This window comes from Sinohyriopsis cumingii, chromosome 17 (genome assembly GCF_028554795.1).
Source record: "Sinohyriopsis cumingii isolate HCF-2022 chromosome 17, ASM2855479v2, whole genome shotgun sequence".
Lineage (NCBI taxonomy): Eukaryota > Metazoa > Mollusca > Bivalvia > Unionida > Unionidae > Sinohyriopsis > Sinohyriopsis cumingii.
The window spans coordinates 28,708,927-28,853,105 of NC_142977.1; the positions used below are offsets into that span (position 1 = coordinate 28,708,927).

General features: G+C 36.6%; 3 protein-coding genes across 7 annotated transcripts in view; 1 reads left to right on the plus strand and 2 right to left on the minus strand.

Annotated features, from left to right (window-relative positions):
- Positions 1–3,299: 3,299 nt before the first annotated feature.
- Positions 3,300–64,892, minus strand: LOC149778330 (uncharacterized). Its single transcript, XM_089939140.1, has 11 exons — positions 64,775–64,892; positions 63,682–63,815; positions 62,782–62,924; positions 61,989–62,165; positions 60,724–60,974; positions 37,363–37,539; positions 33,403–33,518; positions 30,421–30,475; positions 26,026–26,256; positions 25,043–25,172; positions 3,300–7,747 (listed from the first exon to the last, which is right to left on the minus strand). Exons 2-11 carry the CDS (start codon positions 63,784–63,786, stop codon positions 7,645–7,647), a joined length of 1,488 nt encoding a protein of 495 aa, XP_089795266.1. The 5' UTR covers positions 63,787–63,815; positions 64,775–64,892; the 3' UTR covers positions 3,300–7,644.
- Positions 64,893–94,262: 29,370 nt separating this feature from the next.
- On the minus strand, positions 94,263–140,376 carry LOC149778331 (uncharacterized). 4 transcript variants are annotated; one of them, XM_089939144.1, is made up of 10 exons: positions 140,296–140,376; positions 136,153–136,422; positions 130,533–130,700; positions 126,554–126,783; positions 122,457–122,627; positions 121,322–121,437; positions 117,193–117,253; positions 112,913–113,152; positions 100,954–101,086; positions 94,263–99,549 (listed from the first exon to the last, which is right to left on the minus strand). In XM_089939144.1, the coding sequence occupies exons 2-10, from the start codon at positions 136,413–136,415 to the stop codon at positions 99,450–99,452; spliced, it is 1,482 nt and encodes a 493-aa protein (XP_089795270.1). In that variant the 5' UTR covers positions 136,416–136,422; positions 140,296–140,376; the 3' UTR covers positions 94,263–99,449. The 4 variants fall into 4 exon arrangements, with proteins under 4 accessions (XP_089795270.1, XP_089795269.1, XP_089795267.1 ...); XM_089939143.1 differs by lacking the exon at positions 140,296–140,376 and adding an exon at positions 139,891–140,143; XM_089939141.1 differs by lacking the exon at positions 140,296–140,376 and adding an exon at positions 139,814–139,901.
- The window catches only part of LOC149778332 (NF-kappa-B inhibitor-like protein 1), a 28,390-nt gene continuing 24,559 nt past the window's right edge, over positions 140,349–144,179 (plus strand). The window contains exon 1 of one of the 2 annotated variants that reach the window (XM_089939146.1): positions 140,349–140,430. Coding sequence is in view for 1 of the 2 variants with exons in the window: in XM_089939145.1 (XP_089795271.1) it covers positions 140,511–140,545 (35 nt within the window). In the remaining variant the exon portion in view is untranslated. Of the gene's footprint in view, positions 140,546–144,179 lie in introns of both variants that reach the window. The other variant, XM_089939145.1, reaches the window with a different exon arrangement.

A 144,179-nucleotide genomic window follows, 5' to 3' on the forward strand; every position in this document is an offset into this window, starting at 1 on the left:
TTGTAATGTTCCAAATAATTTGTCAGGTCGAGCACCAATCACTTTCAAGGAATCAGTTACGATTTCTGTGATAGAGTTTGATCGAAATTCAGATTTTACCAATCCACCCAATCGGTATGCATAAATATATAATCGATCAAGAATTTGTATCTGGTTTTCAAACGAGGCTAATTAGGCTATGACTTCACATGTCTGTTTTGATTATATTTTTAACTAAGCTTCTAATTACTGAGCGAGCCTATCCTAATAATAATCCTGCACCAACGTGCTTAAAATAAAATATTTGTTACGCCCAGTGACTTGGACACTAATGAGCATAGTTGTGTAAGAGGTTATGGACACTATGGGACCCGCAAAATACCCAGCATCCTTGAACTAGAAACCACTTATACTCATATTTGCCGGAATCGGCCGAGGTTAGAAAGCGGAATAACAGATGTACATAAAGTATTTACCACTGCTCTAGTGATAAAGGTCATTCACTAGATATAAATTGAAAGAATTCGCAAGATATTGTTTTCCATTTAGAGTTATGGTAGCCTACAAGTCTTTAGTCTCTTTGAACCTTATACACTTTATTAGAGACGATGGATTTTATTTGATTTTAATTATGCAAGAAAGCCCTCACAAACAGGTGGTTTAGATGCATAAAAATTATTTGTTTTTAATTGTTGTTGAACGTTTTTAAAAGGCCGGCTCAGTGTTTCTCATAAAGCATAAACAGTCATAAAATTCCAGCCAGCCATTATTAACTATAACGTTTAACATTTTGAATTAGGGTAACATCTTTGATTTGCAATCCGACGAAAATATGTATAGAAAATATAGTGCTGTTAGTAATAATCGATTAGATTGATCATTAGTAGCTTTCAGCGAAATGACTTCATTGTTTGATTACGATTCGTGTAGTTATGTTCAAAATTAAGATCTACACCATCTGAGATGTTACAAATCTGAAGCTATTTAAAAAATAGTCACGATTTTGACAATCCGTGATCTTGTCAAATTAATATATCATAGACTGATTAGCAGAAAACTAATGATCTATTATGAAATTGTTTCCTTTCCAAAACTAAAATCATCCTCATAGACAATTGTCGAGGTTCAAAAAAAAAAGATATCTATTTTAGTAAAATGTTGGAGTGTAGTTTGTATCAATGAGAGTTAGACAACATTCATTCTTTTAAATTATTACTTTTAAAATCATATAACAGGAAGGTTATGAAATGGTCTCTTGTCTCTCATCCATTGTTAGTTTGTTCATTTACATAAGACTGTATTATTCATACTTGTCCTAAACAACTTATAGCATTGCTATAACACTTTGCATAAACATTCATTATATGATCTGTTAGGACCAAAACGATAATGGTGCCACTCGGGCATCAATTATGGTCACCATGTTTTTGCTATCACTACTCCTCCTGAATGTATGATCATATCAATATTGGGTTTTCACAAGGAGACTGCTTATAATGTCCAGTTGGTCCCAAATGAAAACTGTACTGATTTATTGACCAATATGGCTATTGCAGCAGCCATCTTGAAGGTGTGTTATTGTTACTCCTGACTGGTTGTCATATCAACATTGGACATTTGTGGAATGTCTTCTAATAATGTTTGTTCATTCTAAATGAAAATGGTGCTGATCAGAAATCCAATGGCCATATTGAACATCTAATTATCGCAATTTCTTCTGAATGAATGGTCATATCAGCTTGGGGTTTTAACTGAAAGACTTTTTATAATGTCAGCTGGTACGTGCTGTCACGAAAGATGTTTAATTGATCATAAAAGCGTCAGATATATGTTATGTCCATCAAGGCAGTGATCTTGAATATTTTGTTGCCATTGTGATAAAACAAAAAGTCATATCGTCGTAGTGTTTCTACTAGAAAACTTATTGGGATGTCTTGTAGGTCCTAAATGAAACTGGTGCCATTTTGACATACAGTATGTTAACCAAAGCAGAATATTTTGCAAATCTTGTTACCACTTAAGAAATATCTGAGGTGGTTTCAACACAACAGTTTAAAGGAAGCAATAGTCTTATCTTGAATTCCTGAAAATTTATTTCAACCAGTAACAGCATCATTCCCTTCCAGTGTCTCTTATATTGAAAAGTAAATACCCACAACTTTCTATACCACAGTGTTATTTCGAAGTTGGACAATAACAATTTATGTAAAACTAAGGATGATGATAATTCAACAGACATAATGTACAAATCTTAAAAGAGTCTCAGAAAGTGCTTCTGCACTCAGGAATATTTCTTGATAAATTGTGAACACAACGGTGACACGAATAACATACAAAACAATTTGAACCCTTACTATTTGGGCTCATCTCATTATCTACTGTGGGCCACATAAAAGACAAATAAACACAAAAGTTTGTGTTTTGATAGGGTTTTAAACAAAAGATACCCAATCAGTCGATGAAAGGAAACTTTTTACGTCCTGGAAACGTCACACATGATAGAGTCTATGTAGAACTATTGTATTTGTACGATAACATACAACATACAAAAAGGCAGACACATAATTCAATAAACAAAATCTATCTATAAATATGCTGAGGTAGTCACACTTGACAATTAAGCGACGGGTGGTGCCTGGTCAAAGCTAAATAAAAACGGAAGTGATAGGACAGTCAGAAGAATAATGATAGAAAAGGCAGAAACAAGTAAAAGAGTGTCATTGTACCTCAAGTAGCATAGCCCTGAGAATCACTAGGTCTTACTTGTCTCTGACTAGTTCATTAGAATGTGATTTTGGAAAGCTCCCGCTTGTGTGATACCAAGTCTGGAGCTTCCGCAATTATTGATGGTAATTTGCTCCAAGTCCTTATTGTACATGGGAAGAAGCTGAACTTGAAACAATTTGTCGATGCTGACTATAATTGGCACTTTTTTTCTGTGGTTTGCCCTAGCTTCGCTATATGCTAGGGTCAGGTATTTGTCGACTGGTATGTCCACTAGGTTGTTCGCTATCTTATACAACATGGTCAGCTGGGCCTTGGTTGGCTTGGGTTCGAGTGATTCCCACTGGAGATGGTTCAGGGCTGCACTGACACTGCTAGTGTTGCGATATTTATTCGTGGTGAAACTTGCAGCTCTTCCCTGAACCATCTCTATCTTATTTATTAGGTCTTTATTATGTGGGTTCCACACAGGTGAGAAGTACTCAAGACATGGTACTCAAAACCAAGCATGTACACAATAAAAATGATTAATTATACGGTTAAAATACTGGAGGTATGATACAGGATCCGTACGAAAAAAGACATAAAAGGAACCATAAATTTTTATTTATTTATTCGTGTATTACATTGGATTGAGTTACAGTGGTAGTATGACATCAAATCGGCGCTTAGAATTAACATTAGCTAATATTGCAGGACATATGTATTGAGGCGATGTTGTTTCCTTGTTCAGCCATAAAATATTCGTCTAGAGACCTTTCATTCTACTGTTCCTAAGAGTTTGGCCGTTATGCTAGAACAATATATATGTGTTTGCTAATCAGTGTCTACAAGCTCTTTTATAAAATGTGCAAAATAAAATAAAATTTGAAACTTCAGTTCTGTAAATAATGGACATAAGAAACAAACTAACAGGCAGTACATTTTGCTCATGTCGAGCAACTCAGTTTGCCAGATTAAATAATTTAATTAGAGTTACAAAGATTAACATAGCAAATGAATTTAATGGACAAACCCACATCAGTGCCAGATGTATCATACTACTATTCTTGAAAACATCGGCCCAATCTGATTACACGTCATAGACCCATAGACACTAGTGCTTCTCATTCTTTTCTGGATGACTATATTATCAACACGTGGAAAACATTGTTGCTGAGGAAAAATGCCCGCTATTAGTTACTGATACTCAGGATTATATAATCACATTCCTCTTAATTAGAGAATATTCTCTCTCAGATCATTGCTTACGAATTGTTTTACGCGTCAAAAGTGGTAATTTTTAGTGTTTTTAGTTACGACGAGCCCCCCCCCCCCCCCATAATGTGCTCCGGAGTTACAAAAACACTTCTAATAATAGTATACATTAATATTGTAAAGTGCTCACCCAGGTTTAATTCCAGCGCAAGCTCACTTTTGTACATTTCGAGAGTTACTTCCTATTCCTGGACTAACGCAATCCTTTAACTGAAACCTTGAATTTGTTCCAATAGTAGGTTGTAGTTTATAGCAAGTCGTCTGATAAAAGACGAAATCCCTATAGAAATTATGGCATAACATGCTGCTTATGTGTGAAGAAACTATATATCCAACCAAGTATATAGATATCAGACAGTCAGAAATGAGGAAAGTAAAGGAATTATCCAAGTCTTCAGGCCTTAAATGTGTCACTAAATAAACTGATATTATTGAGTTTACCTGTTCTCTTATTATGTTCCCTCTCATTCATCATATGTCATAATAACCAACAGTCTCAACAGCTTGTATTAAATAATAATATTGATCCAGAACAATTTACTATTAGGATTTAAGAATATTCATAGTAGTAACATTAAAGTCCCAAACAAATTCAGATAAACAGAAGTTTCATCTCAACTAGAATTCCCGGTCATTTTTGGAAACCGATACAGTAAATATTGCATTTGCATACGAATTCGATGCCGGTAAAAAGAAAACGGACTGGTTTGAACGACCCATCTATATATAGCCTTCGGTACATACTAACCGTCCTCTCGTGAATTTGTTAGTAGAGGACAAACCAAATGTTATATTCAATAAACAGCATCTCAAATTAGTATTCATGATATATGAGACCCATAAAACTGTTAGAATGATATGCAAAAAGATGGATAAAATACTATGTACAATAGAGAACCTTAAAGACGAGTTCGTTTGGGAACAGGTCAATTCGGTCAGGAACGGTCTCAGACTTGAATTGATTCGGCCCCGAGTCGTTTCAGTCTACTATTTTTACGGGATAGATTGGGCCCAGAACCGTACCGGCCCCGGTCGTTCTGGTTTCAATGTATTCCGATTTTAATACACTATAATGGATTAAATGACATAGACAAATATTATATTTCATGTTGGTAGTTCCTTTAAGCAAACAAACCAAACAACGGCGAATATCGCAAACAAAACATTGTGATAAAATGAATACAAGTAAAGTAGAGCACAAGTGTAATACTTTCAATACAGAATATGAAGCACATTTTATTGACTAACGATATATTATTTATGCAGGGAATGAATGAAGTAGTTACCGTATTATATGCTGCGCCAAAATAAACACAAGTATCTGAACCAATGGCTGTGTTTTTAAGAACTTTGGTCTTTATTGTTGGAAGATGTCAGTTCATAAGTGTTAATCTTATCATTGCTGATCCATGAACAATAATGCCATTAAGTCTTCAATGCTTTCTGTGTTCAATCGTTCCTCAAAATAATAGTCAATACATGTTTCTTCTTTAAACAGCATACACAACGAAGCATCCAAATATGCACTGGCTGTTAAATATTCTCACCTAAATGTTCAAAATCAATGTAGTTAAGTCCATTGGTAATCATCAATGTAAATCCCAGAGCTGACCCTTGGTCAAATTATGGAGCAACGACTTATAAAAGATCAAAACAATGAAAGCCTCCAACTGATCCGCGTGGCTTGGAGGTCTTGTTAGAAGCAATCAGTTAATCAGTGAATGACATCCATTCCCTATAAAAATGATTTTTTTGTTTGTTTGTATTTTGAAAATTATTTTTGCTGTGGTCATTCAGATAGGTGTAAAAGTGTTAACTTAAGGTGGCTTTTTTTTAATACAGAAGGCCGAAACAACCCTGGCCGAAATAACTCAGGTCCGCGTCGACGCCGTAAGAAATAGTAATCCAAAACGACCCGGTCCAAAACGAGCCAGGCCGAATGGATTTGTTGATCATCTCAGATTAATGTTAATTAATCGTCTATTTACTTCACAAGACTTTAGCTTGAACATGTTGTTTACGTTAATACTGCAGTATATGATTTAGCGTTGTTCTATCGATTACGGTATAGATGCCTGCCTGAATCCCTCCATTCGGTTTGCAGGCCATAGTTAAGTGTCCATTAATCAGATCATAGAATATTGCAGGACATGCTTTACATACCAAGATCACTGAATGTTAGTGCGCTGTACAGCACAATTCTTTATTGGTTAACAGTGATTTAGTGCATCCCGTCAATATACACTCCATGTATCGCTGAACACTTATTTTCAGTCTGATCGACCAATCATTATGTAGCAACTATTGGTATGTTGTTCATAACTGGAAAACTGTACTTCCAACCGTATGGCGACTTTCAGATCATCTGCTCCTCAGCAAACGTTTAATTATGGGATTTAACCAAACCTTAACTGTATGTTAGATGTGCAAAGTTTGTCTTCAGGAAGTCTGTCACAATGGCGGATTCATGCTCCTGCACATTCTCATTGAATCGATGGGTAGCCCGGGTACCAGTGCAACGACGTGTAGGAGGTACCTGGACGTTCGGGGTTTTTGCATCGAAAGATAATGCCTGTTAGACTCTCTTAACGGTCCGACGAAATCGAGCGGTTTTGTCGTCTCTACTCGTTTCCTCCAACCAAACATTACTATTTTCGCTTTAGTCGGGTTTAAAGAAGCCGATCAATGCACGCTTAAACGTCTCTTGTCACTGTTTGTATGTTGCGAATAGTTGCTGGACGACTTAAACCCTATTTTGTTTATTATCAGCCGTCAGCAAATGCGGTGCCTATCTTGCACACACCTTTCTCAGCTTAAATTGGAATTTCATATATTGACAACAGCTGACCAATTAACGTCCTTGATAACAAGAATTTCTTTCACTTCATGTCGAGCATTTGTAATGAATTGCCTCATTCGCATTAACCGCTTCCCTCTCCACAAAAACAATAAATCTTCCAGGACGTGGGTCATCTTCTATATATTCGAAACCATCTTTAATAAGATAAAACCACACCCAAAATTTAGGATGCCACAGAGGATAGCATCTCAGAAAACGTTATACACAAGTCGGCCTCGGTATCAGTCGAAGAATACCCCCAAGTGCGTCCGGATTTTACAGTATGCTCTTTGCTCAGTAAATGGATCGTTTCGTCTTCTCAGACATAGTTAGGTCACTGTCATTTGCCAATGTTACGTCACGCGCGTATATCTGCATATGTAGAGAGTGATGCACCTGCTGGCCATGCTTAAACAACGTTATTTTTTATATATGAATCGGCGTTAAATTTATTGAACTGTTCAAGGAAACAAAATGTAATGACAAAATATTAAAACATTTGCAAATAACTCTGGTGCATAATTGATAGTTGATCACATGGTTAAGAGAATACTGACGGCATAATTTTCGGTTATTCCATTAGTTACGAAAATACCTCATAACATATGTTGGGTTAAATGCATTGCCTAAGACAGTGCTGCATGACATATTTCTGGCCGAATCCATTATTTTAAAAAAAATACTGAAACACATAACAATAGCATGACTCCATAGGGTTACTGAATATTGGAGTACATAGTTCAGAGATAATCTATTGGCTTAGTAAATACTGCAAAACATTCTTCAGGATGATCATATGGATCTTAGGAACACTGAGGAATACAGTATAGCCTCAGTCCTTTGCTTTAGAGAATGCTGCAGGATGTGCTTGCATTTTGACTCCTCCAGTCAAGTGCCATCGGGAAATAACTTGGATCAGGCTCTTGGAAGACGTTCGGAAAGTAGACTCTGAAATAGGAAAACATGTTTGATTTATACTTCATAGACAATGTTTTTACTTATGGTATTATTGTTTGTTAATGTTTATGGATTCATTTGCTTCTTAGTTCAACTTAAGAGCTTACTCAGAATCGATTAAAAGAATCAAATATCGTGCATGACAGTATTAGTCTGCTTAAATAAAGCATATTTACGATATCTGCTTTATATGCCATGACTGGATATCAAAGACGATTTTCAGACTGGGTTTCGCGCTTATTATTTTTCTCTATATTTTCCATTTTTTGCATTTAAACAAGTGTCATAACAAAAATCTATGCAAATACAAAACAGTGGAAACGATAAGGTTGCATCAAGTCTTGCAACACGGTCAAGCTCGGAAATTTATAATAAATGTGTCCTTTAATTTATTTCCATTGGGAAAATTGTACATAAATTGGATGAACTAAGACTTACGATACATCAAGACTCCAACCTTGCAGTACGTGGACTGTAAGAGAGGTTTATGGATTGTACTGTACCTGACTGTGATGTTTCTATTAGCAACTGTCCATTGTACACTATAATCTATATGGATTAAATTACTTTTCCTCAGTAGTAATTCGAATATCATTCCGACCTCGAAACTCCATCTCGTCATGCACTGACCAATTTCAACAAGAGTTAGATGTTGGTTTTGCTTTTACCAATGAAACAATTATTATTGGAGACTTCAATATTGATTTCCTAATATCACTATCTGGCAAAATATCATACCACTGAACGACCTTACATACTAGGTAATCAATGCTTCAATAAGCGGAACAGCCCGTACTTCAGCCACATCTACACTATCCACCCTGACAACCTCTACGGCATATACGTACTATGTTACTCTATTAGTGATTACTATCCCATATATGCAATTCTATGCAGCAGAGCGCAAAGAAAAGCAATACACACTCCTGTATGCAATACCGATGAATAAACGAGCCTAATGTCGTAAATAAATAGAGTACAAATTATTGTTGAAGTCAAATCACTCATTCTAAAATGCATGCCATCACAACCTTCGCCTCAAACTTTGATACTAGATCCATCTGGAATCATTTGTGAGAACTAAATTCGACGAAACTAGTACCTCTGATACTATGTGAAATTATAATTAATGGCACTTATCATGCTGATATTGCAAAAGCACTAATCCTCTTCTTTACTAATATTTCCCAAGCGCTTGTCTATAATAATTTACAGAGCTTAAAACAGACAAACATACTCTCTTCATGCATGAAAGGGTACCTGATGATGTTAGTTTCAATATCCCCCTCCAACAATTAGAATAAATGCTACTATTGATATTATCAATAAAATAGGCTCTAACAAATCAGCGGATTTGATGGAATTCACCACAAAACTCTTAAAATGTCGGCTTTATCAATCTGAGCCAATGAAGTAATTAACTATAGTATCACTTCCCTGGAAATGAGCAATATTATTCCATAAGAGAAATGAAAAATGACCCATACAACTATCGACACATATCTTTTCTCTCTTTACTTTCACAACGTTTAGAAAAATAATATCAGCCTTTTAGATACCTTAACAAGGTCCAACTCCAACATAAACCACAATCAGGTGTCCGACAGGAAAGTTCGTGTGACACGCCAATGACAAAACTTATGGACCAGTGGATACTGGCGAAGGAAATAAAGCGAATTTGCTGACGTTGGCTTGACTGAGTTTTAAAAGCATTCGATTTGGTGGTTTATCTGGCGCTCACTAGAAAACTTTCATCCTACACTTTTTCTTTACCCTCAGTTACTTGGTTCAGGTCACATCTCACGAGCAGACTCCATGAAGTTTTCAAAGGTAAACATACTTCCTAGTCAAGCCATATTTTACGTGATATTCCACAAGTATCTTGCAATATCTATCAATGATTTAGCATTGTAACCAATGCACAGTAACACAGATCTTTTCGCTGACGACTATACAATGCATTCGTCTGGCAAATATCTTGACTCCATTGAAAATCAACTTCAAATTGACCTCAGCAATATATCAGTTTGGTTTCAGCAAAACACAATGCATCTAAAACGACATACGTGACAATCAGAACAAGGCAGTGCCTATAAACTAACATGGATTTACTTCAAATGCAAAATGTTTCAGACGTGTCTAGTGTTAAAACTCAATAACTTCTTGGTAACTACATTGTTAAAAATCTCAGTTGGAATACACATATCGATCACACATTTGCAGTGGTAGTCAAAATGGTAACTATCTTAAAATATATATCGAAATTTCGAAATCTCCATTCACTTGAACTTTATTTCTAGGGATACATACTATCACTGACAGGCTACGTTTGTACCATATGGGTAACACGTCCAATTACAATCCAAAACTGAAAAGTTCAAAACGGGCCTCCCGAATCATTCTGATACCTCCTATTAAGACTCCCTCAAGTGTTTTATTTTCCTGTCTACAATGGCTACTTGACTTATAAGTCGTTAACAAAAATTTTGTCCAGATTATATCTCTAAACTAATTTGACTAAGATCATCAAATAATGAGCCTGACTAAATAAATTTAAAAAAAAATTATAATCCATATCTCCGCTGCACCAAGTCCATGAATATTTTGTAACGTACGCGTGTCAACTCCTTTGAACACAGCAAGAATATTACAGTTATCTCTAATCACTTTTGGCATTTGTGTATACCGCTGGGTTACATAAATCACATCTGTGTATTTATGCCTGCCTCGGGAAAATATTCTAGCTGGATTTGATTGCTTATCCAACATCACATCTTCGTACATAGCTACATTATTAATAAATCCGTCAAGGTCATCTACAGATAACGCTTCATCGATATCAGTAACTTTGCTTTTTCATTAAAGTCCTTAAGTACATCATGGCATTGTTGATCATCTACAGACGGAGCTACCAAATAACACTTGTCTCAGGTCATCCACTTCATTATTAAATTAGGTAACAATTGCGTTTTACCAGATCCAGACGGATTTATGATAATCATTCGAATAGAATTTGGTAGCCCAGCATGATGCTTGACCGATTCTCATCTTTTTACCGCCGAAAAGTCAGTGACCTCCATGTTATAGAAATTATAATAAATAATATCGATTTATATTGTGTGAAATGCCCCTCATAAGTACACTGACAACTATTACAACAAAAAATAACAGGTCAGCACTCACAGGTAAGTGTGAACGATGCGGTACAAAGAAATTTAAGTTTATTCCCGCGAAGTTGGGTTTAAAGAAAAACAACACGGAGGTGATATCGCCTCTCAGTTAACAAAGTTACCAGGAACTCCTTGGGCTAAGTACCCAGGAGAAAAACATCTTCAAGGATTTAATTACTGCGGACCTGGAACTCGACTTAATAACAGACTTGACAATCAAGACCAACCAAAACCAGGGGAGTATCCAATAAATGCCATTGATAAAGCGTGTCATGAGCATGATGTAACTTATAAAGGTAAAGATCTTCAGCAGCGACATATCGCAGATATAAAATTAATTCATGCGTTAAATTCCATAAAAAATAAATCTTTCCAAGACTCATTAGCTAATTGGTTGGTGAGATCTGTGATGAATGGTAAGCTTGTAATAGGAGCTGGTAATTAATCAACCGATTATTGAAATAATTGAGTCAATTTATTATTCCCCAAGAGGATATTGGAAAGGTAGAGCAGCGATTAGTAAATTCGCTGAAGCAGCAGGTGTCGGACGTTCAATTGCTGAAAAATGTTTAACCCTACAGGCAATATGGCACATTTACATACCACAGCCTAAAACAATACAGTACGGGCATTTTGATGTTAGCGTTCCTAATGAAGTTCATCAGGCTGATATTTTATTTTTACCACATGATACTAGACGTCGTAAAACATACAAATACGCGTTAACTGTCGTTGATGCTGCAAGTAGATACAAGGAAGCAGAACCGTTATTAACAAAAACAGCTGCTGAAGTAGCTTCTGCGTTTAAACGAATTTATCAACGAGATAGTCTACGATGGCTACAGCTGTTACAGGTTGATCCTAGCAAAGAATTTCAGAGTGTAGTATCATCGCTGAAGCAACACAATGGATCAGACGATAATTCAGATATATGATTGCTGTGATACATATCTTTAATCGTAACATCTGCGGATTAAGTATTATTATATAACATTTCCTGTTTTATTCTACACGACCCCCATGATGCATCAGTGTTTGTAAAACGAGTTACAATTGATGTATATTTTTATCAATATAAAACGAATCCGTTGCAACTCTGCAGTTTCGAATGATATAATACGAGCGAATCCGGTCAGGTCAAAATCAGGTAGTGGTCCATTGATCGATACTCGTGTCATCTCGTTTGTCGGGTGTCCAAACTGCGCAAAATATCCAGAACACTCACCCGCTCCTGAAAAAACTTCCTGGATAACACGTGACCATATCAACCGAAATAACGTCGTTGAGGTCACATTGGGTATTCCACAGTCCACCGTGTCCATATTCACAGCAACTTAATTGTACGTCTTCGAGAAATTCAAATCGTGTTGGCATCCACGAATTTTTCTGTCTTGCGATGTGGGCTGCAACTGACGGAACTGTGAAACAATTAATCAGTAATTGCTCAGCATTTTTGAAAATTTCTGCGCAAGATTTTTCATTGTGTCATGAAGAGATTCTTTATGATATAATTCGCCGATAGGTCGTACAAATTGATCATATTTTTCATCATCGGAACTTTTAACTAACCATACTGACACAGGATCGTTTTTACTGATTTCGTGAATAAATCAAACACGTTTCTCCCAGAGTTCTCTGAGGGTAAAATCTTACAGTTCGATCTCGTGGAAATATTGTAACTGCGCTGGTCCACGCGTGTGCGTTATGATCAATAATTTCAATTAATGCCCCCTTCCCTTTATTCTTTGATTCATATAAAACCTCTCTGGTTAACGTTTTTATTTTTTTGGAAATTTTAATTTACTTGATAATTCGGCAACATCATTAGTTGCAGCTCCGGTATCCTTAACCGATTCAGCCCACTCATTTATATTTTTTACGTCTTACATCAGTTAACCCATTTCCACGCATCGCATTTGTAAAATGTTTACTCGCTCGGCTACACAATTCAGCACTGACTTTGAAAATCACATTGGTGCAAGATCATCGACGTTGGGTTTATCATTTAGCTGAGAAATTCCATAAACAATCGCTATTATAGGATACGCTCGTTTGTAATATGGTCTGTCAATGCCAGTCAGTAATCCTGGCTTGGATATTTTACTTAAAACAGTGGTTTTTCCATTAGCAAGGAGAGGGTCACCTTTGTCACAGATAATCCAATCAGTGGAATCTATTTCTGCCAGCACAATAAATTTTATTCTGAAAAAAATATTTCTGATCGTTGAGATAATCGATTATATTTTCCGCTCGCGTATCGTTCATTGTAGCATCAATCACTTCGTCAGCGTCACATACAATTTTGAATGTCGACCATACGTGAGATGCTCCATCATTACGAAATTCTTTTTTAGCATCCCTGATAATATTAATCAGATTAATTATCGGATCAGTCAGAATTCGCCTCCGCAAGTCAGGGGTTCTTCTGTCAAGATCGAATCTGGAAGTTTTCCAAGGCTAGATTGTGGATAATCTCTCAAACTCTTCCATATTATATTTCAGGCAAGTATTTAAATAAAATATATTATATGTACGATGGCTCAAATAAGAAATCAGTGTAGATAGTTGATGGTGGGGTCTTCAACTCCTTGTAATAAATCCTGCATGAAGGAATTCTGCGGTCAACATTTGCAAAGGGTGCTACTGGGGAGTCTTGGTCCATAACCGTGTTTACGGTGTGGTGTTGGAGTCAGAGGAAAAACACAGCTGTGTGCGTTTTGTGGTGGTAAAAAATATAGAGAATTAAAACGGCATTAAAAAAAAGAACTAACAAACCTGTTGATAAGGCTATAAGATACCCTGAAGACTAAATAGCCAGATTTGAAGATAACTTATAATTTAGGCAAATCTCATTATATATAAATCGAGCAGAAAGAATTTGTCAGACATCACACTATTAAAAATTATGAAGCATCTCGTGATGGTGCAGTAAGAAACTGTCGGTTGAAAAAACCAATAGGTGTTGTTAAAAATTTTGGTTATCTTAGATTCGCCCTGGGAAGAAAAAATATTACAATCACAGGTTTGTATTCGAGGTTTTTCACTGGGATATAAAAGATGGTGTTGTGATCGATCATATTGACTCTAATCCAAAAAATAATTCTTTACAAAATCTTCAAGCTATCACACCTAGCTAAAATTCTGCACGTGGCAGGACTTGGGGGAAAGAGAAAGCCGAAGGCAGTTAAATCTTTCAATATAGAAACCAGCGAAGAACTAATATTTAAGTCAATAACCGCAGCTGCCGAGTATTTTGGCATCTGCAAGCATTCCGTACAAAGAGTCGCAGATAAAATACAAAATCGGCCATTTCAAACAAGTACGAAATTTGGATCTCATTTCGTTATGTTCAGGCAATGAACGGAGATAACTCTACTAGGATATGTAACGTGGTTAACAGAGTTTTCCTCGTTTTCTGTTCTGATTAACCGCATTCTGGTTTCACTATCGTTATTCTGTACTGCGCATCACATAACTACCTTTAATAACCTATACTTGTGTAGCCGAGTGTTTTCTTAACTGTATACACATTACAATTTTTCATAGACTCAAAGGTAAGTTATTATTTTTTCCTCTCTGTCCTTTCAGAATATTTCTTTGTGGTATTGGTTAACACGGAAGTAAAATATCTCCGCTTACTCCCCGTAGATTTTTATCAAGGACTGATCAATCCGGGCAGGTGTAATTGATTATTGGGATAAATAATATAAAACATTCACAAACAATATATGTTTTACTGAACTCGTCTGGCTTTCAGGTTCATCTGTATTTTTTCTAATTAAGTAAAAATTAAAAATATGTCACGCCTGTCTTTGAATTTCCAAGTACCAGTCCAGCTTATATACCCGTAGGGTCTGTATTCTTTATTGGGATTTTCGAAACTCAACAGACAAACACACCTTTCCGCCATGTCAGCACGTGGCGGGTGCCTTTTGCGCTTCACGGGGTTGATTTTGAGGAGGGTGTGCAAAATCTGTTGAGCGTAGAAAATAACCCCGTATCTGTCTGTACCGCCCTATATGTATTGTGCCGTCCTTAATATAAATAGTGTAAATACATTTACCGTGCCGTCCTTACCGTAAATACTGTAAATGTATTGTGCCGTCCTCCTCCATAGAGAATCTAAGGAATTAAGTTAATTAAGATTTATGTGCTGTGCTGTCCTTAATTAAGGTTTACTATATCCTTGAGGACTCGCTAAGATGCGATGGCACCCTAGGCGTTCACATGGGTATTGTGCCGTCCTCCTTAGAATTAAGTTAATTAAGTTAATTAAGATTTATTTGTTGTGCTGTCCTTAATTAGGTCCACTGTGTCCTTGTAAACTCGCTAAGATGTGGTGGCACCTTTGGCGTTTACAGATGTAAATAGTAAATACTATTTGTTGTGCCGTCCTCGAAAACACACCCTCTTGAGTCTACTAGACTGTTGCTTGACGGGTTAGACGCTCATACAGGAGGTTGTGTTTCGTATGCCCTTGAGCCTGGTAGGATGTCATTTAGCCACCCTAGTGACTCATATGGGGTTGTGCAGTCTTCGGTGCAAAAAAAACCCCACTCCTCTGGACTTGCTAGGATGTTATATGACACCCTAGGAGTTCATATAGGAGTGTAAAATATTTTTCTTATATATATATATATATATATATATATATATATATATATATATATATATATATATATAATGAATTATGAAAATGTCAATGATGTTATTTCTGCTATTAGAAAAATAGAGCGGGACGGCATAACTATATCTGATGAACTAAATCCTGAAAAAATTATTTCTGATTTTGAGACACTGCAAGAAAGAAAAGATGAAGGAGGATGTACAGCAATGTGTCAATCGCTAGTTACAATAAAAGAAAGTGAAATAAAGGAATCTCTCTCTCTCTCGTGCAATCGAAACAATTAGATCAGAATTATCTCGTGAATATGAAGCAAAGAAGATAATTAATATTCGCGTGAGGCAACTAATAAAGATTATTTCAGGTAATGAAAATGAAAGTTAGACTCCTTGATAAAATCAAAGTGAAAGTAGTATGTCAGTCCACATCAAGGACAAGGACGGATAATTATTTTTTTGTGCTGTTACTGACCAATTTTCAGTATAACAAAAATTATTGTGAAAACTGTCAGATTTGCACAATTTTGACTACTTATTACCTATCAGAATGAACAAAATCAACCTGAAAATAAATTTTTTATAATATTTTTGTAATTCTGATTACACTGACAGATTTCAGTAAAATATTTTTATTTTATTTTTGTTTGTCACTGAAATATGTTAGATTTACACGATTTTGACTAACCTTTACCACTTCAGAATTAACAAATCAGTCAGTTTGACTACCTTATTAACTATCAAAATTACAAAATTCGACAGATTTTCAGAGAAAATGAATTTGAGCGTAGTCCTTTTGTCAATTCATCTCGTTGATTTTATCAAGGACAAGGTGGAGAATTATTTTTTTTTTGCTGTGATCGAGAATACGTAGATTTGAAAATCGTAGATTTTTAAGATTTCACATATAAACTCAGACTCAATGTCGCATTTCTTAGGTCAATCAAGTTCTCGGATTGGTCAGTCAGTTTAAAGTTTATTCTTGATACCAGTGGATTATGACATCGCAAATAGATGGGATTGACTGGTTCTTGCACAACAAGAGACCCAGGTGGGACTTGTGGTGTAAACGTATATAAGATGTATCCTTGCTGTGCCTGTATGGATATGTCAGTGTTTATCTGATAGATTCCATCAATTGCATCACAGAGGCGGTTGACCACGATCACCGAGGATATATTTACGATTTCTGGAGATACATAACGGCCTGTCCCCGATGGGTCATTGTTGTGTCGGAGAATCGTTGCCGGTGGTAGTGTTTTTCTCCATGCAGCGAGTATTTCAGGAAAATATTCATCAATTATATCATTGGTGGATTTTTGTTATTCGTCTGCGTTATACCCAGGACATTTAAAATTTGGTAGATCTGTCTCTATTATCGAATATGCATTTAAAAATTATTGTTTGCTGTCTATCGCTTTAGTATTAATTGTTACCTGAATTACTCGATAGTTAATATCTTTCATATCAGATACAAGCTGATTTAATATCTCAATTTGTTTAATGATTTCCTCGCGTGATCTTCCTGAACAATGTGCCAAGTTACATCGTCCTTATTAATGAAGGTAAAATAACCAACCAACTTTGGATATGTTGAATATTTCATATCAAGTAAACGATCTTTGTAAGATGAGATAATTTCATGATACGAGTTTTTATCCGTGGTATATCAAACTTTTTGGTTCAGGTGGTGGTGGAGAAGCCTCCGGTGCAACATCAGGCTATCCTAACACTGATCTGATTGATGATTGATAGATATCCACAGCGTAATCTGGAGAGTTTATCTCGATTGCAGATGATTGTGTTGGTTCATGAACTGTTATTTTTATCTTGGATTCCTGGCTTGTGATATGTTTTATTCTGCTTGCAAATTCATCATTGATCCAACGACGGTCCAGTTGGAGGTTCCATCTGGTTTATTTTTACTTGCAAATACCAACGAATTATTTGATTGTAATCTACTGGCTGATTGCGATCTGATATTTGGCCAAATGTGGTATACTCGCAACTGTGCAAGAGCGATCTCGCTTACGGAATTGCAGTTGGAAAAGTACTACTGAATTCAAGGGCTGTTGAGCTTGTCGATATCATCGTTGTTCTTACCGGCGCTGTGTTCGCGACTATCTGCTGAAGTAGTTCGGTCTTTATTCTTTTCATTTTCTTTCAAATGGTGGTTTTATACGTCGATTACTTCATTGTATAGCTTCACCATGTTGGTAAATTCGAAATCTGATATTGTTGTGTCGTCGAGGCTGGATGATATCAGCGACGAAAATGTAGAATATGCTGCTGTTGCCGTATGTAACCGCAAAACATAATCATGCAATTTTTTATTCGTGCACGTGGATATCTTTTTCGCGATACTATTAAAGACACCTGCAATTGCTGCTGATGATGAAACACATCTTGTTGCTATCACTGTTGTTATCGGAGTCAGCGCTGATAACACTATACCAGTGGACGCAACTAACGTTGACACTGAATAAACTGCAATATCAATGGCAACTGCACGCCGCTTGTATATTTTTTTTTACTTTTACGGTGTACTTATCAATGATTGTTTTAAAAGCTGATTGCCATTCATGTACTTGATCATATCTATATTTTTGGACTCTTGATTCTGTCCCTAACTCTGTTCTTAACTGTGTTAAGGAAATTATTATTTTACGCAGTAACCAATTGAGGCGTCTCAACAACAAATTCCAGACACTATCAGTAAGATGTTGTGGTTAATTTCTTATCAGCTGCGTTCAGTATAAATGTTTCTTCGGTTCCGCTATTTAACGCAACAGACACAACCCTGGAAAACTTATCGGTTGAATGCCGCCAAGGATATGTGGTGTATATACTAAATTTGGCAGAACTGAACAAAGACAGCCTGTACACACCAGTAACTGTTGCAGTGTGTTTGATAGTATTTGTTTGCTGAGACCATGTTGCGAACCCGGATGACACTGTGTATACTACATTGGTGATCTGTTTGTGAGGAATTTTAATCAGACTAATTTTGTTAACGATATCAGGAATTCCACTTAAGATGTCTTCGAGTGTTTTCTTAATTGTATCAATGTTCGTATTGATATCAGAGAGTTTCATGTCAGCGGTGAGCGGAGTTCCAAAGAAATTATCTGCGATTTCATCATTTTTTCTAAAATTTCTACGAAGATTCGTGAACATACTCACATGAATGTTATACTTCGCTTGCAGTGTGGCTAATTTATTATCTACGGTGCTGTAGTTAACGTCCACATATTTTTCTGTTGCCGCATCTTCGTCGGATGTTGGGTCTCCGAGCACTACTATTTTATTTCCGCTCATGCTGAGTTCACCTGACATTGTGTCACCAGTATTCTTTAAACTATTAGCGATTTCATTTCTGATGGTTGGAAACGATATACTGGAGTCTCTGATGCTACCACCGTCAGTAAACACAGTGATGTTATCCGTGACCGCACCGAGTACTTGTCGAACTATATCATTCCATTTGATGTTGCTGGTTTTTAAAACACCGTATTTGTCCTGAAAAACAACAACCTCATCTCGGTCAACTCCAGTTAGGTTCATGAGATCATTAAGATCGTCTTTGTCACGTATTTTGATAAGTCTATGTCAGATTTTTTTTCCTAATATCACTACGAGATCTTCCGTAAACATCAAACATTATTTTTTTTCTTTTTTTCAAATCGTGGATTTCCAACGCTGACTTGCATAATCGTGCACAACTTTGTGAGGTGGTAACGACGATTTAGATAAAGACATCGCACAGCAATTGCTTCACGGCCGCATACTGGTGGATCGGTTAATTTTTGTGTTGGTAACGTTGAGTACCAAAATGGGATCGCTGACTGTTCGACATACTTGATAAATTCCTGCGGTGGAGCTAACCCGTACGAGTCAAAAAAAATAATCCCACGAGGACCAATCGCGTATGATACCCAGTAAGTTCCAGGTCCAGTGCTGTTATCGAGATTAATAATACCTCTTTCGGTGTTGTTTGGTTGTTGTGGTAATTGATCTCGCATAAAACCCCTCTGAAGTTTTTTATTTTGAGTTGTTTAGCCACATCGATTAAATCAAAATTTGACATTGGTGTAAAACCCCATTGTGAGTTCAACGTAGATAAGTTCTCGGAAGTCTCAGGCCTTTTCCTAGATAAGTTCCCAAAAGTCTCAGACCTTTTCCTAGTTCCCGTAAGTCTTAGGCCGCTCCCCTTTTTTAATCCCTTTTCCCATTACTTTTTCTGCTATCTTGCTACAAAGATATCCAACACCACCTGACGCGGCTGCCTTTGCAATAGCTGGGGCAGCAGCAGATAATAACGCTGATATTGCTGAGAGAAATGGAAATATTCCTCCCGCTGTAACTGCGTCGTTGATAGCACTAGCAGAAGGTTTAAATCGTATTCTAGTCTTGGATTGTTTAGCGTCATTGAGATGTTTAAGTTAACGCGCAGTCAATGACAGTTTATTTTCACCGGCTGTGACTTGATTGTGCTTTAGAGTTATTGTGGTCCCACATTGTTTTGCTGATGCGGATTGTAAAATCTTGATCTGACCAGGAGTCAGACTGACACTAGAATGATGATATGACATTTTTATAAAATCCTCGTGTTTCTAAAAGATTAACGATTTTCCACTGGTGCATTAACGACTCTCATTTGACCACTTCCTCCCTCAGGTAACATTGCTTTGTCACTAAGTATAACCGCGATTGCTCTGTAATTAACACCGCCTGTATTTATTCTGGCGTCGAAGTACATATCAACGACATATTGTTTGGATAAATCAAGATGCTTCAGTGAAAATTAATAAATTGGATACAGAGTTCTAAAATCATGCTGTGAGATCTGTAATCCAGTATCTACGTTTTGATCACGTCCCATAAACATCATTAACAGATGGCATGCACGCGCTACACGATTGTGTTCAAAATTCAGAATTATGCTTCTGTTGGTTCTTGTTGTTCGTTTATCCGCAAAGAAACATCAGTAACACCAAGTCGGTCAAATATCATATGGGAATGTTTTTGTGAGTTTAATCGCGCAGTCTCTTGAAAAGCAACGAATACATGTCGTGGTGCAGAAACATTTTTCTATGATGCTATATGCCATGTAAATTCCACGTCGACGGTAGAGTGCATACTATCCGTGGTTGTTGTTAACCAGGACAACAGAGACTTACCACCTGTGTTTCATGAAAAAAAGGAATCGCTGTTCTTCAGCAAGCGATGGAGTCATTACCGGCATCCACAACGAAAGTTTTTACAGTACTACTTTACCAGCATCACCACCAGCAGGTCTCAAGAGCGCGTTGTTGTCGGTATCATTTCTCACAAGAGCAACTGTGTGTTTGACTCCAAAGATAACTTTTCTAACATTTTTGCAAAATCCAAAGATATGCGACAGTGGAATCGCGCATGAAAATTTTCTATGATTTCCATCCAACATTGATCGACGTGTTGCAGATCCTAAATTATATCTTGGATTAAAATCATGAACCATCGGCCACATATCAGCGTCAGCGTTGTTGGTATTGTTTCTTGGCCGTCTTATAGTATACGGTTTGCTGTCAGGGTAGAATTAGCTTTCGCAAACATCATTGTTGGCCCTGCTGATCTTGTATAATCATCATAGTATGTTGCTAGTCCTATTATTGTTGTGGCAACGTCAACATTTCGCTGAATCGTTTCGATGTTGTCTCCATCAATCAAATAGCTAGCGCTCTCAAACAGTGCCATGATGCCGTTGTTGACAAAGCCAACTTGATAGTCTGCGCCGTATGCAGTATCATCTGTTTTTAAAATTTCACCTTCTACCTCGATAAAAGCCTCGGCGGGCAAAAAGTATCTGCTTGTATCATGGACTTGTAATTCAATTCTTCCTCGCTCGTTAGTCACGTTTGCCTTATAACAATAAAATTGTTAATCACGTACACTTTCGTCCTCAAGGACAGGTGCGTCCATGTCAAATACTGTGTCGGGTATGCGCTTAAACATTTTTATTATAATTATTTTCGTCTAACAGGTGAATAGCTTCTTCGGGAAATTCCGATTCCTGATATTCAACTTGAAATATTATGTCCTGCTTCACCGAGTTCTTGATCTGCTAGCGCTGCCAGTTTCTGATTTGCAGGAAGATTTATTATTTTACTGATATTTGCAGGCAGAACCTCAGTACTTGGTAATTTCACTGGCTGTGATTTTCGTCGCCTTAATCGTGATAGTCTTTCTTTGATTGCCGAGAACGCCTTACCAGCAACATTGACGACTGCACCAGGAGCTTTTTCACGAACAACATCAATAGCTTTCATAGATAATTGTTTTACAACATGTGCTACTTTTGAAGCTAACCTTCTAAATAATCCCTGAACAACATCACCAAGCCCATCTTCGTAAATCGCTCTGTAGATTGGTAATCGTGAGTTTACTGCTCTGACCATTACAGGTCCATGTTGACTATTGTGTATGGTCATCTTATTTTACTTACCATTTATCTAATCACTGTAATCATCAACGAGTTCATTAATAAGTTCTCAGTAAACGCCAATATCCATGATACCACCTGTGAATAATTGCTGACAAATATCAACTGCTTCATTAATTATTTCCGGAGAATTATTACCGGCACGCGTTCCTTCTATGAGAACTTCTAACCGTTGCACATCATTGAGAATAGTGTTAGTACAAGCAAGACTACTTCCCAAACCACTTCCGGTTGCTCCTTCTTCCTTAGTTGTTGCTTCCACGCTTTTCTTAAATAGTCTTAAGGGTGATCTTTCTTCTTTTGCTTTTTTAAGTAGCTCTTCAGACCCTTTAAGTTCCGACATCAACTTTTGCTGCGGTGAAGAAGATTGTTGTTCTTCTATCTGTTGCCGCGGTGGAGGAAGTTGATATGAAGGTTCTTGCTGTTGTTCTATTTGTTTTAATGTCTTTCTATAAAGTCTTAGTACTTCCAACAAGACATCTGTATTCTAAATCATCATCTCTGGCTTGATTTTTGTTTTTATATATGCGATTTATCCATTTAATAAGATTATTAAGTTTATTTTTTCATAACCGGGGTTAAAAATAATATATTTATTAAACATACTAATATTTTTTCAGGTAATGTTTCACTTTGAGTATTTCTAATATCTTCGACAAAACCTTACTAAATTTTTTTAAATCAATTTAATGTTTTTGTTTTCTCTTATTGGTTTAGGTGCAAGTTCTTTTTTCGTGGAGGCGACTTCAGTACGAATTTTGCCAATGCCTTCAAATATTTCTTCATCGACAGTTGGAGGTTGAGCTGCAGCTATTTCAGTTGGAAGTACTCGTAAAATCTTTTTTGTTTTCTTAGTTCTCGCTGCTATTTTTTTCAGTTTGCTCAGCGGTTTGTTTTGATACTGGAAGAAGATCCTCCCTAATAACCGTTACGACTTGTTCAGTAACTTTAGTAACAGGTTTAAATAACCGTTCCGTACGTTTTGCGTATTCAACTTGTGCTTGCTGTCTCACTTGCAGGTTTTCTCTAAAAGAATCTCTCACAGGAAGAAATTTCTTAATTGCTTCTAGTCGCTCTCGAGCTAACCGGACAGTATAAGATTCCGGATGAACCATAATTGATATAAGAATTTTTAATTAATAGCAGCAGAGAGGGTGAAGCCTCATACTTGGCACTCAGTTTGCAATCCCTTATTTATGATTTCCAGGAAGGCTTATTTTTGCGAATAACGAGTGAGTCAATTAGAGGTTGTTCGCCCGCTCTGCTCCTTGTTTACGTTGATAAGGGTCAAAGCAATCAAAAACTACCAAAATATGTATCAGTAGGTAAGAGTCATTATATGCATAAGGTATGGGAAACAGTAAACAAATGTCCCTAAACTATCTCTGAATGAGTATTTAACACTATCAAGATTTCACGTTACAAATCAAATCATCAGGTACATTGAGAAATGTTGATGATGAATCTTTGCAAAATGGCAAAAGTTTGTCACGCTTCTGACATAGAAAGCCAACGAAGCTGATTTACCTTTCGTAAACCATTATTAATTTCCGAGGTGTCATATGCTTATTACTGACTTACCTCACATACCTGTTCTTCCTCATATTAAAATTGTATATACATTATCTGTTAATTAGTCAGTAATCATCAGTACTCATAATAACATTATTGTATGTTCAATGTATCTACGAGTTTGATGCATATGACTCACTGAGGTAACCAATGACCCAATGTCAACTAAGTAGTAATGTAATGATCATGTTGAGTTACACATTAAAAATTGATTTTACAAAAGCAGGCATCCTTAACATGCATGAAATGCAAAGAAATAGAGGTGATAACATTAATGAAGTGTGGAGAGTTTCATAATCTAGAAGAAAACAAATGCAGAATACATTCATAGCAACCAAAATGTTGTGTGTATTTATATTTGCCCCGTCCAACAGATAATCATATCTGCTCCAAATTTTAGATGTTACGCAAAACAGACATTTTCCACTTGCCTAATTGCTTTGGGATAATTGTTTTAATCAACTAAAAGCTATTGATGTAAATGTAACCATTTAACCAAACTTCTAGCTTCTTCCGAATAGCTTAGACATTTATGAATGATTCCAAAGGATTAAAATATCAATGGCATCCAGAATTAACAAGGCATATCTCAGTTATATTTGTCTCTATATCTCCTTCTTTCTCATGATGACAATGGCCACCATATTTTGTCTTGTAGTTTATATATCTATATTAAACGCCACCTCTAAGGTGAAAGAACTTGTAGCCAAACCATTTTGTGATTCAAACAAACAAAATGTGTAAGCCAAGTTAATTCACAGTAGGCTTCATTTTTTAAAACAAAGATTGTTAAAAATTAACAACAACGAAGGATGCAAGAGTTACTTTCCTCGCTTCCGATTCTATAGGAAACAATTTTTGGTGTATTTTCACGCAATCAAATCTATTTATATGTATTTTTATCTCATCGGTTTCATACTCCGGCACTGAATGTTCCTCATCAGATTAATAATTCAATCGTATTAATGAAAGATAAAGTATAGTCATTAGTGTGATGTGGTCTCGTTAAGTCTCAACACATACATATATGAAATATATATTTATCTTAAAAAAAAGTTTAAATACAAGCTGCTCTATTATTTCTACAACTTTGATTGTCAGAAAGAGTCAAGAAACTAAGCATGACTCTTTTACTTTTAACCTGTACTAATACGAAAGTTACTTCTATAAAACTAGCTGAGAATTAAGAGACGAGCACTAATGTCATTTATAAATAAAACATATTTAAAATCTCTGCCCTAAGTCTCAAATTTCTTGTAAATAATTATATCATATTGGCATAAAATATTGTCCTCCTTTTCTCTACGGACTATATAATAAGAACGTGTCCTCTCGCTTCGGATAAATTTTCAACATGTTCAATTGATTACAGGATAACCACCCTACAGAGCTACGATCGGTCCGATACAGGTGTACATGTCAAGTCTAAGGTACTCTATTTACCTGATGCAGTTTACCCAGTATCCTCCCGATCTTGCCGAAAGCAGGTGATCTGACCTGTCAAGAGTAACTCCCTGATATTCATGAGCAACATATGGTAACCTCGTCGTTTCTATGCTGAATATCGGTAAACCTGAATAAATAAATATAAATAAATAAATAAATGAATAAATAAAGCAAGCATAAATTGATAATCGTTTAATCGCTATCAAGTTTAAAATCATCTCTTAGTCATGCATGTGAAAACATTGCGATAATCTATTAAAGTTGATCAAAAAGTATATTGGAAAAGCGTATCTCCACCCAACTCTATTCGCCAATCCACTCACCCCAATAAAATATGAACGATGGAGGCGACGAGAGTTTCAAACCTTTTTGATATAAAGCAATGAAACGGTATGTATTTCATGGCAACTACAGTTAAGTAAATACGGAAGGAACAGCGATACAGACATATTGTGAGGTTGTTAAATATAAAACGTCTTGCCCTTTTCGTCCTCTGCTCTCTCTCTCTCTCTCTCTCTCTCTCTCTCTCGCTCTCTCTCTGTCTCAATACTCGTCTGTGCAGGCGAAAATGGACTGACTTAAGATTTTAAAAATTTAACCGTGATTTTAACATAGGAACATGAACACTAGTCCAGGTCGATATTATCATAACCCTTACTCGACGGGCCCAATCATGCATACTCCCGTTAATAATGAAGTCCAATAGTTAGTGAATTTATCACAGTTTCTTGTAGAAAGTCTTAGCAATAAATCGTAACCTTCTACTCGTAATAAATATTTTGGTCTTCAAAGATAAACGGACGTTTGGAAGAATTATGCCTATCTTAAAAGTAAAAGTTCTATATGGATAAACCTCGAATGAATCAACTCTTCAAATCAGCAGGCTCATCTAATTAGCAATTCTGGATTGGTTAGATTTAATGTTGACGTAACGAATGAATTTGTATTCAATTAACACCTTTATAGGTACCATAACTAACCTGTCAGTTTCATCCAAGCGTTGATCCTGTTCATCGTCTGGGACATGGTCTCAAAAGATCGATGGCCAGTTCTAAATGGTACAAATATTCGTGACGTGAGGAAAGGCGGAGACACGGGAGCAGGCATGACTTTGGATTTGGTGAAAAACACTCGAAAAGTTCTGAGCATTCGTCTATCTTCCCAACAACTTTCGAAGTGATCTGTGGAGTTGCTTGATGTGCCGACCATACCTGTGAAAGAAATGTCTGTATGTATCTATTAGCATTTAACAGGATTGGTCACTAAAGGCTAAATGGTGCCAACTAAACGTAAGGCTCAAGCAATGTTTTAAAACAATTAAGAAATCCAAACTGAATGCTAGAACAATAACCCCTTTTAATTAAACGTAAATATATGTGTGAGTATGTAGTAATTGTTTCCTTCACTTCAGCACAATATTTGCCATATGGCATCAACTAAATTAATGTTTGAAAATAACCAAATTCAAATGCACGGACGTTTTGTAAGATAAACCCTTCCAAATAATGTAAACATGAAGTACAACCAAGAAATGTGAAAGGAACATATGTTCAAATTTTATGAAATATATATGAAACGAAAATATGTTCAGCTTCAGTAAATTATATATATATATATATATATATATATATATATATATATATATATATATATATATATATATATATATATATATATATATATCAAACAAAACAATCAGCACAAGCAAAATCTTTAAACCATGCAAAGATAAGGTAAAAACAGTAATATTCTGTACAATGTAAACACAATATACCATAATAAGTTAAACAATGTTGATATCTTTCTAATACAGTAAAAATATGATCATAAGCATGTATCCCCATCTCTCTGCCAGTGGAATGAATAAGTTAATGGATATAATTCAACTACAGTAGAAATACGATCATAAGCATGCAAGAATAAAACAACATAATTTGAAACTTATTCTCTTTGACATTTGTCAATATACAATACTATATATTTAAATATAAAGTACATCTTAAAAAAATTAAACGTACATAACATACCTATCAAAGTTTTTGAGTCACGTCTCATTCGAAGAATCGTAATGTTAAACATGATAATTAATGCACATGGAAAAATTATATATGAGCCGTTGCTGATGTTCTTTGTTGCTTTCATTAGAGAAGCTTTAAGAAAAAAGGACAATATTCATCGTATGTACTTGTCGAAAGCTGATGATGAGACATTGATATGCGACATAATAAATTACCTATTGAAACCAGGTCTTCAGGGTCGTTTACCTACCTTTATGTTCAACTGCTTGAAAGATGGAAATATCAAAACTATGATAGATACCACACTTTTCCAAAGCTCCCTTCGGATTATACCTTCATGATCAAAGTGTATGCATACTACTGAACGTCAACCTAGATATTTGTAAATATATTTCGGAATAGTCGGAAGAAAAGGGTTCCCAGTTTCAACATCTAATACTCTTTATGATGCCAATTTACATCTATCTTGAGGGTTATCTTATCCCTGGGGTGGAGGAGACTAAATTATATGACTGCTTGTACAGTAAACAATCGCTCCATCGGTATTGTATATTGCCGTGTAATAAATACGAGTCGCGACAAACGCTAACTATGGATCGGACGAGAAGGTCTTACTGTAAGTATACCTGACAGTGTTAAGATCTAACTCGCACTATGTACGATTGTGTACGATCAGGTCGCAAATCGTACCTGCAGATGCATGATACAGCACACAAACACAGACTTGAACTTTATGTGGGAGCACTTAGAGCTTAACCTTCAGAAAATCTATGTTACGGAAAATGAACTGTGACTTTATCTCAGACGAATAAAATTGTCTCTTCAGAGTACTAACCAAACTATTCTCTAACCAATCGATTGCTACAGTATGTATTCACAAATCACCACCATGGTTATCAAACCATCCCAAATAATGTTCAACCTCTGCTAATTCAAACAGTCCTCAACAAATCCTCTCATTATCGTTTATTGAAGAAAATCGTAGCTTCATATCGTAGCCATGCCTTCCTATATACAGACGTTTCGAATGATAAAGACAAAATTGGAGATGATATTGCAGCACCCCATTGTACCATCACGAGCCGTTAAACTGATACAACTTTTACTGCAGACATTAGTCTTACTATGTTCCATCTTCTCTAAAAGATTACATCATTTTGTTGGATTCCCTTTAAACTCTAAAAGCTTTGCAGAATCTTGAATACGACAACACTTTAGCATTCCAGATATTATAGAAACATCATGTTATTCTATAATCGGGTACACTTATTATGTACTGTTGGCTGATTAGTCATATTGATGTAAACGGTAATGAAAGGCCAAAGAAAGCAACCAAAGCTACGCTGCAGGCACCCAATTTGGGAATGGAAATGTCCATATACCGACTTCAAATATTATGTAAATCATGTTCGTCTTACTCGGCAAAATGCGTGGAATGAAAACTCGACAAACAAGCTTCAGACCATCCAAGCCATCATTAGAGAGTGTCATTCATCGTACAGAAAAAATCGGAGAGATGAGGTGCTGTTATGATGATGGCGTATTGGACATGCCTTCCGACTAAAACCTTCATCCAAATGTGTATCCTGTCAGCGTTCACTGCAAGTTCAACATATTTTGTCGAATATGTCGACCCTTCAAGACATCAATGTTTAGATTTAAACACCTTAACGAAGCTGTATAACGACGTACCGCCCGAGAAAACGTTTCAAGGGATTGCGGTTGATCGAATATATTCTAATTAAGTTTTATGGATTGTACATGAATAATCGTCATTTTTTATTTTAATTCAATTCATCGTTAAATTTTGTATTTTACCTAGCACTTAATTTCACATATTTTGGAAGGATTTTAATTTTTTGCAATTCATTTTGCATTTTTCAAACTTCTGTTGGCGCTACATAGACACTTTTTTCTTGACGTGAAACACAATTACACACATACTGTCCGTATGTTCATAAACCAAACTTAATTTCATGCTGTTTTAAATACACATCCGTGCTCAGTTTGATGCAGCAAATATCCTTCTTGCCAACGGACGATTCAAAAGATGGAAACAAACGCAACACAGTACCATTTCGAGCCGGTAACCCAAACTTAAATCTTATATGAAAACGTCCCAAAACAAGTTCGTCATTATTTTGGATTCCTTTCCACACTGAAAGCCTTATAAAACCTTACATTTGACAATCCGTTAACATTCCATACCTGATGGAAACATACCTTGATCATAATTGGGAGGAGCGAGAGTACTATGTACAGTTATCAACTTAATCATATGGGTATTAAGGGTAATCAAAGGGCGGGTAAATCAATCAAAGCCCACCACCACCATGCATGAATCTATTTCTGAATGAAAGACTCCATATAGTGAATATGGTGTCAATCGGCATGTTTTTGTATTGTTGGTGATACATGTGGAATGAACAAACTCCAAAAATCTTCAGAACATCAAACATATCCTTTCACTGTGGCATTTTTCATGTGGAATATATCAGAGAGATACGAGTTGTCATGGTGCCGCTTGTTTATAGTGCACACATACCCGCCTCGTGTATACTTCGTGAAGGTAAGTACATACTTTACTGGGTCCACTTATAGTCGAACATATTATTCTTTAGTGTAACGAATTCCACCGAGAAACCTGTTTATTAATTTATGTTATTCTGTCAGACAAAAAAAACATTTACTTGATGTGCCACGGTAGGAATCGCTCCTGTGGTCTAAGTGGTTATAGCGTCCGCATCAGATGCGAGAGGTCGAAGGTTCGAACCCTGGCCGAGTCATACCAAAGACTTATTAAAACAGTACTTACAGCTGCCTCGCTTGGCACTCAGCATTAAGATGTTAATGTTAAAACTGGTCGGTCTGGTGTAATGATAATATTACTGTGTGGAACATGGTGCTACCTGTCTGCGGCATGATGCCCAAGTGCTAGACATCACTATAAACTGCCATACTGCAGACACCATAGTGATAAAACTGAAAATTGTTTAAAGCTACGTTAAAAATAAAGAAAACACACACCACCGTAGAAACCTTGGACATTTCAAACAAATATGGTTTATATGACAAATTTGGATCGGATATTTCAAGTTACTTACTTTGTACGTTATCGTTTAGTTTATATAGTTTTAAAATAATGTCAACTTTACATTTGATATTTTGGGGAGTATCTGCGTGCCTTAATTTAGAAAGGTTTACCATCTAAACTATTTTAGCAATTATTACCTTTATAGTTTTAGAACTCAGCTCTTTTCAACAGGTACAGTACAGACAGAATTGTATTAACATGAACTTAAACCCTATTCATATACATTCAATGAAGATAGAAATTTATCTTTGTAAATAGCTTACCTGGAAATGTTTCAGATTTTACATCAAACTGCTGTATGTTTACAACTCGTAATCCCTGAAAAATCAGAAGAAAAAAAAAGAATGCAAGTAGTCTGGTGTACACTAAATTGTCTTTTGTTTATTCAAGGTAATACTATTTACTACAGCCTGTTAAAAACGTACAGTGGCCCACCCAATAAGACATGCATTCATAATTTATTCGGGTCTTATTAAAGATTTCTAACCCCATGCCTACAATTTTGTAATTTCATAAGTTCTAAGTGGGTTTAAAGTACGTGTTCATACAGTATCATTTCAAAAAAGAAACCTTTCATTATAACTATGTGACCTTATTGATTACATGCCACAGTACAAGCACTTGATCATTTCAAAAGAATGTATAAATATCAACCCAGTTCTTTCTACCTAATATGAGGTTCAAAGAATAAACTTGAAATACAAATTTCATCAGCCAGAAAACGATATTATCCAAACGTTTGCCTTTTTTTTTTGTATAAAAATATTCTTTCGCTCCGAGGCTGCAAAGGTTACCGAAATTTCTAAACATGTGCACGAATTACAATAACAGAAACTATGCCGTTGAATCTAAAGGAATATAAACTCAACATTTGCCCTAAAATATGTTCGTTAGGTTTAAGGAACTAATGACTTATTATACTGTGCATGCACTACCTTGCTCTTCCTGTCATTGTTTCGTTTTCACTGTATGTTTTTATTTCTTATCTTGACAGGATAAGATCATGTACGTCGGCACATAGAGGCAAGGAGGTGGGGTGGGTGGGGTACACTCGCACGAAAATGATCTACTTTAAATGTATCAGCAGTATCAGTGAGTGATGTGTAATGTGCCCTATTCCCGACAGCTTAAGCCTATTTCCTGAGATACCACACTGGATGTGAAACTTACACACACTTTAGGAAAACAAATAACATAAATATATTTTTAACAATCCCCTTAAGGAGAGATCTAGAAATATATAACTTAATTAGAAAGATGTATTCCTGTTTCACTAGCAGCCACTTGCATGTTAGTTTTAACGTTTACCGATTTTGAAAACATTGACATGCACTAAACTAAACTAAACCGTTCTGAAGATGAAAACTCTACAGTCTTAGCTCTTCGCATACAATCTGCAAATGATTTCAATGCGGGCAGTTACATGAGAATAACACCGTCTGAAAGGGAGATTCAGAAAAAATAAATAATTTACTGCTGCGAGTTATTTCCTACTATCATTACCATAGTAGTCAATAGACAAGTTATCTTCGTTTTAAAACGTGTCGTTAATCAACATAAATTTCCTTCGCAATCCTGTGATTATACAACTATGGACGGTATTTCCAGTGATGCAGAAGTAAAACTAATTTGACTCATTTATAAGGGGTTATACAATAACGATCACGATATAACAAGGATAATTTGTTTGCAGACAAACTTAAGAGGCATATTTATCTTCCAATTTAGCCACATTTTAATTCACTCAAGTTGATTTTGTCTCAAATATGATTGCAGCATTTAAAGAAACTAATTTAAGAAGCTCTGTAGAATACTCTCAGAATAACAGTTTAGGAGTCGAATCACAACCTCGTACTTCCAAACACGTAGGAGGAAAGTGTATTACTTCACATAAAACGACTCACCTCGTGCCTGAATGTTTTAGTTCAAATTCTGGATTCCGGAAATACCGGGAACGGTTTTATAGTTAATGGCATTTCGCAATGCATGAATGAAGTTAACTGTCCTGAGTTAAACTGCATACTTGATTTAAAGGTATAGCATTCCGCAGTGCATAAGAGGTTATCTGCAGAGATACAAGCTGCATATTTCATTTAAGGGTATGGAGAACCTCTGTCAAAATTCAAATGAGTAACTGGATTTAAGTACGATATAAATGTACATCTCATACAATGAAATTCACAACTGCAATTAGATTTTATGAGATTGTTATTTTATCCTGATATTTAATTCTTTCATATAACTTTATGAATTCAATGTAATCATCCTCCATTCGTGACGATGATCGCCTGAATGTATGTTATAAGTCATACGCATGGGGACAGCAACGTAATGTTAACGTTACAGCGCGCGTTCTTCATAATTATTATTATTATTATCCCCAAGTGACAATATATGAGTCAGCACCGCCGTTGATATATTTTTGAATATAGCTACTGATAAAGAAGCAGTGGAACGTAGTTTCAAATGAAAAGCGAACGTAATAGGGTACTCAATCACACGTATTCCATGGCGAATGATAAACGGACCAACATTTAATAGTTGTAGTAGATAATGTGTAAATTGGTTAAAAACTGAAAACTTCCAGTGTCATTAGATTCTATTCAAAGACGATTACTGAAATTTTAAAATCAATAACTTTCCCATTCATTTAACTTTGGAAAATGAGGAAAGAACCAGAGTTTTTCGTGACAAGGATTTCTCCAACAACAGAACCATGCCCTGTTTCAACACTCTCTCAGTCACTATGGTTACAGGAGCTATATATATATTAAAACGGAAAAATATCGTCTCTTTTAATGATAACATCGATTTCTCGTTAGTTCATCCAAGGGGTAATATCGATGTTATAGATAACCTTAAGCAAGTACATTGAATGACCTCAGAATCAAACAGTTGTATAATAGTGTGACATGTAAGCTGACATTATTAAAATTTCTTGATTTTTTTGCGTCAATTTCTGCTCATCCTCCAATAATACTATATTCTGCGCTTTATATCTGCCTTTCATACCAAAGATTATATTCTGCATATATTTATCAAGACAACGTTCGTTAAATCATTAAAAAAATTCTGGAATTTAGGTTTAGCACTCACCTCGTTTTTCAATAATACAGACGAATTTAAATCACTATCAAGTATATAGGCTATACGGTATCAGAGTATATTGCCTTGTAAGGCCTACAGTCCTAACCCACGTCTAGGAAAGGGTTTTCCCTATCGTCAGTGCTTGGGAGGGATAATACCTGTTGATGGTGGAGCCAGGTTGCAATCCGTGTCAATGTTTCTGTCGAGCTGCTGAATTTTGCCCTTCTCAACATATCTGGTGCCTCCGTCATTTCCGGTACAAACTCATGCATCCCTGGTAATATATACAAAGCCATTAACTTTCCAAAATGCTTGAAGGTTCTGCTATATTTAACTCATTGTTTGATTACATTTTTTCGCACATGCATGTATATCGGACAACACCTCGTCCAAAATGTTCTCTGTCCATTTCCACCCTATGTTAGATATTTGGACGTTTGTGTTTGGGTGGAAGGTCAGAAAGCTTTTTCTTCGACAATACGGAACTCGCTGAAACTGTTGTTTCGAACCGTTCCCGCCTGAAATCCGTACGTAGAATATTTATTTTCTCATACAATACAATTAAATCATAATTATGTTTTTAATAAGCCAACGATTGAGCCGATTATACAATATTTATAACTTCTATTCTGCGTTTCATCATTTCTAGCAACATAAACGCCAACCTCGAGGCTTACGTATTTAAATGCAAATCGATTTATAATTAGCGTTTTCCCTACTCCGCCATGCGATTTCACGGTTGTAGGATAGTCTCGATGGATCCTCGCTGCATGTCTTAAAAAAGCAACTAATTGTAGGCAACCCGTTTCCACTGGACTGCGTCCCGGGTTGTTGAAGGACAAGGTTATTATAGCTGAGTAGTGGAAAGGGCCAAGGTTGCCGCTCATTAGAAAGGTCTTGTCTTAGTCAAGTCACGCTTCCAGGGCTATGTTCAAGCCTTGAGTTTTATATGAAATGTCGTTTTGATAAAGAGTAACCTTTGTGATTAAACAACAAAGTGCAGTACGTCAAAACTTGTAAAGAACATGTCCGATGAGGGCGGTGTTTAGGGTCAATTGAATGAAGTTTCTGTTTCGCCTGAGAATATCACTCCATCTGGCTCTCACGTGAGAAACGCAATAAATAAATATATCCACATTGAGAGCACATGCGACAAAATTATAATCTGATTTTACGGAAAAACCACCCAAAACTCCAACCATTAGTTTTAGACCGGGTTTTCAAAGGACCAGAAATAATTCGACTTTGATGGGTCCGAGTCAGGGCATCATTGAATAAAGTGACAAGAACTAAACACTAACCATGCTATCAGGATGTCCGATAGCTAAAACAGAGTAGTCCCTACGATATCAACGAGAGTGGGAAGAAAATAGAAGACTTTCATTCAAAACACAATCTTTGTCGTTTTAATAAAATCGATCTTTTTTACTTGACTTTTCAAGAGAAGTTGGTAAGTGGCAGGGGCAACTATCCAATATATGTAAGAAGTATTACTCCCAATTCTCAAGAGCTCAGGCTGAGATGGGAATTGAGGAAGGCAGATTGGGAAAGGAATCAATCCCACTGCGAGTCAAATCTGAGAGCTCATCGTGGATCCAATACTCCTAAGATTCGATGTAGGCAAAGACTTCATCCGGAAACAAAGTCCCCTTCAGTATTCCAATGATAATTTAACAACTAAAATCCGAATGCATACCGTATATACCAAGCTAAGGTAAATCTTACCATTAAAGAGAGTAAGAGACAAATATGTAGATCGTATCTCCATAGGGTGCATTCTCCTTCCTTTATAAAATCAGTAAGGACTATTGTATTAAAGCTCATTGGTTTAAAAGCTGAATTTAACAGTAAAATAAATCGAAATGGTAATAACCTACCGGAAACCTCAAAATACTTTCCAAAACATTCTCGATAAAACCTCAAAAGGAAATTATTCTGAAATCATCAGCCGTGTCAAACAACTGGCAAAAGAAGTTCATTTAAATTTCAAGCCTGACAATACTTAAGCTTGCACTTACCTTTTCACTGTCGTGGAGTTACAAGAATCTCTTGCTCGATCCCATGACACTTCAGCAGGACCAGATGATATCTCCTATTAACTTCTAAAGCATTTACTTGATTCAAATCTATATATGCTGAACAAAAATGTTCATTTGATAAACTGGCGACGTCACTCCTACTTGGCGATAAGCAACGGTGATATCGGTATATCCAGAAGGACCAGCCCGGCCGTTCCAACTATCAGTAATACACTGTACTGGCAAACACATGTAAGTGATTTACAACAACAAATTACACTAGTATCTCCAATTAACGAAACTCCTATAATACGTTGTTCATTGTGGACTCAGATGAGAAAAATACACCATCTTCTCTTAAAGTATTTATTAGAGAAGCTTTCATAAATGAATAACATATAGTCATCGTCTTACTCAACATGGATAAAGCTTGTAACACAGCACTGGGTACGACATCATTAATGATCTAGTCAACCTAGGTCTGAGGAACAGCCAACCTAATTTAGTCTCCACTTTTAGTGAAGCATAGAAACCTTTGAGTTAATGTAGGCAGTACCATTTCTGGAAGTATCATCTGGAGATGGCTATACCTCATGGACGCATATAGTCATTCACGCTAATCAACACTAAAAAGTAACAGTATATTGAAATACCGTATTGCAAAAAATGTCTGCTCATTATATGTTGACTTATGTAGCTGTTAAAGATCAAGGAGTAATCATACTATTAAATGTTTACAAAAGATACGCTTAATCAGATTTCAGAAAACGGATTCAGATTTTAGAAGCATAGAACAGTATGCACTTCTGCCGTTTTAATGATGACCACAAACCTTCTCGGTGGTTGTGTTATTCCTGTTTTGGAGAAGAAAAAAAATGTCACGGGCTTATTCGAAAATGACAAAAAGCCCTGGATTTAAAAAGAATCGTTGAAAAAACAGAATGGGGAGTAGATCGTGAGATTTGCCGCCGATTCTACAGGTCATTTGTGAGTTCGAAACTTGACTATGGCGCGAGTGTGTACAAACCAGACTTTACCAACATATGCTTGTTATGATGCACATGCAGGGACTTAGATTTTGTCATGTACATCTGCAACGTCCCTTTACACAAGCATTGACTTTGAGGCAAGAAAACCTTCACTTTATCTGAGACAAATGAAACTAGTTCTCCAGTATACAAAACGATCATCTAATCCATGAAACCCTCATATGGTATATGATATAGCCTTTACGACTAAATACCAAACATCATTCCGCCATTTGGCAATTTGACCTCACCTGGAAGCAGCAAAATTGTGTTGCAAATATTGTATAATTCTGTATTCCTAAGTCATCAACAAGGCTATCAAAAGCTCCCAAGCGATTATTTGACCTTTGTGAAATCAATCACTTCTAAAGACATTCCTCTCGTTTGTCTCTGTCAACTCAATGCAATCAGAGCCTCCCATTGTATCCCATACGTCCCTATATACAGACCGTTCGAAAGATACAGACGAAGATAGAGTTGTTTTGCAGCAGCTCATAACACCATCTCGAGCCGGTTACCGGATTAAACCTCTGTTTTACTGCAAAGACCATATTCAAAGCCTTTGACCACATTCAAGCATCTCAAAAACAGTTTTCATCATCTTTTGGGATTCTCTTCTAATATTGAAAGCCGTGAAAAGCCTTAAATCAAACAACTCGTTGGGACCCCATAGCGAGGGTAAAAGAAAACTAAAACCGCTAGAATGCCATTTGTTGATATTATTACGTGTATCCAGATGGATGTCTAAGATTAATTACGAGCATAAACTGCTTCATAATCTTATGGCATCTTCACCATCGCCGTGGTGCATAGTGCCGGGAACAAAGAGTAAATAATAGAATCAAACGAAATCTTACGGATGTTAATAAACGCGAAGGGATTCGGAATAGCAAACAAAAAGGTATATTAGTTCAGTATTCTCTAAATATTAAAAACTTTCTTCCGAAAAGATGGTATTTTAGACTAGCGTTGCATTGATTTTCCACTAGCCTTCAACGTGTTTTACCGGTTGTGCTAGTCTTTTTAACAAATAGCGTACCTAATAAACATACTTAGTGCACAATTTACATACCTACTTGTTCCTGGGCTGATTTTCCCTGTACATAATAAACTCGAATAACCTGGGTGTACCGAGTGAACTTTTCTTTGTTTATCCGCACCAATGTGTCCTCTGGGTCAATTGTATTGTTTCCTATATTGAACGCCTCAGACGCCTTTATAGCGGCAGTTTCAACGTTCAAAATTGTGCCTGTAAAATTATATATATATATATATATATATATATATATATATATATATATATATATATATATATATATATATATATATATATATATATATATATATATATATATATCTGTCTGTGTGTGTGTGTGTGTGTGATAAAGTCTCCAGCAAAGCCTCAAGTCGAACGTCCTAACCATTTCTTTAACAGAAAACAAAAACCTATTCAATCCAGATTTCAAAATGCGGAAATGACCATCATTCTATTACATTTATAATACCCATCGTAATTAGTGCCTTCTGGAAGATTGGCACTCTACCTTTCTTCCAGTAAATACTTCGTGAAATTTCATTGGTCAAACTCCGCCTCCAATTACTATAACAAAGAATGAAAAAAACAACCTAAAATAATAAAAGTCAATATTGCAAATTTCAGGTTCAAGTTTTAAATGGATACTGAAGTTATGTCAGTTGCCAGTTATCCTACTGCAGTTTAGGCTTGCGATATTCAAACGCTGTCGACGAGAGATCTTGTTCTTTTAAGGCCCATAGCCACATTATTGGCGGAACTGGATAAATCAAAATAGGCAATCGGAACTCTTTGATAAACAAAACTTATTATTTTAGGAGAGAGTGAAAGACAATATACATAGAATGGTAGCTTGAAACCATAAAAGTCAAACGAAATAATTAGTAAAGCAATATAAGATTCCAGTTTTCCACCCTACCCATTAACAACCCATGTGTCCTCTCAAACGAGGCGCTGGATATACAACATACTACAACACAATGCTGGATCAGCCTGTATGATTAAAAAGTCATGTCGAGAAAGAAAACACATAAATAAATTTAAAGAACACACACAAAAGAATTGGAAATTGGTTGAAGACACTGTCATATAGTGTAATGTCAGATACACTTGAAACCTTTATATGATTTAATAATGTTTGCAATATACGGAAAAGCTTTGAGGATCCGCTCCAAATTTAAAATAGACAATAAAAGCTAGTGTGCAAATTTATTACATTCCCCGGGATCAGTTTTGTAACAATGCAGTGATTGTGACAATCGGAGCGCAGAAGAACATCAGCACAAACCAAGTCCAATATTGTATACATTTCTTTAACAGTGAGAACCTCTGTATTAATCAGTTCAAAACGGTGACATGCCCAGAAGTAGTGAATGGGGATACCCTAGCGACAATGGGAATTTAATGCTAAAATAGGGGGGTTGTACCCTGGCGACAATGGAAAATTTAACATTAGAGAAAAAAGTTTGTACCCTGGCGACAATTGGAATTTAACATGGGGAATAAATCGTGGGACTGTTGATCGACAATGGGAATTTAACATGGGGAATATATTTTGGGACTGTTGAGCGACAAAGGAAAATGGAACAGGGTCGGGACCCTATTTTAATAGGGTCCCACCCTGATGGGTCTCTATTGTTTTTTTAAAAAAAAATTAAAAAAAAAAAAAAATGGGGTAGGCAATTGAAAGTCTATCTCTTTTCGAGAGATTGGAGTGGCCCTGAAAAGGGCCTTTGGGTTTATGTTAATGTATCCATTAACATAAGGGGCACCGCATTGGTCTTCTTCTTGTCCTTAGGCTGCGTCTCATGTAGGACCGTAAATCAGGACTCTTTTGAGGCATCATTGTCTTTCTACGTAGATCCTACGTATCCACAGACTGGTGTCTGTCCTATGGACAACTGTCCAGTTGGATCGGACATACATGGGTATGTCCGTCCGGAACATCATCGAAGACACAAGCGTGGAAAAGTGTACGTCGGTCCACATGTTGAGGCGCCGAGAACAGGTGAATCAATGCAGTGAACTGCGCTTTATTTATAGGGAGAGGAAGGATTGAAACGGATTGAGTTTGTTGACCAATCCAAACACGCGTTACAAAATTCAGTCAGCCCGCATCCAATCCGAAGAGAGCAGTCTGTGACGTCACGTGGTCTATATAGATTCGCTAGCATCTGTGCGCAGTCAATTCATACGACAGTTATTCAACATGACGGAAACTCAGAAAACGATAAATTGGGGTGCACCAGCAGTGGAGACCACCCAAGGGAACCCGGACTTACTTTCAGAAGAGGTGAATTGGGATTTTATGGATTTTCTTACCTCGCAAGAATTTGTTCCGGAACCTTCGTCACCTTCTTCATTACCGCACGTGGAGAATGTTAGACAGAGGCAGAAAGAAGAATTGGAGAAATTTATACAACAGCAAAAGGAAGAGGAACAAGCTTTTCTTCTACAGCATCAACAGCAAGAAGAAGAGGTAAGAAAAACACAACAACAAGAAGAAGCAGCAGCAAAGAAACAAGGGTGTGAAAATCAAACGGTCACGGTACTGTTAGACATTTTAGCGGAGTTAAGAAGTCTGAAACAAATGTATCAGGCTTCTTTATTACGACCGAAGAGAATACGACCTTCCCGAGCTAAACACTCCAACCCTGTGACTAAGCCTACCGTACCACCCTTAGTGATTTCAACCAAATCATCATCATCAACAGGACGCAGTCCAGAAGTAGGCCTTGGCCGTGGAAAAGGCTTAAGACAGTTAAAGTTGATTGCTTAAACTCACCCCTACACCAAAAACCAAAGGCTCTTTTCAGGGCCACCCACGTCTCTCGAAAAGAGATACACTTTCAATTGCCAATAACTAAAAAAACAAAACATTTTACCCCTATAGTACGTGTGTATGAATGTGTGAGTGTACGTTCTTATTTTAAAATCAAAACTCAAAGACACTTACCTTTTTATACCTAATTTATTCTTTTATAAATATTTACAATCCAATTCACAATTCACAACAGAGCACTTTAAAAAGTTCATAGACTTCTTCTGTCTCATTGTTTAGTTTCTCTGTTTTTTGAATTTCTTCACCGTTACAGTCTTTTCCTCCTCTTCCTCCTCACTTTCTTCCCTTCTTCTTTTCTTCTCCTGTTTCTTTTTCTTTACCTGGCTGCTTTCTTCCTCTGAAGAATCCCTCTCTTCTTCTGAAGAATCCCTCGTTTCTTCTGACTCCTCTTGTTTCTTTTTTGGGCAATCTGGAGACCAATGTCCTTTTTCTTGACAATAATAACAGGTATCTTGACTTTTGTCTTTTCTAGCCCCTTTTTTTCTCTTTTGACGGTCTGGACACTCTGAAGACCAATGCCCTTTCTTCTGACAGATATAGCAAGTATCTTGACTTTTATCTCGCAAGGAAGGAGAGTAGTCCGTCGGCTGGTCTGAAGAGAATTTTCTAATGACCCCTCGCAAAGCTCTGATGAAATGTTCGAATTGTGTAGTCTCTTCCATCGTTGTGCTCGGTTTGAGAGTGAAATGAATAGTGAAAGGACAAGACACACACCCTTTTATATACGCTGGTCTGCCATGACTATAAATTAGTCTATGGTGTTTAAACTTTAGTCATTTGACGTTTTGCTATCAAGATGAAACGATCCAATTCATTTGAGAAGAAAGAAGAAGAAAGTAAGAGGCAGAAACGTGATCTATCGCCTCGTACCAGGGCTGAAGTCTTGGCACAAATTCATGCCAGTGATTTTGAAGAGGACATGAGTGAACCAGAATCCAAACCCTCTAAACAAAGTTCACCACCCTTAGTCAACCCTGAAAAGTACTATTCAATTCGAGAGACGGAAAAGCGCTCCTCTAGAAAATTTAGAACCACGGCTTACAAATACACGGTGAAGTTTAAAGATTTCAAGGCTGAAGTACCGTTAGAGAAAGCAGAAGGGTTCATCACCGGGGTGTGGGATTCTTTGCTCACCACACTAAAGCGACAATGTCAACCCAAAGAAGACGATCGCTTGAGACTTTCCATACAACACGACTGTTTGAAATCCCCTGTTTGGATCGAGTTTAGCACCCCTGCAGAATTGACTGCTTCCAAAGTCATGGACAAGATTCAACACGTACAACAATCCAATGACCAGTTTGACATCACCGATGGAAAAGCCACACTGGACATGACCCACGTCTCTCCTCCTCAAGGGACTGGACGCAAAAAGATGTTATTGGTGGACGAGCTTCGCAGCACCAAAACAAGTCTAGTCCGAATTCACAACTCTCAAGACCAGATGTGTTTAGTCCGTGCCATCGTGGTGGGACGAACCTATGCCAACAAGAACGACACGGTAGAATGGAAAAGAACCTGGAAAATTATTCAACGATCCGACCGAGCCAAACAACGAAGTGAAGCAGAACTCCTGTTACAACAAGCCGGCCTGTCCACAGACACACCCTGTGGCATTCCTGAGATGCAAAACTTGCAAGATATCCTAGCTCCACGCTACACCTTGAAAGTGCACCGTCAAGAAATGCGTGGGCCTCTGTTGTTTCGAGGGAAAGACTTTAAGGACGGAAAAAGACATTCACGTCTATCATCACGATGACCATTTCGATACCATTACCAGTATTACCGGATTCCTGGGATACGGTTATTACTGTGAAAAATGTGACTATGGCTATAACAATCGAGAGCAACACAAGCATTGTGGCTCGAAATGCTCAAGATGTTTGGCCTCTCCACCCTGTCTGAGCGAAGGGCAAGAACCAGTGCATTGTTCAACTTGTCAGCGCACGTTTGCCAGCCCTGCCTGTTACCAACAACATTTGAAGGCGCAAGGTTCACAGAAGAAATGCGCTTGTCAACTCCTGAGATTGTGCCCCGCGTGTGGACAAGGAATACGTGCCAATAGTGCCAAGGCACACGTATGTTCAGGAAAGAAAAAATGTCACATTTGTCACCACATCGTGGACTTGGAACATCAATGCTACGTGCAAAAATACCAACCCCAACCAGAGAAAGAGGATGGACACAAGAAGAAAGACAATTTCATCTTTTTCGATTTCGAATGCATGCAAGAGACCGGTATTCACATTCCTAATTTCTGCGTGGCTCATCGAGAGTGCGAAAAGTGCATTCAAGGACTATCTTGAGTTATTGCCCTCACTGCAGTAAGATTCCTGGAGGACGTGAAAAAATCTTTCGAGGGCCGAACACGCTAGCCGATTTCGCTCAATGGGTCTTAGACCCCATCGACAAGACATGGAGCCAAGAGGACATCGAACGATCCGGAGATTGTCATCGTCATGCCACAGTGATGGCTCACAATTTCTCCGGATACGATGGACAGTTTCTTCTCAGATACTATACGGAACATGGCACCGAACGTCCTAAAGTGACTTTGAACAAAGCCAAAATCATTTTCATGCAAGTGGGACAAGTACAGTTTAAAGATTCGATGAGTTACTTGGCCATGCCTTTGAGTCGAATGCCTAAAACGTTTGGAATGACAGAAATGGCTAAAGGGTACTTTCCACACTTTTTCAATACGGAAGCCAATCAACACGCCGTTCTACCCCATTTACCTGAGGCTCACTATTACGACCCTGACAACATGCGTACCGAACAACGAGAAGCTTTCTACGCTTGGTACCAGGCTCACGCCTCGGACCCTTTCGACTTTCAGGAAGAAATGCTAAAGTATTGTCGTTCCGACGTGGACATTTTACGGCGGTGCTGTGTAAAATTTCGAGAACTGTTCATGGAACACGGAGGGGTCGATCCTTTGAAAGAAGCTTGCACCATTGCCAAAGCGTGTTCCTTAGTGTACCGCCAACGATTCATGCCTGAAAACACTGTGGCTGTCATCAGTCCTCAAACGACCAACTATGTCAAACGTCAATACTCGGTCAAAGCCCTACGCTGGTTACATTACTTGTGCGACAAGGAAGACAAGTGGATTCAGCATGCCCACAACGGAGGGGGCGAAAAGACCATCGGAACGCATTCGGTCGATGGCTGAGACTTAGAAAACCCCAAGATCGTGTACGAATTTAACGGTTGCTTATTTCACGGATGTCCCGTCTGTTACCCTGACCGCGTCACTAAAAATCAGTTTTTACAACGAACCATGAAAGACTTGTACCACGCCACTTGTCAGCGACGACTAAAGTTAGAACAGGAAGGATACCAAGTGGTGGAAATGTGGGAACACGAGTACGATCACCGTTTGAAAACCGATCCGAGTTTAAACGCCTCGTGGAAAGTTACCAGTTCATGGTCCCCCTGAACCCGAGGGATAGTTTGTACGAAGGAAGGACCAATGCCACCTGTTTGCTGTACCAAGCTGACGAAGAGAACGGAGAAGAAATCAAATAATTGGACGTGTGTTCGCTGTATCCCTACGTATGCAAATAGTGTCGCTTTCCTGCAGGGCACCCGCAATTGTTCACGGAACACATCAACCTGAAAAACATTCGACAATACGAAGGTTTGATCAAGTGCAAAGTTTTGCCTCCCACCGACTTGTACCATCCCGTGTTACCGCACCATTGTCAAGGCAAACTGATGTTTCCTTTGTGCCGTACTTGTGCCTAAACGTGCAACCAAGACCAGCCTTGTCAGCACACCCAGGAAGAACGCACCTTGACGGGAACCTGGGTCAGCGTAGAATTGTTCAAAGCTCTGGACATGGGATACCAACTGTTAGAAGTGTACGAAATTTGCCACTTTCCCAAGACACAACAATGCCACAAGGGTGACCCCACGCATAAAGGCATTTTCGCAGACTACGTGGATGCCTTTTTGAAACTGAAGCAAGAAGCCAGCGGCTATCCGTCCTGGTGTCACACTCCCGAAGACCAAAAGACATTCAAAGAGAAATACTATGAACAAGAAGGCATCCCTTTAGATCACATCGAGAAAAACGAAGGCAGGCGATCGTTTGCCAGAGTGATGTTAAATTGCTTGTGGGTGAAATGGCACAACGACCGTGTTTACCCAAGACGGAATATTTGACCGAACCTTCCCTCTACTTCCAGATGATTCACGACAAAACCAAATTCATGAAACACGTGGACGTCGTTCGCGAGGATTTGATCTTAGTGAATTAAGAAGAAGATCTGGACTTTGTACAAGACGACCCCTTTGGAAATGTCATCATTGCGGCTTACGTGACAGCTCATGCTCGCTTAAAATTGTACGAAGCTTTAGAACTGTTAGGGGAACGTGTCCTGTACTTTGACACGGACAGTTGCATTTACATCGATCACCCGAGTCAACAGCACCCTGACATCGAAGGAGACCGTTTAGGAGCCTGGACAGACGAGCACCCCGACGACAAGATTCTAAGTTTCGCCAGTGGTGGTCCTAAAAATTACGGTTACGAATACCGGAACAAACAAGGAGAAGTGCACACGACGTGTAAAGTGAAAGGATTGACTCTGAATTATCGTACCAGTCGAGTGGTGAACTTTGGCGTATTGAAAGAAGCTTTGCAGTCAAGAGAAGATGAACACTTTAAAGTGACCACCTATCAACCCAACAAGATTGTACGTTTACCCACTCACCACATCGTCAGTCGACCCTTGGAAAACGTCTATCAAATCGTGTACCAGAAGCGACTGCGACTGCCCAACCACTTTACTTTGCCGTATGGACATGTTGGTATAAAACATTGGTTGTAAGAGGATAGCCACCCACCAGAAGAATGGCTTCGCCACAGCAAGAATCGAGTGAGAAACCCGATGAGAACTCCAAGTTCAAACCCTACCATTTTCCGGTTTTCTTCCCTGACTATTGTGATTGTGCCCGTCGATTGGACACGTTAAAAGCATGGCCTACGGATAGGAAAGGATTACCTTCTTCGCATGTTTTAGCTAGAACAGGATTTGTCTACTTGGGACCTGAGTCAGGATTGGGATACGAAGTACAGTGTTTAGCTTGCGGACTGAAGTTACGAATGGATCTATGTATCTATAAAGATTCAGCTATTCTGGAACATACTCGATGGTCTCCGTACTGCCCTTACCTTTCTATACCCTTTCCACCCATGACATTACGGTACAATGATGACGGTACCTTAGAAACGGTACCTTCCAAAACAAGACATAAAAAAGGAACGATGTACAAGCTTGAGACTGCAGTGCGACTAGTATAAAAAGGGGCTATGGTCAAGATCGATAGTTCATTGTGACTACCAAGACCAAGCGAACAAGATGAATACTTTCAGAGAAACACAAAACAAATTCAGACAGGTACACTTCAAGTGTGGGACTTCTGAAGTGGAATGCGATTGTGAGGATGCGATGGGAACGATGCTGTACGCTGTGACCTTAGCGATGCTGTAAAGCATCATGGGAACTTTGTTCTCACTACCCCTATCATGGAAAGTGATGCTGTGCGTGCCAAACCTGAGGGATGCGAAAGCGATGCCGCTCGTCCTCTTGGACACTTTACTGGGTTTCATTTTAAAGGTGGATGTTCACCTTCACGTCTACCCCCCTACGGATGTCATCCAGCCCTGAGCAAACTCCTGTCCATGTCACCCAGCCCTCATCGAAACGAACCTGTGAAAGACGAATATTCGTTCCCTGTGCGTTTGTCGGAATACTGCAACTTTGAAAATCGTTTTCAATCGTTCAAAGGAAAATGGCCTAAGTATCTGGGAGGACCGACCCCCGAAGAATTAGCCAGAGCCGGATTTTTCTACTTGGGCGAAGGGGATAAAGTCAAGTGCTTCAGTTGCGGTGTGTCACTTCACCACTGGGAACCACAAGATTCGGCCTACCTAGAACATGCTCGATGGTCACCGAATTGTCATTACTTACCCTTAGTGGGGCCGAGACATTGAAGTAACTTACCATGTCGTTGACGAAGAAGAAGAAACCAGATTGGTTAGGAGTCAAATGTTGGACATCACCGAGACCAGTATTTAAACTTCATTTCAGAAACGATATTGAATCATTACCTAAAGAACTGCAAGAGAAGATTTACAAGGAAGTTTGGCAGGGGTTTGCCAGAGTGAAATCTCAATGGGTGACTGTAGAACTTTTGTGCCGAGAAATTCACAAGAGGAAAGTGAAAAAAAAATCAACCAGTGTGTTAGATTTCTCTGGGTCAAGTGTGCATTCGTCCTATTATATTACTCTAGACCGTTTACATCAAAAGAGTTCAGTGACATTCTTGGACGTTACCCTGAATGGCAGTGGTCAGAAATTACTCACTATGTGGATTACTTTTGCTCTAGGAGAAGATTGTGAATTGTACGGACTGACCTATTCATGGATACTTTACAAGAGAACATTCGTGCTTTGCCTGTGGAGTTGAGAGAACGCATTTACCGAGAGCTGGTCAAAATACAAGTCAAACGTAAAGAACAATTGCATCCGTTACGTCACCAGATCTTTAACCATTGGTACCTGAATGGTATAAGAGGACTGATTCGTCAGAAACTGTTTCAGTGGTCAGACCATGTTCAACACTTTCAGTTAGTGAATGAACTAAATGTTCGTAATTTTGGTTACTTCGAGACTCACCTAGAGCAACGTATTGAGGAAGATGAGTTAAAGGATTACCAACATATTTTACGTGGAATCTGCTTAGCGGAAGACGAAACATCTAGACAAACTCTGAAGTGTATGTTACAGTATGCAAGATTTAGATTCCCTACTGGAGAACGAAGATGTCTAGTTAGAAAGTACCTTTATTGCTTCCGAAATAAAGAGACTATAAAATCAGGAATCCATACCACGGCTTATGTCACAAGTGATTGAACAGATTCCGTGGAAGGAACTCAATGACCATATTCAAACCGTGGATCATTACCATCAATTATTACAAGAACTGTATCCATTCAATTTGGGACGACGCATAGTGTATGTCTTAGCGACTTGTTTTCTGGGATTTCGTTTACCAGCCGATTCCTTGTGGACTCTTTACGATCAGTACTTACCACCCCAATGGCCTTAAATGGTCACGAAAGACTCCTTTTGCTTAAAGCCTTGCGTTTTCATCTGGATACTTCTCGACCTCAACAGGAAAAAAAGATTCGTTAACTTTTAGCTACCGAAGACGTGTATGACGATGTGTGTGTAGCTTGTGACTTACACCCCCATTAGACAGATGTTCGTGACTGGAAAAAGGGGGGTTTTGAGGCTTGGATCCAAGAAGTGGCCCAGTATGCACAAGAGTTGTTCAAGGAAAAAAGTTACTTTTCAACATGTGTTAGTGACAGTGCCAGAAGAACCCGTCACCGAGAACAACCACTCGCTTCAGGACAGGACTGTCACGGACATTCCTGAAAGGTCATTCCGGGAGGACACTTGTGTGACAATACCTCATGTAGAGACTGTAAGAACATTACACACCGTCCCTAAGACATCTTGGTTACCCAAAACATGTTGTACAGACACTTGTTTATATTCCACTTTGATCGTTTTGATGTGTTTTTTATTCCTGTGCATAACTATTTGGCTTTTATGTATTTTTGTCTTTCGTGTTGTTCATATTTGAAACATTCAATAAACGTGTCCTGAAGAAAGTATATAAAGTCTCGTCTTGTTTGTTTTCGTGTCAAAAGTGACATTCCTAACACTATGGCTACCTCTGCTGTATCTGCTCCCTCTTCCTCTACTGTCAAAGTCATCGACGAACACTTAGATCGTGCCAGTTGGGAGGCTTTGTATCTTCGCCATCCCTTTAACATGCTCATTGCTGGACCTAGCGGTTCAGGCAAAACCGAATTCGTCAAACGTTTGATCGAACATAAACATCATTTGATCGATCGTCCACCTCAACGCATCGTGTGGTGTTACAAAGAGTGGCAATCGGCGTACAGCCTCTTGCGAGAAAGTCAAGGCGATTCCATCGTGTTTGTGGAAGGCATTCCAAAAGAAGACGACGGCATCGTCTCTGACTCCCGTCAAACCCATTTGGTCATTTTCGACGACATGTTAGGAGAAGACGAAGAAGAAATTAAACTGTGGTTCACGCGCAAAGGGCATCACCGTAATGCCAGTGTCGTTTACATCACCCAAAATTTGTTTCAACAAAGTAAAGCCCATCGCACCATCAGTCTCAATGCACATTACGTGGTCTTGTTTAAAAGCCCTCGAGATAAATCGCAAGTGCAAGTCTTAGCCAAACAGTTAGGAACGCCTTGGCTGACTCAGGCGTACGACGATGCCACTCAAAATAAACACGCCTATTTACTCGTCGATTTGAAACCTACGACCCCCGATGATTTGCGATTTCGTACCCACTTGTTTCACCACTGGGGCCAAGACGGAGGGCCTGTCCAGTACACGTCTCCGTCCTCGACTTAACTTCACTCCACAAAAAAAATCTATAAAAACCTCAAACACTTTTCGTCTGTCTCACACAGTTTGAACATGACGTCCCTTCAGTCGCATCTTCCCGTCAAATTGATTCGTACCTTGTATGGCATCAGTCGAGAAAAAAACCCACAAACACGAGCTCGTGTCTTAGAAGCTAGTCTCAAAGAAGTCTTACGATGGTTCACGGTGACAGCACGTCAATTACTACAAGGGATCATTCAGATTCCTCTTCAAACCAAACGCTTTTTTGATCGAAACAAAGTCGCTTTGACCCAGCTGGCCGATCCCCGCATCGACACTCAAACCAAAAAACAAATCATTTTGAAACCTGGAGGGAGCGGTACTCTAGGAGGGGTCATCATTCGCTCTCTCTTAAGATGGGATCCTAATGCCCCCAAAGGTCTCCCCAAGAAAAAAGTCAAACGAAGCTCCAAGAAGAAGAAAAAGACCAGGTCCCCAAGGAGAACTTGTCCGGTGGCGGGACCCTCCTCTTACCAGACACCACCCCGGAGAAAGAAAAGAAGCCCCCAGAAAAAGAAGAAGAGAAAAAGTACCCAGAAAAAGAAAAGCCCACAGAAGAAAACTAGTCGCAAGAGAGGCACTTCGGCCAGGACGCAACCTTACACTCGCAAACCACGACCTGCCACGGCGGTGACTGCGTCTCCGGCAGCCTCAAGTTCATCCACTTCTCCGTTGATGACACCAAGAACTGAAGAGTACTTGGAGACGTTGATCACACCAAGAACTTCTCCGTTGATGACCCCAAGAACTTCCCCAGTGGCAGGACCCTCCAATTTAGTGGCAGTGGCTGCTGCTCACAAAATACCTTCTCACAAAATCAAAGTCCAAGAAAGATCGGGCATGTTACAAAGTTTACTGGATTTGTCCAAGCAAGACCTGGCTCGATTTAGTCCGTTGCGTACCCCTGCACGACGCGTCATGCCTGTCCTCAAGTTGATACGACGTAAAGACAATCAGTGGCGACGCGTTCCAGCATAAAAAAGGTGTGTGACCAAGTAGGTATCAGTGTTTTCTGGTGCTGAAGACTCAAAGATATCACCCTCCAGAAAACATCCCTCTTCTAAACAACCCCAAGGAAAGAAAAGGAAAGGACTGCCTCCTCGTTTAGTCAAACATGGGGACATGTTATCTGTCCTGTCCAAAGCTCCTCCACCCCTACGAAAAAAACTCATTCAATCATCTTCCAAAGAGGTCATCGATACCGTGTGCGAATGTTGTTTGAACGTCTTGAAAGGTACGATCCCTTTGTCCAAACACCAGAAACAATGTTTAGGCAAACATCGTCACGTTCTTCGTCAAATGGTTCAAAAGAAAATCCCCCTTCGTCAAAAGAAGAAGATGTTAGTCCAACGTGGAGGCATTTTACCCCTCTTGTTAGGTCCATTGTTGAAAGGAGTCTTGGGAACCATGTTGGGAGGACTGGTGGGAGCAAGATAAAAAGGCCCTCTGAAGTCCCAAGATCTCAGAATCGACCCTTGACAACCCCATGGAAGGACGAAAACTAGCTTTAGTGCCTTACAAACGATGGATGGAATACCATCGTTGGCAAGAACAACACACCCCGCATTTACCTCCCAATCCCCATTTGAGCGATATGTCCCAGTTACAACACGAATTCCAGTCCTTCATGGATCGCCAAGATTTGTCCGAAACAGAAAAATCGCAAAAGTACGGTCAACTCTTGCAACGACTGCAACTCTTTCACCAGAAAGCCTCAGACGAAACAGCTCTTCCCACTCTGAAAGATTTTAAGACCTTGATGAAAAGTCCAGCACCATCACCAGTACCACCACCACCACTACCAGTGACCAAGGCAGAAAAAGGAGAAGAAGAAGAAGGGTTTCAAACTCCACCAGGAAAAGTACGCAAGTTAACAACACCACCTACCTCCAGAATTGGATGAATTAAAAAGATGATGACCACCCCTTCTTCATCACAAAGAAAAAGAAAGTGAAGACAGAAGTGAAGACAGAAGTGAAACAAGAACCGATATCCCCTGCTCCGACATCCTCCTCTTCGACACCTATTGCCGGTCGCACACGCAAAGCATTACAATCCAAGAAAGTACCCCAAGAGAAAAAGAGTAGCATCTTCCAAGAGTGGGTGCCTTATTAACACACAAACCAACAAATGGAAAAAGTGTTAGCCAGCATTTACTACGATCCCTCGCATCCTGCAGGTTACGCAGGAGTACAAAAATTGTATCGTGCTGCCAAAACGCGACTGAAAAGTCTCCGTTTGCCTCAAGTGCAACGATGGTTACAAGAACAAGCTACCTACACTTTACACAAACCCATTCGACGCAAGTTTACCAGAAGCCGCACCCGAGTGGAAGGCATCGATCATCAATGGCAAGCCGATTTAGCCGATGTCTCTCATTTGGCCAGCTACAATCGTGGCTACAAATATTTGTTTTGTGTCATCGACGTCTTTTCCAAATTTTCCTGGGTCGCACCCTTGACTTCCAAATCGAGCGGCGAGTTAGTGCGAGCCCTGCAACGAGTGTTGAAACAAAGCGGTCGTCACCCTCTTCGATGGCAAACGGACAAAGGTACCGAATTTCTGAACCAAGATTTCCAAAAAGAATTAAAGAAACGTGACATTTATTTTTTTACCACCGAGAATCCTGAAACCAAAGCCAGCATCGTGGAACGTTTTCAACTCACTTTGAAAGAACGCATGTGGAAATATTTTACGCATCACCACACTCTGAAGTACATAGTCATCTTAACGCACCTGGTGCAAGCGTACAACCAATCTTACCATCGAAGCATCGGACGTGCTCCGCAAGAAGTGACTCCCGAGAACGAAGTGTTGGTGTTTGAGCACCTGTTTGGTACGTCCCCGACGAGGGCTGTCCCCAAGAAAAGCGGAGTGTTGGCCGTAGGGGATTGGGTACGCATTGGCACTTTCGACAAAGGTTACTTACTTAACTGGACGACCGAATTGTTTCGTGCCACTGGACCAGTGCATGGTCGTCATCCTGCCGTCTATAAATTGGAAGACATGAACGGAGAAGTGCTCAAAGGAACGTTTTACTTACCCGAGTTACAACGTGTCACCAAAAAAGAAGACGACGTGTACGACATCGAAAGCATTCTCGAACGCAGAACCCGTAAAGTGGGCAAACGACGTGTCAAAGAAGTCAAAGTACGTTGGAAAGGATATCCACCCAGTTTTGATTCTTGGATCGACGCTTCGCAAGTCATAGACTATAAAAAGAAGTGACCATCATGCCCTTTCACACAGACGCAGCTACGTCGACCACTCCTTCACCTAGTTCTTCTCTGCAAGATTTACAAAAACAACCTTTGTGGGTGTGGTGTGGAGAACGTGTGCCTAAAACGCAAATCGTCTTTTTCTGCCAGATCTTCGTGGTGTATTGTGTCATCGGGGCAGCCATCGCCAATTTAAGTTTGCAACAAGGAGACAAACAATTGTGGACCATTTTATTGAGCAGCTGCATCGGTTACCAGCTTCCCAATCCCTCCCTGAAATTCTCCTCGAACGGGAACAACGGGAACCTTGTGTCTAGTGCCAGTGTTAGTCACCACTCCAATAACAACAACAACCCTATTTTGTGCGGAGACACGCCTCTGACGTCCAGGAACCCCTCGGACAGCCACAGAACTCTGGAATTATGAGTCACCAAAACCAATTTTACTTAACCTTACCCAGTGACAGTTCCATGGAGGTGTTTCCCAAGAACACGTTGTGCTGTTACACGGCCAAATTACCTCAGACCATCCCATTAGATCACGAAGCCCATTGGGAAGTGGCTTTAGTAGAAATCATTCACCCGACCCATGTCCTCAATGTCCTTCCCAATCAGAACTTTTTTACTGTGGAAGTTCATGACGAGCAAATGCAACAGTACTTGGATACCCATGGCAAATATGACATAAAAACCCCTGGCACACAAAATCAAAAGTACACCACCTATCACTTGTTCATTCCCCCAGGCTATTATTTTAGTGGTCAACATTTGGTGAGCAGCATAGCCTCCAGGTTTAATATCGTGTTTCTGAAAGCTTTGGAAAGTGTCAAAAAAAGTGTCACCATGGAATACCACAAATCAGCTCGTCGCTTCTTGATGAAATTTGACGGGAGTAAAATCATGTCCATTTTATTTTGTCCTGAATTGTTTGACATGTTGGGCGGAGACATGGACATGAGAATGGCCATGATGAAGAAAAACGAATTCCCAGTCATTTACGACAACGAGTCTTTTAGCAAGTTATTTCGTGCCCCGGTAGAACTGAACCGAGGACTGAATTTGATGTTTGTGTACTCCGATGTGGTGGAGTATAACGTGGTGGGACACACCTCCGTACCGTTACTGCGTGTCATTCCTTTCAAAGTAGATTCTGCCACGCTCGCTGACGAGGAAGGTGGAAACACTTACCACGTCCACCGCGAATTTGTACATCCTCACTATTTGCCTGTCAGCAAGTCGTATTTATACACGGTCAACATTGCTATAAAAGGAGATCTGGGACAAAATATTCCATTCACCAAAGGAAAAAGTCACAGTGAAACTCCATTTTCGAAAACGGTTCTCTCACAACTCGTATGTCATGTATCCAGTGTACCGAGGCGTTGCTCGACAGCGAGGACACGGTTTAGGAGATACGCTAAAATCGGCCTTTCGTTCGGTGGCCCCCGTGTTGAAACCGATGGTGACACGCGGATTGCACGCCTTGAAAGATGCGGCACTAACACAAGGCAAAGAATTTCTCCAAAATGTCATCATCGACAAACAAAACTCCAAAGAAGCCTTCATGAGGGCAGGCAAAAATGTCTTGCTGCAAACGGGCAAAGACCTTTTGGGAAGACCAGACACACCCATAAATGCTCTGCACGCTACCGAGTCAGGCATTCAGCAAGGACAAGGCAGAAAGAGACGACGAAGAAAACACCCTTTCACCAGACTTCACACTTCTAAAGCTAGAAAGGCAAAGAAAAGAAGAACCGTCCGAGACTTAGACGTTTTCGATTATTGAGACACCGAGAGTCTTGCGCTTGTTCCAAGTCGGAACTGGATCTGTTTGCCATGCCCCCCACCATGATGACGATGCAAGAATCCCAATGGGTGGAATTTCACCCCGTCTCCTCTTTGACGGATTGCGCTCCCATCGAGTTTGAAATCAAAGGACAGCCCGAAGATTACATCGATCTGAATAGCAGTTACCTGTACTTGAAAGTGAAAGTGAAAGTGATCAAAACGGACAACACCAATCCAGGAGACGATGCTAGAGTAGCTCCTGTCACCAATTTCATGCATTCCTTGTTCAGCGAAGTGGACTTGTACTTGAATAACAAACTGGTCAGCAGCAGCATGGATACTTACCCATATCGTGCCTACCTGGCAAATCACTTGACGTACGGAAAAGAAGCCAAGAATACTCATCTGGATGCTTGCGTGGTATGGAAACCTGACACGGCAGGTGTAGCCACGTTTAGCGACACAGTCCTGACAGAAGATGACAATCCTCACAATGTGGGGTTTAACGACCGTCGTAAGAAAATTCTGCAAGGGCGAAGTTTAGAACTGATGGATCGTTTGCATTTGGACATGTGGTTACAAGAAAAGTATTTGCTCAACGGGGTGGATATCCGTCTGAGACTGAATCGTAGCAGTGCCGCTTTCCATTTGATGGCCCATGCCAATGAATACAAAACTATCATTCAAGAAGCCCGACTTTACGTGCGTCGTGTGGAAGTGTTACCTAAAGTGGGAAACGACGTCAGTCAGACGTTGAGCAGAACGACCGCCAAGTATCCGATACGACGCGTAGAAGTGAAAACGTTCACCATTCCCGCTGGACAGTGATCTATGATCGAAGATCATCTGTTCCAAGAACAGTTACCCAAGCGTTTGATTGTTGGTATCGTCAGGAATTCAGCCTTCAACGGAACCCACGATCAAAATCCTTTTGAGTTTCAACATTACAATGTGTCCAAGATCGAAGTCAGTCGCGACGGCAAGACCTTGTGTACCCGACCCTTTGAGCCTAACTTTGGTGTCGCGAAGAATTATTTGAGATCGTACTTGTCCCTGTACGAAGCCACGGGACAGTTAGGAACCAACACCAGTCACGGTATTACGTACGACGATTATGCAGGAGGCTATGCTTTGTGGGGTTTTGATTTCACTCCAGACCAAGGCAGCGACGAGGGACATTTCCACCCTATAAAATCGGGTCAGATTCGTGTGGAAATTCAGTTTGCAAATCCACCTCCAGAAATCATAGAAATCAACAGTTTGAGAGAAGTCATTCTAGATTATTAGAAGCTATGGAAGACTGTTATCCCTCTTTACCTAGTGGAGAAACTTTGAAGATGGAATGTAAGGAGACCGTGGAAGAAGAAGAAGAAGAATCCCAAGACGAAGAAGTTATCATGATGAAGTCAAGATGGCCAGAACAAGAAGCCCATTTAGTCCCCTGTTTTGCTACAGTCCTGGCAGATATAATGAAAGAATTGATCAAAGAAGAGTGCTATGGATGTCACAACGATCATCCCAGTCAAATTCAACACGACAAATGTTTGATGTTGAGTCAAGAAGAAAAATTGGACGAATATCTAGACAAAGCTTGGGATCACATCGAGATAGAATTCGTGTTGAACGAGTGGTATAAAGGCTTGGATAAACATTCTTCTCCTCCATTAACGTCTCTGGAGTGCCGTCGCATCGAATCTCTCTTTGACCATAGTAAGAAGTCGGATCCGAACGCCTTTTACTTGTCAGACATTTTCAAGCAAAAAGTCAGGATCGAATTGATCACTTATCATTACCTGTGAAGAAAAAACACACAAATCAATGGATACCTGGGAACTTTATTATCTTTTGAACCACAGCTCGTACACGGCTTCTTGGAATCCTGTCGTCTGTGCTAAAGATGAACTCCGTCATCGCAAACCTCAAGACCATCTAGCTTATGTGATTAACACGGACGACAGTCATCTCCCAGGAACCCACTGGGTAGCCGTCTACTTTCCTCAAGAAGGATGTGTGGAATATTCCGATTCGTACGGATTGCCTCCTCTGGAAGACGATATCATCGACTTTATGAGAAGAAATGCTCAGACCACCCGATTCAATAATGTGAAATTACAAGGCACAGATTCCTTGGTGTGTGGACAATATTGTGTGTATTTTCTGCATCATCGCAGCCTGGGTTATTCCTTAGAACATTTAGTGACTCATTTTGATCCTCGTTCTTCTTCTAGAAACGATGTGAAAGTAGATCAATGGTTTTGTGACCATTATGCTTATCTTTTGTCTCAAGCTAGGAAACGTAGTGTCCATCAATGGCCTAATGATTTCCAACAGTGGAAATCACAATTTCATTCACAACGTTGTCAGCCTTGTCCAAAATAATGTGTGAGTTGAAAAAAATGTTTGTGATTAGAAAAAAATGTTTGATGTTATATTGTTGGGTTATTGTTAAAAAATGTTAGAGTTGTTTGTTAGTGTTAAGTGATTTTGAATAAAAAATGTTGTGTTTTGAAGAAAAAATGACTTTGTGGTTTGTTTGACTATAGAAATCTTGATTCATGCTCTTTGACTTCTTACTATCCCTCTCATGACACTCATTGAACGTTCCGACTCGAAAACCGTGGAGGGATGTTTTCCTTCACGTCCGCGCTCTGACTTTAAAGCCGGGGTAGCATCCATTGTCGACTCATCCTCCTACGAAGATGTGCTCCAAACTAGCTAAGCTAAACGAAGCCTACGTGAATTTGCATAGGGTCAGACACAGTCTGATACCGAAGCCAGAAGAGATAGAGAATGTGAGAATGTTAAAAGTCACTGAAGACCTGATAGAAGAGCTCTTCAGAGAAGAAGTGAACAGGGAGAAAGAAGAATGGACAGAGAAGTACAGACTTCAGAAACAACAGAGAGAGCAGCAACAGCAGCAACAACAGCAGCAGCAACAACCTGAACCTGACAGAGGCTTTGTCGATTGTCGTATCGACACCAAAGAGTTCTTCTTCTCTTTCCGAAGAAGCAGACCTATCGTCAGAAAGTCTATCCTCAGAGGACGTCGCATTCTTAGAAACTAAAAGATTGCCATAGCAAACAAAAAACAACAGCCCTTTTCAGGGTTACCCAATACTCTAGAAAAGAAATAGTAATCCATTTGCCAATGTGTGTATGTAGAGTAGTGTGAATATAAACACTGACTCTTTTTTATAGTGTAAGTGCATGTGTTTGTGTATATGATTGTGTGTTTGTAAGTGCTCACGTACGTTTGTTGTGTGTTTGTAAGTGCTCACGTACGTTTGTGTGGATAGTAGATTATGATCATGATTTTTTTTGCTGTTTGACGTGTGGGGAGAGTAGATTTGGGGTTTGATTTGATTGCTTTGCGTATGTGGATAGTATATTATTTTTTTAATGAAATTTTTTAGAATAGTGATGGGCAGTATAAAAAAGTGAGTGAGCGTTTCTTTTAGGTCCGCGCGTTGTTTGGTCATGATCTAGATAATATCAATTTTGTTTTAAGGGATGTTTTCCTTCACGTCCGCGCTTTTAGTATAAATTGAAACTCGCTTGGCAGTCTAGCTACCCTGTTCATTCGTTAACAAGACAATGAATACCAGAATAAGCAAACTTCTTGAACTCCAGATACATATGGAATATGTCAGGCGCCTGTTAAATGAACTGGCAGCGGAGGCCATAGTAGAAGAGGGAAGAATAAAGAAGGAAGAGGATGAGAGAAGACAGAGTTAAGAGGAGGAAAAGAAAATAGGAGAGAGGATGGCTTACAAGATACCAGAGACAGAGGATTGGGGTGCTGAAGCCAATCATCCTCCCTCTGCGCTCTCAAGAAAAAATGTAAAAGGAGACTGGGGAAGAAGATGTGTGTGTGGTGCCAGGCCTGGAAGGTGCCATCATTAACCAGGTGTCACTGGAGTTCAAAAACAAACAGCCCTTTTCAGGGCTACCCCAATCTCTAGAAAAGAAATAGTAATCGATTTGCCAATCGATTTGTGTATGTAGAGTAGTGTGAATATAAACACTGACTCGTATGTGGTGTGAGTGTATGTGCTTGTAAGAGCTGACGTAAGTTTTTGTGGATAGTAGATTATTGGGCTTTGTAAGTGATCACGTATGTTTGTGTGGATAGTAAATTTGGGGTTTAATTTTAATGCTTTGCGTGTGTGGATAGTAGATTTTGGGTTTGTTTTTTGTTGCTTGAGGTATGTGGATAGTAGATCATATGAAATGAGAAAAGTAGGGGATGTTTTCCTTCACGTCAGCGCGTTGTTTGGTCATGATCTAGGTAATATCAATTTTGTTTTAGGGGGATGTTTTCCATCACGTCCGCGCTTTAACTATAAGAACCCACAAAGTTCGTCGTTCGCACCATTCTAAGGAATAAAAAAGGAAGATGGAAGTGTCCCAACTGTTTAATGATTTAAGGCATGTTTATTTTTGGATGGTGGATGGTGAATATGGAGTTGAAAGGATTGAAAGAGATTGGAAGTTAAGAACAAGTCTGCACTACGTGAACGAACTAAAATTAGCCAGGGAGATGATAGAGGGATTAATTGAAGAAGAAGTAAAGAGATTGAGAGGGCTGATAAATCCCCCTTATGTCAGAGTGGGGACAGTAAAAGAGGCAATGGAGAAGATAAAAGAAGTAAGAAGGTTCTTGGAAGAGATAGAACAAAGGTCAGAGTGGTCCTTTGTCAAAAGAAGTGTTGAACAATTGAAAAAAGGGGAAGAAAAGATGAGAAAGGTGATAGATGAAGAAGTGGAGAAAATAAAGGACAGGTGGGCAAAAGATAGAAAAGAAGAAGAAAATAGAAAGAAAAAGGAAGAACTAGAGAAACTAAACGCTAACTGGATGAAAATCCAACAGAAGTTCCGAGCCATGGGTCACCCAGACTGGATACCGGAAACAGAAAAGAAGAAGAAGAAAGGAATGATGGAAAAAATGAGGGGATGGATAAAGAAGTTAAGGAGTTAGAAGAAGAAGAAGAAACCCAAAGGCCCTATTCAGGGCCACTCCAATCTCTCGAAAAGAGATAGACTTTCAATTGCCTACCCCAATTTTTTTTTTTTTTTTTTTTTTTTTTTTTTTAAAAAGAAATAGAGACCCATCAGGTCGGGACCCTATTAAAATAGGGTCCCGACCCTGTTCCATTTTCCCTTGTCGCTCAACAGTCCCAAAATATATTCCCCATGTTAAATTCCCATTGTCGCTCAACAGTCCCACGATTTATTCCCCATGTTAAATTCCCATTGTCGCCAGGGTACAAACTTTTTTCTCTAATGTTAAATTTTCCATTGTCGCCAGGGTACAACCCCCCTATTTTAACATTAAAGTCCCATTGTCGCTAGGGTATCCCCATTCACTACTCCCAGACATCACTCATAGCAGCATGTATATTCAAAGATCGCGTGTATTGCAAAGGAAGTTTTGCCTATATATATATATATATATATATATATATATATATATATATATATATATATACCGCCTTCATTTCAGTAAACTTAAACTCATTTAACTGATAACCAAAATAAATTTTGGGTCCCAAAATTTAATTCTACACTAAAATGAATCTCATGAAGCTGACACTTAACTGGAGCATGTGGTCAGCCAATGGCTTTTCCACAGCCTTCACTCATATAAAGTAAAACGAAAGCAAGCATGGACACATACAGACCTCGTAGACTCCTAATTATCACGCATCTTTATCTGAACAATTGACTGGTTATTGATGTTTTGTCCAGTCATATACACATTTAATTATTTATGATAAGAGACTGACTACATCTCATTCTTACGTGGAAGTAGAGAACCGCAGTAAACCGAAACCGAAAACTTCATTTTGGCTTCGAGGGATTTCGGTCTGGTCAGGTGTCATTGTACAAGTGAATTCATTTCTTAAAGTCAGACATAAGGTCTACAGAACATGATATACAATGATGCAGAGAAACAACACAGAACTATCTAAGCATAGACAAGATATTTGGCAATTCTCTGTCTCTCTCTCTTCAGGAAGAATAAATTACGTATACGTTTCTCGCAAAGTAACGCATGAGCGTGGGGTAGTACATGTTTGTATACTGTGTTTTTAAGTTAGCAAATTACAGGTGCCGAATTTTGTATTAACATATTAGCATGTACATGCATAAGAGAGAGAGAGAGAGAGAGAGAGAGAGAGAGAGAGATCTTGGGTTCTGAATATCCTTTTCGTTAGACAAGTTTGCATAAAATAAGTGACTTTCGTAACATAGTGTTCAATGGATCTATTCAATAGAAGCTTAAGCTCCATCAAAACCGTTATATTAAAATAGCATAGAGACTGGGTAAGTATTATACAATATTATTATTTACAACAGCATAGTCGTCGCAGATAGTTAATTGGTTTATTTAGATTAATATCCATATACCATTTTCTATATGTAACACTTAGTAGACTCTCCATATCTCCTTGACTCAGATAGGATTGAACTATTACGAACCATCCGCCATATTGCATGGAATTTATTGCAAACTTCTAGTCTGGTATTCACTACCTTCGTAAGGTAGAATCGAGAAAAATACCAAAATCTATTCATTTAAGATCAAATGGAAAAGTTGTTGCAATGCACATTCATTCACAATATGACTCCAAATTTCAATTTCAACTAGACACGCCATTTTCTTTCGAACGTTATGTCGAGCGAGCGACTAAGTTCAAATTTATCTGGGCGGAGTTAGATGCGCAGTAATAATTTTGATTTGTGTAATGATGAATATGAGCTTGTGTATTTAGTTTGGAATGCGGCATACATTCATTTACGTTGTTTCTTATAGTGTATTGTGTTTATATAATTAAACCTTAGGTAGAATAAAAAATGAGCATATAATAAAAAAGGTTACTACATTTGTATGGGAAAATATGAACTTGTTTTGTCGGAAGGATATACTGCACTCCCAAGGTCGTGCAGTATTCCATCCCAAAACTCGTTCATATGTTCCCATACAAATGCAGTAACCTATAACTATTGATCATTCATATAGTTATTTACTTAAAACCAACCTGGAACAGGGTCTTGCTCCAGCATCTGGTTCAGTTTCTCAATAGTTTCTTTAAGTCCTGCAAAAGTGAAGTGGAGGCCCATGGCCATCTGCATGGGATGTATGAACATTCCGCGATATTGAAAGAATCCATACTGTCCGAAGCCTACGAGGTCTGCAGGAAGTTGTATATTCTCTTTGTCAGGAACAACATTTAATATACCCAGCTGTTGAGGCGGCGAATATGGATCAAGTTTCTTTGTCAGCCACATTCTGTCAGTAAATAAGCATTACTGTCTAATATGAACAAAACGAATAAAAATTCAAGTTTGTTTAATGTTCAACATGCCGAATATATATTATAAACATGGATTATTGAAGCAATTCAGAAAAGCCAAGCGGAAAAAATTGAAAAAGGGTTAGAGATATTATACTAATATTTAAAAACCACTTTTCGTAAAAATAAAAAGGATTTTGAGATAACATTAAACAAATCATTTTAATATGATCGCAGAGAGATAAAAAGGAAACTGGTTTTGTAATAAGTCGCTCGTATTGTTGTTGTTTTTGTTGTTATTCTAGGGTTTAACGCCATTTTTCAGCACAAGATAGGCCATATATGGCGGCCAGTATAACTGGTGGAGGAAGAACCCTGGAAAACCCAGGAAAGAACCACCGACCCACGAGAAGCTACTGGCAGGCTTTCCCACGTACCCACGCTAGTCGCTCGTATAATGTAAAGAGTAAGATTTTACTGATCAATTAAAATAGATAACCATCACGGTACTTTTTACGACACAAATCATTATCAACGACCAAACGAACACATTGATTCAGAAACGTTCAAGTGAAAACAATAACCTACCGGTCAGCAAAAGTATGTTTTAAGCGTCAATGGCTGTACTGTCACCTTCTTGGTTTGACAGAAAGAGAGAGAGAGAGAGAGAAGTGTACATCAATTACCAGTTGACAGCTTAGCAACACAGATATATACGTTCGCACACACACACACACACACACACACTTATATACATATAAAGTAAAATCTATCAACACTGCGATTCCTCAGAACCAAATTAAGTTTTCTATTCTAAGGAGTTTCCGGTTTACTGAGGTTTTCTTTTCACAAACATGAAAAAGTATAGATTCACATACACATACATGAACACACGCACACACGCGAGAGAGAGAGAGAGAGAGAGAGAGAGAGAGAGAGAGAGAGAGAGCAGACAGAACCCCTTCCTATTAGCAGGTGGGCTCAAAACTGGTATAAAAATGGCCACATACCTAAGTCCTAGCACATGATAGTCGGTTCCGAAAGCAGGCTGGTGGTCAAGCATGGATTCAAGATTATAGCTAAGACCATATGCCTCCTTTTTTATTTTTCTCTCAATTGTCTCGCATTTCCATACACACATGCTTTTGTTGTTCATTAGCCAAACGTTTGCTCCGTGAATTATTGTACTGCAAAAATACATATATAGAAACAAGTAATCTTGAAACTGAAGTCAAAGAGAAGTTAAGTTTTAACAGACATAACTGTTTTATATTGTCGTTTGAAATTGAAAGGTTGTAGAAGACATTATTTTAGATAAGTAGTAAAGAACACGTGAGCAAATGTCCTTGTAAAATAATGACTTTTTTTTCCCACAAACTCTTGCTATAACGTATAATATATCCAACGGTTGACTGTTAAAGCCACGCGCTTCAAACATGAAGAAATCAGAGGGTTTAGCACTTGTCAACCTTTCGTATCGTTAATTCATTTATTTGTAAAAGGCGTCATATCATTTCACATAAATAGCAAATATTCATATTAAACACTAGAAATATTTGATTTTATATTATATACGTGGTATTAAAATATGATACATACGCCATCGTATGTTAAATAACTACAATTTTTTAATTCTAAGTGTTAAAGGAGAGTATTTTAACATTTCGCGTGAAAGCACCAGGAGCAGGATTACGGGATTCCTGTTTTCCCTGTAAAATTGTGCTTTCTACTACCTTAGTTCTGATCTCTTCTTTTTAAAAGAAATAGAAAATAGACATGTAATTCTGTCAAATGAAAACAAACCTGAATGTGTCGAAAGTCGGAGATATTCCCCCTGGTATATTCCCTGGGTTAATACATCTAGGCATGATGTCTATGTAGGCTAACGCAGGCATGTCCTGTGGCGGATGTTGTGCAGCCACCGATGTTTGGTATTCACCCATCACCTAGAGTCAGGTATGTACAAACTGACTTTTTTCATTTATAATGTGGGTCCTGTTTGCGTGCGTGTTCTAGCGCGCGTGTGTGCGTCTGTGTATATGAGAGAAAGAGATGTCACAAATTTCATCTTTACAACGTTACATACAGAGGCTTTTCTTGAGATCTCTCTCTCATTGTCTACATTAAAAGTGTGTAATGCACAAACAGCCGTTTTGTCATGAAAGATATTAAGATATCGTCCAAGAGTGTCGCAATATAACACAGATGCTGCCAATGAATCTGTTTTGATTTACGCAATAAAACACACACATAATATTACACATGTCTGTGAGATAGCTCTAAACTGAGGTCGTACATATTACACATGTCTGTTAGATTTTAACTGAGATCGTTCACTCTATAGTCATAATGTCATTAATATATATCAGATGAAAATTCGACTCTCAACTTCTCAGTTTTGTTTTCTTTGTCACTCTGAGCCCACTCTATTTATTTCACTAAACAGGAGATCGTCTACTCCAGCGCATATATATATATATATATATATATATATATATATATATATATATATATATATATATATATATATATATTAAAGACACATCACCGCATCAAACCAGTCTCTCCTCTGTTATTCTAAGTAACGTCGGTGCTTCACAGCATTTCAAGTGGTCTTTCTATATCTTTGTTTTGTTTTGTTGTTTAGGGTTTTTTCTCTCATTACTTTGGCTTTATTTTCTCTTCAGAATAAGACATTCTTACCTCGCTGTAAGAGGGTGGTGGGTCTGTCTGCGCCACATGCTCAGGGAGAAGTGGGGCAGTGATACTCGTCTCCACACCTCCTTCATAAAATGACTTCTTTTCCATTGACCTTTATTCTAGGTATTCTTAGTTACCTGAAGAAAAAAAATGAATCGGTTGCTTCTGATGAATGTAACCAAATGAACAGCAGCAATTACTGAAATCTGATCTCTATCACACACACACACACACACAGCATTGGAAATATTTAGGTAATCGATTGATCTCTATGCAGTGCGTACAATACGGTATTTGCAGTTTGCAGTTCTCAGGGGGTGTACAGAATTGAGGACGAGGTGTATGCCAATCACATGACAAATTCACAGTGTTTAAGATTAGCGTCAATGGCAACGGAGTAAATATATATTTTTTTTTAAAAACGGCCACCTCATTATATACATTAGAAATTTATCAGTTGATCGTTTGATGTATTGTAAGAAATATTTGTAATATTTGTATTAAAAAAAAACATTCATGAGAATTGAATGAAGGAAACTCCGACATACAGAAATGAGAAGTTGTCATTTAAAGTTGATCAATAAAAACTTACACAAGTACATATACTTGTATTCGTGCGTAAAAAGCCAATCACGCGGATTTACTGAAAGGCAGTCGGACAATTTCTCTTATATTCCTCAATGCAAACTTATTCAGATTACATGATACGGGTCTTTTGACTATTTCGTGACTTATATATATATATATATATATATATATATATATATATATATATATATATATATATATATAGTTCTTCATAAATTTAGGCCTACTATTACGTGCAAGACACGATTCGACGAGCACACATAAAAACACCATCCGCCCCCTCCCCAATTAAAAAAAAACACACAAGAAAACGGTATTGCACCCAAGTTATGGCGAATGGCGAAAATTCTGCCTCTACCATCCTCTCACCTTATTTATGGGGACAACAGTTTAAATGTACTATCCAGAATAATAAAATTCTCTCTCTCTCTCTCTCTCTCTCTCTCTCTCTCTCTCTGTTAAAGAGCTTCTAAAACATCGCTGAAAAAAAGATTTAAAATCAGCTTACCATAATGCGTCGCAAATTGTTCGAGTCTAGCCAAATGTTTCATTAGATATTCCGATTGCGAACTCAAATGTATATTTCAACAACATTTTTAAACGATATTCGATACAGCGACTTTTTCCAAATCCCAATTACCGTTAAACGGCAAGCACTGCTACATGTACATTATTGGTCTTGGTTCAATACACACAACAAGACTATTGAACACAAAAGGCGTAGATCTTTTGACCCAGTAATACGATCAATATACCCAGTTCATTGTAATTAGATGATTTGAAATGCACGTGATCAGCTTATATTTATGTGGTGACATTCGAACAATGCTTATTGGTTCAGACGGGTTTACTAGGTCGTTCACCAAGTGTGAACATGTTCTGTATGATCTAAACTGTTTCATGTGGTTCATATTATCTAATAGAATGACATTTGCAGTCTCTGCCGTGCAGTATTTCGTTTCCTGGTTTCCCGCGTCAGCTAAATGCATATATGGGGCAAACTGGTTCTTAATGCTTACCAAACAACTCACCTGCCCATCCACAATTAGGACTACGCAAAAACATATCTATTCTCACAATGATGTACATCACCTTCAACATATACAGGAAAATAAATGTTCATCTTTACTTTGCATCATTATTGTTAATGAACCGGTTATGCTAAAATATAAAACAAATCTATATCGAATGCAGAAAGTGCATGACTACAACTCAATTTTTTTTTATTCATCGAGCAGCACTCCCCCTATTTGAACAAAAATATAAGATATTGCCAGTATTTGCCATGGAATACCTTCATAACTAACAATAAAATAAGGAAATAGTTGCAAGATTTAAATACAGCAAAATACACATGTGTTGATTTCATTACTAGTGATATTACGGACAACATCATTTGATTTCAAAAATCTAAGATAGTCTTGTAAGTTTGGAATAAAACAGTAAATGTACAGACAAATATAAGGAGGACAAGGCAAAACGTTTTCTTACATCTGGTCCTCGTGATGAAATAATTTCTTTTAGGCTTATCATATTATTAATATGAAACTGGTGTTGCTACCGTGAGCCATGAATTACACAAAGCCTGGGATAATGGAGATTTAGTATGAATTTTGTTTCGTAATTTTAGGAAAGATTTTGATTTAATTGATCATGGGTTTTTATTCTTCACACATTAAAACTTTCAAGCTCGGTAATAACTCTTTATATTTGCTTAAGTTAAATTTGAAAGGAAGAAAAGAAAATGTTGAAATAAACAATGTCACGTCGGATGAAAATAAAACAACATGTGATTGGTGGAATATCTCCATAATCTTTTTATTGCCACTACTGTTTTTTTTATCGTTATAAGAAGAAAAAAGTCTAAATTTGCATGCAGGCAAAATTGAGACTGTTCTCTGTGCTGATAACCATGTAAGATATTAGGTATTCTGAGAGAAACTTGCATAATCATCTTGTTGAATTCTCAAAATGGTGTAAACATAATGGAATGGACAAATAATGTAGACAAAACTAAAGTGATGCCAATAGCTACACATCATAGTCGTCAGAATTCTCATTGACTACAATATCGATGATGTTTACCATTGTATAAATGACTTGAAGATCTGTGTGTGTGTGTGTGTGTGTGTGTGTGTGTGTGTTAGATTTGTAACGTAGCTTTAACAATATTTCAGTGATATCGCTACGATGTCTGCAGTGTGGCAGTTTATAGTGATGTCTAGCACTGGGGCATCATGCCGCAGACATGTAGCATGATGTCCCACAGAGTCACATTATCCTGACATCAGGCTGACCAGTCCTAACACTAACCTCTTAATGTTGAACGCCAAGCGACTTGAATATCTAGAAATATTTATGAAAGAATATGTTAAAGAAAAGCTAAATATAAGTTTAAAGTTTATATGGGTTTTATGCCCAGCAATAGGTCCAGTACAAGGACAAATCATACTAATACAAACTGAAGTCTACCAATGCTGTATTCTATGCCGTCTAACAGAATTTTGTCTTCATTGTGAATTGTATAAAAATAGTTGGACTTTTTCTCGGCCAAATATTCGGAAGTAACAAAAATGTTAACGAAGTATGTTTGCAGTGAATGATGTGCTTTTAGTCTTTTTTGTAATTTTTGTGACCTGCTACTGACATGAACGACACATTTTAAATTCACTACCTGCGACTTTGTTAAATCATTGCCTTTAATTTTATTTTCTTGCGTGCTTAGTTTATAACTCGACCATTCCAAGATTCAAATTTTCAATTACCACAGGTGTTTTTTATTTATGGTTTTCTTTAGGACTTATTGGCTGTTTAGAGTTGTTGCAGCTTGAATTATCGGAAAATGTAGGTTTTGATTAATCGGGTGCTAATATTTCAAGCAGTGAATTATAGAGTTGTTCCGAGTTAAGTAACAATAACTTTAAAGGAAATGATTTAATCTGATTACAGTCTGTATACCTGGTTTTGGTCAATTTCAGTTCTTCACAATACAAACTGCTCCGCCGACTTCAGACCATTTGGAAACTAATGCCAGTTTGGGAAAGAAAACATATGGACAAATTGAGTATTAATCGATAATCGATCGGTTTGCAGAAATTACTGATCGATCAAGACAGTGTATCCGATTCAAAACAATAGCCAGCTGTGCTTTCTACAGATCTCAATTTTACTGCTTTTACCAGAAGATTAATTACTTGGTGATCCTATCGTGATGATTATCCTTTAAGAGCGATTTTTAAAAAATAACAAAAACAAATATTTTACTCCGAATGACATAGGAAAAAAAAAGATCGCGTGGACTCTCCTTGCCTTCTTCGATGATGCGAACACCAGAGGAAATACATCATTATACGCCGAATGACTTGAAAAAAGGTGATTGGTTTCTTCGAGGTTGCGGACACCCGAGGACACGCAGACAAAATAGTGACTATTGACCCCGGAACGGCAGATGTGTGTATAGCGTGTTACCACTGCTAGCGTTGAAGGTAATCGGTCTATTGTGTGTGTGTGTGTGTGTGTGAGAGAGAGAGAGAGAGAGAGAGAGAGAGAGAATTAATTTATATTTTTGGATTGTAATGTAACCTTCCAGTAGATTTTGTTGGAATCTGACTTTGTTTTAGGAACTATGGACTTTGCTATCTGACTTTGTTTTAGGAACTATGGACTTTGCTTTGAATTCGCTTGGTAATAAGCCCCAGCTATTTATTTATCAGACTTCGAAAACACTTTGAAAGGGCAAGTTGGTCTCAGATCGACCAGTGTTTCTCATAACGAGTGTCAAAATTACTGACTCGCACCGTTGCACATTTTACATTTCGGTGACAACTTTGATTTAGAATCCGACAAGAAAGTGTCTAGAGAATGCAGCGATGTTCCGATTAATCGATGCTTTCGAGAATCGGTCACTTCAAGTGAAATAACAATTCAACTGATTACGAATTATGTGATAGATTTTGTTCGAAATACTCTTTTGAGCCACTCACGCTGTTTCACAAAACAGTTCCGTTTTTTGTCACGACATTGTGCTGTTACCGTTGGAACAGCCACAGTAGTTCTTTAGATTTGTCTCCCCTTTTTAACTCTTCTTCATAATTATCAGTTTCCATTTTTCGTTTGTAATACGTCCAGGCAGGAATGTGAACGTTCCTTCACAGCTCTTTCCGTTGAATCTGAAGCCCACCACAGTGTGAGTAAATTTATGAATTATTGTTAATGCCTCGTATATTTAATTTCGGATATGGATGTTAATTGAAAATGACAATAAGTTACGACATAGGGATAGTTAACTATACGCAATGCCACGTGGTTTGCGAGTGCATACGATACGCTTTATTTGTGTGAGATTCATCTCATAAACATTCCTTTTGTGTCATCATTTAAACCCTCTTAGTAACAATCTTTGTTAAGCTACGGTAGAAATATTAACGGAAATGTACCTTATTGAATTTCAAAGTATGGAAGCACATAATGGACGTTATTTCGTTAGTAAATTTAAAAGGACGGAAATACATAAGAAAGCCTTTACTTTCAATATATGTTGATGTAGTAATTTCATGTTTTGTAATGGCTGTATTTCCATTTATTACAGCTTTTTACCTCACCTAATTTCAAGAGAGTTCTCGCCTACGAATAAAAACAGTATTTAAACACATTGTGTTGTCTTGTGTCTTGGATGCTGGAGAACTCGGGGGTTATGCTAACTGTAATTCCTCCAGGGGAAAGGCAGTATAGACATCATGCAGACTAATTAATCGATTGGTTAGTAAAAACTGATGACACATTATGAAATTTATCCAATGTCCAATATTAAGAACATTGATGAAGACAATTGTCGCCAAGTTAAAGATGAAATCCCATCTTAGTAAAATGTAGAGGAAATTTGTTTATTTAACAACTGAACTAAATGTTTCATTTTAACGCACCAGGTATCTACCTAGTGCAGAGTTAGTTAGGTTAAAAAAAAACATGCAGATTTTTCTTCAGATTGCGGGATTATCACCCAGTTTGACTATTTTAAGGCGGGTTTAGCCATTTTACTGATTTTTCTTATTTTTTTATATAAATATTTCTATTCACTCAACAAAGGTTTATAAGAACTTTAGGGTTATTTTTTTTTTAATTACTAAAATTATGGTGGTTAGATTTTAATTAAATATAGATTGTAATGTAGAATTACTTGCTCAACGTTCATGGCTGTAAGTAAAGTAATATTTCTTTTTGTACTTAATTTAATTTTATGTATATGAACTTGCTTCTGGCTTATTTTCTTAAAATGGAATTTTGCACTCAAGAAAGTTAAACATATTTGAAGTTGTGCATTAATGCAGATTTTGGGTGGAAACATTTGCGTATGTTTTTAACAACTATTGTGGTCGCCCTGATAAATTAATATTATTGTACCCAACATGTGATTTTAAGCATTCTAGACCCATTAAAACGGCCCATGAGAAAGTTGTATCACCGGGCCACTTTGATCCAAAGACGGGGCATCGTTCCTTAATTTTAGAGGACAAACCTCTTCATAATACGCTCTGTATTGTAATTCAAATATCCATAATGCGATTTTAAGCCCGATGAGAACTCAACTATGCCGAAGAGGCCATTAACGGCTGCAAAAAAATCGCATTGGCTGTGTCGTTAGCGTGCTGAACTCGTAACTGATATCGTTTGGGTTTGAATCAGATCATCGGCTCATCCCAGTTTGGATACCGTGGTGCATCCCTGCGAAAAGCACTTTCCTCCGGCCCTAAAATCCTACTTGTGTTGCTTTTCCGTAAGACATCATACCAAATCACAGTGAGCGTTTAAAAGTAAGCATTGTTAGTGTTATGATCCAACTTTAATTTTGTTGTTGTTAATAGAGCATGGACCCAAAGAGCCTGGTACCCTGACCTCCCTTGATGCTTCATCACAGGAGGCCAGGGTACCAGGCTAGGACCCAAACGGAGTCCCGTAATGAGTAACTAGGCTTAAGAATCAAAGTTTATTTCCTCGTCTTTACGGATCTTGTCCTGCTTGATTTTAAACCTTGAGCCTAAACCCGTTTGAATTCCAGAAGCATAATGCTAGTGATTAGTTATCATAATTCTCGTAACACGTTCTGTGTAATCTTCGTACACAGCAAACCGTACAAGTGTCATATTATCATCGTAAATTGTGCTTGTAAATGAATATACACTGAAACTATTCTTTTCCTACTTGTTACCCCAAGTTCAGCTTAAATGTGTTTCTTAACAATGCATTAGTTTCTTCTATACTGGAAAACATTTTAAGTATTGTCTCCTTCATAAAAGTACGATCGATTGGTTCGAATAAGAATACAGTTGATTGACTCGGATAAGACTACTGTTGATTGTTCAAATAAGAGAACTGTTGACTATTCAAATAAGAGTACTGTTGATTGGTTCAAATAAGAGTAATGCTGATTGGTTCAAATAAGAGTAATGTTGATTGGTCCAAATAAGAGTAATGTTGATTGGTTCAAATAAGAGTACTTTTGATTGGATCACACAGGAGTATTGTTTATTGGTTCAAATGAGAGCACTGTCAATTGGTTCAAATAAGAGGAATTTCTGATGTTATGAAATTAAATTCGTTGATATTCTTCACTCTTATATGATACGTCTAAAGAAACAAGAATAATTCACCAATAATATGTACTGGATGTAATGGCACATCAACACACTAGCAGCAGAGAGGGTGAACAAATCTTTTGCTGGAACGTCATTTTTGAAAATTTAAAGCTTCCTACGAAAATGAAGGAAAACCAATAAGGTCAATAACGCCAAAACCTAAGCCTCTAACTTTACCGAGAGTTTCTCTAATTGGGTTAGTTTTTTTGTTACTTTATCGTTTTCGTTTGTGGGTTTTTTAAATTTGTATGCGTGATTTCGTTCGCCCACCGGACGTTTCATTGAGGTCGCACCCTCTCTGCTGCTATAATTAGATCATTATTATATCAATAATGGCACCTGGTGCGGAATCTTATACTGCTAAATCAGCTCGAGAAAGATTAGAAGCAATAAAGAAATTTCTTCCAGTCCGTGATTCTGTCAGGCAAAAACTACAAGAACGTTAAGAATCTCGGGTGGAATTTGCAGAAGGTACAGAAAATTTATTTAAACCAGTTACAGAAGTTACTGAAAGAGTTGCAGAAGCTACTGAATTTCTACTTCAAACGTTAAAACAAACTGCTGAGCAAACTGCAAAGATAGCAAAAAGAACTAAACAAACAAGAAAGATTTTAAAAGGTATTTCAGATGAAGTAGATGATACTCAGCTTATTGAAATAGATAAGGAAGTATTTGAATATACTGAATAAGCTCGCATTAAAAAGGGTGATATATCAGAACAAGAAAAAGTTTATGCAATTAATAAATTTAGCGATGATAGTGTTCTCCACATAAGGAATACTAAAGAGGTAGATTCAACGGTATTTGGGGAGGATAGTTATTATGATAAAGGAGCGTTTTTGAAACCTGCGTACTCAGGTAAATATGTAAAAAGTGAAACCTGGTACGATTGGCTTTATAAAATACGTTATAACCTTGACGTTACAACCTTGATAGGAAAGATGCAAGATAAATATATATAAAAAAGTTACAACCGCTAGAATCACAACAACTATTTGCATTACAAGAGCAACCATCTCCAACAATAAATGATGATGAAGCTGGACCAAAAAGAGAAACACCCCACACACTCACACACACAAAGAAGCTAAACGAGAGAGAGAACTTGACAAATATGGGAATTACGTTCTTCACCAAGTAAGAAAGAAGAAGAAGGAGCAGCTGGATGTGGTTTTTCTATTCAAGGAAATGGTCTTATTACTTGTCCTGACAGTATTCTTGCCGATGTTGTCCTGTTAGAAATTTTAATGGAAGGAATACGCGCAGGAAATAATTCTCCATGAATTATTAACGAAATATCTGATATTTGTCGAAGATTATTCACTGACAGTATTATGGATCACAACATTTATCATTCTCTCATTAATGAAATTGTCGATGATTATTACAACGACTAAACAACTAATTAATCAGTATATAATTAGAAAATGATTATACACACTGCTCAACGTGGACCTGTAATGGTCAGGGTAGTAAACTCACGATTACCAATTTACAAAGCGTTTACGAAGATGGACTCGGTGATGTTTTTATGGGTTTATTCAAAAGGATAGCTCCAAAAGCAATACCGATTGTAAAATAACTAGGAATGAAGGCTGTTGAGGCTGTTCGTGATAAGGTATTAGTGCTATTGGTAATGTTGCCCGTAAAGCATTTACATCGATCAAAGAAAGATTAGCTCGATTAGTACGAAGAAAACCATAACCACCAGTGAAACTGGCTAGCATCAAAGTTATGCCTGCAAAAATTAGTAAAATAATAGTTCAAGCTGAAACGGAGAAACTAGCAGAATTGGCTGTTAATGAAGTTGTTCCTGCAAAGTTAACTAATAAAATTATGCCGGTAAATACAAGTTTTATTTCAGGAAGTGGTCTTCGTGTTATACGATAACAATTATAATAAGATGTTTAAGCGTATATCCGATCCAGCGTTCGATATAGATGCACCAATTCTTAAAGATGAATCCATACGCGAATATCAGTTTTATTATTATGATGCACGTTTACCAAATCAGCGTGGTCGAATCGAATTACAGTTTCAAGATACAAGCAGATATTTTTTTACCTGCTGAAGCATTTATTGAAGTAGAGGGTGAAGTTATAAAAACAGATGATACTGTATGATACTGTATACGATGCTGATTATAGTATCGGTTTTGTCAACAATGGTATTATAGCGTTATTTGACAGCGCTATGTGATTGACTGAAAAAATATTGAAAGGATTCAGAAAGACGTTGATGTTGCTACGACGATAATCGGTTTAGCAAGATATTTTGACGATTGTACAAGATCAGCCGGTCCGTGAATGATGTTTGCGAAAGATGATTCTAACGACTCTGATTATAATCAATTACAATTGCGCGACCAAGAAACTTCGCTAGAAACGCACCTGTTGATGTGGAAACTGATTTTTTCCCCTAACCCGGATTTTAATGTAGGATTTGCAGACCTTGGATTTGCGTTGAAGGGTGATCGTAGAAGATTTTCATTCGCGATTCCACTGTCACATATCTTTGGATTTTGTAGAAACGTTATCTTCGGGGCTAAACATACACATGTAATTGTTAGAAAAGGTGATGATAATGAATGCTATATGGCAAGCTCCAGGCGATGCTGGTAAAGTAATACTGACAAAACTTTCACTGTGGATGCCAGTAATGACTCCATCAATTTCTGAAGAACAAAAATTACTTTCTTTTATGGATTCAGGTGGTAAATCATTGTTATCATGGTTGACGACGACCACGGATTCACAGTAATATTGCTGGTTTATTTACATGGCATATAGCATCACAGTAGGGTGTTTCTGCACCACGATATATTTTTATTACTTTTCAGAATTCTGAGCGCTTAAATTCACAGAATCATAGTCATATGATATTTGACGATCTTGGAGTTAGTGAGGTTTCATTAAGAATAAATGGACATCAAGAACCAGCTGAAGATATATTATTAAATTTTGAAAATAATCATGTAGCACGTGCGTATCATCGTTTGATGACATTTATGGGACGTGATCAAAATATAAATACCGGTTTGCAAATATTACAGATAGATTTTATAAATCGGTATCCGATCTATTACTTCTCTTTGGAACATCTTGATTTAAGTAGACAGTCTGTTGTTGATGTCCATTTTCGAGCTCGCGTAAATCCAGGTGCTGGTATTAATTACAGAGCAATTACTGTTACACTCGGCGATAGAGCAATGTTACTTGAAGGTGTTGGTGGACGAATGAGAGTCATTGACGCACCAGTAGAAAACATATAATTAAATCACTTATCATGTTATAAAAATGTCGTATAGTCACGTTAATGTCACTCTGACTCCTGGGCAGGTGAAAAAATTGCAATCAAAACTTGCAAGTAAATGCGGAACAAAAATATCACTGAAAAAAGGATAAAATTTGTGGTGGTGGTCCAAATAAATTATCATTAACCAAGACTCAATTTAAACACTTTAATAAGGCTTTAGAATAAAAGACCGGAGTTCAACTTATCTTTCTTAAATACTAAATTAAAACAGGTGGAATATTTCCACTTTTTGCAGCTTTACCGGCGTTAATAGCCGCTGAAGCTCCAACTATTGCAAAGACAGCTGCACTTGGAGTTTTAAGCGGTAATGCCGGAAAGGTTGGTAGTATGCTTGTTGATAAAATAACAGGAAAAGGATATAAAAAGGGAAGGGGTCTAAGATTACCTGGAACTCCTCATCGGTACGGTAAAGGTCTGACACTTCAAGGAATACTTCACTTGTTTTGCCAATGTCATATTTTGATTTATTCGATGCTGCTAAAAAATTAAATATCAAAAATTTTAGAGGTGTTTTTATGCGTGACCAATTACCAAAACAACCAAACAATTTTGAAACAGCATTATTAATCACGATAATAGTTCTGGTCCAGGAACTCACTGGGTTTCATACGCAATTGATCCACGTGGAATCGTTTATTTCGATTCGTATGGGTTGGCACCACCAATTGAATTTTTAAAACATACAAAACACAAGACAAAATATTCCAGTCTGGTATTCAACATTACCAACACAAACAATAACCGATCCGCCAATATGCGTCCGTGAAGCAATTAATGTACTGAATGCAATATCTTCATCAACATTACCACCTCATAATGTCGTGCACGATTATACAAGCAAGCGTGTCGTTTTAAACAAATCTTAAAGTATAATGGTTGATATTTACGGAAGACCTTCTCTTAGTGGTACCACTAAGGGCAAGAAAAAAAATCACATTGATTTGTCGAATTACGAAACTAAAAATGAACGTGCCGATATTATGAACCTCTCTGGAGTCGATCGAGATGAGGTCGTTATTTTTCAGGATAAACACGGTGTTCTCAATAATAGTAACATTAATTCGAATGACATAGTTCGTAGAGTTCATGGTGCTACTACGGATAACATTCCGGTATTTACTAATGAGGGTAAAATCAGAGACTCAAGTATATAAATCGCAACTATTAAAAATGAAATTACAGAAAGTGTTGCTGCTCGTTTAAAATCAACAGGTGTTACAATGACGGGCGAACTCAGCATGAACGGAAATATCATAGTTGTTTTAAGAGATCCAAAATCAGATGAAGATGATGCAACAACAAAAAATATGTGGATCTTGGCATTAATACAGTAGATGCTAAATTATCTATGCTACGAGCTGAGCACAACGTTCACGTAAATATGTTTTTAAATCGTAGAAATTTTCAAAAACATAATAAAATCGCCGATGATTTCTTTGGCACCTCATTGATTGCTAACGTAAAACTCGGCGATATTAAAACTGCTATATCAGAAATTGAAACGATTATAAAAAAACTAGATGTTATAAGTGGGATTCCTGATATCGTTAAAAAAATTGAACTGATTTAAATCCCCCACGGGCAGATAACCAACATAGGATGCACAGTAGCGTCTGACCAAGCATTATGGTCACCAGTCATTAGATCCATTAAACATCGCGCTGAGGTCACCGGTATATACAGGTTCTCAGTACTTGGTGTTGTAACAGTTATAATATCTACCACGATTTCACGGCGTTATCCACTGATTGGATCTTTGATCTATATTAGTGATGTTAGATCAAAACGGCGAGGTAACTTTTGCTGTGGAACCTGAGGGAAAAAAAACTCAGTTTGATTTATCATTGGTGCCTTGAATTAGTAGCTAAATTCCCACCTAATTAAAATACAATCCGATCAACGTTCAATGTTAATGTGATTTGGATTTTTAACGTAACTTTAACAATTTTTCAGTCATATCGCTACGATGTCTGCAATGTGGCAGTTTATAGTGATGTCTAGCACTGGGGCATCATGCCGCAGACATGTAGCATGATGTCCCACCCAGTCACATTATCCTGACACCGGGCCGACCAGTCCTAACACTAACCTCTTAATGCTGAGCGCCAAGCGAGGCAGCTGTTAGTACCGCTTTTGTAACTCTTTGATATGACTCGGCCGTATTGAACCCAAGACCTTCCGCATGATCAACGTTCAAAGTGATGTTGCAGCGCAACATTATATTTATATAATCAAGCACGTGAATGGCAAACAAAATTAAAAGATAACGTTGACGAGTATATATTGAACGTAAAGAAATATCGTAGACGTGTAGTTATTGTTGATATAATTATTTATTCAGCGTCTGCTGTTATTGCTGGTGCCGGTGTATAATTATCAACAATAACAATGATGACACCAGTAGTTGTAACAATTTGTGTTTCAGCTGCAACAACAATAGTCGGTATTCTTAATATCGTTGCAAATAAATATGTATGTGCACAAATGCAAAATTGCATGATTATATAATAAAATTACACACAGCGACATTAGCATTCTCCAAATTATCCTCGTTATTATCAGCGAGCCTTAGTGATGGAAAAATATTAGATTGCTAGTTCACGGAGATTATCAAAATCTACAATGAAGCAATGACTGATTGCTTTAGAAAATCAAGATTTAAATAATAATATCAACTCCACTGCCATCACCAAGCAAGCTACTTCAACAAATCGTAACGAACACAGCTCTTTCAAACACTACGACGATATCAGTGAACTCAGTTAATCCAGAATTTAGTGTTAACTTTCCAACTGCAATTCCAGTGAAAGAAATAGCGAGTGCACACTTACGAGTATATTATAGCCGGCCAAATATCAGATCAAAATCATTTGGTGGATTACAGGCGAATAATGCCTTTGTATTTGCAAATAAAAATAAACCCGATGGAACACCTGATTGACAGGATGTCGCTGTTTATACAGGAAGTTATCGGATTGAACAAGTCAATGACGAATTTCAATGCAGAATCAAATCTATAATGATAAAAGAAGCAAAAATAGCTATAACAGTTCACGAACCGACGTATCAGCTGCAACTGAAATATATTCTCCAGATTGCGTTCTAGATATGTATCAATCATCAATTAGATCTGTTTTAGGTTGGCCGGGAATTTTACCAGAATAGCATGGACAATCATAACCAAAACGAGATGAGTTTTCCACTAACGAATTTTTTTTTATAACAACTCCAAAAATATCGAAATATTTTCCCGTGGAACGGAACCGGTGGTGTATATAATATTTATGCATTTAGTGGCGAAATAAGATACTTGGACGTTTATAAAATGTATTCCGACCCCATTAATTCTGATGTCAAACAATCAATCGACAAAATACAAAATCAGTTTTTGTCGTTATCACAGCATTATAATGATGATATAAAACAACAAATCATTGAAAAAATAGAATATCTAATTAAATTAGAATCAGATTATAATCATGTCAATGACACTATCATTAAGGAAGTATTTAGCTACGCTATTTCTTTCCCGCGGCCTAGAAAACTTTTATCAATCATTATAAAATAACAGAAAAAGAATATGAAGGACCAGGTGATTTTAAATTTGTAGTTCCAAAATTTAATTAGGAGGAACTAAACAAAAATTATTAACGAAAACTTTCCTAAAATTGCTGAGTCATGGAGAAAATATGCCTACCAGCATCTCTTCTTAAACATGACAATGATGCATACGGATGGTGGGCGTCATATTTAACCAGGAATCTTTAATATAACTTCAACTATTTCGGTCAATCTTGTATGCGATGTAATTGATGGCAGCTATCAAATAGGTCTTGAAAAATCAAATCAGGCTCATCAAGGATATATTTTTTATACATTTACTCCGCAAGTTCCTCCTGGATATTTGATTGTACAACAACCTATTAACCCTGTTTTTCTACGTTGTCTTAATAATTTATTATCAAGAATACATTTCAAACTTACTGACCAGTCCGGACACTTAATTGACCTGCGTGGAGAATTTCTTAAAATAAATTTATACGTAAGATCTTAACGGTTTTCAACATCAGCGTGAAATCAGATTTATTTTATTCTGATGATAAAATTATTAATTTTTTGTATAGATTTGTCAAGGAAAATCTATCAAATTTCGTAATTTTTGAGGGTGAAAACCCCAGTGAGTCTCTAATTGATTTATCGATAAATCGATAATTGTTCGATAAATTCTTGTATAACACCCTAAAACTGATGTTTTTCATGTGCTTTTTGTCAGTTTTTGTGACTGATTTACAAAACCAAATACAGAATCGCTAGTGTTTTCACCCTCAAGAAATACAAAATCTGATAGATTTTTTCTTGACAAAAATGACTAAAGTGGGTGAATAAACGATAAATTTTGACAATTTTCATGAAAAAATAACAAATTTTAACAAAATTCAGAAAAAAATAAATATTTCAGCAAAACTAAAAAATCATTACAATAAAAATATTGTCCTTAGATTTTTTGATCATGAAGATATGTTTGCAAAGTGTTTTTAAATTATATAAATTCAGGAGGTATATTATATAATGTACCAACACGTGAGCGTTTGTATACACGACAAGGAGGAGGTACTTGAAAAAGCCATCAGAACAATAATGACACAGTCTCCAGTCAACACAGAACAATTTAGTGTTAATATAGTTATTGACCACTGCGGAAACGAAGACTTTTTATTGACGCAAGAACAATTAAATCAAATGCGGCGAGAACATATTTCTTTTGATCACGTGTGATAGAGATCAGATTCTGAATTATGCACATTCCTCCATTTAATTCAATCAGCTTAAAAAATATTGTCTAATTCTGATTCTCGGGTACAATAAAAGTCAGAGGATAATTAATCACGACATTGTCGTAACTTTCATTTTCATCAGTGACGTTGTCATTTTCACTGTTTTCACTTTCACTTTCAAAATTTTCACTATTTTCGCTTTCACGATCTGACATAATCTTTCTTAACTGTCTCAAGCGCGTGTCAGTAATTTTCTTCGTTTCGTATTCGTGAGCTAATTTTGATCTATTTTTTCTATCACGGTTGAGAGGAATACGAATTTTTTAACTTCCATATCTTTTACAGTAGGAAAAGATTGGAACATGTAACAATTTTCATGCACCGATATTCAGCTAGTAGTGTGTATTTATCTTCAACTTTATGCGCTTGCGGTGACTCAAAATCAGAAATAATTTTCCCTGGATTAAGTTGAATTTATATGCCGTCTTTTAACAAAAAATATTATTGCAAAAAAATATAATATTTTCAAATTTCATTTTATTATATATATATATTATAAAATATATTTAAAATAAAATATATTAGGTCATCATTGACTGTTTTTGAGGACGAATCAACCTTCACGTGGACTCCTAGCTTGCCAGAAGACAATTCTAGCAAGCTCTAACATATATACATATAATCTTAATTCTAAGGGACAGCACAACATATAATTTTTGGTTTTGGGGACGGTACAAATACACAACTTTCACTTTGACTGTCCCGGAAACTCAAATACATCAAAACTCATAGATTCCATTAATGTTTACAACCTCAAACAGTCAGTTAACCAACCCATCAATTAACATCGTCACATTTTAGACTGGATTCTTCATAGACCTGATGATAACATTATACGGTCCTCCCTGGTATCCCATGATCTTGCATCAGATCACCTCTGCATTATATGCCATCTTGACGTATCAGTCCCAAACCCTCTACCTTTATCTGCTACTAAGAGAAACCTCCGTATGATAAATAGAACCAAACTAATGCACGGCATCCAAGCTAACCTAACAACTTGCTTACCTCCTACCGCAGAACAACTCGATAACTGTCTGCGTTCATTGCTTGACAAACATGCCCCAGCCACCAAATGCAGAATATCAATTCAAAAGTGTTCTCCATGGTATAGCAGTGTTAGGGACTAGCTTCGCACTGCTAAAAGAGACCGCCGTAAAGCTGAGAGGTTCTGGCTTTCCACCAGACTCACTATTCATAAGCAAATCTATGAAGTCGCTAAGAAGAATGTCACAAATATAGTCCATGCAGCGAAATCAGCCCACTACACTACTAAGATCATGGAAAGTTCCAGCTGCAAAGAGCTCTTCGAGATTACTAACAAGCTAATGTCAAGGAACAAATCAACACCACTTCCAACTACCTTCCTTCCAGTCGTCCTTCCGGACATGTTTGCAAATTTCTTCCGTGACAGAGTACAAACCATTAGAGATAAGCTTGACACCACAATTTCAATTGACTCGTTGTCGCCATACAGTTGGGATACAGAATATGAGCAGCAACCATTAGCAGCATTTGAACCTGTCTCTATGGATTTTGTACGTCCAATCCTGATGAAAAGTGCACCAAAATCATGTGAACTTGATCCAATTCCAACATCACTGCTGAGTGAGTGCTTAGATCCAGTATTGCCTTCACTAACTGATGTTATCAATACCTCTCTCTCATCCAGGGAATTCCCATCATTTTTCAAAACTGCCATTGTAAAGCCTCTGCTGAAGAAACCAACACTAGACCATAACGATTTAAAGAACTACCGCCCAGTTTCTAATCTCCCATTCATTTCAAAAATCTTAGAAAAGGTTGTTCTATCCCAGCTTGTATCTCATCTAAATTCAGACAGTCTTTTTAGCAATGTACAATCTGCATATCGCCCTTGCCACAGTACTGAAACTACTCATCTAAAAGTAGTTAATGACATTCTCTCTGCGTTGGATAGCAGAAAGATTACAGTCCTCACCCTCCTTGATTTGTCTGCAGCATTTGACACGATATATTCCTTCACCGTCTCCAGCATGTATTTGGCATTCATGATACAGCCTTACTGTGGTTCAAGTCCTACTTGGTCAACAGGACACAAATTGTATCTGCAAATGAAATACACTCCAGCCCAGTTGATCTATGTTGTGGTATTCCACAGGGGTCTGTTCTTGGACCTGTTCTCTTCATTCTGTACACTCAGCTGCTCTCAAGTGTCATAGATCATCATTCAGTGTCTCACCATTTGTACGCTGATGACACCCAAATATACAAATCTAGCCACCCAACTGAAGTTGATGCTACCATCCAAGGTGTAGAGAAGTGCATTTCTGATGTGAAATCATGGATGACATGTAACAAGCTGCAGATGAATGATGATAAAACTGAGGAAATTCGATCACAATACAAAGACTTTCTCATTCACATCCTTTACCTCAAACAATAAATATCAGCAACGCCAACATTAAATTCACGCAATCAGTAAGAAACCTAGGTGTTACTCTGGACAGTACTCTCACATTTCACCAACGTATTATGAACATATGCAAGGCTGCATATCTTGAGCTGAGACGCATCAGCTCTATTCGCAAATATCTTTCAGCTGATGCCACTAAAACACTTGTGTGTTCATTAGTACTTTCAAGACTGGACTATTGTAACTCAATTCTGTCTGGTTCATCTCAATATCTACTCCAGAAACTTCAAAAACTTCAAAACACAGCTGCTCGAATCATACTTAGAGTACCACGATCAGAGCACACCTCGCCGCTGCTCAGTACCCTACACTGGCTATCCATTCGATCCAGAATCAAACACAAAATTTGTTCTCTGTGGTACGTTTCATTGTCGGACTCTAGTCCAACATACCTATCCGATCTCACCAATGTGTAGACACCAGCAAGATACGTACTCTCCTCCTCTTACAATCGTATACTCATTATTCCCACTATGAAAACAAAGTCATATGGACAGCGTTCTTTTGCATACCAGGGCCCAACACCGTGGAATGAATTGCCCACTGGACTTAGACACAAAGACACAGTGATCCCATTCAAGAGGGCTCTCAAAACTTACTTATTTCGACTGCAAGAACAAACTTAAATATCTAATTATGTTTCCTACCTGAAAGATTCTCACCATGTTTTTTATTTTTTAATGTTTTTTCTAATTTCATGGTGTTTGTTTTTGTAATGATATTATTATATGTTTTTACCTTATAGGTGTTGTCCAATGTTGTAAAGCGCTTAGAGCTTCTAAAGATTAGGCGCTATACAAAGTCCTCATTATTATTATTATTATTATTATTATTATTATTCATTTTATTATAAAGTGGCATATTTAGAGCATCGTATAAGCATATATACAGCGTATTACATAAAATCTTAATTCTAAGGACGGCACGACATATATTCTTAATTCTAAGGAAGGCACAAATAAATATAATTTTTGTTTTAACGACGGTACAACATAAAATCTTAATTCTAAGGACGGCACAACATATACGGGATCCTTCTCTACGTTCAACATATTTTTGCACACACACCCACACACACACACCCACACCCATAATCAACCCCGGGAGAGTGCAAAAGGTGACCCACCACGTAGTGATATGGTAGGAATGTGTGTTTTTTCTGTTGAAGTTCGAGCTTGCGTTTTTGGATCCCCATCTTGTAGAGACAAATCTCAAAATATTGCAACCATCAACAGTTGTCAGTCACAGGTCTCGATCACAAGACCTTGAGTATCAGAGATCTATGCCATAGCAATGAGCTACGGATATATCTTACAGACATACGTTTCATAAATTATTATAAGGATTGCTACATACAGTACTGAGTAAAATATATTTCTGCCTTGACAAAATGAGGCTTGAAAAATATATATTTCTGTGTAAGATATATATTATATTGTACAGTACCGCGCGCTTTTCTGCCTTGATTTCGTTTGTAACTTAGAAACCATAAATTATCCTTCTACTAATTTGAACTGTTCAACAATTATGTTACTTCACTGATATTAATTATGACACAGATGGTTAATTACTATGACAAAATGAATTACGATCTACGCAGAAATATATACTACAGAATTATCTCTCTTGGTACAGAATTATCCCTCTTGGAAGTAGTAGGGCACGAGGTTTTGAAGAAATGTACTGCAAAATTATCTGTCTTGGAAGTAGTAGGCAAAGGGGTTTCCATACTTTCCATCTACAAACCCTCACGATGACCTTTTAGTGTCCTATCAACAACCGGTCGTCATAAATCATTTGAAATGATACATTTACAGTTGTATCATAATTTGTTCATTACTGAATGATGACAAAAGAAGAAATTGAATAAATAGTTAGTAATATAAGTGGGATAACTACTTAATTATTCTACCGGAGAAAGCTTAGCTTGACAGTTACGTCTCTCAACAATATTGGAAAGTTATTTTTTATATTTCTTAAAGAGAGCAGATTTGGTAATATTTTTTTGCGACAAAATATATTGATTTTGATTGAATATCAAAATATTTGTCAGCTGCATACATCGACGGAAATATTATTACTTCGTCGGTCTCTGTATTTACAGGCATAATCACCTTCTTTGCAATTGTTTTTTTTTCATATTTAGCAGTACCACCACATGCAAAAGTCTGACTCTGCGTGATAGATCTCAGATTAGATAAATTATTTTCGATTTTTATACCGTTGATATGATCGATCACAAGGTCGTCTTCGATCAAACCATTGCAACATTCAAATATGAACCTATGGCAAAGATATATTTTATTTCTCCCGATAGTGAATATCAGATAACCAGTATTAAAGACATAACAGACTGGTTTTTAATCGACAGTGCATGATTACACCACACGATTTGCTTCGTAATTTTTAATGGTTGGGTGATTTACAGACGTATGTTGCTCCATATATATAATATCATTTGTCTAATTGATTATTTGTCTAAATCATTACTTTTAAAATCTTGTCAGATAATCTTCTTCACTTTTCATAACCTTGTCATTATTGTCGTTGTTATTGTTTTATCATAGTATCTTTTAAGTTCTCTGTATTTTTTACCACCACATTGCGCACATAACTGCGTGTTTCTTCTCACTCCAACGCCACATTTCAAACACGGTTTTGGTCCTAGACTTCCATTAAGCACTCTTTGCAAATGATGTCCGCAGAATTCGTTTACGCAGGCTTTCTTACGAGGAGTCAAAGAACCTATCATTAACCACTTGCATACATTTAATCTTGACAGAATATCCCCTGACTTACCGACAAAAGCTCTGGTTGACCCAAGGAATAAAACCTTGATTAATAAAATTCATGACTCCAAGAAAGAATTCAGGAAAGATGACGCATCTCCTGTGTGGTCAACATTCAAAATCATACACAATGACAAAGGTATCGATGCTATGATGTACGACAAACGAGCGGCAACCATCATTATTTATCTGGCACAATCGAAAATATTTTTCAGAGTAAAGTTTATTAAGGAAGTAGACGTTCACTGGATTATCCGTGACAAATATGATCCCGTCCTTCATAATCAAAACATTGCCATACTGAGTAAAACTTCCAAACCAGGAAAGTTGACTGGTATTGATAAACCGTACTATGAACGAACGTATCATGTAACAGCAGTTATATACGCGTTATATCCGATAAATGATAAACTCAGCATTCATAATTTAAAACCAATGAAATTGTCAATGCTAAATTGCATAGCTGAACGAGTAACGGAACATTTTACTGTTTCGACTCGTGGAAACGGTCTAACGGATTAAAGACATAAAATAAGTAACGAGTGGGGAGAAATAGTTAAAGATTCCAGAGCGTCTGTCAAAAAAGCCGCTTAGCTAGGAAAGAAACTAAAATTCCCAAAAATACAAAAAACGATAACCAGAGAGATTTTGTATGAATCAAAACATAAATCAAAAGGAGCTTCGATTGAAATTATTGATCATAATGTCGAAAATCTTCATCCAATTTGTTATATCTGGTTTGGCAAACACTTTTCAGAAAAACATTGGGCACCAACATTATTATTACGGAATACACTCGATGTAAAAATACTTATATTTCTGACAGTAAGTGAAGCAATTATATCATATCGTCCGCAGAGAGAAGTTTGGTTACCACAACAAAAGATGATGAAAATCATGATATAACCGATTAAAATAAAATCGCAAAAGATCTCGGCAGAAAAATAATCGGTAAATTTACCCAGGAAGGATCATATGATCATAAACGACATCTTACAAGACTGATTATAGACGATGCTGAGTTTGATTTTATAACTGCTGATACAGCGAAAAAAATATGTTTATAAGAGGAAGTAATGTTAACTTATCGGACGGAACTAAATTAGGTACAATTGTGGGTTATGTTGATTGTGAGTCACCGCAGTTTACTCATTTAAGATCTTCAATGCTCGCGTATGTTTCGATAAATCTATTATCGATGATAAATAGTTTCTAAGTTTTCTGTCAGAATCCTACAGATTTGTTTTATATCAATAAAAAAGCTATTCAGGATTGTTGGAAAAATTGAATATCGGCACTTATGCATCATGGGGCGATTGGAGAATAAAAGAAGAACATATACTTGATTATTCTGAATCCGCCAACGTTGAAATCAATGATATTTATTGCAAAAATAATCAAATATCAAAATTGCCATCTGCACCGTTAGTGTATGATCCCGTAGCTATACATAAAACAATTTATCTTAATGGAGCAGGAAGTTCTGGTAAAACAACTCGTGTGATTGAACTATTTCAGAATTTTGATATGATCGTTTTAACCCCTATACGCAGACTCGCAAGATAAATGAGAGAAAGAAATGTACCATGTCGTTCGAAACATTAAAAATATTTTTTCTTTGGTTATTAACAAACAATACTGCTGTGATAATGTGCAGCGATCATGGTCAACCGCCACCTTTTGTTTGATTGTCTCCACACGAATAGCTAAAAAAGATTCTTGATTATTATAAATAAATAACTGATGATCATAGAGCGCTTGGTCAAGAATTAAGTGAGCTTACGAAATGAATCAGACTATAACCGAATAAAAGTCAATGTGAAATAATGCGTGAAATAATTTCAGAAACGCCTTTAAACAATTTGTGGAATTTGTGGAGACCAAGTGATTTGATAGTTGCAAGTAGAAAGATAGTTCATAATACACTTCAACAACAATTCTTTATGTTACACAAAGAAAAAATTTCAAATCTACCCGTACCATTATGTTATCGACCAGCTGATACGCGACGGCAGAATCATCATCATCATCATCAGTCTCATGACCTAGTGTGGTCGTTGAGGCACTGTGCTGCTGAACATCTGACCAGTTCCCTCCAATTGTCTCGATCATGTGCCAATGTCTGTGTCTCCGCAAAACTTTTCCTGGTCCATTCTGTGATGTTGTCAGTCCACTTTTTTCTCTACCTCTCCTTCTGCCACCCTGGACGCTGCCCTGCAGGACTGTTGTGGATAGACTGTTGGCTCTAGTGACATGGCCATACCATTTCAGCTTTCTCTTTTTGACGGTGGTGAGGAGGTCCTCATATTGGCCTACTTCGCGCCTGATGGTGTTACGCACTTCTTCATTTGTGATGTGGTCCATGTAAGAGATGCCAAGGATGGTTCTGTAGCATCTCATTTCAAGTGATTGGATTCTTCGTTGTAATTCTGCAGTCAGGGTCCATGCCTCACATGAGTACAAAAAGACTGAGATGACTAGAGCTCGCAATAGTCTGATTTTAGTTTTCAGACAGATATTCTTGTCTCTCCAGATGGGTCTTAGCTTTGACAAAGCTGCCATTGTTTGTGCTGCTCTTGACAAAATTTCTGCTCTTGATCCCTCTTCAGTGATTATGGAACCAAGATATTTGAACTGGCTCACTGTTTCCAGTTCATGTCCTCTGACTTTAATCTTGGCTGAGATTTGTTTGCCACTATTTGTCATCAGTTTTGTCTTCTCAGCGCTTTTCTCCATGTCAAATCTGGAAGATGTTTCATCCAGGTTCTTCACTAAGGTGGCTAGCTCGTCTTCACTGCCTGCCAGCCCATCAATGTCGTCTGCAAAGCGGAGGTTGGTGACGTTACTCCCTCCAATGCTGACTGTCCCACAGTGGTTTTCCAGGGCTTCGCTCATGATGCGCTCTAAGCCTTGACGCACTCCCACTGTTGTCTGGAACCAGTCCCCATCAGCACCTTGGGCAATTACTGCACTGGTAGCCTTGGCGTACAGCTGCTTGATGGTATTGGTTAGCTTTTGACCCATGTTATACTTCTACATTGTGGCCCACAATACCTCATGCCACACTCTGTCAAAGGCCTTTTTGAAATCTATGAACTCATGATAGATGTCTTGGTTGTGTTGCGAGTACTTTTCACACAGAACCCTGAGATTGAATATTTGTTCTGTTGTGCTTCTTCCACTCCGGAACCCGGCCTGTTCTTCAGCGATTATTTCTTCTGCTTGTGGTTTCAGTCTGTTCAAGATGATCTTCAGCATTACCTTGCTAGTATGGCAGATCAAACTGATAGTTCTGTAATTTTGGCACAGCTGGAGATTGCCTTTTTTGGGAAGTGTTATAATCAGTGACTGGGTCCATTGTGTTTGCCATTCACCTGTCTGCCAGATCTTATTGCAGATTTTTTTTAGTAGCTCTTTCACTAATTCTCCCCCGTTCTTGATAAGTTCAGCTGGGATGTTGTCTACTCCAGCTGCCTTCCCATTCTTAAGTGCTCTTATTGCTGACTCCACCTCTTCTTTGTGAATGGGGAAGTCATCATCATTTGAGGAGCTTGGAACTTCAAGCACCTCTGGGTCTCCTGTGGACTGATGGTTGTAGAGTTCTTTGCAATACTCAGTCCATCTTTCTGCAATGTCACTCGCTTCTGTGAGGCATTTTCCATTTTTTTTTTTTGTTGTCTTGAATGGTACTGACTCTTGGTTGTTTCTGTCTGGTGAGGTCTTTCACAATTTGGAATGCCTTTTTGCTGTTATTCTTTATCAGACTGGGAGGTAAATTGTGGACCTTCTTGCAATGAGCTTACCAATGAAAGAGGGAGACGGCTGCTCGAGTTCGCAAGCTACAACAACTTGGTACTAGCCAACACCCTGGGACAACATAAAGCTTCACGATGCTGGACATGGCACTCACCAAATGGAATCCATCACAACCAGATCGACTACATACTGGTTCAAAACCGTTACCGATCTGGCATCAATAGAGCAAAAACAAGGACATTCCCAGGTGCTGATGTTGGGAGTGATCATGACCTCGTGATTATGAACTTCCGAGTGAGGCTGAAGAAAATTAACAAGCCAAAGAACATCAGGCTCAAATTCAACCTTGAACAACTGAAGGACCCTAACATCTGCAAGTCATTCCAAGCCACAATTGGAGGAAAATTTGCTCCACTCCTTGTGATGAATGTTGATGTCAATGAGATGATAGACACCTTCAACACAGCCATGACAACAACTGCCAAGGACATCATTGGCCTCCATCGCCCGAAGAAAAAACCCTGGGTTACAGAAGAGATTCTGAAGTTGTGTGATGCCCGAAGAGAACTAAAAAACACCAGACACACAACAGGGGCACTGAAGTACCGAGAAATAAATAAGAATATCAGAAAAAACTTGAGCAAAGCAAAAGAAAATTGGATTGGAAAAAAAAAAGTGACGGCAGAATATCGACGTTATACCAGGATCGTCAGAAAAACAGAATCTTGTATTAAATGATGTTGTTTTAGTTCCTGTCAATGTTATTGAGGATGCGCGAAAAATTTACAAAATCTCCGTGGACGCTAGGATACGCGATGACGATTCGTTCATCTCAGGGGTTAACTATTTATGATACTCGAGTATGGATCGTCGACGATCGTATCCAATGGTCAAATTTAGTTTATATCGCAGTGTCTAGAGTTATAAATATATCTCAGCTGCGGACCATGGTCATAGACTTTACAGAAACCACTGGCGATGTTATTGACAGTGATATAATAAGAATAAGAAATTCGTTAGTTATAAACTGTGTGACAAAAAATAAGCGCGACTTTGATCTTGATGCTGAATTAATGATGACGCTGAAACAACAACAGAATAATCATTGTGCGAGCTGTAATACAGTAATGTTGTGGAAGTATTCAAACATTGATCCAAGACATTTACTGTAGACAGAATTAATAGTAAGTTTGGTCATACACGCAAAAATGTAATGCTGACCTGTCTTGAATGTAATTGACGTCAAGGTGCTAGTTTACGAAAGTGAATGCGGTGGTAAGTGTGTCTTCAGGAATTACAACTAATTGCTCGCGTACAAATCCACGTTGAGGAGCAGTTGAATCTAATTTGTACATTGCAGGTCTACCCGTAGATCTTACCATGCCAGATATTTTATGTATCGTTATACTCCAAATAGGACCAGACGCTCTTGTTTTACCGTCTTCAAGTTCACCGGGTTCATTATAAATATCTGAGTCACATTACCTAATACTGGTTGTTTTGAAAAATAATGACATTGTATTGTTATATGTTTTATTTGTAATTGCATTAATGGGTTTCGTGGTAGTTTTTCGAGTAATTTCATTATTTAATGTAGCTGTTACGCTTGGTAATATTGCAACCCATTCGCGAGGTCTTTTGTCTTTATGAATTATTTCCTTCACATGCTGATATCCAAACAAGTTCTCGGCAAGTTTTCGATTAAATAGTTCAACAATTGCCTGATCACGATGAACTGCTGTATGTCCTCGTCTAATTTCGACATTATGTTTTTTCATCAGAGATGATACTACACCAAGACATTCTTTGCCAGGATTAACCTGTAATAGATGTGGCCATCGTAAGGGTCCTAGTTGATAAATTCGTTCAAAAGCAGCTGATTTAGTTGAAAGTGGTTCTGCTTCTTTATATCTACTTGCAACATCAAAGACAGCCAACGCATATTTGTACGTTAATTGATGTCTTCCAATTTTGATATTATGTGGTAAAATTAAAATATCGGCCTGATGAACTTCATTAGGAGTGCTGACATCAAAATGTGCGTGCTGAATTCATGCTAACCTTTTCTCAGCAGTTGAACGTGTAACATTTGCTGCATCAGCAAGTTTACTAACTGCTGCTTGTACCTTTCCAATATCCCCTTGGACTATAATAAATCGATTCCATTATTTCAATAATTTGTTGATTATGTACAGGCTCCAAATACTAGTTTACCTTTCTTTGCAGCTTTTATTACCAATCAAACTAATTTTTCTTTAAAAGATAAATCTTTTATGGAATTTAATGCATGAATTAGTTCCATATCTGCAATATGTCTTTTTTTGTAAATCACTGCTTTTATATTTTTATAAGCAACATGATGAACACGACATGCTTTATCAATATCATTTACAGGATATTCACCAGGTCGTGGTTGATCTTGTTTATCAAGTTGAATATCAAGTTGGGTACCAGGACCACAATAATTATATCCAGGAAGATGTTTATCTCCTGGGTATTTAGCCCATGGAGTTCCTGGAAATTCTGACATTAATGTAGCAATATCACCACCATCCTTATGTTGAATTTTAGGTAAAAATTAAAGAAAAAAAATCTGTTACATATTGCATATTTTCTACCATATGATATTTTTCCAAATTTTTTTAAATGTGGCTAAATCAGTGGTTGGAGTTTTAATTCTACAACGTAAGCAATATAGATTCATGTATATTTATAATATGGATGTAATTGATTTCTCAGCTACATGAAAGCAAGAGCCAGTAAAACATATTTGAGCATTACCAAATTATATCAGAACAATTATAATAGGCCCGTCAGGATCAGGTAAAACACAATTACTGCTTAATTTGATAATGAGATGGTTAAAGTAGGACAAGTTAAATTTAGTTGCACCATCAGTTGATGATCAGACATGCTACATTGTACTTAAAGATTTTAATGATGGGATGTGATGTGATTTGGATTTTTAACATAGCTTTAACAATTTTTCTGTCATATCACTATGATGTCTGCAATGTGGCAGTTTACAGTGATGTCTAGCACCGGGGCATCATGCCACAGAGGTGTAGCATGATGTCCCACCCAGTCACATTATCCTGACACCAGGCTGACCAGTCCTAACACTAACCTCTTGATGCCGAGCGCCAAGCGAGGCAGCTGTTAGCACCATTTTTGTAAGTCTTTGGTATGACTTGGCCGGGGATCAAACCCACAATCTGGATTGAACCCACGATCTCCCGCATCCAAGGTGGATGCTCTAACCACTAGGCCACCAGAGCGGTGCAAATTGTTAAATGAAGATGGTGACGACATTATTAATTTTATAACCGATATTGATGAAGCACCATCCATAGCTGAATTGATGGGTTTATTAATAATCTTGTAATATACGATGATGTAATGCTGGACAAACAAACAAATCCAGCAAGAATATTTTCTCGAGGTAGGCATAAAAATACTGATGTGATTTATGTTACTCAGAGATATACACAAATACCTAAAGTGATCAGAGACAACTGTAATATTTTATTTGTTTAATGGAGTTGATACACATACTCTACAAAATATTCACCGGACATGGTGTAATGGGGATATGGACATGATTAAGTTCAAAAACTTCTTTTCAAAAGCACAATCTACTCCACATGGATTTATAACAATAAATTTGCATGATCCTAGAACAAGACATCGTGTAGGACTTAACAAAATATTTGGTCGATCTAATTATAGCAGCAGAGAGGGTGCAACCTCAATGAAACGTTCGGTGGGTAAACGAAATCATGCATGCAAATGTTTTTAAAAAAACACTAAGGACAACGATAAAGTAACAAACAAACAAAAAAACAATTAGAGAAACTCTCAGTAAAGTTAGAGGCTTTGGTTTGGCATTATTGACATTATATTTTTCATTTTTGTAGGAAACTTTATTTTTTCAAAAATGATGTTCCAGCAAAAGGTCTGTTCATCCTCTCTGCTGCTCACTACTGGCTATATAGTGCTGATTTAAAGTAAATTTAAAAAATGTAAAATCATAACAGTATAAATAAGACGAGGATGTACATTCACAGAAAGAAAGAAAGAAAGAAAAAGAAAAAGAAAGAAAGAAAGAAAATACTATATTTATTACCTACCATACTGTTCATAGTATTCCATGGGTTATGTTTACAATATTAACAGACCACTTTGGTGGCCTACTGGTTAATGTGTCCACCTGATATGCAGAAGGTCTTGGGTTCGAACTCCGTTTAAGTCATATCAAAGACTTACAAAAATGGTACTAACAGCTGCCTCACTAGGCGCTCAACATTAAGAGGTTTGTGTTAGGACTGGTTGGTCTGGTGTCAGGGTAATATGATTGAGTAGGATGTGATGCTACATGTCTCCGGCACGATGCCCCAAAGCTAGACATCACTATAAACTGCCACACTGTAGACTTCGTAGCAATAATACTGTAAAATTGTTAAACCTACATTAAAAATCTAAATCACACACACACACACTATTAACATTGTAAGGTGCATGCAATATGTTTACCTCACAGCTGTGCCTATTTTGTATGTAGCATAAGCATACAAGTGGTTTTGCTGCTGTTTTACATAAAGTTTGGGGAAATGTTCAAATCCAATTAAGGGCTGAACCAAGACACTGAAAATTATTTTAACTGGCCACCTCAGACTTTTTGACTCCAACAAATAACTGCTTAGACTTTATTCAGGTTGGTGAATATATGTGGTACAAATGTCATTACAGGAACATTGTTATCTTTAATAAAATATTGTTATTATCATAATATATTATCTTTAATAAGACATTGTTATCTTTAATAAAGATATTGATTACTCGTTTCAAATTCTAAAAGCACTGTCTTTGTGTTGTAGTCAGTGTTTTTCTTGCTCTGAGGAAATCCATCAGTCAGGAGAATACATACAGGGTGTAAAATGCAAGTGGTATAAGAAGGCCATTTTTCTGATAATGGACTGAAGTGACCCTGACCTAAAAACTTGTTATCTATATTAATGGGCTTACCTCTAAACTGCAAGCAACCTACAACGTAAACCCACAACTTTAAAACATCTAACTCTAATGAAAACCTACTCAGCGAAACATTTCTGTTTCTTGTTGCTTATTGTGTGTGTGTTTGTGTTTGGGGATGGGAGAGATCTGTCTCTGCCTCCCCACTGCCATGAATCTGTCCCTGGCAACATCATTCTGTGGTAGATCTATGGTTGATTTCACGTGTTATATTCAGAACTTGCCAGTACTGAAAGGCTTCTATACCAAGACACCTTCCAAGTTGGTCAAGTTCTGTTAATTGTAGATATGTTTCACAGTGGATCAGCATTATTTTGTCATATGTGTAAGACCTTTCTTAAGAAGAGGTTATTAAATGCTTTTTTAATTTTTGTAACAAATTTGTGGGCAGATTGGCATCCTTCATGCTATCAAATTACCGGTAGGTCAGATTCTATTAAGGTTGTTTTTTAGAAGTCAATCCAAGGATTCTCTTTTTGTACAAATTTCAAAACCCTTAGTGCCATAAGGTTTTGTAAAATATGGAGTAATTCAAAGTTGTTCCAGTAACTGTTGTCACATTTGATGGCAGCTCTGCATCATTTTGTATAAACTGGAAAGGCTTTTATAACCAGTTTACTTTCAGTCAAATTTCTTCAAACGTTGCTGACTAGTTACAAGAGGAACTAGTTTTAAGATTTTTATTTTAGTAATGGTGGCCATATTTGATAGATCAGAATTATTGGTATAAATTTGGAAATTATCCAAGCCATTGTATTGTTTGTCAAACACTTAGTCAATTTCTATAGAGATGGTTTAGAAAAGTAGCTAATTTTTTTTATCAATTTTTAGTAATGGTGGCCATACTTGATTGAGGATCAGATTTATTTTACAACTTTGAAGTTCTCTAAGTCATATTTTTTATTTGTCAAATATTTGGTCAATTTCTATTGTGATGTGTCTGAGAAGTAGTTAAAAAGATTTATTAAATTTTTGTTAGAAATTGGACAGCCATCTATTTCAGGACAATTTCTGTCATATTTAGTCAAATTCTGCTGCATTGAATTTGAGAATAAATTGTTCACATATTTTTCAATGGCCATGTTTGATATCAACATAATTTGTAAAACTTCAAAGTCTTTAATGCCAGGATGATACAAATTCTACTGAGTGAATTTTTGTGAAGAAGACTGAAAGGCGTTGATGTGAGAATGCTTTATGTAAGAGCATATGCAATTTTATTTGTCAGAAAAAGTTGTAAATAGCAACTGTGAATAGACAATGCACATTGGGTGATGCAATGCAGGAGGATCATATGATAAACTCACCTGGCCTCATAGTCAGGTAAAAAAGGAATATTTGTGCTCTATGTTACATACTGTGGGAAATCTAGGAGGCAAATGGTTGAAATTCAATAAAACAAAAGGTTTTCACACTACCATAATGTCTACAAGTACAGATGGACAGACCAAAGATTATCCAAAATAAATGAAGACATTAGAAGCATGATTTAGAAAATTTGTTTCTAAGCAATTTACGTTTAAAAGTTACTTGTCCATGGCTTTTTCAAGTTTAAGTTTCAACTCTAAAAGTTTCTGAAATTTTTACATTAACTGGCAAGGTATAAATATATAATCAAGAGGACAAGAGTCAACATATAAACTGACAACACAAATGAATCCAGGAGAGTTTCAGATATGCCAGGGATATATACAAATTACAAGTGTTACATCAAACAGATTTTGATAGCAATTGCCAAAGAAAAGACAGTTACCAGTCTACACACAACCTGTTTATTCTGTATTTCAAAAGTTTATAACAAAAAGTTTTAAAAAAATAAAATATTATAATAGTATCATTCAAATGAATCAAAAATATAAAATGTTTGTCAAACAAATGTACAATTTTGTAAAAGACATGGATCTAAATTAAAATGTATATAAACTGAGACTTGTCAGAAGTAACAAATATGTACATAAACTGAGACTTGTCAGAAGTAACAAATATGTACATAAACTGAGACTTGTCAGAAGTAACAAATATGTACATAAACTGAGACTTGTCAGAAGTCACAAATATGTAAATAAACTGAGACTTGTCAGAAGTAACAAATATGTACAGATGAAAAGAAAGTTTTGGAAAAATCAAAGGACTTATAAACATGTACAAAATATTGTACAAAATTATTAATAATCTTTGACAAAGACGTCATTCGTTTATATATTTTCATTAAGAGTTATTGTAAAACAAAATTATATAGAAAAATACCACCATGTTTAACAGTAAATCAATGCATAGGACTGACTTCCATGCAATGAAATCTAGTGATAAGGGTCCATTTTAACGTACAGGTAAAATATACAATATACATACAATGTTCTGTCATTTTAGTGTGATTCATGTTGCAGGTGAGGTCACATAAGACTGGAGTATGTTCTAATCAGGTTGTATTATAAAAGTAACCCATGTTCCAGGTGATGTCATGCAATAATGGGGTGAGTTCTAATCGGATTGTATTATAATGAACAAACCAAAAATATTTTTTTCAATCATGTGAAAGTAAATATTGTTCTCCATAGTCAAGTACTAATTTAAAGTGAAATAAAGGGAGTAACAGCAAGACAAAATTTACTTTAAATACTTGTTTATAACACACATGAAGCAGATCAGGGTCTATGTTGTTTGTTCCACTGATTACTCATAACAAACTGTGTAGACAGAGATCTGTTGGTGCATTATGAGTATATGTGACAAACAATGTGGCATATCCATGTAATAAAAGGAATAGTCATACAGCAAGTTGCTTTATAGTAGAGGATGCTGTATGGTTTTCATTTAAAAATGTCATTTTTTTCTAGTGCTGCCAAAGGCTTTACTTATGAAGGCCAGACACTTCATGCAACAAAGTGCATGAAAGTATTTGGACCAGAAAGCAAGAAATCTTGTAGTAATGCCAAATTGAAACCAGTCTTAACAGACACCTCATTATAATGGACATATTTAAAAAAGTTAAAAACTAATTTTGTTCATTTTCTTTCAAAACTAACCTCCTGTTTATAAGGGGCATAATGTACAGTGTCCTTTGCTGACAGGCAACAATATCAAAAGAGATGAAGTTAATTAAGAGAGTAAAAGAGAGGAAGAGTAAAAGAGAGGAAGAGAAAATGAAATCCACTCCAACCCAAACACTGGTTCCTTTTCACGATAAAATATATTCTTTTTCATCATCAATACTATATAAAAAAAATTAAAGATCAATCAACCAACTTGACTGATACAAAATTGGCTATCAATGGTCCAAATTTAACGTAAATTTTGAAATAATAATACTAAAATTGTGTGTGTGAATGTATTAACTAAGTAAATATTTGACAAAATACAATTGCTGATTCACATGATAAAAAGGTTTTTTTTTAAAAAATTTGAATACTTTGTTTATCTACATGTACATGCATGGAATGATGTCTAATCAATGCTATTTCTAATTTCTGCTTAGTGGAAGCAGTATTTATTAAGTCTCAAATTAGGATCACTCTTTTGAAGCCACCATATTCTTTTATTACATTAGGTAAACAAAATAAAATGTAAGTGCACTGCAAAATAAAAATAACTTACAAAGTAAATTACCACCACTGAATAACACAACTTGCACAAATGAATGTAATACTACAATAAGTTCTCTGACTGCACAAAAATATACAAATAATCCTACATCAGCATTCCTCTTTTTTGTCATTTATCAAATAAATTAAATGGGTTTGAAGTCTTTTGAATTTTCATAAGTAAACAATGAAACAAGTCTAGATTTGATTTACCATTATGAAGAGGTGAGAATGTTTAGTTCAGTAAACTGTGAGAAACAATTTCAGTTTTGACTTAAAGGGTAAATTATTCTTTTTTGCCAACACCATCTACTAAAAATGAGTTACTAGATGTTTCAAATGAGGTATTATGGGTTATTCTACTCTGATTATAAATGTTATAATAACATGAAGAAAAATAAAATCATTAAATTTAGGTTCCTGTTCTGACAGGCAAATGCAGCCTGACATTAAAAGCTTTATTTCTTTAATTAGAAGCTCACAATCACATATTTGCCACTTTTACATCCATTTTGGACCCTCCAGCGGCCTAGTGGTTTGAGCATTCCGCCTTGGATGCGAGTGGTTGAAGGTTCGATCCCTGGCCAAGTCAATACCAAAGACTTACAAAAATGGTACAGACAGCTGCCTCGCTCGGCACTCAGCATTAAGAGGTTAGTGTTAGGACTGGATGGCTTGGTGTCAGAATAATGTGACTGGGTGGGACATCATGCTACAAGTCTGTGGCATGATGCTCCAGTGCTAGACATCACTATAAATTGCCACACTGCAGACATTGTAGCAATATGACTGAAAAATTGTTAAAGCTATGTTAAAAATCCAAATCACACACACACACACACTCTCTCTACACCCAATTTACAATTAATAAGAGAATATGTTTCTGTAATAAGTACACTGAGTAATGTCATTTTCTAAATCTGTTCAAATCATGTTACATAAGATGACTGACAACTGAGTGACCTCGCCTTAAGTGCGGCATGCTTTTAGCAATTCCAGAACATGGAATAACAGAAAAAATGACAAAAACTTACATACATAAATGCAATCCATTTAAATTCCAATGATGCATGAAACAAACATATTTGTTCACGAAAAAGTTCTAATCCAAACAAACAAAAGACTATTCACTCAATTGATGTGCATTTCCTACTGGAAGTATTTCATAATTTTAGGTTGTTTGCAACCAGATCACTCTTGTATTTTTTCTTTTTTTCTTCAACCAAAGTCTATGATATTCCCCAGCCATATACATTTCAAGGGATTTAGTTTCCTGGCTTTCTAACCACATTAGCGGTTTCTCAAATGCAAATATGGCTTTCGAAACAGCATGAGTTGCTTCCAGTGGTTTCTCCTGGTTACTGTCATTAGTAGAGTCTGTTGATTGGGATTAAAAAATTGGGGGGGGGGGCGCACCTAAGAACTGGATGATGTCGGCAACAGTCTTACATTCAACATTAGGGCAGTCCTCATCAATTTTTTATTTAGTTCTGAACATTGTCAGATGAGTTAAAATGTCCCCGTAGAACAACTTTTTTTTATGAATCACTTAAAATTACAATCCTTTTCACAAAATAAGCTTTCATTTTCCTAGACATCTCCATTGTGAGATTCAATCGGATTTCACTGGAAAGTACACTTAATTGTTTGAATAGACCTTATTTGTACTGTAGTTACATTATGCAAAGAACATATATCTCTTCTGGTCTGCTCGGCAACAGATTGTAGAAAGAGTCAGCAAGTTCAAAAGACATGCTGCAGCTAATTGTTTTCTGTGATTTGTCATCATCTAGATGTCGATAAACAATGGTCAACAATAAGCTGGTCCTCTGTATAATCAGTGAGCTGTATTTACAGAGATCAAGTCACTGATCTTCTGTATAATCAGTGAGCTGTGTTTACAGAGGTCAAGTCACTGATCTTCTGTATAATCAGTGAGCTGTACTTACAGAGATCAAGTCACTGATCTTCTGTATAATCAGTGAGCTGTGTTTACAGAGATCAAGTCCCTGATCTTCTGTATAATCAGTGAGCTGTATTTACAGAGATCAAGTCAATGATCTTCTGTATAATCAGTGAGCTGTGTTTACAGAGATCAAGTCACTGATCTTCTGTATAATCAGTGAGCTGTATTTACAGAGATCAAGTCACTGATCTTCTGGAATGACTTTTGTGCTAAATGAAATTTGAGACTTGTGTATGGCTAATCATGCATAATTTTGGGTGTTCAATAGCCAGTTAGGAATACAATACCTTACCTTGCCTGAATACAACAGTGTCTTATTAGAGTTAAATCATGAGTGTAAAAACACAGTCTGTCCAATCAAGTGCAGTAGTTTTTGATGTAAAGGTTTCAGCTGATAGATATATAAAAAATTCAGTTTTTATTAAAATTATAATTATGATATTGGGGTCCTTAGCATGACCACCTTTTATCTGGAATTGCGTTATAGCATAGCATATTATAATGGGGAAGAGCTGTAACAATGCCATGAATATGATATTAACTCTATTCTCGAAAATTTCATAATGCTAAAAAAATATTATGCACTATTATTTTTTTCTTCTCCAAAAACATCATATCTAATTAATACTCCAGTAAGGTTCTTTCCAAATTTGAAATCTTTGTAAAAATTTGATCAGGTGATTTTCATACAGCAATTATCTATTGTTGTTCTCTTTGAATTTGAATTCATAAACTCTTCACTTTCCATTTGACTTCTTGCTAGTAACTTTGCTAATGGTTGATGACACAAATCTGTGTTGTTGCTGCCCTGGAAACCAGCTCCCTAGGACACCACACAGGCCCACCATCCCCATCCTTCAGCAGAAGCAACATCCGGTACCACCTCTACAGGAGGTTCTTTAAAGTCACCAGGGAAATACAACCTGCAAAACGGAGGAAACTAACATGTAAACTGTAATGCATTCCAAGTTCTACAGTCACACAATGCTAGTCAGCATTCAACACCAACCATTTCAGTAATGGTTACATTTGTTAGAGTTTGATTCGACATACCATTAAATGGCAAGTATTCACTTTATCTGGATTCTTATACATTCATATTTCTTTGGAAGGTCATTATTTAGATGCCCCAAGAAGTGCATATGGCAAAATCAATGTTAAAGTGCATAGACATTTTTGGACAAAATGAACCTAATAGTGTTATCCAGTACAATCAAGATTGAATGTCACGTGCTGTGATGCCACAATGAAAGTTATGCATACTGATAAACAAATTTGTACTACCCTATATTGTGATGATTCTACTAGATATACACTTTACTTGACATAAGTTTAGTACATGGCCACCATTGTAAAAGACCATAGAAATCGATGATTTTCATCTGAAAGTTTCTTGATGACAGATAAGGTGCAAAGCATTCAATAATCATGATTGAATAGACTTTGGTTAAAGAAAATTATTTAGTATTAAATTTTAAAAGAACGTTTTATATTTAATTTAAAATAAGGAAATGTGCATACAAGACCCATGTGACTTTCACTATTATAGTTTATACAAGCATTGTTCATTAGTTAATTTTTTAAAACACTTTTTTAAAAAAATTGTTTTCAGGTATGTAAGAATGATTATAAAACAAATATTAGTTATAATTTTCTTAGGTATCTAAAATCAGAGGAAAGAAATAGATCATGATTTGTATGGATTCATAATGTACTAAAATTAGAGGATATGAAAAAAATTTTACTCAGGTATTATACAAGAAAGTTTTTCATGAGGAGATCTGATTGATTGATTGATTAGTGTTTCAAGTCACATCAATACATGGCAGGTTACATTGGCTTAAGTAGCATTAACTGAACTCATGCAGCCAGGCCCCAAAAACTGTGTGGATTAAACACAATGATAACTGCTCTGTGTCAGATTTTGGCACTTGCTGGTACCAACATAAAATTCAATATAAGCCACCAGGCAAAGTAAAAGATTTACATGAAAATTTAAAATAATATTCTGGAAACATCAGCTTGATAAAATGTTTTCTTAAAATTAAGTGAATTAATTTATTATGAAGGAAAATAAATTCTGTCATTTTCTATAAAAAAAATCTCAAGTTTTGTCAGTAATTGATTTGTGGAAAGACATCTTATTGTTACAATAAAATTTCTTTTTTTAATGGTTCTAAAAATGTGTGGTTTATAGCAACCCCAAAATCCATGAAAATTGGTACCCCCCACCAAACAGATAGATAGGCAGATACACAGGTAGGTAGATAGATAGACAGACACACAGACAGACTGACTGATCAATGCAAATAGATAGAATAAACTACCTGACCGTATCAACAAAATACTTCCCACTGTCGCAATGCAGGAACATGTCACTCCTGTCATCACTGACACCATTGCCATAACTATCAGGAGTGAATGGATACCGCACTGTCTCTACACCAAGGACTGGCAAATCTGCAAGGAAAATAGGAATAATCTGCATGCATTGCTGTCTCACAATTTTAGCAGGAGTCCCTTGGAGACATGATGCTCTAATAAGAAAAAAGAATTTCCAGGAATTCAATTCACTTCATTTTAACCGCTGAGTGTTGAAACCATCTCTGATAATAAGATGATCAAATGAAATGATGTGGTCTGGATTCCAGATTGGAAAATTTTCATTGAGAAACATCATTAAAAATATTTCGAGAAAACCCTATGTTGATATGACCATCCAGTAAGGGTTGTTCCAGTAAAACATATCCCCCGCCAGTAATTGAAAGATTGTCCCAAGGCCTGTTCTATAGACATAACATTTTGTTCCTCATGCCATTTGATTTTTAACTATATTTGGTGTGACAGTTTGTCAGAATATATCAACATTTAGAACAAAATAGACATAGCTGTGATGATATTTACAATGACAGAATTTAGTGGTTGAAAGCCCCCCCCCATCATCATCATTATAAGAGTACATCAAAAGAACATGCTGCAATAGCTAAGCAGCGAGATCAAAGGCTTTGACTGGCAGCTGGGTGGGAAAATCTACTGATATTTACAGTGCTTGAATTCAGAGGCAGAAATACCCAGAGATGTACATGTGGTCATTTATAACAGTACATCAAATAAACAACTTTAGCTTTCATTATTGTGTTCATTTCCAAGTGTAACGGAATAAGCAGTGCACGTGACCTCGGAATCATGACATGTTGAGACACAGACTTGAATTAGTATTTTGGGGTTCAACGGCAAACTGACGAAGATTGTGAGATTCAGGAGAGGGCTACAGTTGCTAGAACTGATAGTTTGAAAGGGACATTAGCCAAGTGTAAGAAAGTGTGTGATGCATAGCTTAGTGCTTTGAATAAGACCTTCTTTGGATCGAAAAAATTCAGACTCACTCAGATGGACAAGCAAGAGCTATGTCAGTATTATAAAGAATGTAGAAATTAAAATCTGGCAACCACTAGTTCTTATAACTGGCGTAGTTTTCTGAGAAGGGACTGCAACTTTTCCTGATGGGACTCATATTTTTACCAAAATGGGAGCCATGGACTCTTAGTTTTAAAATCCTAATGAGATCTCTGGTTCAAAACTTTTCTTTTTGGGACACAGATATCCAAGAGAGAATACCCATGGGGCCATACATGTGAGATTTTGAAAATTGCACAACCATAAAGAACAGTAACTTGTTCAAGCTAGTTATGCATATGCATTTCAGACAGCAGGCAATGAAAGAAGTTCACAGCACAGAATAATATTTGTACACAGAGGAGGAGGATCATATTAAATTCAGATACAATTAAAGATTAATGCTCATAGGGAACATCAGAGAATCCCCATACAACATAATTAAGTGTGTGTAGATCTCATGTTGGCAGAACCACTGAGCAACGAAAGAATAAAAAGACAAACTTTTGTATCATGCAGATGTATGATTAAATGATGTACATGCCCTCTATGTGCAAAAATTAAATGACATTAAACATAAGAGACTGCCTGATCTGTGTAAACTCAAAGCAAGATGGATAAAATTTGTCCTGTTTGTGTTAGGTTCTTCCTATGTATATTTTGATCATGGTGGTATTTTCTGCAGACCTTTTGGCACTTAGTTACAAGCCATCATTTGGTATTTGTATTGCAAAATGGATAACTAAAAAAGTCTATTATCTAGTACAATACATTTTTAAGCAGTGTCATTAACTGATGATGAAATTGATGAAAAAATACTTGATGTCATTCTGATATATTGATTCTTTACTACACTACTAATCTGTTCATCCTGATTCTTTAGTCTCACTGGTACCAGTGCTTTTAATAAAACTGTAACTTCTATTTTCTTGCAATCTAAATATTTGTAATGATGTGTAATTGTCAAAAGGTAAAATGTGCTTAGTGTTGTAAAATCTAAAACTATTAATTAGCAAGGGACTAAAGTAAAAAGTGGACAGAAATTATTGCCATGTTACAGTGCTGTTAGAAACAACAGAATAGTCGTACAAGATGTATTTTGCACAAAGTTGTAGAACTAGCACTCGTATTGTCACCATATATTCTACTTAAATAATTATATCATTATTTCTGTATATTCCTATCAGTATTTTCCCAGTGGTAGTAATTTTCTCATCTGATGTTGTTCATTTCTTGCGCAATTTTTACACATCAAGAATTCTCACCGTATCATTAAAAAACAATGTAATCTGCACCAAATTGAGTTGTTTGAGAAGAAATTGAGTTTATTAACCCAAAAATCACTGAAGCTACGAGTTCTTGCATTAAAGTCTCACATTAAATAACATTTGAAGTAGCCACGATAGTAGTTTACGATGCAACTGTACCAATTTCACCTTTGGTATATCCAAATCTTGAATGTGATGGAGGAAAACAGCTCCAAAAAAGCACATCAATTTTAAAACCTGTTCAATGACTATGAATCAAGTATCCGAGTCCAACTGAATTGCTAGAAATTTTTGAATTCTTCTGACAACATCATAATTAGCTGTCAAATATGGAGTAAGCCTATAGTCTTTATGCCATCCCAACCAAGACCCCACCACAACCACGTGACCATGCCCAATGACATCACAGTAATAATTGCTATACAACTAGAGATGACATCTCTTCGAGAATTTTGATTTCAGTAGAGCTGTAACAGAGTGGAACAGTAAGAAAGAGTGACAGATATTTAAGTGTTAGGGAGATATTTAACAATGGCTATTCCCACCACCGCCACTTCCTCATTGGAGATCACACACACACAAAACTTAGAGTACATCCTGAAATCCTGGCAGTATCCCTGCAGAGGAGATAATTTGACTATTCAATTTTATTGGTCTCTGGTTATCCCATGGTATTTCTGTTACTTGAACAGTATCTTACAGTATGTCCATTCAGCATGGTCAAAAAAGGCTTACAACCATTGAGAGTTGTTCAAGGACTCACATTACTACAGATGTGAAAGAACGAGAACCATACTATAAATCAGTGAAGACAAAATAGAGTATATATGTGTTTGACTGTCCCTGATTGGTTGATAATGAAAGCAAGATTTTAGTTTTAAAAAATCTTTTGAGAGCTTGTCCTACTTGTAACTGAAAAAAGTGAGGGACATTGTTTTATGAACATAATTTCCATCCCTTTACAGACCCGAGTTTGGACGACTCATTACTGAAATCAGCAGCTGACTCTTTGGTGCAGTATTGAAAGCACACATTTCAAATTTGTAAAGATCCAGAAAATGGTGCGGCTGTTATGTTTTTTTTCTTCACAAAAGCTGTCGTCATAGATGTGTCTATATTGACATAAATTTGATCATGAGCACTCAAAATTTTAAGTTACTGAATTTTAATGTGGTGTTTGCACAAATTTACAGTGGGATATGAATTAGTGCAGAGTCCTGAACTCTTGAATTTTGTGCAGAAATATGGAATCCAAGCAGAATACATCTAGAAATGTAGAGGTTTTCAATCTTGGATTTAGTCTCCCCATTGTGTTTCACGCTGATATGCATATTCACAGAACATTTGTAGAGTAGTAGGAAAAGTAAGTGAGAAGTTTAGATACATATCATAAACAAGACAAACAGTATGTGGGGGGAGAAGATCATAAGAACAGGCTGGAATGGAGAAGTATAATAAAAACAATAATGAGTAGAAGTGTGCCTCTTTTTTTTGTGTGCAACATTATTTTCTTAGCTACAGTAAGAAATTTCATCAAAAGGAAGACAATAAAGGGTGTACAGTTAACTAAACCAATATGAATTTAGCTACTTAAAAGATGTATCAAATTGATTTTAACCTTCTGGTCTGTTTCTGTCCATTCTGGTGATATGTCCACTGAATCAGTATGGTTGGAAAAAATATTTGGCAAATTTAAAAAATTAAAAATCTTTTGGCAGATTATGATTATACCCTACTTCTGCCCAAGACATGTGAATAATTGTATTTCTTGGTTTGTTGATTGTGGTTTTTGCTCAATTCAAATGCATCACTGAAAAACATTGATGCATTCTCATACTTTGTTACAAATATTTATTACAGATACATATCATCAGATATTGGTGAATATAGCTTGAATAAATTATAACAGTTCTAGTTGGAACAATGAACATTGTTAAGAGAAAATTTAAGTGAGCTAAAATGTAAACTTTTTGGCAGTGTGGGATGCAGGATTGCTCAAGACTTTTCCATCTCATATGCTCACCATAAAAATTCCATTTGCACCAACTGATGATGACTTTTAGGTAACTGTCAGAAAGGCATAATTGACGATATTCTAAGGTCTACAAAAATTACTAGAGTCAAAAGTTATAAACTCATACAGCTGTGGCAAAAGTGATTGACTAGTACCTTTGCTGCTGTTGCCACAGTTGATTAGTTGGTTGATTCAGTGTGGTTTGATTTGGGGTTTTTTGGTGATTTTTTTACAATATATTAGGTGGAGGAAGAACCCCGAACGACCAACAACCTAAATTGGTTGATCTGTGACACAAACTCACTCTGTGAGATGTTTAAGTGATGTAAAAGCAAGCACCTTAGTGCACTTGGGCACATGGAGCCTCTGTTGATTTGACATTTATCTCCAACAGCTGAAGTCGTTTAGACATGAGATCTCGGGGGTTTCAGTAGATCATTATGGCGTTTACACCATTTTCCAAGTCCTTTTGAGACACCAAACACCACTTATGTAGATCCACTGACCTTCCACAAGTAACTGGCAACATTCTCATTAGCACACTGGAGGCAAGTAATCACAAGACAAGCATCTTGTACCACTGCCATGGAAGCCCCTCAGTTCTGTATTACAAGACGAGCATCTTATACCGCTCTGCCATGAAAGCCCCTCAGGCCATAGGTATAAGTCTCATATGAAAGACTAGAAGTGGGAGATAGAACCTGTGACAACTGGATTGAAAGTGCAGAATGTTACTGCTAGGCCATCAGTGATGATTATGATGCTGTTGACAATACAGTTAACTGCAATGACATTGATTTTATGAGTGCTCTGGGAAAAATGATTCCTTGACTTTCATCCATTTTTTTAAATCTATGATATAAAAATGTTTGACTTGCTATATTTTTTTATAACTTTATATTAGTCTTGCAACAAGGCATAAAAAAAAGACATCGGTAACTGAAAAAGATGTTCTTACAAGAAATGATATAGTGTAAAAGTAGACAAATGATGCAACAACACTTCCACAGGCATCATTGGTTTTTTTTCTGACAAGTCATGTAAGTTTACCAAAACATTCATTGGAAAAAATAATAACAATGAATCATAGAATCTGACCACACATTTATTAATAAAGCAATACAAGATTTAACTATTATTCTAATCAAAAGCAGCATGCCTGAGAACAAAGAAAAATAGCAAGACATATTGATCACTTTAGGAAACACAGAGTTTAGTAAGGATACAAATTCATGATTTCTGTATTAGAATAGAAATATCTATTATAAAATCTGTATTCATGGATGTTAAATTAGTAGGTATTAAGGGACTGATCAATGACATCTACAAATAATAAGCCACCATGAAAATCTGTGATTTCACAGTATCAGAGACATACTTGGCTGACAGACAAACAAACAAAATGACAAAAGACTGATTATAATGAATGAATACAAATAAAAATATGCAGTAGATTATATGATGTATATGAATTCAGTAGATTACCTCCAGCCAGCTGTCATTTAAATCGCTTCTGTCCCCAACCCAATATTAAAATAGCTTCTACCGCCCACTAACCCATAGCCAGAAATTATGTTAAAAAAATACACTTCTGTAGGGGGCAGTGTTTCTCGATTAAAACACATCTGACAGTGGATCATAATTTTTTTTAATTGCTTATGTTGAGGGTTGGTTGAATTTGAAAGTGCCTTCCCCCGGGGGGGTATATGTTTTACTGGAACAGCCCTAAAGGACAATACTGACAGAAAAATGTTTATGACAGCAGCCATTGCAACCATACTGGATGTAAGAGAGGCATCACTTTCATTTAGGATCAACTTGGTATTGTAAGAAGAACGAGTTTACAGATTTTCACGATGGCCTCTATGGTGTCTGTATTAGATGTCTGAGCAGTACTATTTTCATGTAGGACAATCTAGACGAAATAGAAATCTATCAGTCAAAATGCATGTTGATACAATCATCCATTCAGAAGGAGTAGCAATAGGAAGATTCTTGAGATGGCAGCAGTGACAGTCATGCTGGATGTGCTAGTGGTACCATTTTCCTTCAAGATAACTAGGTATCATAAGTCTTCTTGTTCTGGAGAACTAGCTATAACAAGATTTTCAAGATAGCTTCTGTAGTAGCCATACTGGACATCAGAGAGGCATCATTTTCATTTAGGACCAACCAAATATATAAAGTCTTTCAGGAAAACCCCTTGTTCACAGGAATGTCAACTCAGGAGGATTTCTGACAAAAAGATTTTTATGCTGGCTGCTGTGGTGGCCATAATGGACATCGGATCAGTACCATTTTCATTTATGACAAATCAGACATCAAAAATGTCTTCTGGTGGAAACCTCATGTCAATATGACTTTCCATTCTCTTTTATGAATTTCAGTTCAAAAGAAGAATAAGTAACAAAATTTTCAAGATACCTGCCATGGCAGCCATACTGGATACCATATCTGCACCATTTTCATTTAGGATTAACTAGACATCTTAAGAAATCTTTTGGTAAAACCACATGTTGATGTGACCATCCATTCAGGTGGAATAGCAATATCAAAGTTTTCAAGAATGCTAATATGGTAGCAGTATTATGTCCAGACAGAACCATCATCATTTTGGACCTACTACACATCAAGGACCGTTCCGGTGGTCTAGTGGTTAGAGCATCTGCCTCGGAAGAGGGAGGTCGTGGGTTCGAACCCTGGCCGAGTCATACCAAAGACTTTTAAAAAAATGGTACTAACAGCTACCTCGCTAGACACTCGGCATTAAGAGGTTAGTGTTAGGACTGGTCGGCCTAGTGTCAGAATAATGTGACTGGGTGGGACATCATACTACATGTCTGCATCATGATGCCCCAGTGCTAGACATCACTAAAAACTGCCACACTGCAGACATCATAGCAATATGACTGAAAAAACTGTTAAAGCTACGTTAAAAATCCTAATCACTCACTCACTCACAAAACGTCAAGGGAAGTGAACTGGAGAAATTCCCATGCCAATTAGACTATCCAGTCAAGGGTTCTAGCAGTACCAATATTTTCAAGATGGCTGCCATGGTGGCCATATTGGATGTCAGCTTAATATCATTTTCATTAGCAATGACAGGATTTACAATTTGGCCGCAGTGAAGGCCATAATGGATGAATGAGCACCATTATTTTCATTCTGGACAAAGTGGACCTTGCCTCAACAACAACTGTGTAATAGGCGGCAATGTCTTCCTGCACAAAGACTTCCACAAGTGAATTTGGAAATCCACCAATGGGCACACTGTCACCCAGACTGACCATGTCATGAAGAAAAAGTAATGCAGATCTCTCCAAGATGACAAGGTCCATCACAGAGTGGACATCAACAGTGATCACTGCCTTGAGATAACCAAGATAAAGCTGAAACTATTGGCAACACATACCACACAGAAACAGGGCACGATATTTTACATCAGCAAGCTTTGCTCACCAGAGATAAAGAGAGATTTTACCATTAAGCTTACATATCATTTTAATGCAGTGAAGTCAGTAAAGATGGGGAAGACTAAAACACAAATGAAAGTTACATGTATCAACAACAAAAATACATACACTGAAGCAGCAAAGAAACTCATTGGTTACTGAAAGAAAAAGGAAATGAGATGATTAACATCAGAGATTTGGAAGAGAATCAATGAAAGAAGAAAGGCCAAAGACAAACTGCTGAGTTCTATATCACCAAGGTTGACTGAAGGAACACAGAAAATTATAAGCTGAAGGATAAAGAAGTGAAAAGGAGCACATGGAAGGAAAAAGAACCTGTGTTGAGGAATTGGCAAATGAGGCAGAACAGGCAGCAGCAAAGGGTGAACTGAACATGGTATACAAGATTACAAAACAGTGCTGTGGACAAAGATCCAACCACTCCATGCCAGTTAAAGAAGAACTGGGAGAGTGATAACAATGCAGGAAGCTGGCTGTGAAATGGTCCATCACTTCAAACAGGCTCTGATGAGCCAGCAGACCTGCTGCCATCAGCTGACATTAATAACAGTGTTCATGATGAAAGTCTATGGAAGATTCTTTGAGCCCATGGAATACACCCCAAAACAATGGGAAGTTTTACAGGTACCTTGAATGCAGCATTATCCTTAACAACACTCTTTCCAAGTCATTCAAAGTAAAGTTTGGTGTTAGGCAAGGCAAGGTTACATCCTCTCTCCCATTCTGTCCCTCACCACCATCGACTGTATAATATGTCAAACAACATCTGAGAATCTCAGAGGGATGCAGTGGGCACTCTTCTAACACCTTGAAGATCTGGAATTTGCTGATGATCTGGCTGTCATTTCATCAAGGTACTCTCATCTTCAAGAGAAATCTGACAGACTCAGCAAGAACACTAAACAGACTGGCCTGCATGTCAATACAAAGAAAACCCAAGTGATGTGCGCAAATGCCATAGCTACCCCTCTGATTACCAATCCACTGATGTAGAAGCACTTGAGGACTACACCTACCTGGGTAGCTTAATTAGTAACGACAATGGTGCTAAAAAGGACACTGAGACCAGGTTAAATAAAGCCAAAGGTGCTTTTGGCAGACTCCAACCTATAGGGAAATTAAAAAAATATAGCCTCAAGACAAAGGTCAGACTTCACAACAGCAAGGTAAAGTTGTTACTGTTGCATGGCTCTCAGTGTTGGAAAATAGTGAAGACAGAGAAAAGCAAAGTAAATTCATTTCAAAACAGTTGCCTCCACAAGATATGCAGCATTTATTGGCAATGTAAGATCTCCAATGTGAACCTATATGAAAAGACAGGATGTAATAACATTTCCCTGGGGATTAAGATTGTGCAGGATCAATAGACTCGGGTATATAATGAGGATTCCCTAAGAACAGATACCCATGGTAGCCCTCACATGGACACCAGCTGGTAGGCATAAATGTGGATGTCCAAAGATAACCTGGTGAAAGGACAGTGATAACTGAGCTGGAAGAAATGGGACATTCCATTTCTAAAGACAGACCTAGATGGCAGAAGTTATTTGCAGCCTTATGCCCCAGCTAGGGTGAAGAGGTCTAACTAACAAAGTAGACCATATGATGAATGTGTGTGTAAAGTTTAGGATGGCTGGTGGAAAATAGATGACAGAAAAGAGGTCATACTATTCCATAGGGCTAGCCAGAAACAGAACAATGGCTGTATTTGCCTGGAAACATAATAAGATTATCTAATTATTATAAAAATGATAAAGAGTTTAAAAGATTATGACTTCAAGTTCGATAGTTTCAGCACACTTATTCTGAAAATAAAAAACCATACCCTGCTATCAAAGTGAAGGCATCAAATATATTCTTAGTGACTCTATGGGACATTTGTCTTAAAATAGTTACCATATATACTTTTGAGTCCAACTGCAAACAACATATACCCTGAACTATCATAAATAAAATGTTGATTTTTCTACTGAATACAAATAATAAACTATATCAACCCAGATCTACTGGTGCACTACACAATGGCAGATCTAGATCTAACTCTATGTGGTTATTAACTAGATCCAACTAATATCCAAATACAGTGTGACCCCGCTATAGCGTGCTCCGTTATAACACAAATTCGAATATAACATAGTCGTGGAATGGCTCCTTCAATTTCATACACACGTATTTTTCTTGTGCACAAAAAATTCTTTCTTAAAAAGTACGAAAAAAACATAAAAGGTTTGTTATCATTTTGGGGAAGAGATCACGTATGAATAATACAAGATGATCATGGCTTGGCTCCTGAAATTTTATATGTATTTTTCTCGTACACAAAAAAGTTTTTTCTTCTTAAAAGTACATAAAAAAAAACACATAAAAAGTTTATTCTGGGATCGCGTAGGTCTTCGCCAATGTTGCAAACTTGGATTGTTTTTCCTTATTGGTGGCAAAACATACCATTTGGCTTTTTCTATATTATTGGCAACATTGTTGGCTGTTTAAACTTTTATATACAACCATTGATTTGGAGTACAGAAATTCAGAGGCCCCATGAAAGGAAGCCGCAAACTGGATATAAAATGCACTGAAATTTATCTATTGTTACATAAACAAATTCTTTGTCCATATTGACAAACCATCTAAACAGTGCATTGTTATATCATAATCCGCTTATCTTAACACCTAGCATGAATTCTGTACGTTGTGAAATATCCACTTTTTTGTTGTTGACATTTCTGGTAAAGGAGAACAACCGGATGAGGCATTATCTCGTAATATATCTTTCATTGTATTTTTGGCTGCTCGCTGGTAATTAATATATTTACAAAGACTGACATTTGTATGTGGCTGGTAAGTAAAATTCCTCTTCTTTTCACTCAGAATTAAATGATCAGAACACTCACATTTTCTGTAATAATCACTGTCATCAAAACACATGCATCTCTATCGTCCGTTGATCCTTTGTTAATTTTCAGACACATGCATGGAAGGCAGCATCGCGCTGCTACCACAAATGTAAAAAAAAATACATCTTACTTATTGGTTTATTAAATAGGCATGGAGGGACAGTAACTAGAACAGTCCAAATGACAGCCAATTCCTTTCTAAAAATGTACCCAGATAAAATCGTTTGCTTAAATTTCAAAGGAAACAGATTACACATTTGAAGCACTGACTGTTATGAAAAAGTACTCAGCAAATTGAAAAAAATACCAGTCTAAATCATGCAATACAATTATTTGATCTTGCTGCCACAATAAGAAATGGGCATTTGTTTGGTTCTCCAAAGCTGTCCTTTAGCGGTGACTTCAATAGCACATGCACCCTTCATCAAAGAAAGCCATCTACAATCTTTCAATAACAGCAAAGAACTTTTCTTCAAAGGAAGTCAGTACCAAATTTAAATAAAAGTGATGGAATCAGATGGATTTTTGCATTTTCCAACGTTACTGGAACACGTTAACTGTGCTGTGAAAGTTTCCTTTTTGTAGGGAAAAAATTTATGCTTACAAACGCAGCTTAAAACACAAACTAACTTTTACCAACTTGGAACGTACTGAAAAATAAATGTGCTTCGTCATTCGTTATGTGATTGTGCTATGTTTATCCACTGAATTCAGACCAATATGACCTGTTACAAAATTACTGAATATTTTAAAGCTGTGTGTGTGCATATTTTCGATGGAATCACTTGTATTATGGATTCATTGTATATGACGAGGTTCGCGGGTGAGTACACAGTGTTGCTACTCTAGTCATACTATACATTAGACATTATATATAAACAGGATTCACATATATGTATCAATTCATGGTTCTCTAAATAAAGTAAACTATTATAAACGTCTTTTCTGTTTTCACTACAGGTGTATTTCTCATTTAATATGCATCAATTTAAGATGGTAACTGTGCCGAGGAAGCACGTATTTTACCGCCCGCATTTATTACCTACACCCCCCACAATTTTTTGGGGTTACATTTTCTTCAGCTAACTGACCTGGTTGCTTATAACATGGTTCAGTCTATAATGCAGTCGGGTTCTATGGCTCCCAACTACCGTGTTATAGCAGGGTCACACTATATATAAGATAAGTGTTTCTTTCCCTTGCCTGTCCTTTACAAACAGATTTCACTGTGTACTTACTGTTGTACTGCAGCCATTTCACAATTCTTTGCATGGTTTTCGAAAATGTCTCAAATGTCTTTCCAGTGTCATTGTAGCGAAGGGGTATAAAGAGTCTTGTTGTAAGTTTGACGGATTCATACAGACAGACATCAGATTTTAAATCATTAATATAAAAAATCCGTAGAATTCTAGCAAAGTGACTATCTTTCCCAGGACTTTCTATGTATCCAGCATTGTTGGACTTCACTACAGTTTCTCCTGTGGGAAAATAAAATTGATATATAGCATACTACCTATGATAATCATTCAGTAACAACAAGTATTAAAAGATTTCCTGCTATGAAACTTCAAATGGAAAGGACACAAAAATATCGTTATATGGATTCAAGTAACAGAGCTGATTAAAAAACTTAATGAATGGAATGAAAGATGGAAACATTACTGGAAGGACATATACATGTATTCTGTGACTCACTTTTTTTTCCAAAGACTGGTATAAGAGGTTAATAAATGGAGGTAATATCTGAAAATTAAAGGAATTTCATATTTAGTGAATTATCTTAAAATGGTACATATTAATGACATTAGTCTTTAAAAACTTAAATTGCTAATGCAATGAGGTTATGGGAAAGATTTTGGATTTTAAAGTTCTGCTTTTTCAGGCTTATACCTGGTTATATGTCAAGTACAACTGCAAATAACACCATCCATGATCTGCCTTTGCCAGAAGATTAAAGTCTATTGTCTACTGATTACTCATAATAAACCAGAGACCCAGACTGACCAGTACAATACACAATGGCAGATCCAGTCTGTGAAGTTTGTTGTTTGACTAGACTTGTGGTATCAGATTGTTGAGAAATATATCTGATAGCAGAATGAAATGCTAGTGTCTTCAAAGAACACTAACACAACATACGATAATATACAAGGTTCAAATTACATGCAAATCCACTATGGTCAGCCTTATAAAGTGCAGAAGTATCATGATCAAGATCATGTTTGAAAATGCAAGAGAATGAACAACAAGAAAACCACGAATGATGGTGTGACAGGATAGTAAAGCTTTCTTGTTGGTGTAAATGGTGTGGTAATTCTTATAATGATGCCAAAGAATCAAGTTTGATTATCTGGCAATAATTGTACGTTATGACTTCAACTTAATTCAAAGGTTAACACAGTTCACAGGCACATGACACAAAGGTCACAGTGACTTAGTTTTGGTCAATGAGTGTAGTGCCAAGTTGCATTAATCTGTAGGCAACAGTTTGATAAAGTGAGCTTCACACATGATTAAAAAAGTAAATGTAGTGTGAATATAGGAAATAGCAACTTTGTTTTGACTTAATTATTGATCATGTGTTGATATCCCAAATACAATGACCCTGCAAGCAGAAGTGTCAGAGAAACTGTAATGTTAATGCCTGTCACTGGTGCATGAAATGGGCACAGTGATTCAGTTTTGACTGAAGCATTTAGTTACTCTTCATTATGCATTAAAATGCTAAGATACATCACCCTGCAGGCAATAATATCTAACAAACTAAGCTAAAGGCAATGGTTAACACAGATCACTGGAACATGAAAAGTATGTCCCAATGACTTAGTTTTGACTGAAGAATGTACTGAAGTGAAACTTATGAAGCTTCTATTTATCAAGGTGCATGACTCTGCTGGCAACTATTCTGAGAAAGTGAGCTAAGCACAGAAGTTTGTGCAGGTCAATGGGGTCTGAAATACAGGTCACAATGACCTAGTTCTGACTGAAGGGTAGTACTTCTTGTGATGTCAAAATGCATGACTGCAAGCAACAGTATAAGAGAAACAGCTGAACACAAACCTTAACAGAACTCAATTTAACATGAAACTACTGTGAACATAAATCAAAGAATCATGAAATGAAGGTTGTAGTGAACTACCTTGCAATAAAGACAAAAATGATAGTGAATTCTCAGAAACAAACATAAACCACAAATGGTCCTCTTTTAGTACTCACTGGTAGTTGAGTAGTTACTGATGTATAAAAATGTAACCTGTTAACAATGACATAAAGGAAACCAGAAAATTCAGACAGCAAATGAGTAGTGATTACATTTTTTAAAAAACATTTCTCATCCCCATCAATTTCTAAGCCAATCCATTAAAGGGGACCAGAAATAAAATGTTCGTTCAGCTAAAACACAAAAAGAAAATTGATTGATGTTGATCTTAGTTGAACTATATGAGAATTTTAGTCTTTATTATTACCAGTCAGTGTGAACATGTAAATTATGATGGTTATGTGCTTGTACAATTAAATGTGCATACCTTTCTAAAAATATTACCTCAATTTGTAGGATCACTTATATCACTGAAAATTAGTAACTCGTAAGCGCACGATTCAACGTAAATGAAACAGCTATTAAGGACTAGCTGAAATGTTATCTGGAAGAATGCAATTTTGTCGAAACAATGAATAAAGAAAAATTTGCATCTAACATGTTTGGGAATAAGTATGGATTTAAGTGACACTATGCATGCTTTGCACTGTGTACAGTAAGTGACAGTAAGTTATAGTACAGGATGGTCTCACTGGTAAACTCAACTGCCCTGCGAATTATGAAAATCATGGTCCTTTACAACAGTTTAATAATTATCGGGTCACCGAAAGTCACTCATTTTTACATGCCTATGTCTTAGGACATGGAAACAATTATTGTTTCATGTCCCAAGATTTACAGCCATTACAGTAGTCAACAAAAAGACCTAAAAATGTAATGTTTAGACATTGGCCCACGGATAAGCTGATCCTCCTTCTTCCATGCCTTTATTTTTTCCTAAATTATTCGGCTTATACACGAGTATATATGGTAAGTCAAAACTTTAGCTATTTTGCAGTTTAGCTACAGCTGACCAGAATATGAAAAAAAGTGGCTTGTCCTGGGGGATAATAAAGTGTATCACAGGGAGAAATGGCATGTCCCACGGGCACTCGCATTTTGGGGCAACAACATGGGGTCAATAGTTGCTAATCCCAATTTTTTTTGTCAGCCAATTAATGTGAAACTTTAACTTTATACATGACCTATCTTCTTTTAATCGCTGCTATTTAAACTGCCCAAGGGATAGTTTTATATCAGTTCCAATCCTTATAGATTATGTTTATACATACTACACGTAACAGGCATAGACTGAAAGTTTTTTGGTTTTTTTTATTAAATTGTGTTTTCTTGAAACACAACAGGTTTATAATCTTATTTTTAGCAAAGCTTCCATATGATTAAAATCATATCTCAATTTCACCTAGGACAGTGGTGATTTGATTTAGATTGTGCCGTGTTCATCAGTGTGATCAAAGTTTCCTCAGGCAAACAATGTTTGCTTCAACAAGCCCAACGGGCACCTCACTTTGAACACAGGATGGGCCCGAACTAAAATTTGAGGGGCCCTGGGTGTCAGGCTATCAGATATTATTTAGCACTACTGGTGTAGATAAAAGATCTGTGAATTGATTGTTGCATTTTGTGGTCATTTACTCAGCTTTCTGCCTATTTTTCTAACTCACATGTTTAACAATTTTCACAAGATTCAAAATATCCAATGGTATGTCTGGAACAGTGCCAACTTTTAGTCTAGGCCTAGCATTTGGGTATCCTAGAACTGCCATTTTTTCAGTATCCCTCTCATAACATTCATTTGAGAAATGTAATTAGCACAGAGTGCTGTATGGTGTTGCTTTGAAATCGACTCACTTGTAATAATGTATCCATACTTTCTTTATCCCTTTATCTCATGGAAAGAAGAAAAAAATGTTGTCCACAGCCTTTCCTTAATGTGCTATCACACTCATAAGCAATGCAAAATGGCATTGTTTTTTCACTCTGGTAACTACCAGTTGGAATGCTGGAGTTGCTACTATGATGTCACATCATGAAAGTAACCAAATAGGCAGGGAAATTTTGCATATGAGGTCACAGAAATTCAGCTCCCAGAAGATATGCCAAAATTTAAATATTGGCATACAATCATAGATGATACTTCAGAATTAGGTTTCCTTCTGTAGTGCTTTTGTTACTGTTCTATATTTGCATTGATTTCTGGTCTCCTTTAATGAATTACCATTTCAATATTTTAAATATTGATGTACATGACATTTCATTTGCTACAGTTCATAAATTACTGGAGGATCTTGAATACTGCGCAAAAGATTGGTAAAAAATGTATTGAAAATACTGTAAATTTAACATGTATGCAATCTACTGGTCTAATAAAGAACATGTAATACTACAACAGATTGTCCAAATACTTTTCAGTCTTACCTGTTGATGAAGACTTTTCACATGGAACATCTACTGTCTGTATATTGACCACACGAATTCCCTGGAAAAGGCAATAAATGTTGTTAGATACCAATACCCTTATTAAACTTACTTTGAGAAAAATAAGAATGTTTTAGAGCAACAATTACCAGATTTTTCTCTAGTTAATATTTTGCATTATTACAGACTGTAAATTATTATTTCAATCAAGGAAAATGTTCTGTAACTTTGATGCCTCTAAGTTATCATTTTCACTGAAGCAATCTTCAAGTGGAATTATCTGTCATAATTTCAATTCAGTCATTGAGATACTGACAAATGCTTTTTGAAAAAATGAAAGTTTAATCACTGATAAGAAAGATGCAAATGAAAATTCCTCAAAATCATTGTGTGAGTCAGAAAAAGGATTTATTTACTCTATTCCCATTTCCATAGATGCCATTCAGCACCCATAAAGTAAGTATTTTCATAATCAAAACACTTGACTACACATGGAGTAAGCAATATGTAGACAAAATAAGTCTGCACTATCAGAGAGAGAAGAAAGAAACAGGAAAAAAACTCATAGTAAATAAGGAATGTACAGAATCAATCAATGGGATCCTTAAAATGCTCCCCAAATGAGGCCAAATGTAACAGTGCTGTGACAAAATATTGCTAAACAACTGACGATTTAACTGCTTGCTTCTTTTTACAAATAAGTTTCAACAGCTAATATGACTCGATAGTAATGAAACTATAAAAATAGTAACACTATCTAAAGTATTATAAATTGGATATAAAAGCACTTTTTTAAGCAACTGTGATTTCATTCATTGACTTTGTTCACCTAATTATATTTTGTCAGAGGCAGCAGATGTATTTTTCAGTGTCACCAGGGATAATCTTACAATGATCACTGAATATACTCAATATGGCTTAATGCTCATGAAAGTGATGTCTGATTTATTCTCCTAGCTACGCACTTTCTAGTAACCATGGCACACTAAAGACACTATCATCTCCTTTATATAAAGTCAATATATTGAGCTTTAACTATAAATAAATATCAAGCTAAGCATGTCCTTGATGACAAATAACCATATTTAGTGCATATGTTGCATGTAATCTTAGCAGATTCCTGGTGCAGTCACTGAATATGCAAAATTTCAGTTATCCTCACGAAATGTTTTTGTGGGTTTAATGCCATTTTTCAGCACATGATTGGTTATAAATGGCAGCCAGTATAACTGGTGGAGAGAAGAAGCTTGGAAGCAACAAAAGAAAATATTAAACAAACAATTAATTTCCCTAAATTACGAAGTGAAAATATAAAATATAACTTAAGATATTGCAAACTGAATCCCAAATAATCCTAGAATTTCTAACACAAATCCTAATGATTACAGTTTAAGAAACTTAATGGAATTCAAAAAAAATTCCAGTGCAGTTAGAGTTGATGTGCTTGTAATGACCTGTGTCATAGTATCATGATAACAGTTTTTCAATGGATCAAAATAACACCATCCAAGAATATATCCTTAATCAAATTTCACTATAAATCCATGTCTCTATTTCTGAGCACTTTGTTGTTCAAGAGAAGAATACTTCAGTTAAATAATATGAATAAATAAATTTCAGCCTAAAGAAACTCTGGATACATGAAAAATACAATGGATCCTGCTCCGATTTAATAGAACAATGTTGTTGTAGGGTTTAACACCATTTTTCAGCACAAGATAGGCTATATATGGCAGCCAGTATTAATGGTGGAGAAAGAACCCAGGAAATCCCTGGAAAGAACCATCTACCCTCGAGAAGTTACTGGCAAGCTTTCTCACATACCCACATTGGCTGAATCCGAGACTCAAACCAAGCAGACAAAGGTGAGATAGCAGTGATCCATAAAGGAGAGCACTTTAGACCACTAGGCCACTCAGAGCCCTTAATAGAACGAATGAATAATTTCAAGATAAACAAAATTATATAGTCCTCTACTTGACCATACCATTTTCTAAAAAAAATCAAAAATATTACCTAATGTTTACTTTCATTATAAAAGGTTCAAAATGTTTACAAGATAAACTCTTAGTTACAATTAGAAGGTCTGTTACTAAAATAATAATATAAGATGTAGTGAACAACAGGTAGACCTGGCATTTCATGCAGAATTTCCAATGTTCTGGACTCTGTGATAAACATTTTGCTTACAAAACCCAAATCAATGATTTTTGTCACTGCAGAAAATGAACTTGATTTTTGAACAAGGTCAAGTCCAAAATACAATTATCCATACCATATAATAATAATAAAAATCCCCATGAACAATGCAAATTAGATATAAAACTGGTGGACAGGTGAAAATGCAGTGATCAGTAAAGGTGAGCTCTTTAGACTATTGGGCCCCTATCCCCCTTTTGAGGTATATAGAGTTATTTGCTGACAATCCTGGCTTGCCCATTTGATCTTTCAATTTAATTTTTATTACATGTTCTTTCACCCAATCAATAGATATAGAGGAATAGAGGATTGCAAGCATCAAGTTTATGTGAGATGGACAGCATATATATATATATATATATATATATATATATATATATATATATATATATATATATATATATAATACATGCATGAAGATACCTATTTATCAAACAGACTAAAGCTCTTGTTCATTATAATGCAGTAGTCTGGGTCTATAACCTACAAATGCATTATGTCCCAAACAGCGTTATTCTGAAAACTGTGATATGTATGAAAGCACAGTATAATGAGAATAGCATATTGTACCAGGTATAGTGTTCACTATCCAAACTGTATAAATCAGAAGGTGTTTTGAAAAGAAATGAAGATAAAAGACAAAGTTACCGCATGTTTACTTTCAACCCAATACTGTTATACACTGTGTGACTTTGGTCATGGGGATCACTGTAGTACTGTGTTATATCTGAAATCATGCTATAATGAGACACGGGGACCATTGTAGTACTGTATTATATATGGAACCATGTTATAATGAGACATGTTACAATGAAGGATAGGAAGAAATGCAGAAACATTCCACTGAAAAGATAAACCAACAGGTCATTCTGGTCAAACTCAAACTTCCTTGTTTTCCACCTGCATGTAATTAAGTCTGAAAAGCTTATGAATACTAACAAAAATGACCAAAAATAATCATCATTTTTTTCTCCCTTTTTGTCTTTCTTAAATATATGGAATGTGCACAGCCTAATGAAGGGCAAAGAATAATAAAAACAAGTTTAAACATGACCTGAGTAATACCAAAATATGCAGCTAATAATTGTTTAAGAATGTGAATACATTTGCTATTATCAGTATTTTCCATTGGGAGAGCCATAAAACACTGGCTTAAACTGCTGAGGAATATAAAATACTGGCTTACCCTATATTTATTGTTTTCCAAAATCCCATATATTTATCACTACTAAAGGAATATAACATTCTAAAACAGAAAATATCTCTGTTTGATTAATATTTCTTTTACTTTTCAAAGTTGTTAAGTAATCCATCTAAGAGAGAACACTACTTTACCTTGTTTGTATTTTATTCATTCTTACAATATGTGCAAGTCTCTCTTTAAAAAATGGCAAAGAATAAAGCAGAATGATGCCACATTAACTTTTCAGACATTTTGATTGCAACTGTCTTCACTATAGAACATCCTACTGTACAGTGATTCCCCTCCTATAACACCAGTACTGGGATGGCTGTTGATTTGTTGTTCTACACCACAGCAACAAAAGTTGGTCATTTAGTGCCAAGACAATTGAAATAAAGTGCCTTGCCCAAAGGCTCACCTTCATAACTGACCCAGACTGATCAGATGGTAGAATACAAATCTGCACCCTTTGGTTGCAAGTGCAGCATTATAATCATGAGCTACCAAACCTCCTCATCACAGTGAAAGACTCCATTAAATTGGTACTTAATTAATTTCATTTAGTTCTCAGTTCAGTACTTTATATCAGTGCTTAATGAAATATTATGAAACAGCTATACACATACTAAAACATACATACTATAATGTAACCTTGCTATAATGTACCCTTGCTTATAATGCAGGTAACTTTATGGGATTAAAAAGAGAGAGCACAGTAGTAAAGAAAGAAATAGAAAACTTAAAAACCTTTTTCTGTCGAAGCCATTTTCTTGCCCTTTCAACAACTGTGGTAAATGGACAGAATCTGGGCCGAGACATCAGTTCAAAATTATTCAAATTGATGGGCAACTCATCATAGTAACCTGAAATACAGACCATAAACCATTCAAATAAAAACAGCTAAAAACACTAATTCATTATGCTGCATTTTTTATCATTCTGAACTCTTTTGGCTCCTTCTTAACTCACATGGATTATTTCTTTAACCTGAAATATACTGTCTCCAGAATGTCCTATAGCATTTAATAATAAGAAAGTGGACTCAAAGTTTCTACAAATTCATCAACAGATAATTAAATTATTGATACTTTCTAAATAAGCTAAAATAAGCAAACCATTGCCACTGATAGTGTGAGACTGAATTTGTCAACATGATATAAGGTCTTGTGTTAATGGAAATATGTTACTGCCTTGAAAAATACATTACAGTTCCTCTACTCTAACCCATTTTATGACTGCTTTCTCTTTCCTGGTCTAATTGACCCTCTTCTCTTTTCAATGTTTTTCCTCAGTGCATAAAACTAAGATATAAAAGACTTTGAAATAAGATTTTTAGGAAATTTAAATAGAATTTAAATATGGCAGTCAGTCTCATATTTCTAGTGGTAAAAGCCCAATCTTCAAAATTAGCAGAAAAGGCTATTTAGTGCAACTTCTGTTGATTCTACTTATACAAGTATGAATGTGAACAAACCAGACAGCTTGTTACAATGGCTAAATGCTTGTAATATTTTTGCTTTCAAACAGAATCTCAAACTTATATTAACCATGAAAGGCATGTAGATCTTGGCATACTATCTAATTCATTTGAAATAACACATTTTATTAAACTGGTACTGAGTGCCAAGGCAACTGAAGTGCCATGCCCAAGGATACACCACAGTATCTGGCTTGGGTTGATCTGATGTTAGGATCTGAACTAACACCATTTCAGTTCAAAGTTCATAATGCTATACAGTGACACTGCAGTTCCTCTTGACTCTAATGTACACTCATATAAAATCCTCTAATTTACAACCTGTTAATTATTAACTCGATTAAAGTGGGCACTATATATATATATATATATATATATATATATATATCAGTTGTTCATACTCACCCACGTCTTCAAAAGCAGGCTTGCCTATGACATAGTAGACCCTAACTGTATTAATAAATGCTCGGTTTGACTTTCCTGTTTCTACCCAGCTCATGGCTTCAGAGTCCAGGCTCACATTCGGATGTGCGTCATCGTACTTCAATTTCAAGTTCTCAATATTCAGTATAGAACCTGAATGAATAAGATGGTAAATTAAAGAAAAATGTGAAAAGTTCATGCTATTTCACAGTTTCAATAAATACATGTTTCTTAGGGTATATATCCAATTTTTAATGGCAAATCACACCAACTACAATTTTTTTCTGAAACTTTCCTCTGAGTGATATTCACACTGTCTGGGACAAACAGTAAAAAACTTCATTTCACCAATTTTGAAGTAATGATTTACCATTTAAGATCAGTAATGGGATAACCTGAGAAGCAACCGATTGATAAAAGATAAATGAAGAAAAATCTATAGATACATGTGTTTTGGACTGAGTTTATTTTCATCCCATAAAGTAAAAGTTTCTGTTGTGTGTAAACAGCATTTCTGATAATTATAGTGATCTGAAATTTAAGAAATATTAGTTAGGTATACTTAGAAATAAATAACAATGAATGCTATAACAACACATGCTTTAACACTGAATGATATTACAACACATGCTATAACACTGAATGCTATAACAACACATGCTATAACACTGAATGCTATAACAACACATGCTATAACACTGAATGCTATAACAGCACATGCTATAACAATGAATGCATAACAACACATGCTATACACAAAAAAGGAATAGCCAGGTTTAAAAGCATCAACAATTTTGTATATATTAAAATAATCATCATAACAATATATCGCTGGCATGACCCACTCTGATGCTCTACACTGTATAACTGTATAAAGAATCAACGACTTTTTGCTAGCAAGGATCAGGCTATAGATTCTGTTAAAGTGAAATAGTTAATTAAACAAAACTTTGATCTACCTAAAAACGAACATTTGTTGATGAAATCTGCTGACCTGATAACAGAAAGTAAGTAAATTGAAATTGTAAAGACTAAATGATCATGGTTGGGTGTTTATCGATGTGTAAATTGTAAAGACTAAATGATCATGGTTGGGTGTTTACCGATGTGTAAATTGTAAAGACTAAATGATCATGGTTGGGTTTATATTGATGTGTAAATTGTAAAGACTAAATGATCATGGTTGGGTGTTTATCGATGTGTAAATTGTAAAGACTAAATGATCATGGTTGGGTGTTTACCAATGTGTAAATTGTAAAGACTAAATGATCATGGTTGGGTGTTTATCGATGTGTAAATTGTAAAGACTAAATGATCATGGTTGGGTGTTTATCGATGTGTAAATTGTAAAGACTAAATGGTCATGGTTGGGTGTTTATCGATGTGTAAATTGTAAAGACTAAATGATCATGGTTGGGTTTATATCGATGTGTAAATTGTAAAGACTAAATGATCATGGTTCTGTGTTTATCGATGTGTAAATTGTAAAGACTAAATGATCATGGTTGGGTGTTTATCGATGTGTAAATTGTAAAGACTAAATGATCATGGTTGGGTGTTTACCGATGTGTAAATTGTAAAGACTAAATGATCATGGTTGGGTGTTTACCGATGTGTAAATTGTAAAGACTAAATGATCACGGTTGGGTGTTTACCGATGTGTAAATTGTAAAGACTAAATGATCACGGTTGGGTGTTTACCGATGTGTAAATTGTAAAGACTAAATTATCACAGGTGGATATTTATCGATGTGTAAATTGTAAAGACTAAATGATCACGGTTGGGTATTTATCGATGTGTAAATTGTAAAGACTAAATGATCACGGGTGGGTGATCATGGGTGGGTATTTATCAATGTGTAAATTGTAAAGACTAAATGATCATGGTTGGGTATTTATCGATGTGTAAATTGTAAAGATTAAATGATCATGGTTGGGTATTTATTGATGTGTAAAGTTTGCTTAATCACTCACAAAGTTAACATCAAGTCCTTTGGACTATATTTACTTTATGAGTGATTAGGTAAAATTTACACATCGATAAACGCCCAACCATGATCATTTAATCTTATATTGAAAAGTGAACTGGATTAACTTGCTGCTCAAGTATGTATTGTTGCTGTAGAAAAATGGGAGGTAACAACAGAAGGACTGAAAAAATACACCCAGACAGAAAGAAAAGATAGATTAAAGACAAATATACCAAAAAATTAAAAGAATTATGGAGCATGCATGTGTGCTCATTGTAAACTAACAAGGGAATGATGGGGCACACAAGTAATAATGTCTGTTATTCAATCAATGGATTTGTTTTTTATGTAATGGTGTTCATTTTAATAACTGCTGCTGATTATTGCAAGTTGATTTTGTGTAATATTACATGTGTACAGACTTTTGTAGATATTCAATTCTTACTGGTACCATTTATTCTCATATATAAGTCAAGTCAAGCTGTTAACAACATAGACCTTATCTGCCATCACATATTTCAAACATAGATCAAGGTCTACGTTATTTGCCCAAATGATTACTGCTAACAAACTGCATAGGTCCAGATCTGCCAATATGAAAGCATTGTGCTATGGCAGAACTGGATCTTGCAGGCTGCAGTTGGACTCCACTTATATGGGTGTTACAGAAGCTTTATTAGTAATTTAACTGTATGTAGCTGATTGGTTGATTATTTCCCTTGTGTTTGTGATTTTTTTGGATTTAGTTTTTAGTCGGATAACATATTGAGCATAACCAAACACAATTTGTTTCTTAATGTTCATGTCAATGAACAACGTGGCGTGTGTTTTTGGACATAAGCAAAACATGCTACAGTATGGAAGCCTATGTTACATATATGGATGTCATGGTTATATTTTATTCTTTAATACTCATGTTGAATAAAAAAGGAATAAATGATAACAATACAAGGTTAGGTTCTTTATTTTTATTATCAAATAAGCAGTTTGTTTATCTGTTTTACTGCAATGTGCATGGGGAAGGACAAATGCAATGCAAGTTTATTTGGTTTCTAAATCTTGGAATATACCACCTAGGTGAAATAAAGTTTCACCATAAGTTCTGGGACAGGATATAAATAATTATTTCATCATGTCCCAGTTTATACAGTAAATATGGTACAAGGGTGATGTTAGAATCGGGGGTATTTGCCTTTCATTATCAAATATTCAGGGTGATTTAAAGATTTGGTTTCAATCGTGACTCTTTCATCCATCCTGTTTGTATTTAGTGCCTCTGACCTTGTTCAGCTTAAAATACATGTGCACTATCTAGGATACTATTGATGGGGGTGGAATTTAGCTGTACTTTAAGTTTACTGTACTGTACTTTATGGATCTTAAGCTGCTTCCAAAAGGGCAATACAAAACATTTTATTGGCATACTGTATGTATTTCAGATTGGCTTGATGCAAAATTCATAATCATTTTTATTTCATATTAATGTCATTTTGTTTTCATACTAATTTATTAATGCATTATGTTATTAATCAATTAATAATTAACAAATTAACAATTAGAAAAATAATTAGATAATTAGCAAAATAAATAAAATAATTAATAATCCTTTTGTTTTCATACTAATTTTCTTTTTTCTTAAGTATGCTAATTTCATTGGTCCACCTCAAGCAATTACTTTCAAATTGTACTTAGATGGTTTTTGAACAAAAAATGTCCAAGTCCCAAAAGATATATAATATGTAAAAAATGCTATGATGTCCTCAAAATCTAATCAAGTCATTGTTGTACTTATTAACAAATATGCTATTTGACCATCTCAATTAAACATGCATACAAAATGATTTTATGAAGAAAGTCAAAGGAAAATAGTGTAAAAATAATTGACTAATCAGGTCAGTCACCCTGACCTAGTCAGATTTTGTTACCCGATCAAAGTATCTGAATATCTCATCTGGTATGGCTTGAATAGTTTTTCAGTTACCTTGCTTACATAAAAGTGTGATGGACAGACAGTAAATGGACGAGGCATGTGGGCAGGACACAACTTTTTGGACCTTGCTCAGTCTAAAATAATTTGCAACTGAGGTTACTTAAATCATAGTCACGAACCTGGCAGAGGTTTTTTTTTCAAGAACTTTCCAAGCTTGGCCATAGTGTCAGAATAGCCACAGAAATTTGGCATTGAGGTACTATTCTGTTGAAACTTTGCTGGCATGAACATAGCATGCAGGTCAGAGGCACCACTGTTTGCAACAGCATCAGCTGAGTTCGGCAGTGCAGTGATGTATGCCAGCTCCTGAACATGCATCCTAGGGTCAGGCTTGGGCATCAACCACAATCTGAAATGAATGCAAACAACAGAAAGCTCTTTTCGCAATTACCCTATGCAAACATCATTACGATTTCGATGAGACAACTATACCGGGTAATAATAATTATGGAGGATAAAATAGTTTCCAAGCTGTGACCTAGGGGCAAAGTCCCTAGGGGTAAGAATAAACCTAGTCCCAATGATGGTGACATCTGAATTCTCTGTTCATTCATACAAGTGTATAGTGTGGTTGTCCAACACATACTGACACCTGAATCAATGATTGCAAGTACCAGCTTTCAGATACATGAGGAGCCAAAGGTGGTAATGAGATGTCTAAAGTGCTCACCATTACCAATCACTGCCATTATGCCTCTGAATGCATGGGTTAAGTCTCAGGCTCAAATAAGTCTCAGGGTAACTGATAAAGCTTGCCTGTATGTTCTTCCACCAGTTATATGGCATGTCAATTGCTAAAAAATGGCATTACACCCACAACAACAAACAAATCAGATATATAAGATTTATTTTAACTTTTTTGTCTTGTCTACAGCTAAGCCTTCTCATAAGAAGACAAATCCAAAATTCAAAATTGGTTATGCACATAAAAAGCCTCCCCCAGATAGTTTACCCAGGCCTGAAGTCATTATCTTAAACGTAAGTTGTTGCCAGATGATGAGATTTGTCTGTCAAAATTTTGATACTGCATGAAGAATCTCAAGCTCATTTACACTGGACAAGACAATGCTGAGAAAACTAACATGAATGGCACATTATTCTTTATTTTCTTGTTTAATGGACCTCTTTGTACAGCATTGTCGGTCTCAGTGAATGTGGCCTTTTGTTACTGTATGTGGTATATAACTAAGCCTACTTATTAGACATACCATGACTGTGACCTCAAAATCTATATTATCCTCAGTACAAGACATTCATAAAGTTTGGTCAATGAACTTTCTCTAGAACAAAAGCGATTGTGCAAAACATTTGAATGACCTTGACCTTTGACCACAACATCAGTCTGACTCTTCCATACTATAAGTGCAGTCCACTTTGGTCAAGGTATATGGTTTTTTTATTTTTTTTAACGTTGCTTTAACAATTGTCCAGTCATACCGCTATGATGTCTGCAGTGTCGGAGTTTAAAGTGATGTCTAGCACTGGGGCATCATGCTGCAGACAAGTAGCATTATGTTCCACCCAGTCACATTATCCTGACACCAGGCCGACCAGTCCTAACACTAACCTCTTAATGCTGAGGGCCTTGCAAAGCAATTGTTAATACCATTTTTATAAGTCTTTGGTATGACTTGGAAAGGGCTCAAATCCACAACCTCCCACATCCAGGGCAGATGCTCTAACCACTAGGCCACCAAAGCGGTCACATAGTTTGAACTAAAGTAATGCAAAAAAACATGGAACATTACCCTGACCTTTGACCTTTTTTTTTGCCCAAATACTAATTCTTTTTCTTTCCCAAATGTAAGCCATCCACAAATTTTGATGTGGGTACATGGCTCAAAACTGAAGTTTGTATGAAGAGGGCATATTCCATTTTTCAGCAAAGGGCATTAATCTTTGATGTTCTGATAGTAAAAATTAACAGGCTTCTACCAGTGAAAAGTCAACAACAAAGTTTAATCCAGGTCTGTAATGTAGAACTAATACTATTGTGCAGAAATCATTTTCTTCTTTCAATCAAAACAACCCTGACCTTGACCTATGACCTTTTGAATAAAAAAGCAGTCTTCTTCTTTACCCCAAGTGTAGTCCATTCATAAAGATTAATAAAAGAATATGATGCACAACTGTTACAGTGACTGTGACCATTGACTTTTTAACCACAAAATCAAAGGGCCTCTTCCTTAGTCCAAACACAAGATATATACAAAGTTTGGTAAAGGCAGATGAAGAAGAACTCAGGTTACTGCACAGAAAGGAATAAGTATATATGTTTGTAGTGTGTAACGTAGTATTGTTCAAAAAATGTACAAGTTAACTGCACAAAACGTTTTGGAATATAAAGACCTCCGAATTTTTTATATAATTACAACATAATAAAAGCTTAAAGAAGTTAACCTTCCGAAAAATGTATACAAAATAAGAGATAATTGTTACACATGCAATAATCCTCAAAACATGATCCTCAAATTTTTTTAAAAATAAACTACATTTCCATAAAATCTCAATGACAATCCCCACTCAAAATGGATGGCACATCCTCACAGTTTCTTAAAGTACTTCAGATCAAAATACCTCTGTCCCATAGGGCAGAAACTGATCAACACTCACCCACCCCCAAAATATGCCCCACTGTCAGGGAGCACATTCTGGTTAGTGGCCTACACCCCAGCAGGCATACATGAGTCAGACATGTATGTCCAATAAGCAATCAGCACAACATCATTGCATCCTTCTGCCCCATGGCCCATGAGGGATGCCACTCTCCAACAGCAGGAACAGATAGGTGGATGGTTACCATAACAAAATATGCTGTGCTTCATAGTCTGCAAATCAAATTCTTTCTGGCATTCTATAACAATTAACCACATAAAGTATAACAAAACTTATTGTATACACTTCATACCTTAACTATATATAACATCCTCTCATTACTTCCAGAGTTGGTCAGGAGTTATTAATGGGAATTTTAGCCCTTTCGTTGTGCATAAAGAGTTGTTCATGGAATTGTTAGGAATTTCAGTGTTATAAATGGGAAATTTAGCTCTTTTTGGGGTGAGGCTTGGAGTTGTTCATGGGACTTTTAGCACTTTTGTTGGTGGGTTGGGACTTGTTAATGAAATTTTAAGTACTTTCAGTATTGAATATAACTGGATTTTGTGCACATCCATGGAGGGTTGAGAATTGTTAATGGTATTTTTAGCACTTTCAGTGGTGGGTTAGGAGTTCTTAATGGGATTTTTAACACTTTCAGTATTGGGGTTGGAAGTTAACAGGATTTTGAACAAATCAGTAGTGGGTTGGAAAATGTCAAATGGAATTTAAGCACTTTCATTAGTGGGTTGGAAAATGTCAAATGGAATTTAAGCACTTTCATTAGTGGGTTGGAAATTGTTAAATGGAATTTAAGCACTTTCATTAGTGGGGTTGGAAATTGTCAAATGGAATTTAAGCACTTTCAATAGTGGGGATGGAAGTTGGTAATGTTATTCTTAGCTCTAGTGGACTGGGAGTTGTTAATGGGATTTTTCATCACTTACAGCTGTGGGATTGGGAACTGCTAACGGAATTATTAGCACTTTCAGTGGTAGGTTTTAGAGTTGTTCACAGGATTTTAAGTTTCATTATGATTCCTCCTATTTTTACAGCAAATTCTAGATTTATGCTTATTCAACTTATCCATGTCTTGCATTTATGTGAATTAATATTAACATCCAAGCAGAAAAATACACCCCAAGACAACTGTGATATTTGCATATATACTCAAATGCGAAGCATGGTTCCCAAGCAGGAACCACCAGTTTTATTTAGTATTTGTCTAGGATGAAAATTTAGCTCCCCCTTGATGGATGGATTTGAGTCATGCAAGGTTTCACAGGAGTTCACTTTATGTGTAAATCAAAGAGTTTACTGTAGAGCATTAGCAAACAGACAGAGGAGATATAAGCTGATTTTTACCCACTTGTGAGAGAGATGACTCTTCTTATGGGGTCCAAGAGAACCCATTTTATTTTGTAAATATACTGATCAAATAATTCAAAAAGATTCATTGATGGCAAACCATGTCTTCCTTTGTGAACTGATTGAACAACTAACCTGAGTCCCCTCACAAACTTATTACAGCCATACGTGGATTGGAGGTAAGTCATGCGGTCTATATCCACAGTGTTGTTGTTTTCCAGCTTCTTGGTGAAGGTCTCACACTTCATAGCAGCAAATGTTGGGTTGGATTTTAGCCACTGATTTGCCTGAACCATCACAGTGCTGCAAAATGACATTTTCTATACTATACTGTGACTTTTTTTCATTTTTCCTCCATAAATCTTCAATTTATTAATTAACCCATACTTACTGAGAGGGACATGGTGAAATTTTTGGCACCCATAAATCTTTATTATTTAGCCCACACTCACAGATATGGCCATCCACCAATGAAAAATGTTCTTTAAAATTTCAAGTTGAGAAGTCTTTAGGTCATATATGGTAAAACCCTCTTTAATACTTGTACAAGCTTATCATATCGGAAACTGATGTAAGCTGAATTTTTTTCACCTCATGTGATTTATGTCTTCATGCAATAGTTTCAATAGATCCATCTAATTTAAGCAAAACGTCAAGAATAAAAATAGAATAAAATCTAAAGAAATGGAAGAAATGTATGCATGTGCAGGGTTTAATGGCAAATCAGCACAATCCTGGCTATATAATGCCAAGCAAGTTTAGGCATCCAAAGAACGGCAAACAAAACAAAAATAATGGCAAAAAAGAGTAAAGTCACTAAAATATAAAGTCTAATGTTTTATATCAAGACCTGTGAATATCGTCATGGGATTCAAGACCTGTGAATAGCATAATGGATTCAAGACATTTGAATATCATCATGGGATTCAAGACCTGCAAATATTATCATGGGATTCAAGATGTGTGATTATTATCATGGGATTTATCCAGATAAAAAAGTAAGTATGCCTCCATTAGTCACCTCTTATGACATGCAGGACAGTTTATTTATACAGCATGCTGGATACTGTATTGATACAACATGCAGGGTGGTGTATTGATGCAACATGCAGGACATGTGTTGATACAATATGCAGATGGTGTATTGATACAACATGCAAGGTGGTGTATTGATACAACATTTAGGATGGTGTATTGACACATTAGGAAGGTATATTGATACAACATTCATGATGGTGTATTGATACAACATGCAGGATAGTGTACTGATACAACATGCAGGATGTGTATTGATACAACATGCAGGATTTGTATTGATACAACATGCAAGACAGTAACTGAAAAGTTTGCTTCCTTGCTTTGGATGCTTTATGATCATTAGTAATTTCCCATCCTAAGAGTTCATAATCTTTGGCAATATCACACTGCCTTCATCAGCGACTATTGTTGATCACATGAATTCTAATGTTCATGTGATACAAGAAGACTGTTGTAAATGGGTGGTAATTCAAGCCTGTCATCCCTGTTTAGTGTTGGCCTCCATTGTTATATTTCAATCGACTCCTTTACCTTCCTTTCCATATAATGTCCTCTGACGTGATCACCTTGCTTTGAATGGGAACAATGGAATGTCCCATATTGCTACAATGTTCATGTATAACCAATGACTCTCTACTGATATGTTCCTTAATCCTGGTTTCTAACATTCTGCTTGTTTTCCAATGTAATCTTTCTCAAAATCATTACATTTGATATATATATATATATATAAAAAACACATTTTTCAAATTTTCATTTCTGTCCCTCACATGCATAAGTTGTTGTTTTAAAGACTTGTATGGTTTGTGATATACGTTGATCCCATGTTGTTTAAATACTCAGGCTTAGGACTTATTATGTACCATGGATATATAGAACCAACACTGGCATGTATGTTCCTAAATAATTGTTCTCTGAGTAGCAGCCACCTGTCTTCTACAGTCATCAGCCATGTGATTCCTAACCAACAGTGAAGTTTGTCTGCCTTCAGCAGTCACTGGTGCATATCAGCAGTGACAGTTCTAAGAATGCAAATTAAACTTTTATTTGATGAGCAAGGCATTGTTTGGAAGAAGATATATCATGTGAATTAATGTGCTAACACTGTGTATGTCCGCAGCATTCTCCATTCACACTGACTCATAGATGTCTATCTGCTGAATTTAAAAGTGAGGCAGCTTTTATCCCCACATGAGTGGGTCAAAGCAATTCATTTGCTGGATTTAAAAGTTAGGCAGCTTTTATCCCCACAAGAGCGGGTCAAAGCAATTCATTTGCTGGATTTAAAAGTCAGGCAGCTTTTATCCCCACATGAGTGGGTCAAAGCAATTCATTTGCTGGATTTAAAAGTCAGGCAGCTTTTATCCCCACATGAGTGGGTCAAAGCAATTCATTTGCTGGATTTAAAAGTCAGGCAGCTTTTATCCCCACATGAGTGGGTCAAAGCAATTCATTTGCTGGATAGTGGAATAGGTAATCAGGCAAAAATGATAGCCAGATGAACTCAGATTCAAGGGATTAATAGGTATAACCAAGATATTATGGCATATTTTGAGAACAAAGTTCATCTCTGAGAAGAGAGAACAAGTTGCATCCCTTTTCATAAGGATCATGGGTCATGAAATAAAAATAATAATAATAATAATAATAATAATTTGGACTTTGTATAGCGCCTAATCTTTAGAAGCTCTAAGCGTTTTACAACATTAGACAACACCTATAAGATAAAAAACATATAATAATATTATTACAAAAACAAACACCATGAAATTAGAAAAACATTAAAAAAAAAAAAACATGCTGAGAATATTTCAGGTAGGAAACATTATTAGGTCTTTAAGTTTGTTCTTGCGGTCGAAATAAGTGAGTTTTGAGAGCCCTCTTGAATGTGATCACTGTGTCTTTGTGTCTAAGTTCAATGGGCAATTATTCCACGTTGCTGAGCCCTGGTATGCAAAAGAATGCTGTCCATATGACTTTGTTTTTATAGTGGGAATAACAAGTATACGATTGTCAGAAGAGGAGCGTAAGTATCTTGCTGGCGTGTACACATGGTGAGGTCGAATAGGTATGTTGGACTAGAGTCCAACAGTGAAACGTAGCACAGTGAACAAATTTTGTGTTTGATTCTAGATCGAATGGATAGCCAGTGTTGGGTACAGAGCAGCGGGGAGGTGTGCTCTGATCATGGTACTCTAAGTTTGATCCGAGCAGCTGTGTTATGAACTTTCTGAATCTTTAAAACATGTCTGAAATGGCAGAAGTTCAGTCCATGGGTCATAAAGAATAGCAACATATATCTTCTTTTTGATTTTCTATTCATCACAGGCTTTTCACATAAGACAACTGTCTTTTTATCTTGGCAGGTTAAGAAACTATCCCATCCATCTATTATTTTTGAAGTGTGACTGTTGTTTCCAAGCCTAATTCAAACCAGTTGGCCAACCAGAGAGTCAGTCTTTTTCTCACAGTTATATGAAAGCTGTCAATCAGTATTAGTATTAGTATTGGAATTATAAAATTAGTGTTTTTTCATGGTGCATAAAAGAAAATTTTAAAAAACAATTGTGGTAATTTGTGAATCTGAGATGATTTAATTTATAGGTAGGATTATTGTGAGTAGGATCAGTAATTTTGTGTGGAAGAAAAATTTGCTAGAGAACAACATAATATATTCCTTTTATGATTTTGTTGACTAATGCACATAAAACAATGTTAACAATAATAACAATAACAATAATAATAGTAATAATAAGAAGAAGAAGAACGATAATGATATTCAATGCATGGTATTTGTTCAAAAACCAAACTTTCAAAGGTGTTCCCAGGGATGGTCCTGGCTTTTCAAAAGCTGTCGCCAAAAAAATTGCCAACCTCAATATTTTGTCGCCAATTTTCAAAAAGTGTCGCCAAAAAAAGTAGTGTACATTTTTCCAAGTGTTAATTTAGTCTGTTAATGTAACAGGCAATGAAAATTACAAAAGATGGATTAGTTAATACTTTAATTACAACAAGCATTAACAAAATGTTACAAAGTGTTACATGAAGATCCGTCGCGATTTTAGGGCTGCCCACTTGTTGAATGCAGTTTCAAAGTCTAATTTTTCACATCTGTACATGCTAATTCTCATTAAATTCTCGAGAGATGAGATGCAGAGCTTATTTCTGATGTCAGTTTTTATGAGGTTCATCTTACTGAATCCACGTTCACAGTCCTCAGTGCTGACATGTGACACCAGTAGCCTCTCAGCAGCCCCCCCCCCGCCTTTTATGGCTAGCTTCACAAAGCTTGTAGCGAATTGCTTCCTAAATCCCAAGAATGATCACTGAATGCTGTATAAATTTTCTTGACAAGAAAAAAAGGATCTCCATTCCCACGAATGAAACTTACTCGAGTCAACACCTGGCAATATTGGACCGTATATATAAGCGTAAATTCACACCCAATTTAGGGATTCTTTCACTCCTGTATTTTGAGAAATAAATAATTATTATTAATTATGCAAAATTGTTTTTTTTTTTTGCTATTTCTTGTTGCGGAGTTTAAGTCTCTGCAGCCGTAACACGGGACTGATGGCAAAAGGAAAAGATCAATGAGTAAAATGCTGCACTGGCGACAGATGTAATTGTGATTGAGATTTTTTCCATTTGCTTTGTATTTATACACAGTAGTCGGTACTTCAAAGGTTATCAGTTTTCTATGAAGGTTCAGCAAAACTATTGTATTGGTATATGTATAAAAAAAATAGAAGGATTAGCCACACAATTAATTGTATCTGTTCTATTCGCGTCTTCAGAAGTCGGTCAGTTGTAGGTATAGTGCGGTAGCATGATTGACTGTATCGCAGCATACAGTACTCAGCCCAGATGTCAGCATAAGCAGATTATGATGTAACAATGCACTGTAAAGATAGGGTTGTCAATAAGAACAAAGGATCGTTTGTGTAACAGATTGATTCCAATGCATTGTTTAGTCAAGTTTGTGGCTTCCTTTCGTTCTGGCTTTAAATTTATTCAGTCTAAATCCATGATTGTATGTACAAATTAAATAACCAAAAAGTATGTCGGCAAAAAAATCGCCAGATAGGATATTTTTGTCGCCAATAAGGAAAAAAAATCGCAATTTGCGACATTGGCGAAGCCCAGGATGATCCCTGTGTTCCTGAATACATAGGTCACCTGTGTACAAATGTCAATTTCACCTTTTCCCGTGTGTGACCACTATTGACAGGTTTGTCTGATTTATTCATCATTTGTCCCTACTAAGTCAAAAGAAATCAACAGGTTTTTATTTCACAAAGGGTCGGCCAGTTACTTGATAAGACTTTAAAAAATGTACAACACTCCATTCATTATGACATGGTTCTTTTCATAAGCCAAATATGATCCAGAATCACATTTCATTACTTGTTATTAAAATGATATTCATAATGTGTTTCATTTAAAAGTGGTCTCACTATGAGGTCCAAAAGTCTATGGCTCCAATAAACAACGTCATAATGAGGACACACTGCAAATTTTTTTTAATACTTTAAGAAACTCTGAACCGATTTAACATTTAGATGAAAAATAAGATATACTGAGGATATATGCTACATTGTTGAAAAAATCTTCTAACCTCCGCTTCTGCAATTTTTATATCTTAGTCTGAAACAAAACCAAGACAACTGGAAAGATATATTACACGTACTACAAATGTTGCTCATACACATATTACCTAAATTCAGCAAACTTTGGAGCTTCTTCATTCGAGACAGCTGGCTCAAGACAAAGTGGCATAAAATCAACATATGTCAATGGAGGTGGAGATAAGTGCAATTCTTCAAAGTTGAAGGAAGAGTTATCTATCCCTGGTTGACTATTCATGCCCGAGTTCACACTTTTCCTTGCATTCTCTGGATTTGGTGAATGGTCTCCATTCACAGAAGTGGAATCAGGGGCTCTCTCTGGTGGACAATCTTGCATTTCCAAGGATGACATTTTGATCCTTTAAATGAAACAAGAAAAAAAATGTAATTAGTATTCGTTTACTCTAAACGTCAATGCAAAAATGAACATGGTAGCTGGCATTATATATATACAACAAACTTAATATATCCCAGGGGTATCAATAATTCTTTTTGATGAGCAGGCAGGGGATTCAGAGCTCAAAACATTATTAAAATTAACAGTTGCCCAGTTTATATGCTACACATACCAGGGGAAAATCGAGTTTATATGCTATACATAGCAGCAGGAAATCGAGTTTATATGCTATACATAGCAGGGGAAAATCCAGTTTACATAATATGCATAGCAGGGGAAATTCACAGCTTCAACTTTTAATAATGCCACTCTTACTAATTTTCTTGTACATGAAAATAAAAGTATCTGTTATTTACATATTTTGCACACACACAAAAATCCAAAACATGTTACATGAATGACATATTATATCCCCAATCTGTGTTTTACTGTCCTCTGTGTAGATATGTGCAATTATTGTGCATTCATCCTTTATTCCTTCATTCCATAATACTAACCTTGACTTTTTAATCCAAAGATTGATAGGCTTCTTCCTTAATGCAAGTTAAAGTCATCCACAATGTTCAGTCCAGTTCTGTTATGTAAACCTAATGTCACTGAGTAGGGACAATTTTTAACCTTTCAATCACAGTGACCCTGACCACTGACCTAAAAAAATCAATAAGTTTCTTCCTTACCTCAAGTGCAAACCTTCCACAACATTTGGTTCAGGCATGTGAAGTAGAAACAGTGTTATTCTGCAGACATTTTTGTTCCTTCAGTCACAGTGGGCTGACCTTTGACCTTTTGACTCCAGAATCAATAGGGTTCTTCTTGAATTAAAGTACAAGCCATCAGAAAGTGTAGAAATTGTAGATAGTGAAGAACTCAATTGTGTAGAAATCAGTTTGCTTCTTTTTGTGAACTTGACCATTGACCATTTGGCTTCAAAATCTTTTAAGTTCTTCCTTGCTCCAAGTTCAATCAATCCACAAAATTTGGTAACTGCAGATGGTGGAGAACTTGAGTTTTATTTGTAAACAATTTATCTTCTTTCAGTTGCAGTAAGCTTGACCTTTGACCTTTTGACCCATAAATTGTTAGACTAAGTGCTATTTCTTACCCCAAGAGCAAACCATCCACAAAATGTGTTCAAAATCAATTAAGTTTTTCCCCCATACTTGAAGAGCAATCCATCGACACAGTTTCGTAATTGTAGATGGAGATCTTAAGTTATTTTGCGGAACCATTTATTTTTGTTCAATCATGGCAAGAATTTAAAAACTAAACAAAATACTTTGTCCACTGTGTAGAGCTTCAGTTGTTTATTGAAAAAAAACATTTTTGCTTTAATAAGATAAACAAGAATTTAATGCTCTACAAGCCAAAAAGAATTTCCAGGAATCCAAGATAAAACTCTTTTTTTAAAACTGCTGAGCATTGAAACCATCAATATATTCCTGATCCATAACAAGCAGCAGCAATAATGGATATAAGATTGGCACTGTTTTGATTTAGAACCAACCAGATGTCAAACAAGTTCTTCAGTTGAAAACCCCCAAGTCAATTTGACCATCCATTGAAGAATATCTATCATTTGGAAGATGGCTGTCATATTGGATAAAAGACTGGCACCATTTTCATTTAGGACCAACCAAACATCAAGCAAATTCTTTTGGTGAATACCCCATGTTAGTATGACCATCCAATCAGGAGAAGTAGTAATATCATTGTTTTCAAGATGCCTATCAAGATGGCCATATGTGATGTCAAATCGGTACTATCTTCATTAACATCAAACTAGAGATCATATGAAGTCTTCTTGTAAAAACCTGATGATGATATGACTTTCTGCTTAGAAGGAGCAGCAATAACAAGATTTTCAAATTTGGCCATACTGGATGTTTAAGTGTTACCATTTTCATTTAGGACTAAATAGACATAAGAAGTCTTATGGTAAAAATCCCATATTGATGTCTTTCTGTTCAGAGTGAGTAGTTACAAGGTCTTCAAGATAATCTCTGTGACATCAATATTGGATGTCTGAGTTGCAATATTTTTATTTAAGACCATCCATGGAAAGAATGTATATGCAAAGTTTTGTGGTAATCCTAGTAGTTAGTAGTGATAATAAACTTATGCTAATTGACAGATGGATGACAGACAACAAATGATTTTGGTCTATAACCAATATAGCTCAAACTTATTCTTTTGTCAGGCAGCATTCACTCTAATCACCCTCCACCCAACTCCACCCACAATGAGTGCTGTAATGGAGCTGGTAATCATTAAAATACAATCACAATTTTCTGATGCAACTTCACTTTAAATAAAACAACAAATTGAAATATTAGAAGTTTGTTCAACTGCCTGAAAGGCTTCAGTGCAAAGTACGGAAAGATCTGAAGTGCTTTTGCTTTTTAACCAAAACTTAAATGCCAGTTAAAAAGAAACGACAGGATCATCCCTTTATAACTTTAAAATATGGGGGAAAACTTGTATTATTTAAATGGCATTAACTTTTGTTTTAAACCAGGCAGCATAAGCCCTCCATACTTTTTGTCTATTGATTTTCACTCAATCTTGGAAGCTTTGGTCAGTATGCATTATTTTCCTGGAAAAATATAAATTGAGAGTTTCTAACCACTCACAGATACATCTGTATAAACCCCTGCTACAGCGGAGTAAATGCTTTCTTCACCTGTCACACCTGGATGTTAGACAGTGGAGTGGAGGGTAATTTTGTAACAACTACACCTGAACAAAATGAAATGTGAAATATACTCTCTGCATATTGATATTCCTAATTTCTGGAGCTGGGCTCCTATATTTTAGCTGAGATTTCAGTGAAAGTCCAAGCCTCCAAGCATTCAAATTCTAGTGGAAACCAAGGTACTATGATATATGTATGCACATGGTTTAGCATCATTTCTGCACAAAATCGGTATTGTGAATGATTCCTTTACACTTTACAATGTTGAATTCCTTTTACTCCTATTGTTTGCCATCAACCCTAGATGTTAAACTGTGAGGTCAGATGTAATTTTGCTGACAACACCAGGATAAGCAAAATATGAAATATACTCTGTGTGTAATGTATTCTTCATACTGCTAATGTTTACTTGTACTACCCCCAAATTTTTTTTTTTTCATTTTCCAACTCTGTTGGAAAACTGGGAATTCAAAGTTTACAAATTGAAGTAAGAACCACTGAATTATCAATGTTTCCTTCGACCATTACCAGCTTTCGAGGCATCAGTAAGATATTAACGAGATTTAAAAAAAAAAAAAAACTATATTATCGAGTGTATGTATGTTTGATGAATGCATCAGTTACATCTGCACTCTTTTGAGTGAGCCATATTATCACTTACCAGTTATGTCAGCACAAAATCAAACAAAATTTAAATTAAAAATATATATATACGCTGCAGGTGTGGGCGCTCTGTACCTGTGTATGAAGACTTGAATATATATAAGTTAATGACCTTAAATCGTGTGTGGGATTGTTTACATTGTTACTATGGATGGCGAGCAGACCAGAACGTGTCCATTGTCAATTAGGTCAATAATTCCATCAAGGCCGTATTCTAATTGATGTTAATAATGACAATGAGCACCAATGAAAAAATTAATAAAAAAAGTATGCTGTGACTAAACAGGTAGGCCTAATCAATAAATCGTTCAAGCAAGAAATGTTTCGTGGAATGTACAGTTCACTGGTAAGAAAATAGTTCCACCAATTTTATGAATAAAAATTAACAAAACAAAATTGTTGGTGTAATCATTATTTGTCCTTTAAGATTACATTTTATAAAGCTATTTCATATATTTGATGACAAAATATCTTTCTGACCTAAAGGTTATTTAAATAAAGAAATTTGTGCGAAATATTTCTTTCTCCGTTGACTCTTCTCTATCCCAATTTCGATACAACCTTCAACCAACACGCCTTCAACGCACGAGAGTAGTAAGAAATTTCCATATTATGGTATGTAATTTTTTAGTTTGATTTTAGAAGGTGTTTATAAGGATTTATTTAGGTAGAAATATGTTTGTTATGCTGGATGTATGATTGCTTACCACACACAGAAATGTCTTAAGGGGTATGTACGCATGTAATATAATGTAATGTAATTTCGAGTAGTAACATACTTTTGAGGAGATCACTTTATGGACTCGTATCGTTACATTCAATTTGCCTTTAAATAATACTATAACTATAATAGGTTTGAAGAAAAAGAAAAGCTGATTGTTCGACAGATGCTATTTATCTTGTTGTACAGTAAATTATTTGTACTACAGTTGCATCAATTTGATGTAATCAAACTTATTAAACAACTTTTGTCATACACATGTTGAAAAAAGTAATAATCTGAGCACAGAAACGTAACTTTTTCCCGGCATGCAAATATTTCAGGAGTAAAACAAGCCATAGATTATGGTCGAGCGTGGAACAAAGTTTTTGGTAGTTACTTACCTCGCCACTTTTATAGTATGATTGACAGGGTCTTACTCCGAACGGGTCGTGGGGATAATCTGAGGTAATTTTATCATTCTGTTTGATTTTTTTTCCTTGAGATTATTCCTTTTTTTTTAACATCAAGCTTGCTTCAAGTACCTGTGCATAATATAGAATATTACTTGAGTATATATGACAAAAATTGTTTAAACACCATCATATAGGCTATATGATGCAGGGTTTTCAATAGACACGTACCCACGGGTTTGACGCATCAGATTTAAATATGACCCATTTTTGACGTGCAGAAATTCAGACTTGTGTGTCTCTTTGACACACGTAGATTTGGGCTGCTGTATCAATCTTAATTACCCTTGATTCACCTATGGCTTTGTTTCTTACTAAGAGTATGCTCTCCATAACAAATTTACTGTAGGAGGTACTGATTGATATCTGTTCGACAACAGTTTAGAACTTGACGGGCAATAAAATCGCACCAGTGGAAGATATATATGAACTGGGCGGAGCTAGCAGTTCACTGAAGTCAGGCTTTGGTGTAATTGATTTAGGTTGGACTCTTTTGAGATTAGCTTTGAAGTTTATGATAGAGGAAGAGGAAACAGTTATGACATAAATGGACTGCATTTTGATAAATTATCAGCATTGATATGCTTGTCATCAAATTATAATCAACTGGTGAGAACTGGAGCATTTGGTGACTCGCAAAGCTGGTTTCAAGGCAAGTGGACCAGCTTAAATTGTTTTATTGGCTGGTGGAATGTTTATAAATTCAGAATTATGTATGACTTCAGTGGATTCATTTCTGATAAAATATCGGTATTTGCTTGGTTATGCTAAATCATAATCAGTTATGAAGCCAGTTCTGTCTGTGGGATTGTGCTTTATTGGTGATTAATTTGCTTTAGTTGGCAAAAGCTTAAAACCTCAAGCATTTAAATTAGTGGATCATTCAGAAAATATAAATGGACATAGCACTCAGTGCATGCATCTGAATTTTAAAATCACAATGGCACAAAGAAGTATATTTTGTTTTCTGTCTCAGTCTCAGAAATGATCTGCCGGCAGTGTTTCCCTTTACCCTCATTTGCGCTTCAGAGACCCCCACATTTTTAATTTGACCCCCAGTTTTGACACCATGGAGATTTTTGACTCTCAGTCTTGTACCCCTAGGGGATACACTGTGCTGGTGCTGAATTTTCTGATCCACAGACTCCAAAGAAACAGAAAATGTCTGCTGTCAGGAGAAGGATAAGCAGAGTTAATCTCCGAAATTAGCTTGAAAATTTAAGGACAAGTGGAAAAGTAAACTGACAGTTCTGTGATATACATCCTTGATTTCTGAATATTATATAATCTTCATAATTGTAGGGGTATCAGAGGTCTCACTATAATTTTAAAACTAGGAGTCAGGGACTCCTTTTGGTAAAAATAGGAGTCCATCAGGAAACGTTGCAGTCCCAATAAGCATAATGGCTGTACCTGAAGTGGCTAAATGTCCAAATGGATGTCTTAGAGTTTAATTTTCCAAATTCTTTAAACCACTGACATACATCTCTTGTTTGACTGTTTATCCATTAGATTGAGACTGAATTTTGTAAATTCAAGGAAAGACCTTATTTCAAACATAGCCAGGCCTCACACACTTTCTTACACTTAGCTACTGTCCCATCCAAACTATCAGTTCTAGCAGCTTCAGCACTCTTCTGAATCTCATTACCCTCTTCATTAGTTTGCCCTTTAACTCCAAAATACTTATCCAAATTTGGAAATAGCATTTTGTCTAAGTCTCAACATGTCTTGATTTCGAGGTTACACAGACTACTTATTCTGCTACAGATGGAAATGAACACAATAATGAAAGCTAAATTTGTTCATTTGATATACTCTTAAAATGACCACATGTATATCCCTGGGTCTTTCTTCCTCTGAATTCAGTCATTGTAAATATCAGTACATTTTCCCACCACTCTTTGGCTAGTCAAAGTCTTTGAACCTGCCACCCAGATAATGTGTTCTGTTCTTTTGATGTACTCTTATAATGACAACATGTACATCTGGGTCTTATTCAGCCACTGGATTATGTCATTGTAAATATCAGCACAGCTAAAATGATCAATTTATCAACACATTTTCACACTCGGCAGATGGCTGAATCATGACTGGCAAGCCATCGAATTTGCTGCCCAACTATTGCTTGCATATGGAGAATGTTATGAATAACCATTGATAGAGTTTTGAAACTGTCTTTATAATAATGTTACAGATTTGTGTTAGGGATTTATGTTTGTGTTTGTGCTGGAGGTTAGGTCCCCCACAGTCACTTCCATTTGCATTTCTGGCACTTTTGTTTGAGGTTCCAGATGAGTTTGCTTGGTTCTGGTTTCTTCCAACAGATCTGGAACATCATGTAATTCTTTCTCTATGCGCTGATCCATTTTTTTCAGTTGAGCTGCATAGGTTTTTTTTGATGAGGGATTGGGGCATTTCCTGGGCTGGTGGCATGTTTTCCCACAGCGATTATGTATTTTATTGCATTGGCATCCCCGGTACCAGGTTTTTACATACACAAATGGAGGTAGCCTTTTGGCATCTTCCTCACTCATATGGAGGATGCGTACTCCAGTTAGTATTGATGGAAAGCCCCAAAAGGTTGCCATCTTGTACCATAACAGTTTAATTTCAAAAATTTCTTTTCTTGTTTGTTCTTTTTGTTCCATAGTTGGAATTTCCAATGGTAGTCCTGAGCAATGCACTTTGATATACTTATAGCCCAGCATTCATGTTATGGGTGGAGGGACTCCAATTTTGAATTTATGCCCCTTGAACTCCAGAATGGAATCTTTGGGGTACAAGGGAATGTTTTTCTTAGAGAAGATCAAGTATTTTCCTCTTCCCCCATTTTGCATTTCCTTTATGTCCTCTACTCTGGCAACCATGTGCTGAAGTATTTCAGCAGGCCTAGGAAGGTCTTTTTCAGGGATCCCTAAGAGATCAAGGACCTGACATACCTCCTCTCTAAAAGCTCTCAGGATTCTCCCCTACTAATTTATCTCTAAATCAGTTGGGAAATAGGGCCACAGCTTCCTCCCTTTTTCTTTCTTGGATTGCATTACAGCAAGTTCAGATTTAAACAATAATTTAAAATTTAAATATGCACACTATAAATAATGGTAAAGCAGTATAAGAAAATGAATATCTGGCACGGAGTTCCAAATAATTCCAAGTCCTATAGTAATAGAAAATAAATGTGAAGGCAA

Coding starts and splice junctions, on each gene's coding strand:
- LOC149778330 (XM_089939140.1), bottom strand. CDS start 63,786: ATGGAAAAGAAGTCATTTTATGAAGGAGGTGTGGAGACGAGTATCACT. Junction 37,540..60,723: donor GGAGCAAGACCCTGTTCCAG/GTTGGTTTTAAG, acceptor ATAATTTTACAG/GCACAATTTTGAACGTTGAA. Junction 30,476..33,402: donor CCTGGCTCCACCATCAACAG/GTATTATCCCTC, acceptor CTGATTTTTCAG/GGATTACGAGTTGTAAACAT.
- LOC149778331 (XM_089939144.1), bottom strand. CDS start 136,415: ATGTCATCCTTGGAAATGCAAGATTGTCCACCAGAGAGAGCCCCTGAT. Junction 126,784..130,532: donor AAGTTTGTGAGGGGACTCAG/GTTAGTTGTTCA, acceptor CATTCATTTCAG/ATTGTGGTTGATGCCCAAGC. Junction 122,628..126,553: donor GAAAAAAAAACCTCTGCCAG/GTTCGTGACTAT, acceptor TTATTCATTCAG/GTTCTATACTGAATATTGAG.